General features: G+C 43.6%; 1 protein-coding gene across 7 annotated transcripts; it reads left to right on the top strand.

The window, feature by feature from the left end:
- The first annotated feature begins 69,219 nt into the window (after positions 1–69,219).
- serpinh2 (serine (or cysteine) peptidase inhibitor, clade H, member 2) lies at positions 69,220–131,497 on the top strand. 7 transcript variants are annotated; one of them, XM_035149600.2, is made up of 6 exons: positions 69,220–69,289; positions 105,900–106,021; positions 112,963–113,606; positions 118,690–118,782; positions 119,265–119,497; positions 130,130–131,497. In XM_035149600.2, exons 2-6 carry the CDS (start codon positions 105,951–105,953, stop codon positions 130,433–130,435), a joined length of 1,347 nt encoding a protein of 448 aa, XP_035005491.2. In that variant the 5' UTR covers positions 69,220–69,289; positions 105,900–105,950; the 3' UTR covers positions 130,436–131,497. The 7 variants fall into 7 exon arrangements, with proteins under 7 accessions (XP_035005491.2, XP_035005479.2, XP_035005489.2 ...); XM_035149588.2 differs by having other exon boundaries at positions 69,223–69,289; positions 105,903–106,021; XM_035149598.2 differs by lacking the exons at positions 69,220–69,289; positions 105,900–106,021 and adding exons at positions 111,756–111,927; positions 112,774–112,858.
- The last annotated feature ends 12,682 nt before the right edge of the window (positions 131,498–144,179 follow it).

Raw genomic sequence — 144,179 nt, 5'->3', positions numbered from 1 at the left:
GTGGTCCCCTTATCATTACATGCTCATCATTACTCCTGCTAATCTGTTCTGCTCAATGCACACACAGATGAATATTAATGCCACGGAGGATGATAGCCGCGTGTGTGTGTGTGTGTGTGTGCCACATGAGCACACACAGACAGATGCAGATAGGCGCCAAAAGTTGGAACGGCGCACGCACAAGCACACAAAGAGGAACGCGCGCTCTCTGCGTTGCCAAGTGAGACGACTGAGCCTCCCCCCTTCAAGTCCACGGAGGAAGGGAACGCTTGATAAGTTGCACACACACAAACGCGCGCGCTTCCTTTCGCCGATACTTTATCGCCGCCGCAGAAGGACGGGAAGAGAAAAGAATCAGTTTTAAGTGAAATCAATAGAGAGATAATCCCTTAAATTAGATTTTGAAAAGCGCCGCCGCTGATGTGCAACTTAAAACGCGAGGATTGGCCCACTTGACTCAGCATGGGAACAATCCTCGAGTAAGACGCAGTTACCATGGGAATGAGCGAAGGTCAAGGATAAGAGGAGAGTGAGGGAGAAGCGGAGATAGACGGAGACAGCGCTCTAAATCAAAGAAGTGCACCCAGGAATCTGCATACGGATATCAGGGTGAAACTGCTGTGATTACAGCGTCTGTGTGATTAATGTAGTGCCGCGCCTTAACACCTCACGCGGGGGGGGGAAGCGGCGCAGAGGCGCAGAGTGCAGGGACGGTTCGCACCTGACAGACCTGAAATGTCATGTCATGATTGGAGAAGAGATGAAGGGTTAAAAGGTCAAGCTGTTTGATTGGATGCAAAGACCTTTTCCGTGCGTGGCCGGTGCTGGAGGCGGACAGGCAGCTCGTGGCAGAGAGTAATTAAACCACGGCAGAGAATCCATGATTTTACAGTGGTAGCATTTCCCCTCGCACTTCTCTTTGCCCGACACCATTTTCCAACGCAATCTTTCCCCTCGTGGGTTTTTTTTTCTCCTGCTCTCGCTCCTTACACCGTTTCTCAAGAGTGACAAAATGTGTTACCGGTAATAACAGGCCCGGCTGACGAGTGCAGCTGCAAATGCAGAGAGAGCGAGGGGCAGAGGGAGGGACGGGAAAGACGGTTAGGAAAGAGCTTGGTCGCACAGTTGGGGGTTAGGGTTAGGGTGGGGTGGGCTGGGTGTTGTGCATGTAGGCGTTTGGCTGGAGGATATAACAGCATTAATTTCAGATGATTGATTTGTTAATATCCCTGAGTGGATAGCACCACTGTAGCCCTCGTCATTGGGGACAGGCAAAAAGTTGGGTAATGCCTGCTTGTCACGCAAACCACTCGCTGTGTAATCCGCCACCCCCCTCCGCCTCACACACACACACACACACACACACTCACACACACACACACTGAGGCTGCAGGACATAAAGTAGCTTGTGTTCAGTTAAAAAGCGCTGCCCCTAAAGTTGATCTTCAGCTGCTTTGGAAAGATCTCCTCTGCTCTCTCTCTGTGTTTGTAGAGTTCACGAATAAGACCAACACAATATTCAGAGTAATGACATTTGGTTGATCATTTGCTCAACCGCTCCCTCAGGCAGGGATAGCCCAATCACAGCGCGGCAGCAGTAACGAGGCACGGCAGGCCTGTCAAGCTTTGGATTTCTCTGATGTGCACGGAGCTGTGGTAAGAGAGATACTCGATATAAGACCAGGTTTTTTTAATCTAAACTCCCCTTCCCAAAATCAACGAAATAGATGAAACACCGTGTTTGTCTGCAAAGTTCTGCACAAACTTTATATGTAAAGTTGTGATACTAACTGTACTACCACAATGTCCAAGGTCAAAGAGTACATCATCAGCTAATGGTACATCATTCTTTTATGGGGACACAAACAAAGACAAAGCCTGATTGAGAACTGAAATCCACATTGTACAGTTTTCCCCCACTGCATCCATAGTTTGTCATGTGGAGAATTCAAGCTAGACTCTGAAAGTAGTTTGGTTATAAAGATAAAAGAAATCAGTGATTACACTTTTATCCAGGCGAGGTAACAGATTACAATGTGGAAGTACCTCTCCAGCCATAACTGTCTCACACACACACACACACACACACACACACACACACACACACACACACACACACACACACACACACACACACACACACACACACACACACACACACACACACACAGACAGACACACGCACACAGGCACCCAGATCCAATAAACAAACCTGAGCATATCTTTACATAAACCACATTCTCAGAGAAATTCCAATCTAACCCAGTAAAAACAATCCAGACGTTCTGATGTGTCATGAGTCAAGTTTATTTCCAAAACACCCTTCTATTGTTTCATCTGACAGTTAACTGTGTGTGTGTGTACATGTGTATTATATATACACATACATTTATGCATGTGTATATATGAGTATAATATTTCTGCTGTGTGTGTGTGTGTATATATAGACAGACGTGCATGCACACACACAAACATCACACATACATAAAATATGTATGCATGTGTGTGTTTGTATTAGTAACTCATTTATACATACATGTATAGGAGTGTGTATATATATATATATTTATATATATATATATATATATAGATGAAGAAAAAAATCTACTTAGATTTCAAGTTCATTGTGAAACTGCATGAATGTTTTTGCTTTCTGCCAAAGCAGCTATGTTACTGGTGTCAGGGTGGTCCTGTGGTTAGAAACCCACAATCCTTCAGCTGACTGTTCACAAACCCACTCTGCTGAAGTGTCCTTGAGCAAGACGCCGAGGCCCGGACTCGATGACAGTTTGCAGTAGGAAAATACACAAAACGGCCAAATCAGAAAGTACAGATCTGTTGTGCAGCAGTTGTGAAGGGTGATTTCTTTCACAGTGTTACAGGACTATTGCACAAACCTGTGAGAAGCATCTTAGCTTCTCGTTGGTCGTACAGCTTCACACGCCGCCGCTTCCCCACTCTTTAAAGAGCGGAACATTCATGTGAAGGGACACAAAGCCCCAAGGCACCGCCAGTCAGGTAATGATGAAACAATCACTGCATACTGAGCACAGCTCCAGATTTAATGTGACAAAATAAACATTTGTGTTACTGACGGTACATTACAAGAAAACGGTTACCAATAAATCTTTATTGAAATGAAGGGTTCCTTAGAAGCGAATACATCCCTAAACCTTACTCTATCAGATAAAAGTTGAAAGAATATATTTCCCTCAAATATCAGAGGACAGAAAAAAGATTCAAAACTATAGAAAATGCAGTAATGAGAAAATCAAGAATCAAGGTGGCGTACAATTTCCCCATAGTTCTATATTTCTACCCCTGATATCTACAAAACAGCATGAAACCCCTTGTGCAATTTGAGTGTTTCCAACGTCACTGCAGACCTACATCAGCGACAGCCAGAGAACAGAAAGGCTTTTCCATCTTAGATTTTCAAATCAGATGAGAAAAAAAAGCTCCGGTTACGTGGGGGCTTTAGGGTGTACGGGTGCCAGACTTGCTGGATTAGTCTTAACAGCTCTGCTCTCGCGATTGGTGATGAAGGGGGCTTCTATTTGGATGAGCGGCGCTCGTCGTAGAGGGCTTGTTTGTGCCACAACTTGATTTGCATACATTTTCCTCGACTGAGATGAAAAACCTAGTTCAGGCGAGTGAAGCGCAAAAAATATGCAGATAGCCCTCGCGAAGCCTTCTCTGTGATTCTGGATTGTGAATTTCCAGCTGGGTTCAGTGTTCAGTCCCTGACCTTCCTGCAGAGGAGGGAGAAAAGACCAGCTTTCCTCCCCAAGAATTAGCTGCTGCATTTGATCTGTTCAACTTCACCTGCAATTTGACAGAAATATACTAGAACTTTATGCACTCTGAAGCCAAACTAATTAACATTGACAACTTATTCTGTTTTGCAATAAAAAACATAAAATAAGTGAACATGCAAGATATAGAGTGGTTTTCATCATACAAATTGGTGCACGTCACACCGATTTCAAGTCTTTAATGCATCATCATTGCCGCGAGGAAGTGTGTGCATAACAAGATGACAGGTTGCATGAAGAGCTGGGAAGTTTTTCATGTTCAGTTCAAAGTTTGGGACTAACCACGGGGAGGTGGATTTCCACCTGCACACGTTTCCACGATCAAATTGTGTCATGAGACCTTTTCTCTAAACGACGCCCGGGCAGAGTTCAAAGCGCAGCCCGTTCAAAGGAGATCTGATTGAATTTTCACCCAGCCACGTCTAAACGCGATCATGCCAAAGTCATCCCGGTTAGCGCCACACCCTTTGAGGTGCTCAAGAAGGCGAGCGTTCGGATCCTCTAAAGACACTTTTCAATCCATCAAGAAGGATTTCACACCACTTGTACCATGGGAGCCTCCCATTAGCTTTTGCAGGTAGTAGCAGTCGGTGAGAGACAATTTTTTTTTCATTCAAAATCTGTCTCTCCCTCTCTCCCTCTCTCTCTCGCTCTCTCTCTCTCCTCCCTGGCTCATTCCCTGATTTTAGAAGTTTCAGTCCCTGGACGGCTACTGTGATCCGGAGCCAGGTGTTTTAAAAGATATTAAATCAAATATATTTCACCTCCACTAACACGCCACGGTGTTTCTGATATTAAAAATATCAATCATCATATGAGAGTGGCAGTTTTGAAAAGGTTAATGTGTCCTTTTCAAACAACCACAGATCCACGATGTGTCCCTGTGGCAATATTACTCCTAGCAAGTCGAAAAAGCCCCATTCAAGATTTTTGGGCCTCTCCGGTCTTTAAGCTATAGTTTATACTGTTAGTAAGATAAGTCTTTAACTTCGGTAGATCAAGCGTTCAGGTGCGGGGTGGCACAGCATGTAGAGCCTGGACATGACGTAAAAATTCCACCCCTGTTCCTTGTTGTGAATAAAAACCTTTTACAACAAAGTCCTCCCCTTCTGTTGAAATATTTAAGACTAGACTGAAGATTCTCGTGTTCTTAAGCATGTTTTTTTTTTTATTTAATTGTTTTTATTGTCATTTCATTCCTATCTATGTTGTCTTATTCTTTTCTTTTATTTCCCATTATGTCTTCTTTTATTTAATTGCACTTTGGCTGCTGTTGTTTTCACATGTGCTACATAAATAAACTTGCCTATTAATTCACTTTGGCCTTGTTGTTTTCCTTGCGTGTCGTTTTTGCATTTTGTGTCTTTCAGTCAGATATTATTACCCCCTTTTTTATTTTGTACTGGTTTCAGAGCACTTCACTTCCTGTCTTTGTCTGCTTTCCTGCTCTTGGTTGATTACCTGATTGGTTTCACCACCGTTGGTCCTGACCTGTGTGTTCAGTGTTCAGTGTCTCTTGGTTCACTTCTTCTTTACCACCATTTCCCCAGGGTTTAATCCTCGTTAGACATTTCTCCTTGTGTTTCTTCTTCCCTGTGAATGTACGACCACACTGACTCTTTGACTTTCCCCTCTGTGTTGTGGATACCTCTGCCTGATATGGCTCCCTCTGCACCGACGCTGTAAGTTAAGTTCAGGTTTATCTGAACTCTCTTGTGCATCGTCTGCATTCGGATCCTCACACAAGTCAATGTTTGATTCAGTGTTTTGAAATGTGTCTGAAACAGTTTGGGGACTTTGCCATCCGACCTTTTAACCTGCAGCTGTAACACCACCAGTCACATTACATCACGAGGGGGATAGAGACGCCTGTCCTGGGGCTGCAGGTGAGTCAAAACTCGACAACTCTCAGGGGCCTCACTGTTTCTTGCTTGGGATACACAAACTGGCCGGCTTTCGATAACGTGCCCCGCTAGCTATCAATTGAATTCTAAAGCTAAGCATATGAAATCCCCAATGAACAGACACCAGGCTCCCCAGCTGCCTCTGCCACCTCTTTTGCATTGACACGATTTGATTGGCTGGTGCCTCCATTGTCGCATGGAAAGTTGCATGCAGTGTGAGCAACGTGACGCAACGGAACTGCAATGCAGTTCAGCAACTCATGACGTCAACACATTTAAAGTGGACGAGCGCTGTTTCGGTTAGAGCTTCCAACGCATTTGTGTGAGTTCAGCGTAGATCACATGTTTAACTGTCAAGAAAGTGGATCGTTGGCCTCAAGAACACGCGAGGTTAGGGCTATCTTTGAAAGTTTGAATTCCATTTTATTGTAGATTAATTTGTTAAATGGTTTATTTATTTATTTTTATTGATAAACCTTGTGAGCAATGTCCTCAATCAAATCCAGACACAGACCTTTGTTGTCTCTCATATCATTTCTCTCTCTATATATAAAATAAAGACAAGGGACAGAGAATAAAGTATATGGACACAACAAGGAATGGTTGGACAGGTTAGAAAAGGAAAAAGACAGATATCTAAGGCTACATCTATGATACTATCAAGTCTGCTACAGAAACGCCTGATTTAAAACGCCAGTTTTACAGCTGCTAAAAACAGAGAGGTTTGCCGGCCTCATTTTAGTTTGAAAACTGTGGTCCAGCATCTTAGTCGGGACAAGCATGAACAGAGATTTCTAGAAACTATGACGTAGACACTCACAACCGGCTTTGGCCGAGGCTACCAGTGTAGAACGCAACATGGATAATGAATTACAAGTGTTGCAGACTTTTTGTTAACAGCTGTTGTGCAGATAAATTCTGTTGTGCAGGATTCTGGCGTGTTAGCATGGACGGGGATGTAAACTGATATGGAGCCAAAGCGCTTATGTGGACAGAGATTGTTTTAGTTTGAAAGTGCAGTTTTCTAACTAGAATGAGGTTGTATGGATGTCGCCTTAATCCTTGTCAGAGATGGGTGATGAGACTGACCAGTTTCTGATTCTAGAATTCAAAATTGGCCTTTTCCCGTCCAACATAAGTCGGGGAAGCAAGCGGTGGAGGATTTTGTCCATCAGCCAACAGCAGCTCCAGCATGTTGCTCATCATAAACACAATGAAGACGCAGCCAAGGATCCTTTCTGGTAAATCGCTGTAACCAACCGCTTGTGTTTACATCTGCTGCAGCCAAAGAGAGTAAACAGAGTGTGAGAAAGAGGTACAACAACTGCTATTCCAAATGCTGGAAAACAAGCCCAAAGAACCAGCCAATCTCCCCCTCTTCCTAACAACCCCCCGCCAGCCCCCAAAATGCCCCCCAACCCTGATGCTCTAACTCTTTCTGCCCGGTGCAGAAAGGGAGCAAACTGAATGAGTCACTCGCCTCCCTCTCCATCGCTCCCCCGCTTCTCCATCCCCCATCTCTTTATTGAGGCAGCTGCACCCTTTGACCTTTACGCCTGTGGAATGTGTGTGTGTGTGTGTGGACCAGTGGTGGCGAGGACCGACGGTAAAGGGGAGAAGAGGGGTAAAGGGAGGCAGGGAGGACAGGAGGGGGTAGTTGGTGAAATTGGGAGATGCTGGGGAGAAGGGAGGATTGGGGGTGGGGGGGAGAGGTCACTTTTTCTCCCGACTACAAAAGCTGTCAGGGGGAACAATGAGCATGGAGAATGGTGTGTGTCCAGGGAGGCACTGAGCCGTGTTAGTGTGCGAACTGGGCAGAGAGAGGGCATAAGAGAGGGGGAGGAAGCAAGATGGGAAAAAACGAGAGGAGAACGGGGCTAGGTGAGAAGAGTTTGGAGGAGAAAGGGAGATGATGACGTGGAGAAAAACGGACAGAGACATAAGAACGAGGGAAAGAATGATGGGGGAGAGGGAGGGAGAGACAGAGGAGTGCAGAAGGGTATTTGTTTTGTCTAGCAGTGCTCTTAAATACTGAACTTCCGTTGCCAAAGGAAACAGAACACAAGGCCTAGTATCTGGGTGTGTGTGTGTGTGTGTGTGTGTGTGTGTGTGTGTGTGTGTGTGTGTGTGTGTGTGTGTGTGTGGCCAGCATACCAAAGGGGCCCTACTCCTCACTGTACCAATGACATCAGTATGGTTAGGGCTTTACATTCACAATGTCCTCATTAAGTTTATCTGCATGTGTGTGCCTGTGTGTCTGTCTGTGTGTGTGTGCGTGCGTGCGTGCCCTGCGTTCAAAGTACGCACATTTCAGACTACACACCGTGCAGCTGGCCGCAGACAAAGGTGTTCGCCACGCTTTGTTTCAAAGGTGCGGGTGTGAGTGTATGCGAGTGCTTGAACAGTTGCAGGAGCGGAAGGGAGCAGGGTGCGTGCGTGCGTGTGTGTGTGTGTGTGTGTGTGTGTGTGTGTGTGTGTGTGTGTGTGTGTGTGTGTGTGTGTGTGTGTGTGTGTGTGTGTGGAGAGGGGGGTCAATGATAGAGTGTTTTGCTTTGAAAGCAAACTGGGGTTGATGGCAGTAGTGAAAGTATTGATTTTCGAGCTGGTGTGTGAGGTGTGGTAAGTGGTTGGTAATAGCAGGAGAAGAGTGTTGTGAAGTGGTGCAGGTTAAGAAGTTTGGCTGCTGCGTAGACTTTTTATCTCTGGGATGGGGGCAGCGTTGATGGGATGAGATGGACGAGGGTCAAACAACACTCCAGCATCTCTAAATGGGGGACGAGGGAATTGGAAAACCCATTGAAATAAAGCATTTTTAAAAGCAGTTTATTGTACACACACACACAAACTCATACTGTACATACATATGTGACTTTGATGCAGGAAAAATGTGGAATTTCACAGAAGTCCTGTGACCAGGCACATGCAGCAATGTACATGCCAACATGTGCACTCACACACATCCAAATGTATACATTCATTCATGAAATACATTATGCACCAACATGCACACATTAAGTACACTTACATATGCACATACACCTCCACAGAGTACTTATGCATACTTAACCGCCAAACACACATACAAGTACACTGGGATGTTGGTGATCACACACTTAAGTAGATGCAAGTAAATGCACACAAACATGTAAGATTAGCACACACATCCTGCACAGTTGAGTCAATAAGGGACCATTACGCTGCTGTGCTTTCAAACACGTTGTGCAAAAACATGAACACATTGCACAGACACTTAGTTACACAATTGCATAGACACACCTGCAAATGCTGCACATACGCATGCACAGTGAACACATGGTGGGGAAGCGAGCACATGCTCCGACATGCCCATGTTACCAGACACATTACGCACATAATGTTCCTTGAGATAATGACATACAAGGCACATATAGATAGAGTTAACACATCCACAGTGTATTGACAAGTGACGGATGTATATTTTTGAGAAAATTCACGTTAAAAACATAGATGCAATAACATAATTACAGACATTAACTTGTCTGTAATCAATGTCTGTAAATTAAAGCTTAAACTACATAAGAGCTATAGTGTGTGGATCGATACTCAAATATTGACACTTGCAAACGTATCTGTTCTAGAATCAGTTCTCATATTTCGATCTCATATTTCGATTAGATCGACATTTACACTCTTCGCTAATTTGGGGCAAAATTTGTTTGTTTTATCATCGCGGAAGAAAGTTACTACGCTGTGAGCAGGATCTATTACCCGCCAGTTGGTAGCAGTTATTTGTAGACATCAAACGCACTCTGTAAATGTGCCACATGCACTTGCACTTGCAGGCAGGTTGATGATAGATGAGTGAAAACGCAGTCACATGAGGAGCTTTTTAAGCCATGTGGCAAAAACACTGTGTGATAGGACGGTGAGGTACTGTGGCAACACCAGGAGCCTTATAACATTAGAAATGCAATCACGATGAAGCATATGATCAGGATCATGCAGTGGAAGGCGTGCGTGCGTCAGTGTAAACAGGAAACATTGGGCTGTTAGTTGCAGACAGAGCTAGGCTACAAATGAGAAGCAGAAATGGTGAAAAGTAAGAGCAGCAATTAGCCGAATTTAACTGCACAGCAGCTGTGAGCAAAAATAACAGGGTCTGCAACAATTGTAATTGATTATCCATGTTGCGTTCTACTCTGGTAGCCGAGGCTGACGCTGGTTGTTTTCTTCAGGAAGTGGGTCATGTGACAGGAGCCTGACGAATCGGCGAAGGCCACATCGTGACCAAAAAGGCCCAATTAGCAAGAGGCTGTGAGGGATTACATCATCTCCGATTCTGCTCATCCAGACTAGAACACAGCCCCGGAGTTTTCAGACTAAAGTGGAACCGCCAGACGTATCTGTAACAGAGTTGATACACAATATATTGGTATCGACCATAACACCCTTGGTTTTGGATCGAAAAGAAAATCGTAAGTCGTTTCGCACATCACGTGTTCGAGCCCCTCTTGACCTGATCACTTCCTGCTGACTGAAACGCAAAAAAATACAACTTTGTGAGACCTTTAATTTTGAGCGATCGGTAAACAGTAGAAATCTAATTTGTAATCATGCTACAAGCATAATGTGTCGTCTTGCTCGGCCATTACAGTGCTGGATAATATTGCACTAGTAAAAATTAAGCCAGGTTCAGCTTTTTTGTTGGAACCAATTTTTTTTTTTTTTTAAACCAAAGCCCTCTGCATTGGGACCCCTGCTGCGTCGACAAAGTGGCCTCATTGAAATAAATAAGGGGGCTGCATTTGTTCACGCAGGGCTAATGCTGGTTTGAACACTCCTAATGGTAGCTCCTGGTGCTGCTGCATTGAGACCTTGTGATTGACTGGGCTAATACACAAAATGAGCGACGATGGAGACGATTGGAGGCGACGGAGAGCTGGCTCAACGTGGCTGCTCCGCGAACAGGCCTAATCATGTCTGTTGAAGTTCACAGCCACACCTCAGCGTCCTCAAAAAATGTCTGTTCCCCGTCGGTGTAAAGTGAATTCATCCATTGTAGGGGGGGGTGTTTTGGTAGTAGAGCACTGAGGGAAGTGGGGAATTCCAGTTGCGGGTGTGTATGATATTCATTCAGTGCATGTTCAAATGCTGTGTCTACGCACATAGAGGAATAACATCCTTAAGACCTGTGAAATCCTCTGCTGCCTCTGTCCTTGTTTGCCGACATGCTCCATCTATGTTTTTGTTTTTTTTTCCTCCGATGAAACAGGTGGTCTTTGTATAGATCCGACAGCCCACCGCCCCTCTCCTACGCGCGCGCACACACACGCACGCACACGCACACCCACGCACACACACACACACACTACTCCCTTTAGGTTTCCTTCATAATAGCTAAAGGATGCTTCTCCTCCCCGCTGCTTTCACGGCATCCCCCGTCTCCCCAAGTCTCTCTTCCCCTCTCTTTTGGCCTGTCACTCCCTCCCTCCCCCTCTCCCCCCTTCTCCTCACCCCTCACAATTACACACAACAGCTGCCAGAGTCCTTTGGAGGAAAAATGATGCGTGTCCAAAAACAACTGATTTCTCTCCTTTTCCTCCTTCCTTCAGCCTCCTTGTATGCCCTCGCCTCCTCTCCTCTATCGACCGGTCACTCCCCAGTCCGCTCCCCACCACCACCATCACCACTTCTGCCGTCTCTGGCCTCACTGCCCCCCCCCCCCTCCACTGTGTGCTGCTGAAGCATGTACCACATTACATTCAGGCAGGCAGGCAGAGAACAGTGGTGATGGGAGATTTCCTGTCTGCCAGGCGTTCACATCTGAAGGTCCCTGGTTGCCTTTATCATCTCGGCTGACAGATACACTGATAGCACCGTGGTGCATGAAAGCTCAGATCCTCACTCTTTCACACACACACACACACACACACACACACACACATGCACAGACAGACACGATCGGAGGGCGTTCACATGATGCTCATTTAAGAGTGGACTCTTCGACTGAGCGACCAGGTCAGATTTTCCACAAAAGCTTTTCTGTGCTGCTGATTTGAATGTGGAATATGAAAGACTCAACCATACTTGTATTACAGTAGCTTTTCAGATGCAGTTGTGAGGCAGAGTGGCTTGGTAGTTATTGTCACACAGAGCTAAACAAGTGTCATGCAGAAGAGAAGGGCACACACTTAAACACACACAACAGGAGCGATGGTACCTATAGTAACACGTTTCCAAAGCCTCCTGTGAGGCTTGAGGTAGAATTGATGGTCTGAAGGATAAATGAGTGTGTGTGTGTGTGTTTGTTGTATTCACCTAGGTGTTTAAAGGGCTTTTTAAGGGTCTTGTTTTATTTCGTCCTCTGTGGCGGTGCGATAGAGGGAATTTCATTATGCAAATCTATGTCTCTCTGCTGATGAGCATGCCCTCAGGCCTCTGTCTCTCTCTCTCTCTCTCTCTCTCTCTCTTTCTCTCACACACACACACGCACTCATACACATACATAAACACACACTCTGTCTCTTTCAGATACACACTCACGCATATAAATACCCGCATCCACACAGTCTGGGTCTCTTTCTCACACACACACACACACACACACACACACACACACACACACACGCTCAGACACATGAAAACATGCGTGACTGTGCCTCACAGACACAGTCAAGCATGTCATGTCTGAGACTGGAGGAATAGTGGGGGAGTGCGAGCGTATGTGCATGTGTGGGTGTGTGTGTGGTGAGGGTATAAGGGGCTGTTTAAGGTTACAAACCATTTTTGGGGCTGAGAACCATTTCCTCCAATTCCCTTGTACATGGCTACACACACGCCCGCGCAGACACACACACTGTTGGAGATATACCACAGAACTAGTGACACATACATATATAAAACAACACACTCATGAATGGAGATATACCACAGAAATATATATACATGTGTATATATATATATATATATATATATACACACACATACACACACACACAGACACACGCATATACATGACAAATAACTCACAAATACATGAGTCTATGCAAAAGGTCAAATTACACACATGCACAAAGGGAGACCCCTACCCCATGTGGATGTGACCCAATGACCCTGCTGTCACACACAGTGCCCATCTGCCACCGAGAGGCACAGAGGGAGGGGATGAGGGTGGGGATGAGGGGTGTCTTGAGGGAGGAGGAGGTCAGATTTCGGGGAGGGGGGGTTGCACCAGAGTGGTGGGCTACTTCGAATGGAACAGAGGAAAGAAAGAATGTGTCTTCACGGTACATTTTCAGTTCACTTTTGCACAGATGTGCCATTTGGTGCCCAAACATAGTTTAATGGTTTCAGGCCCACGCCCCCTCCAGTCCTTCATTGTGCCCCAATTCCTTCACCTTCACAATACACACTTTCACGCAGACACACACACACTTCTCAAGAACAAAATGTATTCCTGTTAGCCTGGGGCTGATCTATCCAGAACCTCCTGTCTGCTGCCTCCTTTAAACTGGAGCCGTCTGTGGCTTCCTATGGTAAATAAAGAAAATACTCAGGGTAGCAGGCTGACTACTGTCCTGAATGTAGAACAGATGAGGAACAGAGAGGGAACGACGGGATCAGAGGCTAGGGAGGGCTGATGGAAGAAGCAGGAACCTGCTGTCGCCACGTCGGGCACTTTCAAACCCCACTGTCATTTCAGCTCAATTCTGCAGCTTATCCAATTATTATAAAAACAGTTTTAGATATACGAGCTTTTCCGTCATGGGGAAACTTAATATTAATAGAAAATGTGTTTAATAAAACTATTTGGTGTAAAGCACAAGCGTCTAACAGAAACAAAGCAGAAAGGATGGGTCTTGTTGTGCAAATACGGTTATACTTAGGCAGATATATGATCTGCAGTTACATTGGGCAGTCGTTGCTTTTTATTTCATGTCATATATTGGCATCCACTGCCAATATGATGGCAGTTCCTCTCTGACCACAGCTGCCTGAAAACAGCCTGTAAAACCTGCAGTAAAGTTTTATTTTCTACACAGGCTATGATCCTTTATTTTATTGGTCAGTTCTATTTTTTGTGAATTAATTTTCCATTCAAGCGCCTGCTACGAATAAAAGTATCTGTGCTGGCCTAGGAAAACTCAGAATCAGGTTAATAGATGGAAAAGTAGGATATGGACGGAGGATTGAGGAAGGAAAGCAGGATGAAAAGTGGGAAGAAGGCACCCCCTCTCTTCCGGGGAGGAAGCAGGTCAGGCTGAAGAGCAGGAGAGTGGGGTGTGTGTGAAGGATATCCAGAGGGGACCAACTGTAGTGGTGTCAGACGGATGGGGGGCGCTGCCAGCACACATCCTGCCAACACACACCAAGAGCCAGACACACACACGCATACTTAGGGCTTGAGGGGGTGTGTGTGCCAACCCTGCCAACTGTACCACCCGTCCACCCTGCGCCCGCCACAACCCCTGAGGACCCAATCTGGAATCAGTAACGGCGTCGACTGCGGTGCCAGTCTCGCCCTGCGGCCGGCCCCTGCTCATGTTTTATTCCACCGAGTTAGCGACACCATGTCGACGGTGCTCCCGACACAGATTGATCACGATTAGAGGCTGAAAATCCATTTGAGAATATTTGTATGCTTCTGAAACGCTGCCGCAAACAATCGCACTGGATGTCGCTGGGAGCAGGTTGTGAAGAGATTGTCTCTCACAGGCAACAATTAGAGCCTTTGTGTGCATACCCACGGTTTATTTACTCTCAAGGGTGAAGTGGTTGTTCAGCCAACACATGTAGTGCGATTTATGCCTGATGTTGTGGACTTAAATTCTGCTCACCTTTGTTCCATGTCCTCCCCTCCCCTGTTTGCATCAAACGCGTTCTATCTAATGAGAAATGCCTGGAATCATTGTTAGAAATCCCATAATGCATCTTTAAAGCTCTTCTCAGCTTGTCCCCCGCCTCCAAGTGTCACTAACCCCCCTAACCCTCTTAATTCCCTAATCATGTTTATGCAAATTCCACTTGTATGTACCGAGTGTACATAATGGATGCTGCTATCACCTATGGGACAGACCTTCCCTATATAAATGCATATTTCTCAGTTACAGCCAAGATTATACATGAAATCTGCAGATGGGAGGAATATGTTATTTTTTTTTTTATATTTCAGAAAAGCTAGGCTGATTATGTAAAACCTGCACTGTAACCATGCAGGTGTAGAATATCATACCGAAGGATAATTCTTCAAACAATGTGGGTGGATTTGTGAGCGTGATTGCTGCTCTCACGCACGGCCGACTTGTTTTTCAAATCTCGCCGTGGCCTCAAACGGTGGTCTCAAAAGGAACGTAGGGCTGTGGAGGTAAATAAAGACCAGACCACAGAAATACAAGGTCAGAGAAAATAAATATGGCAATGTTTCCCAAAAAAAAAGAGTCCAAACTGTTGTTGAGATAATTAAAGGAGCACTCCAAAAGATTTTATACAGCAAGTTCAGGTTACTCGTGACAATGGATGTTTACAAGGTTTAGAAATAACCCAGATGATAAATGTATGGCTTGGTTTGGAAGTTAAGTTTTTTAACAGAGAGCCTGATTTAGAAGCTGCGCTGAATATAAAATTCATAAAATGTCATTACGTCAAAGTGGTTGCACATAACAAATGAACCTAAATCAGAATATACGTTTATTGTGCATATTTTAAATGTGAGTGCACTTATTGTTATTTTTCAGTAATTTACATTTAATTTAGAAATGTAAGTAGGATTCAATAACACAGAAATCCGATAAATAAGCCCGACTGTAAAAATGGATTCTGATCCCGTGCAAATAAAAAAATGTTGGTGTCTAAATGACACAACATTTAAGAAGCATCTAAAGAAAGAAGATAATGATATTAGATATTTTGACACATAAGAAATGTTTTGTTTTAGCTTGGTGCGTACTTGAGATTCAACATTGCCTCTTTGATTTGAGCATTCTGTTTATTTGAATCTATCTCTTGTGAGTCACCCAAATTCTCGGGAGTGCGCTATTAAATTTCCGACATTCAGAATATGTATTTCATAATGAAATGAAAGCCTTAAAATGAATTGCCTAACACACATTTCTCTGCTTGGAAAACTAGACTGCCTTGCCTGTGCTCTTTAGGGTTAGGATTTCATTTATTTAGCTTTGACAGATTTTTCTGTCAAAGCAAACTGGATGTTGTCAGCCTACCTAAAAGAAGTAATGGCTCGTCTTTGGTCTGCATCTGGTGATTGAGTAAACAAGGTGACTTTGGAATATACAGGAGTTCATGAGTATGTTGAAAATACTGTTCCTCTGCAAACGTTGAGATGTATACGCGGAGATGTCTCAGCAAACAAAGCCGTAATCACTTTGACGCCGGAGCCAACATCGGAGCGGGCGGCCTACAATTTGCTAAACAAACTCCATCTCTTTTGCCTGTGAACGATTTCCTATTATAAACACATGTTGGAAATGAATCACTCTTTGGTTCAACTCTCAGAGAGGACATTTCAGACAAGATCCCCCTCCTGCTTTCCATTTGGCTGTTTAATTGTCTCAACGCTGTCAACAGACTATCAAGGTAATTAGCCATGACTGCACAACAACACAATCAGACAGACAGGAATGAACTGCAGCCTCTGAACATGATACTTAGAGAGGGAATGGGTGGGAACGACTTAATGCGGGCGCACATATGCACACTCACGGGTACGCACACATCCGGGCCCACGTGGACGCCGACACACACAGACTCTCGCACACAGTCATTACCGTACCCTGAGTACATAGTTCCATGCCACACATTATATTTCCTCCACCAACCATAACCCCTCCACCCACCTCCTCCTTAATCCTTCCACACTCTTACAACTCAGTCTTACACACACATATACACACACACACACACACATAGTTACAAAACCAAAACCTCATTTCCTCTGTGCCTCCAGCTATAGGAGCAGTGTTAATTGCGAGAAGGTGGGGAGTGAGAGGGGTTTTGCGTTCGTGTGTGTGTCAGTCGGCAGGAACATGAGCTTTATAGGTGTGTGCGTGTCTGTGTGTGTGTAAGCCGTTGCGATTCTAGGTGTGGATCTCTATATGTGCGAGCGTGCGTGTGCTCATTTCTTTAAAGCGTGGAGGCAGCCTCCCCTGTGCCAGTCTGGGCAGAGCTCCAGGGTTTCCTGCACCACCTGGGCATCTGTGAGTCTTAGTGCCTGTCACTGGGTACCGTCCCAGCTGGAGTGTGTGTTTGTGTGTGTACGCAAGTGTGTGTGTGTGTCAGCTGAGGAGGGGCCCCCGATGATAAGCCTTTAGTGCCAGCAGCAAACACCATTGTCTTATTCTCTTTGAGCAATGGGGCCCCATACAGACACACACATCCACACCCACCCACACACACACTCTCTCTCTATCTCTTCCATACTCGGAGTGTACATCCACCTCTCCACCTCTGCCTTCTTCTCCACACGCTGAGTGGATTCTCCTCTTTGAAAATCATTACCAATAAAAAAGACAAGGAAATTGAGTAGGGGGTATTCGATTAAACAGCCCCCATTAAGTAGCCAATGAAGCTCTCTGCGCTTGCTTGCTTGGACTATACATACACCATTAGTTGTTCAGGCCATGGCGGACTTAAAAGTACCCTGACTCAAAGGTCATCTACCTCCATAGAGCAGAGCTAATATTAGATTAGCTCTATAGCACTAAAAAAAAAAAAAAAGAAAAGAAAGGGCATTCTAGGTGGATTGTAAGGTAGAGATTATATTGACTTCGGGGGAAGCCATTGTGTCTGTTCTCTTCCAACAAACTCCAATTTACAGCTGTGATTTATTGTTAAAGGAAGATTTTGGCAAGAACAATGATGACAGTAAGCACCGGGAGGAAGGGTAAACATTCAGCTATCGTATTTCATCGTGGAAAGAAATGGCTCATTTTGTGGCTGATATAGGGAATGTTTTAATGGGTTCACTGTAATTTATAATACAAATCGATAGCAAAAGGCTTCAAGCGATCTGTCATGCAAGCAATATGTTTTAGCCTCATGATTAGCAACAAAATGTTTTTGGTTATCTGCCTTTTACCACAGCATTAGGGAATAGGTGCTTAAGCTAATAGGGGGGGTAATCTATAAGACTGATGTTTAAAATAAGGGAATGAAGTTAATAGGGAATAGAGCTTATATAAAGTGCTAATATTGCTGTCAGTGGGTATGGGCATGAGTAACAGAGACAAAATTAATGACAAAAGCAACAAAGAGGACGGAAGATAAATAAAAGTGTAATGAAAGAACGTCCTTGTTCCTCTCTGTTGGCGAAATTGCCCTCAAAGTGATACATTCCCTCGAAGTGATTATGGGAAAGTGTGCAAAAGCTTTGGTGGTGAAAACAATTTTAAGAGCATTCAGGGAGGGGTCAACAGATCGCTGTGTACAGAGACACTTCAGGGCTGAAACAATACTCGCAGCAACTGGTACAATAACACTCCTGGCCTCGGGCGCGCACACATACACACCCACACACACACACACACACAAACACACTCCTATGTTCTCAGCCTGTTGCCCCAAGGTTGAAACTCTAAACCTAATCACTCAGTATTCAGTGGAGGCACCGCTCCTGCACCCTGCCAACCGGATCTTTCTACATGTTTCTTTCTTGTGTGTGTGTGTGTGTGTGTGTGTGTGTGTGTGTGTGTGTGTGTGTGTGTGTGTGTGTGGGTGTGTGTGTGGGTGGGTGGGTGGTTTCGTGTGCACGTTTTGGATATATACATCTATACATATATTTCCAATGTTTTAAACTTGGTGCATGTGTCTTTACATGGCCTTTATGGAGGTGATGGTAGAAGTCGATAAAGTCCTCAAAAGTTCACAACTTTAAATTCCCTAAATGTTTTAACTGCTTTTTTTTTTTTTACTTCTCAAGAAAATAAGTACACATTATATAATGTAGACACGTAACTGCATATACCAGTGGCATAGAAATGTTTTTAAACATAAAAACGCAAGAAATCTGTTCATAACACAGTCAATTAAAAGTTTTCCTTCATTGTTTTTCCCATCTTCATAATAATTTTAATAATTTTCAATCACAACTGGCTGAACAAATGAAATTCATCTTTATTCTGTGGTTCTGTGTGGAAACAGTTTATTAATCAAGGTGCTCTCACCATTGGGTTCTGATTTGTGGGGGTCACACGCCACTCATAATCCCTCTGTCCTTATTGGTCGGGCTCTGCCAACCAGAGGGTCGAGCTCAGCAAGGTGGGCGGGTTGCTCCCCGAGCACGGCAGACGTCAGGAAATCCACCGAAACAAACGGATTCACGTGACCGAACATGCGCGAAAAACAACAAAGCTGTGTTTGAAATAAGTGAAATTGAACTTTGCTGCGGTGAGTATCTGGAGTTTATGGACATTTTAGTTTGGACTGTTGCTTCTGGGCCATGCTACTTACCAGCTTGTCCAGTGATGCTATGTGCTAGTTCAAAGAGTGTATTTTGACGGGATTTGCCATTTAATTGACAGTGAAGTGAAGTAATACGTCAGAGAAATGGGGGGGGGGCGACGTGTGACCACCACCGACCTTCACCTGTCCCAGTGAGTCCCTGTTTGTTTACCTCTACTTCAATTCTATGAGCTTTGTTGATAACACCCTCACATTTGTTTTCGAAGCACAAACACAATACAATTAAAGACGGTCAATGAATCCTATTAACAATAACTGCATTCAAAAATAACAATTGTAAATAAAATGAAATAAATAACAGAATAAAGATAATAAAGGTGCAAAAAAAAAATGATACAACTAATAATCAAATTGAGACGGTGGCAGGAAGTTGATCATGTTACAATATTTATTGACAGATTTCCGTGTCCCTGTGTTTGTGTCATCTGTTGTGACAACACACAACTTTATGTTGTGGCCAAAACGGCACACCCTTTCTTTCCTTATCATTCCTCTCCCTCTGTCCGTCCTGATGTTTGAAGCCTTAAGGCCCCGTCACACGTGTGCGAATGCAAAGCAAATGTCTAGGGTCAAAGTCCCTGTAAATCCACTTTGGGGATTTACTTTCCTAGAGGAAACAAATGTGTCGAGGCCCGGTATCCGACCTTCGCCTTCCCGTTCACTTCCGGTCTGTGTGAGCGAGGGGCCGAATAAAACATTTGCTTTATGTGGCGAGGCCAATCACAGCGTGGCTCCGCGTGGAGTTCTTGAACTTTGAACTGCGACATTCCCTTCGCTTTCACGTTTGTGTCACCGGACCCTCATTCCCCTCCTCATACTGCCAAGACTGGAAGTGAGCGACAGGCAAAGATTTGCCTCGGCTACATCTGCGTAGGTGTGGTTGTGCCAGACGGTCACACGGTGCTGCTGTGGTGGTTGTTGTTGTTGTGGGCCATTATTCAAACCCAAGCTTGGTTTTATGCTTACGTCTTTCGTCACCAAGTTTTGGAGTGTGTCCATAATGTCTGGCCTTGCTGTCTTTCTCTGCTCAGTGTCCACTTGTTCTTTTGTACTGTGGCAGCTTTTCAAAAATGACCTCCAAAGTTTGGACACAACATAGACAGAGCAGTTGTAATATATCATTCTGTGGTGTAGGTAAGGCCAGCATAATGACTCAAGCCCAAGGGCCCCGGACCATCTCAATCCCCCTTCCTCCCCTTCCCGGTCCGGGTCTGTTCATTGTGTACAGTATGTTCACCTTAGCCTTGGGAGGACAGTTCAAAATTGCTTTTTGTGTGACAAAGCTATATATCGTGCAATGCATACACACCGCAAATGCATCTCTCCTCTTGTCTTTATCTTCTTGCCAGGCAGCACATCCTTGGAGACTCCAAGGAACATATATATTTATATATACGTACACACAGAATAGCGTGTGTGTGTGTGTGTGTGGTGTGTGTGTGTGGGTGTGTGTGTGTGTGTGTGTGTGTGTGTGTGTGTGTGTGTGTGTGTGTGTGTGTGTGTGTGTGTGTGTGTGTGTGTGTGTGTGTGTGTGTGTGTGTGTGTGTGTGTGTGTGTGTGTGTGTGTGTGTGTGTGTGAGAGCGTAGTGTGTGTGTAATAGGTTTGGGAGACAGCAGGGGTCCAGGGCGTCCCGCGAGGCTGATTAGTGGACCCTACCAAATGTCATTAGGGTGTATTGAAAAAGCAGCCCTGCTACTAATGCATATTAAAGTGAATGGGCTGTTACATTACCACAGTATCCAGACTACGCCTGTTGGCACATCAGCACGTCGTTGGTTTTTACATTGTGTGTGTGTGTGTGTGTGTGTGTGTGTGTGTGTTGCAGCAGCCCCACATTACATATCTGAGGAAAAGATGACAGAAACAGAGCAAGCGCTGACAGAGGCCCAACATGACTGTATATGTGTATGACAGAGAGAGGGGAAAGTATAAGTGGGACCTCTCCTCGCCTGCAGTTGTGTCAGACATCTCATATGCATGTGTGCGTTTCCTGCTCATTCTTCATCGGACAATGTTTAGATATCTGCTGTATTTGTGTACATGAGGTTCACTGGGTGCGGACGTATGCAAATCCCGTGCTAGTCTATCATGCAACAGATGGCTCTGGGAGTACTTTGTGTGTGTATGCATCTAAAAGTTGTTGTGCATCAGAGTTTGCTTGCCGCTGTTAGAGCCTGCGCTTGTGTGCCTGTGTGCCCTTGGCTCTGTGGCTCCATCTACATTTTCCAAGAGTAATATCAGTGACTGGGCCGAAGGAAGTGCTTTCATTCAGTGGTTGATAAAGTAATCACAGTGAGGGAGAAGTAATAACTGTCTGCCGTGCTGCCATTTAACTGCTGCGGCCTTGACTTCACTATTGACTGCATTTGAGGTGTCGCGTTCAGCTTTGTTACGCGCTTTTGTGGCGTGCGTGCGTGTGTTACAGCTTTATGAGTGGCGCTGTGGAGTGCACTGACTGGTTGCTCACTGTGCCAGCTGTTAAATGTAAGAAGTGTACAAAAAAAGCCCTGTCGCTCTGAAACATTAAACGGCTGTCTGTCTTCCTTTTCCTCAAAGGGGGACCACAGTGAAGGGCGAATGCGGATGCGTGTGAGATCCGTTCATCTTCTCTCACGTGCACACCCCCCCTCTGTGTCTGTCACAGCATCATCTCTCATTCATTCCCTCCAGAATGATTGAATGTTTACTCTCATTTAACGTTACTGTCCAAAAGGCATCGGGCAAAAGAGGCGCACATACACACACTAATTCAGACACACACAGCCTAGTCTACCCATTTAATTAAGCACTCCATGAATAATTCAGTTTGAGCCTCTGGGCTGCAGATAATTATAACGATCAGGATAATAATGTTTATTTTGCTTTTTATTGTATTAAGACATCAATATCTCCGCAGTGCAGTGTGGACAGTTTGCAGCTACACGTCTGATGCCCAAAGCAGCACCTCTAGTATCCGAGTGTCTGTCTTTGTGCGTGTGTGAACTTTGTGCATGTGTGTGTGAGAGGAAAATCATAAAGTCGTTAGAATGATCCTGCCTCATGATGCCAGAAAGGAATGGATGCAATTCTTTTTTTTTCTATCATGGATCAAGGTATGGATTAATATTAATAAACCCAAAGTTTTCTGGTTCAGCCTCAACTCTGCCATTTTTCAAATGTGACCTTGAAAATTGGGACTGTTCTCATTCTCGGCAGAAATATCTGAACCCCTAATCCTCGCTCGAGCAGATCAATAATACATAATGTGATTACAGTTGGACTCGCTGTGCACAGCAGCTGCTCTCCACCCTAGGTGGCTTCTATCAAGTTCTGATTAGTCAATGATTGTCTATTCTTTGCCGGGCATATGGAATCAGCAGTCTATTCGCTCACTGTATAGTCATTGATTAACCCCGTCAACAGATGTGGGAACAGTGATTATGCTGTATTGTTGGTCTGCACCAAGGCATATTGCAACACACTGGGTAGTCTTTTCCAAATGGCTGCAATTTGCTATTCTTCCTGAAGATTATTGTAAATCTTTTCTTCTATATTCTGCAGCCGAGGGGTTTGGTGAAAAATGGAATGACACAGAACTGACTCATGAGCTAAATTCGATCTTGTGACGCATTTGGATTTTTGGACGGCGCTTTATTTCAGCGGGTCGTGTTTATTTCTTGTCACCACATTCATACTGTAATGCCTTGTCTCATAGATTTAATTTCAAAACTATATTTTTCTATCCATCAATTCTACCTTTCCATCTTTACTATATTTCCATCCATCCTCAATCATCTTTATATACACATACACATCTATTCTATTAGGCCCAAGATCCTCGAAGTCTACCATTGATCTTTCTCTGTGTCACCCCTCAAAGCTCCAGGGTTTCGTCCAGACGCCCAGCCTCTCTGAGAGGCACTGGCACGGTGATGGCTTCTCCCTCTGGGCTTTAGCGGCAGAGAAAAGTCCATCTGCGGAGCTGGGCATGCTGGAGTTAACCTATCAGTCACTGAGGCTGATGGATGGCCCAGACAGACAGGGAGGTTGTTGGGGTACGTGTAGACACAGAGACACACACACACACACACACACGCACACAGGCAGTCTGTCAATCTGTTGTTCAGTTTGCTTCAAATGCGTGTGTGTGTGCAGTTCGTGTACAAGCCTAAGAAACTTGAGAAACTTTCAAGTGCGTCTCGTGGCCCCTCAGCGTCCGCTTCATTTGATTAGTAGCTTTAAGGGGCCCTGTGGATCAATAACTGACTTTGGTAGCCCCCTTCAGCTCTGAATACACACACACACACACACACACACACACACACACACACACACACACACACACACACACACACACACACACACACATGCACAAAGCTCTGCAGCAGTTCATTTAGGCCAGGCCGTCAATCATCAGAGTGTGGACAGGTCCAGTCTGGACCAGCCGATCTGGGATCTGGGACACTGGAGGGGGCTTATGTTATGCTTCTGTGTGTGTATGTGTGTGTTTGTGTGTGCACCATGATATGCCGATGAGATATTATGTGTCTGCTTGGTCCATCTGTCTTGTGAATGTGCGTGTGTGTGTGAGTACCAATTAGTTCATGTTCCTTGTTATCCCCGCCAATAATGGCACGCTCAAATCAGCAGGTGGGTCGATGTCGATAATCCTGAAGTCAGACAGATTTTTTCCCCCTTTAATCCTCATTTAACCAGGTATGATAACTTTAGGAAATAAACATTATTTGACGTGTAGGTCCACTAATGGGAAAACTGTGTACACACATATACACACACAGGCTGGATGATGTCATTACTCGACACAACCACAATCCCCTGCCACAGAATATTGGGTTAACTGCTGTGCTCAAGGGCACTTTGACATTAATTGTGGAGGGAGGTTAGTGTTTTATCATCTAAATTTTCCCATGTGGTCCAGTAAGTGGAACAGTTGGAACAAAAGAACCATTACGCGACCACCTGCAGCTTTATAAAGTGGATAAAAAAACATGGAATAATGAAAACTGCAGCTTTATACAGTCCAAGTTGCACAGGCAGATAAACAGAACAATCGCTTGTGCTTAATTATCCTACAAGTGATTTTAGAAAGTTTGAAAGTAAAATATTTAACATCTGCAAGTCATCGAGTTGTAAGTAATGTGACATCAGATCAGACTCAAAGGCTTAGATGTAGGACGTGCTGGTTCCTTAAAAGTGAAGCCAAAGCATCTTGATCGCCCCCTGGCTGCTGGCTGCAGTACAGGTCATAAAACCTGCCCCCTCAATGTAAGTGGATTGGACATGGAGCAAACTGAAAGGTCAAAGTACACGTCAAATACATTTAACAAATAAATAAGTCACTTTAGAACCCAAGAAGAAAATGTTGTCCAAAATCAGATCCAATGAAAAACAAAAACTGGAGTTATTCGGTAATATCACATTTCTAACAACTGATTTTACCTATAATGTTAACTAAGGCAACCATGATATGTGAATATACACGTACTTCAAAGTGAGAGGTGCACATTCATCCCGTTTGAAGGGGACCACCGGTCAACGAAGGGTATGGCGCTCATTCCCGGTGATCATTTTGGTGCCCTGTGTGGTCTGCTTGTCCACGCTAAATGGAAACAGAGTGTTTGACAAACAGCTTGTCCACCCACAGGCGCTTTTCTCTGTGAACCATGTAGATGCCAGCACAGCTGACCACATTGCTACACACTCAATTTCACTCAGACACACATTGTCACCTTCCCTGGGGTGGGCTCCCTGGCCACCGAAACACAGCCCACCGCCCACGCCGCTGTCACTCACTTGTAGCTCCGCCCCCGTCTGCTCTACCTTCCCACACACACACACACGCACAGACACACACGCGTAAACACAGTCATTGGTCGCCCACACATGCCAGTTAACCTACTAATGGGGCGGCACGGGTCACGTCGTGTTCCGTTTCCCCTGTGGGGCCGACCGGCCTGTCTGCACGTCGGTTCTATTCCCGCCCACGCCAACTGCCTGATGGACTGCCTCGCCTAATTGACTGACTGACTGAATTACCGACTGACTGTCTGGATGACAGACTGGATGAACGTGTAGCATGCTGGGATGGCGTGGGCGTGGGAACTTGAGTAGAAGCATGTGAATGTTGACTGGAGCACAAAAGGATAGAGAGTGGCGATATAGCTGTGAAAGGCGTAGTCATGGCGGGGGAATCATAGAAATATGATTTTATTATCTCGATATCCACTCATAGTGTGTTGTTTTTGCTGAGTAATGGCGTTTTGCCCAATACATGCATACCAATTCCTTTAATCCGTATTGCATTTTGCTGTTGGTCAAAATGGTCTTAAACAACCAAATCAACAAATGTTTTCTGTTCAATTTATCGCTTCAGAAACCAAACTGTTCGGTCTTCATGGCAACATAGAGGATTTAATAGTTGGGAATTAAACAGTTTTCTTGGTCTTCATTCACCTAGGAAGTGTTTGCAGAGCATTTATTTTTTGCATGACTCTGCGCTTGGTGTGATAGCGAACACATTGTCAGCAGAACGCAATACATCTGTATAATCAAAACGGATTATTCAATTATTTTTTCCTCACATTAAACATGCTACACACCGCCTGTTCCCACACTGTCAGGGTAACGGTTGTGGGTGCTCCGGCTCAGATGTAACAATTAAAACTGGAAGTTTGTTGTTTCCTTTCACAGAACTGACGGACAGTTATTTCCGTGCCACTTGATATGCAGCACCTGTCTCATGTTCCCTGTGAGTGAGTGCGCGGTGTTTCTGTTAGGTGTGTTTGTGTGACTCCTGCCAGTCCCTCTGTGATGATCATCTGTCGTGAGCGCGGCGGCAGCCCGAACACTTGACTGCACCACTGTTAATTTCTCTCTCGCCGCATAAAATTAATAGTTCATAAATAAGCAAATAAATTAAAGAGTGGATGGGAGGAGAGAGAGGGAGCGGGAGGAGAGAAACGGGGGCAGGAAAAACTTTCTCATCAGAAAAATTTAATTTCTCACTCCGACACCCACGAGAATGGGGGGTGGGTTTGGGGTGGGGGCTCGGGCGGCGGGTAATGGATGCGAGTGTGTGTGCGCACATGTGTGTTTGTGCAAAAGGGATTCATTTTCAACCTTTCTATCACACCCCTCTGAGCACTGACGCGTTGCCATGTTTTTTTTTTTCTCTTTTCCCAAGATCCACATTCGACAAACATCTGTGCCTATTACTGAACACACACACACACACGAGAAGCCTGACAGAGTTGTTGTCTTTTTGCATTATGAGGAGCCATGATGTTGATGCTGCAGAAGGGCAGTTCACTCGTTAGCTTATTTCACTGATAACAGTTAAAAGTCCACTGATGTGTTATTATTACCACCAATGCACTAATGATAGTTAGTACCACCAAGGCACATAGAAAAAAAACAATCATAATGCTATAGCAACTTTATCTTGTTCTTAATCTCTGAATGAAGTTGCCATATAGAAAATGAACAAAATAAAATCATCACAGATACGCAGTGCCATTACCTTGACCAGGTTTTTCTGTGCCGTAAGCTATTTTTAATTTTTATTCTAAGCCAAAAATTGAAGTAGAAAAGCATCAATAATGTCACTGTATGAACTCGATAATATCTCACCCGACACCAAAGTACAAAGTTTAGTTTCAAAAAGAAGGAAGAACACGGATATCAGTCATCTTGTCCTCCCGTCGTCCTCCGTCTCTGCTGCGGCTGAGGAGATTGAGGCCTGGTTGAGGAGGGAGCTGCTTTCTCAGTGTGTAGGTTTAATCTACAAGACTTTGAGAAGAATTTAAGGTACGATTGAAACTAAGCTAGCAGTTCCTCTACATAGAGAAGTCATACCTCCCCCAAGGCCCAAAAATCCCCCTATGAAACCACCTTTGAATTCACTAAATCTGGATTTTCATTTGGATCTGCCCCTGTGTAATCTTGCTCAAGAACAGACAAAAAGAACCAACCAACAGACTGACGCACAGGAGTGAAAACCTAACCTCCTTGGCTGAGTTAGATAAACCGGATGGGACACTGTGCTTTAACAGTTGAGAATACTTTACTGTTGTGCTTTTCTATATATAGACCTATATATTCTATAGTGGTAGGAAAAACCCTGGCTTGTAGTTATGTGGAGCCTTAATGCACTATTGGAGCGATATCGATAAATCGGCCAAATTAATTAATTGGTCAACCCTTAAAGCAATAAATCAGCCTGACCTTAAATGGTCCATAAGTAATTTTTTGCTTTTGATATATAGCCAGTGTTGGCACCAAATCAGTAGAAATGTTGCAGGTCCATAATAAAGCTTCAATTCCTAACTATGCTGTCTCCAGCGCTTTCTGGTTCATCTTGTACTTTCCATAAGCGAGTCGCTGTAGTATCCAGTCGGCCCTGAAGAAGTAGTGCAGCTCAGTGGGCGTATTATAACCTCTTGTACACACGTTTACGTTTGGCGTTTGGCATGCCCCCACCAGCCAGAGAGAACTTCAATAGAACATGTTTAAACTCATGTAACTACTGTCTCAAACATTGGGGGATGTGAGGCAGAACAGTTGCTGCAGGTGAACGATGCATTACAAACATCGGATGGGCTCCTTAGCTATTGTAACGATGTTATTTCAGTCCTAAATTTCCCATTGTGGCAAATCCAGTTCACCTTGATGCAATAGCTCCATTCATAGCAGTTTTACAGTCAAGTCACTGGACTGTATCTTCCTTTAACAACAGCAGTCTCAGTACCTTAAAGTGAATAAAATGGCTAATAAAAAGGGTTTGGGTGGTGGATGGATTTCTTTTTTCTTTTTTCAGCTCACGATGTACAACAGTCATACACTGTTTGACCAGCAGCAGGGCGTATTTACATACCATAGGCTCATAGTTCTGATGAAAGTGATAACCAGCTGATTTCCCTCATGATTTCCCGTAATCACCTTCATCAGCTGATGATAAACCCGTGTGAGTGGTGCTAATGACCTCATGTTCTTGCCTGAGCCAAAGCTGCCATTTTTGGCAGCCAGTCGGACTCAGATGCAAAGACGTCCAGCCACATGAAACCTTTCCTCTCGAGTTAAAATCCTCCCCTACATCGCCCTTTCTTCCGTTCGTTTTTAGTACGGCTAAAACTAAAAGCTTATTTGTTCCATTGAAAATGTCACGTCATTAAATGCAGTGAACTTTAAGTGCAGTTAATAGTTGGTGACATCTCATCCAACATTTCAATCCAGTTGCATCATTAAAGTAACTGTACTTCGGAATGGTCTTGTCGTCAGTGTCTCCAGAGTCCTGTCAGCTTGAGAGAGGGGTTGCAAAAACCTCTCTAGGATGAATGACCTTGTTGATACTGTCATCTTAGATAGGGTTTGGTTTATGATACAAGTCCTTTTTGATATGTGTTGTCTGACCACTGTTTCGGAGCCACACCATGCCCCAACCTCCTTGTTTTCCGATGGAAGCTGTTGTATCAGAGGCCAAACGGCACAGAAAAGCTGTTTGCTCTTGACTTTAACAAGAATAAGTGCTAACGTTTTGATTAGCTGCATCTCCAAAGATAATTTGCTAGAGTCCGCAATGTGCGATAATATGCATGGATCCGAATTTCTAATGTGCAAAAGCTGATTTCCTCTGCTAGTCATTAGTGTTTCCAATAAAGCGTGGATTGGCCCTGTGCAGATACTTGGCCAGCCGTTTGGGCTTAAGGATGACTCCTTTGGGTTGGAACATGGCCACGCTGGTGAACAGCTATGCTGGTTTGTTTGTTTTGATCCACTCCTCAGCACAGCATGCTGCTTGGAAGTCTTTCCCGAGGATTACATATACCATGGAAAGTAGATTACTACTCTTACTGGATCCCAACCAACGACTGCTGGGAGATGAGGTCGACTGAGGTCTGCTAAGACTGCTCCGATTCAATTATTTATTTTGGCGCCGTGCTTTTGGATGTAGGTCCTTGCGACTGAGTGCATTCCTGAGACGCCTCTTTGACTTTTCATTGTCCTGAACCAAAAATGACTGTATGCTCAGTGGAAAAGAACAGACCAAACTAAACACCTTGAATCAATTACAAAGACAAAACAAAGGAACTGGATTACCCATTTAGCCAGACAGCTGTGGAGGAAACAGACTCTAAAAATGTTTTTTTTTATGGGTGTTTTGCAGCCATGGCTCAGGATGACCTCTCTGTCACACAGAGCTATCTTTGGGATATTTTCTCTGTGCAATGTTTCCGAACTCTTTCTCTGTGTGATTGTCCTGGATGTGCCCTTGAAGGGAGCAGCAGACACCACAGAGATCCTCCATGTAAAAGGGTTTTTAATTATTAATGCTGGTCCTCCATATTGGCAGAACTCCAAGCTGCCCCGTGGACGGCCACCATATTTCGTTCACTCACCGCCATGAATTATTCTCACAGACCGCACTCAGAGAAATACAGTACATGCCTGGACACAAACACACACATGCGAGAATGCACACGTTGAAGGTTGAAACCCGCAGTGGGCATACGCATGCAAGTGTGCTCACCTACCTAATAAAATATATACACACATGTACGTATGTACACACACGCTCACTGGTGATGAAATGCGTCCAGTATAACACAGGTCATTTACAGCACTTACTCCTGTAGGTAAACACACAGAGTCACAGTACTTGTGCAAGAATGTTACACCCACGAACCTGCATACAGAAGCAAGTGTACCCTCCCACACACTCCCATGTTCCTGCTGTATGTTATCTGACACATGGAACACGCACACACACCACCAGACGCACAATGGATCCCTGAGCACACACGGGCCATTTGCAGTATTTCTTCTATTCAGTGTGTTCCGTCCAGCTGTCAGCGGGCTGTCAGTGTGTTCAGTTGCCAGGCAAACAGCCCCGCCCCCTCCCAATAATAAAATATGCCTTTAAAATGTCACTCGCTCCCGAAAGAGCAAAAGCAGAGGCAACAAATCGATTCACATTAGTTGTTCAATTGACTTTGGCCTCAACTCCCCCCCTTTGTCTCACCTCTTTATTTTTTTTCTGTCTGTCTTTCGTTCTTTATTTATGTCTTTCCTTCTTTTTGTCTGTCTTTCTTTCTTTCTTATTTTCTGTCTTTCTGTCTTTTTCCCTTCCTTCCTCAAATTTTGTTCTGTTTGTCTGTCTTATTTTCTTTCGGTCTTTATTTCTAACACTCTGTCCCCCTACAACCGTTTTTTGCTTTGTCCCCTCCTTGCTTGTCACCTACTTCCTCCTATAGCTTTTTCCATCGACTGGTTCCCAGATATTCCCCGCTCCCCCATTTTCTCCCCCCAGCTAATCTAAGCGAATGAATGCGGCGGCGGCAGCTTCAGCACAACTCCTTTTCACTCTCCCCGCCGACCACCGGCGCGGCAGCACTCATTTCAATTTTCACCTCGTTTTAGACTTATCACATTGACATCATTAAGGCTCCCTCTCAGCAGCGCACTCATTCGTTATCCTCTCCATTTTACACCTTTCTATCTCTCTCTCCCTCTGCTTATGTACGTCTCCTTTTCTCTCACTCTCCCATTTCTCTCTCTCTCTCTCTCTCTCTCTCTCTCTCTCTCTCTCTCTCTCTCTCTCTCTCTCTCTCTCTCCCTTATCTGTCTCGCTCATTGTCAGAGGATTTAAAAGGCTCTTTATTTGAGACCAGTGAGTGTCGAGGCTTGGTTTTTCATCCCGGCGACAGAAACCTGTTGGAGTCTCCTTATTCAGAATGAAAGAGTTGGACATTTTCCCCTTTTTACCGGGGATAGCAGGGAGCAGAGTTGTGCTTGTAAATCTGAAAAAGTGACACGCGGCTCATTCTGTTTGCTCATTTCAGAAGTGATATTTCTCTTCCCAATGCAACCTTGGAGGGGGATATTTTTTATTTCAATTTCAAGGGAACCCAGCAAAGGATTTCGTCAGGGGAAAAAAAAATGAAAGGAATGATAATTCAGCTTCAGTCTAATATAATCAGTCTGAAATAGAAAACTGTACGCCTATACCACTGTGTTTATACAAGGAGTACTCCATCAGCTAATGACTGTGACATGTTGCTGGTATCAAAACAACATTTACAAGTGGCATTTACTGCTTCTCTCGTTTTTTCATTGTAAACAGAATATTTTCAGACTTTTGGTGACACTGAAAAAACACTGGGCCTCGTGCAAGAACTCTTATGAACAAATTTGTTTCTTAAGTGCATAAGAGTCACATTCACCGATTTTGCTAATTTGTTTTTCTTACAGATCCGAACAGAATCTTTCTTGTGGCACAGACCTTTCTGAGTTATGAGAAATTAGTCTGCTGTTATTCAAATCAAGTTTTTCACTAATGGATCGTCTATTTCATTAGTTTGGAGCAATTATACACAGATATGTAAATTACATCTCAGAATTATGGCCCTATATGGCATTATTGGGGCATTAATTACACTAATTTGCTATCCTCGTGCACGATCACTCAGATAAAGAGGTGGCATTCATCATGTAGAACTCACCGTACGAACGAATGCAATAGAAATTTAGTATAAGAATACAAATACATGTTCTTGCATGAGGCCCAATGTGAGGACAGCATCTTTTGGAGACTTAATAATTACCATTATCAGAGATAGTCTTTGACATGGGGACAGAAAGTCCTTGAAGTGCTCACAAGAAGGGAAATTTGAAGACCTACGCCTAATTCGAAATCCTTCCATCGCTGGGCAAACTCCAGCTACTTCTGATGAAAGCTTGAGATTATTTAGTCGACACAATAATCCTCAATTTCAACTGTGCACAGTTCGAACGGTAGAGACATTGTTTCATCCCGGTTTGGCAAAATCCCCCTTTAAGGAAAACAATGAACGGAAATTGAAAATGTTGGTTAATCTCTGTAATGATGTGTATTGTGTCATGTGACTGGTTTAGAGCTCCTCCCGTAGCACTTTGCAGTACTCTGTGTTTATGCATACGGGCTTAGAGCTATACAGTATGTTTGCTTGGCTGCTTGCACCAGCTTATCTTCCAGCCGGCAGCATCTTGTTATCTACAACTTGGAAAGAAACGCAGTCATAATGTGTGGTACTTTATTCCTCTTATCTCGGCGTAATGTTTTCTCAACACGCTTTCGCCACAGTGTTGATACTTGACTAGCCGTATCCCATTGTGTTGTCCACATCAGAGGGTGGTTGTCTCTGAGCCCCGCCGCACTCTGCTACACCCAAATGTTGTTGCTTGTTTGGCCCAGCTCTCGCTTCTTTAGCTTATCTGAGCTGCAGTGTTTTCACAGACGGCGTTTGACACCGAGGACCCTACCACTGGCTGTGTGGAGCTGGCAGGTCGGGGGTCAAGTGAAGTGAAACCAGCACAGGCAGAGGTCAGGAGAGTGGAGAGAAGAGAATACAAGGAAGGGAGATGGAGGTGGAGGAAGGTTAAGACCCCACTGAGAAAGAGCCCATAGTTAATATCCCTCGTCATCCCCTGCGCCTTAACCCGAGGCTAAACTAATATGGCCTCTCCTAATGAACAAAAGTGGCTCACATCTGCATTGTTAGTTAGGAATCTGCGCTGCCATCTTGGATCAATTTAAGGGTAAATAAAATCTGAGTGCCAGGGCCATTTCTGGGTCTCCAGTGTCCCGCTTGCTCCACCGCAGGTTTTTCACAAGCTGGGAGTGACAATGTAAGACTGCGTCCCATGGGAAGAAAGTGAAAACTTTTCCACACACACACACACACACACACACAGGCAGAAAAACACACACAGCGCTCACCTCCCATCTATAAACAGAGGCCCAGGGTAGGGTGCGGTCCTGTGGCCAGCGTTGGGGTGGTGTTTTGAGGGGGAGAAGGTACAGGTTAGAGGCTGGTGGCGACAGTGGCAGCGCCGCGGTGAAGCCTTACGAGCTTGGCGTCATGCACCCAGCGTGTCGCACCTCCCTGCCATGAGAGCCTGTAAAGACGTTTTTAAAATCCTGCAGCCCTTCTCAACAGGAAACTGAGGTTTGCTGATGGTTTTTTTAATTCTTTTTATAAACATCAAAACGAGCATGTCTTGATTAGCATCCAGTGTGCGCATGCATAGCGGACTGTGCGTGCTTGTGCTCGCAAATACGTCCGTCTCGGGGTCATCTCTCCGTGTGTCCAGCGTATATCCCCACACGTGCATGGATGCCCGCTCAGACCACTGTGTTTTGATTGTGCACGTGTGGGTGTGACGCTGTGATAAAAATCCAAATAAGGGTGCCACATGGGAGCGTTTATCTCGTGACAGACCACTTCTGTCTAATTAGCGTGAAACACAGTAAAGAAATATAGGCAACTATAATTAAAGCAGGGGATCAAGATGTGTGTGTGTGTGTGTGTTGCACATATGGTGGCGTATGTGTGTTTTTCTTGCAGGATGTCTGAGTCCCTGTGGTTTTTCAGGTAAAGCTATCACTCCTGTCAGAGTTAGCGTGCATATGTTCAACCGTTTCCTTCGCAGCCCTCGTCTTCTGTATGGAATAAACTGAAAGATTAAAGATTTTCTGTTTTGGGAGGCAGCCTTAAGCCTTCTTCTCAGACGGGACGATTCAGGGTACGTTCCCATCGAACACGTTCGCAGCGGTTTTCACGAACTCCTGAACTCTCTTGCTTCGGTCATCTGTCCAGGTGAGGTCAAAGCTGCTTCACGGCGATTAAACGCAGCTCTTTCTGCACCCCTCCCAGACAACTGCAGCATGTTGTGGTAGCAGCGAGAACATAATATGAACAGGAAATTGCTCCGAAACGCAAGGGTTTATGGGTATATGGAGACAGATTATAACGTCTTAAAGCCAAGTCACTGATGCTTGGAAAGCATAACAGAAAAAATAACCGAGGGCAGATTTCAGTCTGGGCTGATGCTCGGATTCTGTTTTCCTATGTATTTTTACAGCAGGGAAGGTTAATTATAAGAGCACAAACCCATTATACTAAGCTGAAGTTTAAGGAATTATTTTGTTTTATTCCTCCTCCCCAGGGCCTAATATAGGTTGTATATTTGGCCCTGGGGGGACGAAGAAGTTACTGAAAGTGTAATAAATAGGATATTTAGTCTGTGTTCCTTTTAACTCTCTTTGAACTTTGGTTCACCTGCATTTAGTAAACAAAGAGGCTGGTATTGGATTTTTGTGGCCAATGCAGATAGAGTTTTGGGGAGAGAAAGAAATTTGGAGAAACTAAGCAGTGACTGTTCTAAAAAAGCTGCAGCAGTTTCACGTACATGTTGCTATCCAGTATATTGTCCTTTTTATTGTTTTTGTGCTGGACCTCGTGTGTAGAGCAGTGGCGGGCCGGGCCTGTTAAAGAAAGCCGATATAAACATGATTAATAAACACAATTATTTAGATAATATTAGTGTACTCATACAATGAACCTGTGAGCATTCAATAGAAATTGTTTTCAAATTGTATTTGGTTTATTTCTGTCTAAAAACATACTTCCTGGTGTGGGGCGCCGGCCAAACGAGAGTGAATTAAACTTTTGGGAACCACGGGACCTGAGGCTGCTCTTTAATTGGTTGTTGCAGATTTTCCACAGGGACACTCCCACTTTTATTTACAGCCAATAGGTATTAATTTCCTTTTTTTTAAATCTAATTTGATTGGTCAACCCTCAACGGCGTCTCAGGTGCATCTCCCGTCACTGAGTCACTTCCGCTGCGAGCTGACCGGCAAAGATATGGCGACTTCAGGTGGAACTGCGGCAAATCCCATTAATTTATTTGCACAAACGCTCTTTCACGATGCGTTCACTCGAAGAAAGAAAGGGAGCTTGGTCCGGGCAGACACACGATTTTTAAGATTCAGCAGCCGGCAAGTGATCAAGGACAAGCTTACACCCGGGCTTCTCCCGCTCTCCTTATGAGAAACAGATTTGACTTACTGGATGTGGTGTGAGTAATGTCTTTTGTCTTTTATTGCCTTCCCTGTTTGCTGTTTCAAAGTGTTGGCACAGAGGTACTGTTGACGACGATGGGGGTGCGAGACCTAAAACATCTCTCTGAAAAAATGCAAACGGCATGAAAGTAGCTGCAGTCACAATTGAGACACAATGAGGCGACATTTTTGCGGCAGACTTAGCAAGGCTACAGGATTGGCATATTGTGTGTTGTGTTGTTTTTGTTGAGTCTGGCCTCAGTTTGTGTCAGCTGCCCAGGGACTACAAATAGCTAGTAGCTTGATTTTGGACAAAGCACCTCTTTTTGTTAACTTTTCACCATTCCTAAGTCACCCAAAGCCTTTTTCTCCCCCCAGTATCTTTAATAATTACGTCCTATAACAGACAACATGGACCCGGATACCAATATATCTGTGATAGGCCAACATCAGCTGAAAAAAAATCTAGTCTGGTTTACAAGCAGATGAATTTTCAGCGGGATTTCAGGCAAATAAAACTAAAATCTGATCACAGCCTACGGTGCCTGAACAAAGACGAAATCCGGTGTGGTGCAGCTTTAAGCGGGATGCGCCGGAAGAATATACCTCGACATATTGGTCCTGCAGTTATAGACGATCAACTCTGACTCAGCTCTCCGCTCGCCTCCTCTCTTGTTGTGACATTTCGTCTTTGCCTCATCGTTCCCTTCCTTGTTGTGATGCACATCGAGATTTGGGGAAAACAATTTGTCTCGGCGTAGAATGTGATAAATGAAAGCCATATGTCTTTGCGAGAACAGATTGAGCCCTGTGTGTGTTGACAGTACATTTTGTCCCAGTGGGGCTTCCATCTAAGCCTTGACATTTTCAGACAATATTGCGGTGTTGAGCCACAGTTAGGATTTTTCATAAGAGAGGTGTGCGCGTGCCTGCGTGTGTGTGTGTGTGTGTGTGTGTGTATATATATAGTGCGATCATCTCTCTCCCTGTCTCAGTGTTTCAGTGTGTATGTCACAACACTTATTACTTTCTGCAGGGTGTGTGTGTGTGTGTGTGTGTGTGTGTGTGTGTGTGTGTGTGTGTGTGTGTGTGTGTGTGTGTGTGTGTGTGTGTGTGTGTGTGTGTGTGTGTGTGTGTGTGTGTGTGTGTGTGTGTGTGTGTGTGTGTGTGTTTGCGTACATCTGTCTCTGAATTCCTTTGAATTCCTCTCCCTGTCACTCTGTTTGTCCTTTGTTTTATAAGACTGTCTGCTTGTTGTCTGGGGTAGGAAGACACATTATCTTTCCATATTTATCTGTCTACTTTCCCCCGCTTTTGCCTTTTTATCCAGGTGTATTTCTTTTCTTGTTTTGCACCGTGTCATTAGGGTACGCAGTCTCCCTGGCCTTCATGCTATCTGCCGCATGCTATTTGAACTAATGCTGCACTTTTATACCATCCCCGCGAGCAATTGCTTGGTAAAAGCAGGCTTGCCTCTCCTTTCAGCTGTCAGTAGGAAGGGCCTGGTAGGAGGCTGAGAGAGGCTCCAGTTTTATATTTCAATATATTTTTCTGCCTCTACTGTCTCTGCTGTACAACAATGAGGAAAGAAATGTCTGCAGTCCTGATGCATAATAGATGCACGAGAAATGCATAAAGTGGGATTTCTGACCCTGTTTACGAGCCTTTACTTTGATGCTGCATCCATAGTACTGCTAAACAGCTCTTTATCAGTTTGAATCCCCGTCCATCCATACTCACATGCCTGGATCAGCAAAGACCAAGTCGTGATCGAAAAGACCTAATGAGCCAACAGTTGTGAGGGTCTCCAGCAGCATTTCCAAACTCTCTCCATTGTAGTGGCTCTAAAACTCCAGTAGGAGTAGTGTGAGTGCCAGGCGTGTCCATAGCAGAGTTTTCCGCTCTTTCAAACGAAAATGTAGTCGTAAGGATGTTTCGTGCTCGCTTTCTTGATCTCGATATATTACATCAACCAGCACCACGTACCACGTACCACAGCGTCCAAAGCCTACGCTAGATGGGTCATAAATACACATAGAAAAAAACATGTATAGGAAAAACAAGAGACAAACGGTAACAAATCCAAATAAAATCTTAACCACCCATTAATGTATCTTACCCCTCTTCAAGAGCTGTTTGAGCTTATTTAAGTCTGGATCATCTATCAAGATGTCTGTTAAAAGCTTGGCACGTATAGTTAATTCAAGAAAAGTTAACATTTAGTCTCTTAAGAGTAAAGAGAGAATAATTTAAGTACACTTTCATGAAAGATATTTCAATATGTCACTGTGGAAGCACCGGAGTGAATCGTATAATTAATCATAATGTCTGAATTCTGTTTTCAGGGTCCTCGTGTTGTGCATGCTGTCGTCATCTCTGCCCTCTGTCCTCTCTCTCTCTCCTTTCTGCTTTGTTTCTCTTCCTCTCTCTACCCATCACACAGCACTGCTTGCTTTCTTGCTCCCCTCAGACTCCTGTGTGTTTGCCTCTATACGCCGCCACATCTGCTATGTATCTGCACAGCAACCCTCTCCTGTGCGAGTGAGTTTTATGCACATATCTATATTTCAGGTGTCGGATTTCTACGCTGTTCTAGATAGTTTGGGTTCGACCGTGTGCACATGTGACGTGTATCACTGTATCTGTTCAAAATAAGCAGGGAATGTTTCGACATTGTAAATCTCGTGGATGAATATGGCCATATCTGTTGCATGCCTTTTAATTCCGTGTTTTAATTTCCAATTTCACCACAGACCTTTACAGTGTGTGTGTGTGTGCGTGTGTGTGTGTGTGTGTGTGTGTCTACATACATCCGTCACAAATCTGCATGATGCAGTATGTTGCATGACTTTGATGCTTAATGTAGATTATGTATATCTGAGTTTACTGCTTGTCTCGCTAGATTTCTTTTTCGCAACATGAGTTTGCATGTGTGTGTGTGTGTGTGTGTGTGTGTGTGTGTGTGTGTGTGTGTGTGTGTGTGTGTGTGTGTGTGTGTGTGTGTGTGTGTGTGTGTGTGTGTGTGTGTGTGTGTGTGTGTGTCTGTGTGCCTGCTTGTGTATTAATATGCAAGAGAAACAGCTGGCGTGGCTAATGGCTGTCCCTCCCCACGTCCCTCCCAGATCCATCCTCTCTTGCACACTATGCGCACTCAACTGAACACTGCTTCTTCCTCTTCCTCTTCTTCTGCTCCTCTTCTCTCCTCCTCGAGGCTTCAAACAGTAGCAGGTGTGTGAGAGTGTGTGTGTGTGTGTGTTGTAGGGAAGGACACCCAAAGAGAGGTGGAGCAACTTCTTAAAATGAGAGAAGGTTGAAAATGGGTGAACATGGGATTAGCGTTGAGGAATTATTTACAGTGATGATGAAAGAACAGAAATTGTTATTATCCTATGGAACTGGAATGTAATCGGCATGCAAATTTAAATTAAACCTAAAAGCACGGCCTTGAAGTCCGGAGAGAATGGAAGTGGAGTGGAGGAGTGGGAGGAAGAGAGAGGTTCAGCATAAGCGAGTTCAATTAGTAGAATTTAGCCTATTAATTTGTGCTATTAGCGACATCACGCTGGGGTGTTACTTACCGAGTGTGCGTGTGTGTGTCCGTATTGAGATTTGACATGAAAGTGATTTAAGAGCCATAAACAAGAGGCTTTAAAATGCCAGAAACCAACACACACACACACACACACACACACACACACACACACACACACACACACACACACACACACACACACACACACACACAAATGCAGGTTATGGAGATGTGGTTTGCATTAGCATTTTTGAGTGCATTCCTGCTCCTCGTCATACAAACACACATACCCTTCCACACAGGCCCAGAGAAGTCGTAGTGTGTGTGCAGCGGTGCAGGACATTTTACCCTGGTGTGTGTGTGTGTGTGTGTGTGTGTGTGTGTGTGTGTGTGTGTGTGTGTGTGTGTGTGTGTGTGTGTGTGTGTGTGTGTGTGTGTGTGTGTGTGTGTGTGTGTGTGTGTGTGTGTGTGTGCGCGCGCGCCAGGCTGTCGTGAAGTGGGCGCAGTTCGGCGTCCTGGCTTGCGTGCCTTTTCTTCATAAAAATGCCACTCAACTCCTCCACCGAGGAATCAGGAGCAGCTGGCGGCATTTTCTCTCTTTTTCCCTCCTTGTCTTTTCTCTCCTTTTCAGGCCACTCCACTTGCCTCCTCATGAGTCTCTCCCTCTATTTTTAGTTGCCTGCATTCATTTGCGCATTTCTCAGTTTATATCCTTTTTCTTTTATTGTTTTTCCTTACTTCTCTTTTTTTTTTTTGCCTGGTTCGCCGAGTTCCAAGGCCAGGCACTTCGCTTTTCACCAACCCCACAACACATGAATCATTTTTATTCATGATCAGACAGGCCTGTGAATGATGCTGCTGGGGGCTCCAGGGGCCAACTGTGCGTCTGAGTTTCTGTGCAATGATCGATGGTGAGAAACAGGCACGTGTTTTTTTTTCTTTTCCAACGGACGTTCTTGAACTATTTTCAAGTTCAGATGAAAATAATTTGCGAGGGTGAGGTCATTATCCCCGCCGATGCACTGCCAACACACGTACAAGCGTACTGCGTTTCTCTACAATCATACACACATTGTAGTTGAAGGAGCGGGGAGAATGATTGGGGGGGGGGGAACTAACAAAGGAGACCTCAGACCACCCTCCCTCTCTCCCTCCACTGGCTGGGAAGCTCACCAATGCCCTCTGCTGCCAGGAATTGTCACTTCAGCAGGCCACTTGTTGCCTCCCCTTCACTCAATTGGTTTAATAGTGTTCTTATTTATATATTTCGTCATTGATTTGTCTGTTGAGGCCGACATGGCTCTAATCCACAATGACTGGCTGTCATGGTGTGATGGATGGAGAAAAACCAGTAAGCAAACACAATGCGAGACAAGTGTGACATGCGTGTGTGTGTGTGTCAGCGTGAGTCATCCTGTGTGTCTGTGTTTGTGTGTTTGCTCTCGCGTCTCTATCAAAGTGTGTGTGCGTACAGATTTGCTGCACAGTCTGACCGTGTGTGTGTGTGTGTCTGTGTGTGTGCGCACACGATGAGCATGTGGCGGCTGCTGAAGAAATAAAGACAAGAGGCACGACAATGTGTCATAATTATGCTTTGGGTGTCACCGTGAAAACAGCGTTAAAGCCAGATGAGGTGGTGTTTACCAATATGAACAGACAAATAGAACACCATATTGGTGTCAGCTATCCCCTTCTCTCTTCCTCTCACACACACACACACACACACACACACACACACACACACACACACACACACACACGTGCACACACACACACACACACGCACGCACACAACCCTCTTCTCCCCCTCCTTGTGGCTACGCTTCCCTTGTCTGTCACTTCCTGTGTGTATTTATGGGTGTGTGCCAGTACAGTAAATGTATGCAGCGTCTGCCCCATTTCTTCCCCTTGCTTCTGATATGATGGAGAGGAGAAGGGGGGCGAGCAAATGAGAAACAAGTCCCGCAACAGATCCAGGCCTGGAAAGAAGGTCAGTGTACGAGGGAGAGAGAGTGGAACATAAGAACCAGAAGTAAAAGAGACAAGAGAGAGAGCATAAAACCCAGGTAATATCTAGATGATCATATAAACTTTCAGGAGCTTTAAGAGAGTGAAAGCTAAATTCAGCCGTGTTCCGTATGTATGCACAGGAAGCCCTGTCTCATAGAAATTACCAATAAACTGTTTTGCCCGGTTATGTTGTAGTGGCAACAAAATCGCTGGCTGGATTTCATTTGATCATTTTTCTTTTTTGAATGAAGCACTACATTTGCAGTAGGAATGGCAGCAGAGTTGTGGCCAGGTTGGATGGTCGGTGGGCAAAGTGCGTGACTGTGACACCACAGACTGAAGTCAACATGTGTGTCCTGTGTGTGGTTTAGGTATTTTTTTCTGGTATAGTAAAAACAAGAAATACAAAACAAATCATACAGTATTTAACGTACTTACTTGTTTAAGTCTGTAATACTGCTGCAAATGGCTGCAATCTACTAATAAAGTACATTTACAAAAGTAAATCAGAAAATTGATCACGGGGCTTGATTACATTCCAGGATGTCTTGTGAATTTGGCCGCATATCCGCTGTTATAAAAACACCTGTGGCATTTGTTATTACAATGTGGATACCCAACCCGGTGGGTCTGCATGGGTTTGGAGGAAAATTTGAAATAATATACAGGTTTGGGTTTTTTTCACGCTGCACATGTCTGTAATTCTGGAAAACAACAGGCTCGGGTCGGGTTTGGACACAAAAAAACAGAACGTCTGTCTGGTTCGGATCAGTTTTCCCTCGGGCTCAGTCGGGTTCAGACACACAGAAACACAGACACACACAAAACATTCCTCATACACATGAAGTTCTACATGTGCAGTAACTGCATACACATGCGTGCCAAATCAAAAGGCCCATACCGAAAAGGTTCCCTACAAGTATCTGCACCCTTTTTCTTGAAACTGAATCCAGTAACAAAGCTGCCCATCAAATCCGGATTCTTGTGAATCCCACATTGCATCCATTTAGGTTTAACTTTTAATTTAAAAAGCGAAATGATCATGCCCACGTGTAGATATGGTTGACAGCAAAAGTTATTTACATTGCATTAAATATCATTTGACTTACAAACCCAGAACAGCAAGAATCAAGTAAGTACAATTAGTTTCAAAAAAGCCAAACCACAAGTGCTACATGTAAGTGCAACTAAACTTAACATTTTTTAAATCTTATTTTTATAAAGCTAAACACCAGAGTTGACGATGGTTGTTAGACATCATCTTCTTAACCAAGGTGCAGTTGGAAGAGATGTGTGTTTAGTCTGCAGCAGAAGATGTGTAGACTTCCTGATGTCAATGGGGAGCTCGTTCCACCATTTGGGAGCCAGGACACCAAACAGTCGTGATTTTGTTGAGTGGCTAGCTGTCCCTCGCAGTGAGGGAGCAGCTAGCTGATTGGCCGATGCGGAGTGGACGGGCTGGGGTGTAAGGTTTAACCATGTCCTGGATGTAGACTGGGCCCGATCCGTTCGCAGCACGGTACACATGTACTTTATTGTACTTAAATTAGTTGTAGTTGCAATAATCTGAAACCCGTGTGCCTTTTAAAGCTGCGACAGTGATGGTCCAGGCCAACTTAAAAAGAAGCCCTGTATTCTGTATGGTACTGTTCAAAAATAGCAAGGAAAGCAAGATGTTCTATTGTTAACCTTCCAGTGTAATGAATCTAGGTGTTCTGACGACACGGAACCAGATCTAAGATGGAACCAAGAACGAAGACACCGGGTAGAGAGTACAGATGCATTAGTGAAGGGCAGAGGCAGGAGAGGGCAGACTAAAAAGGGAGATAGGAGCCTCTAGAGATGGATGGAAGTCTGAGAAAGAGGAGGAGAGGACAAACAGAAGAGATTAAATTTCAAACATTGCAATTCAATCAACATTATTCCTCCACAGGAAGGAAAATAGCCACAAGAATGCACTAAAAACGTATATAAACATCACAAAGAGTATATTGTGCTCTCCAAAGGTCAGGATTGATTCAAGATAGTGTGCTACACCTACACTATATAATGTCAATGCAAAATGTATAAGTGAATGAATGCATAGAGAGGAGTCGGCTGACGATAGAGGAATACACAAAAGTGTGTGTGTGTGTGTGTGTGTGTCTGTGTGTGTGTGTGTGTGTGATGACTGTGAATGAGAGTTGGCAAAATGGGAAGATTGACGAAAGGCAGAGAGAGGGTGTGAGAAAAGGGCCGTACTTAGCAAAAGGAGACAGGAAAATGCTTGTTAAGAGGATGGAGCGATAAAAAAAGCTGATAAAAGGAGAGAAATATGCTTTAGCCGGAGTCTGTGCGAGCGAGAAATTATCTAAAATGATATAAAAGGGCTTTATGAATGCTCACATAAAGGAAAGAACGCGCTTAATGTGTGGTGTGCACTTTCCTTCCCTAAATCTCCACCGAAACCCCCCCCCCCCCACAACACATCTTTAAACGTCCCCCTCTTTTGTCGTTTACTTTCAGGCTCCAAATATCATAAAAGGCGTGTGCGCAAGTGTAATTTAAATGGATGTTATCATGTGTCAGATTTTCTGTGTGTGTGTGTGTGTGTGTGTGTGAGGAAGTGCATGTGTGCAGTAAGTGATGTTTGCTATAAGCACTCAGCCGTCCATGACAGTGAAGTGGTGTAGTCCATCCAATATCCAATATCACCCTAATTCCACTATTGAGCTACATGGCTGCCAGCTAGTACTGAGTAATACCACACACACACACACACACACACACACACACACACACACACACACACACACACACACACACACACACACACACACACACACACACACCCCCACCCCCAAAGGCCACGGAAGTGTAGTTTGAGGGGTTTTTACACTGTGAATGAAACGGTTGGATCCCACATGTTTCTGTTTAACTAAAGCAAACACACATTGTAATTTACTAGTGAATACCATCCTCACCCTAAAAAATGACATTTTTCTAATAAACTGCAGGATGAAGGGCTCACAGGAGACCACTTCTTTAGGGTTATCTACTCCCTCGGGGGCATTTTTTGGCGTCCCAGGATAGTAAAGAACCGGTCCGCTCACACTTACACAAACATCCACAGACACAGCACAATAAAGCAGATTTATGACGGCTCAGTTTATGCTGTAGTTCCATGCACAGCCACACACAGCTCCTCGTAGGGTCATATTTGTCCCATACCTCATCCCATTGCGCTCCCTTCACAGTTTGTAGAGGAGGATCGGCATTGAATTGAGCCATAAAGTGAATCAGTCTCTGATGTCATGCTACGTTCTCATAAACATGGTTGCACAGGCTGAATTCAAGCATAAAAATGGTGGTTTGGATATGAGGCCGCCAAGGGAGTCTGAAGGCCTGGTCATTTTGTTGTGATAACTTCATAAGTGATGTTTGGGCTGTTTCTGATACTAGTACTAAAGGATACAGTTTTACAGATATCGATACCAAACTCTTCACCAATTGTCTCCCCCGTCGCCGAGGCCAGGGACGAGAACAGTCAAACACGGAGCCTCCCTCTGCTCTCCAATGTATCCCCTGCGTTGCCATGTGCTTTATTAAGTTTGTTGTGTTCCTTCCTTTACATGGAATTTGCTGCACGTCGACTTCAATGTCGTAATCCTTTTCGCAGGAAATACACTCACACCTTCGACCATTTAGATTTAGGTATTTTGTCGTATCGACTTGAGTTGAGGTTGCTAATATAGCTAACTGCAGGCTAACGTTACGTGTGTGTTGCCATCAAAGCTTAATGTCCACTCATGGTGATTTTATGTTGCCTGTAAACAGGGTAAATATTTCAGTCCGTAGCTCAGGCACCAAAATGAGGCACTATAATCTGCATTGGGATTCGTTCCTGAAGGTAGCAACTGATTTTGGTAACCAAGCCTGCTCATGAGGCGATGAGACCAGCGGGCGATGGTTATCTCCTCTCTGATATCATAATGAATCAAAGCTTTGTGTCCGTCTAACCCCACGTGAGGCTTATGAGATTGCACAGCATTCCGACTCCCAGTGAGAGCCGCTGTGAGCTCACCTGCTCCTGTTTAATAACTGCATAGTAGTGTAGTCACATCAAACTGTTGCTTTAGTGCAAAGCACAGCAGTAAACCAATATTGGTTTGCAGCATTCAAACTGGTCCGTCGTCTTCAAAGGTTCGCCTGCAGTGAGTGCCTTGAAACAACAACTGCACAAATGAGAAACATTTTCCCTCCGATTACTTTCTGTGGAGCAGGTAGGCCAGATACCCTGTCTGCTGTTTTAGGTTTTGTTGCGCTGGTGTAAATATACTTTTGTAGGAATCATCAGTTGTCTGGGATTTAATGTCGGAAGTAAAAAGAAAAACAAACCCAACGTTGAAGTCGAGGTTTCATGACGCGATTTATGCAGCGATGTAGTGGAAAATGGACACGTCTGGGCATCCGGAGACTCGTAACAACCCGTGGAAACAAAATTCAATTTCTTCCTCTTCCCCCTTAAAACAACACTGTCTTCATATAACTTGCATCTGTTTGATGATACTCTCTATGATGTGGATGATGAATTTATCTCATAAATATTCATGTCAGCCTCCAAAGGCGGGTAAAATCTATTCTGCAAGAAATGTAAACTGAGATTAGCCAGGTTTATTTCGGTGCGTGCAAAATGTATCAAAAGCTGAAGTGGCTGCCACTGCCACAGAAAAGAACATGGCAAATTATTTCTTTGAAAAAGGCCACAGCAGGCTGCAACCAGACCTTTTCCCTCTGTGTGGTCTTTTCTCTGATTGAATAGTGCCATTACTCCTAGTTTTAGACAGAGAGAGAGGTCCTGGGTGTCTCAAAAAACACATATTGTATGAGTGGTAAAAGGGCTGAGAGCGAGGGAGAGATAGATTTGCACACATCTGGCTTTGGCCTTTAAGAGGCGGAAGCTGTCTCTGGTTTGTCATTTAGTGATGAGCGCGTGAACAGAATATAGGGTTGTGACTTAAGCAGAACGCAGACATAGACGGAGGAGCGGGCCGAGAGGGATGGATGGAGGGAAAGACGGGGAGAAGGGTGGAGAGGGAGGGAGAGAAAGAGGGAGGAAATGGAGGAGAGAGAGGAGGGTAAAAAGAGGACGGGTAAGGGCAGGACGCACTCATTGCAATGGAGGAAGAGGAGGACAAGAGGAGGAATGGGCGGTAAACAAAAGGATGGATGGTGTTGATAGGAGGATGTTGAATGGTGCTTCTGGACATTATATTTCACCCCATGGATTCTGTTGGGCCAAGATGGGTTGGTTGGTGTGTGAGTGTGTGAGTGAGTGAGTGAGTGAGTGAGTGAGTGAGTGAGTGAGTGAGTGAGTGAGTGAGTGAGCGTCTGTGTGTGTGAGAGAGTGAGTGAGCGTCTGTGAATTAACAGCTCAATGATTGATCAATAGTATCATCAAGAGACAGATGTGAGTTCACACCCATATATTGAAACACCAACACGCTGAATCTGTATGCCACACACACACAAAGGTACGCACACACATTTTATGAGCTCACGTGTGCACAGTCTTGTCCTCTCTCATCCTTCCAGCCACATACTGTAGTCCTCACTCTATCACACTGTCTTTCTCACTCTTTCTTTCTTTCTTTCTTACACACACACACACACACACACACACACACACACACACACACACACTCTCACACTCAAATGAAAGAACACAGCGAGTGTCCCACAGCTGGACACTGATGAGTGAGAGAGAGACAGACAGAGAGAGAGAGAGAGGTCGTTCGACCTGCTGTGTGAACAGCCAGTATTTCCATACAAATCAATGGAGCGTCAGGCTAAGCTCGGGGACGCATCAGGGGACAAGCCTGGTCACACACGCGATGAAGCTTCACATACCCTTTACACTGCGTCACACACACTGACACAGGCAGCCAGCTGGCAGAAGTTAGCACATCCAGAGGGTGGGTGTACAGACAAGGTTACATCCATAATAAAATCTACTGCACTGATTGCTACTCTGAAAACCTCAGATGGAGCTACACCAAAATGTATGTGCATTACACTACAAGCCAAAACCATGTGCACGCGGTAGTTTTGTTAAGGCCCTTTTGTTCAATTAAAGTTTTTTTGGTGGGGGGAATTCGATTCATTCTTTCTTTCTTGGCTTGGACTTTTCGATCAGAAGACGGATATGTTGTATTTCCCAAAACGTTCATTTTGTTGTAGATATCTTAGCTCTACAGCATACACTGATATCTTAGACAGTAGTGTGCTTCCAATTTGGTTTGCATGGTGGCAGTGCCATGCTGCTGAATACCAGCCAGGCCTTGTTGCCCAACACCAGTGGCCAACCTCATTAATTTTCTTGTCACTGAATGTAAGCAAATGGTCGACATGTCCAGCTTTCACATAATGTTTGTGTACTTTTGGTTCTGGTAGCTTCCAAAAACAAATATACTCTAAACACACAGCTGGCCTTTTACCTTTTTCCTTATGGGATCTATGTAAAGGGTGGAACACCACAAACTTAATGAAGCACCGATACATTTGAAAGCAGAGGGATGCTCCGTTTGACTGCTTGCTTGACCCCATGTCAAACAGATCAGCAGTGTGAGCGTCCCAGTGGGAGACAGTTGGGAGCTGGAGTATTTTGCTGTATTAAGCACCGACACTGTTAAGTTATTTACTGTTAAATTACTGTAGCTGGGTTTGGTTTTATTTATTGTCAAGGGTTTGAGATATGTTGATATTTGTATTTTTAAGTTGAGCCTACTTTGAAATTGTCTGTATATTCAATTTCAACTTCTAATTTGCTTTAGCAGTAAAAAACTATTTATTATTGTTTAGCACAAGTTTTGGAAAAAACCCAAACAGTTCCCAGCTCTCGCCATTAAAGTGTGTAATGTATATGCAGTAAATATAGTTTGTTTCCAGTGTTGCTGTATCTGCTCTCATCTCCCTGACTTATAGCCACTTGCACTGAACAAGTTCATCCGCTTGCTGAGAACCAAATGAGATATGATCCGCGCTTTAATTAGTTTCCACATGTGTGGCTATGTCTTCTTCTTTTTTCAACTTCTTCCTCTCCTTCTTCTTCTCCTTTTTCTTTTCCTTTGCCATCATTTTTTTGGCTTGGAATAGGGGTTAGTGTCACATCATCTGCAAACCACAAATACCATCTTTGGAGAAAAAATCACTTTCTACACTTTTTAATCTTTTTTGGCCTGAGGATTGTCAAATGTAAAATGAATTTCATCCCAAATACAGTCTAATGGAAATGGAAATGCCAAAAGAAAAAAAAATACTCATCAGTAAACCCATAATGTTAAAACCTCACTGCGCACCAATTTCATCTGCTACCGCCTTTCTTTGTGACGGGGAACAGGAATTAAATATCACATTAGAGTAAGCATATTAAAAGGATAAGAGAGTCGCTACAAGCTCGAACAAATCGTCCAGTGATGAGGAGAGAAAAGGACAGAGGGAGCAGAGAGGATGGAAAAAGGTGAATGCTTTAAAAATGATGAAGAAGGAGGGGCGGGGGCAGCGGGGCAGAAGGAGAAAAGGAGGAGGCATGATACTGAAGAAGGTTGAATTACCCTGGGTGCCAGGATGAACAAAGACGAGAGCCCATGTGAGAGCCATTCACTGTCGACTGTTTGGCGAAATAAAACACATGGATGGCGAAAGAAAGGGTGAGCTGAAGAACAAGGAGGGGCGATCAAACAAGTGGGCAGAGAGGGAAATGAGAAAGAAAGCAGAGACAATTCATTATTAAAGTGGGCAGACCGGACAACCAGAGTCTGGCTGGATGAACGGGAAAGAAAAATAAAGTTGAGGGCAGAGAGAGAGAGCGAGAGAAAGTGAGAGAGAGCCATAGGAAATGAAAACAAACAGGCCGTCGTCCATTCCATCCGTCCATTGTTGCTCAGCTCCCCTTAAAGGTCGCAGTGCTTTTCTTCTACGAGTGTCGACAGGAGGGAGGGAAGGACATCGACGGAGCAGAGAAAGGAGGGAGAAAATGGTGAAGATTTATCTGTCGAGGAGGAGGAGGAGGAGGAGGAGCGGCGGGGACGGCGGCGCTTCAGAATTCTTGATCATCGCCACAGCGACCAGTCACCTGGCAACCGGGTACACAATGGCTGCGGTAGCCTTGGCAACAGCGTGGTCTCTGTCGGATACACGGGGAGTATGATGAGGCGGGCAGGCAGGGAGACAGGTAGACAGATGGAGTGATAGGGAGAGAGGTGTGAGATGGAGGGCAGGATGGTGAGATGGAGCGGTGGAGGGAGGAACTGGAGGAGGAGGAGCAGGTGTAAACGGAGAGCTGGTATATCACACCTCAACAGGTGCAGAGCATCGGCTAAATGTGTGTAAAGACATAATGAGAAATGTAATGAGCTACTGACCAGGAGAATGGCCCACCATATGTGACCCTTCGTGTGTGTGTGTGTGTGTGTGTGTGTGTGTGTGTGTGTGTGTGTGTGTGTGTGTGTGTGTGTGTGTGTGTGTGTGTGTGTGTGTGTGTGTGTGTGTGTGTGTGTGTTTAAATACAGGGCAAGAGATGGCTTGCTTGTTTCCCAGCTTACATGACACACCTTTCTTCTTCAGAGCATTTTCCTTTTTGTGTTTTATTTGTGTGTGTGTGTTTTTCCCCCCCTTAGCTATGAGCTTGATTCTCAGAATTTAAAGCAACTCCCACTCAAATGATTCAAGAGCGCTTCAGGAAGAATACACAAACTTGATGAGTCACGTCGGTCCCAAAAAACACAGAGTAATGCATCAGACCCGTCTTTAATTTTCTCTGCAAGAACATAACGGTGATTCGCGCGTCCATCACATGTTGTTATGTAGCATATCCCTGTGAAACGCCCACACACGTTCGCACACGTTGTGACGCAACACCAATGCAAACCGCGATGACTAAACGTGGTGCGACAAGACCACAACGGCATACCTACATACACACACAAGCATGCATCTAAATGGATTAAAGTGATTAAAAACATCTAAACTGATTAAAAACATGGTGGAGCAATACATCACAGACACACTCCAACTCTAAATTAGTGAGTTTTTAATTTCACATTCTGCATGGACATGATTTAATAGTTAACATTTCAGATAGGACTTATTGAGGCCTTGGGGCCTGGCGTTGAATAAATTTGGTTATTTCGTGTGTGTGTTAGTTAGAGCAAATGAGATTGAGTTTGTGTTTCTATTGTGTGTGTGTGTGTGTGTGTGTGTGTGTGTGTGTGTGTACTGTAGTACAGCCTATAAGCCCATTAGCCCCAGGTTAAGTGATTTACAGCTTCAGCTTTAAGCCCCTCCTGCAATCTCATCCCCAACGTCCCTGTCTATCTGCTCTATCTGCCTACCTTATCTAGGAGATTATACACACACACACACACACACATACACCTGCCAGTCTGCTTGTGTAGACGCACTGCCAGACACAACTCGGAACACATGTGAGCTCGCGGTGTACACAGAACAAATTTAAGACAAGAAATTTACTAATACACATATGCAGGCACGCACACCTTTGCACGGAGCTCCTCATTAGGAGGTGCTCTGCTCCTGGAGCCAAACACAAAGGAGGTGTTTCATCTGCTCTGTATGTTTGTTCTCATTGTGGATTCGCTTTGATACGGGCGTCCTCATCAATGCGTCTAATAGCACTATACACACCGTCTCTCTCTCTTTCTATGATGGCGAGTGTGTGTGTGTGTGTGTCCTGTGTGTTTCGGAGTGAAAGAGAGAAAAAGTGTGTGTGTGTGTGTGTGTGTGTGTGTGTGTGTGTGTGTGTGTGTGTGTGTGTGTGTGTGTGTGTGTGTGTGTGTGTGTGTGTGTGTGTGTGTGTGTGCAGGATCAACCTATTAAACTTCACAGCTGCTCTCTCACACAGCCACTTTTACTAGAGCGGCGAGCAGCCTCTAACCTCCGAGACAAAAGGAAGTGTAGAAAGCCGCTCTAAGGACAGATAAAAGCAGGAGAGCGAAGTGCTAAATGACTGCTAGCTCCTGCATCACCAACCCCTTCCCTTCCCTCCGCACCTACCAACCATACATCCTCCTCTTCTTCTTCCTCTCTTCTTCCTCTGCCCATCTGCTGGCCCCCTTTTTTAAAAATTCTCTATTTCAAAGGGACAAAGAGAGAAAAAAGGAGAAACCAACAGCGGCAAAAGCAGCAACTCCACTTACAAATGCGCAGGCATCATAATGAGGCGGCCGCGGCGTTGCCACGACAACACACAGGGAGGTGAGGGGGGATACGGCGACATCGAGGCAGAGATGGGAGAGAGGAGGAGGAGGCAGAGCAGTTGGCAATAAAGAAGGAAAGAGAGAAAAGAGAGATGGAGGTTGTTATCTTGGATGTATTTACCTGTAGCTCTTGTGGCTGTTTGGCAGATATGTCTCCTTCGTCTCGCCACTGATCTGCCGTGTCAGTCAGCGAGTCGATGTGTTTATTGCGCTGTAGTTCATCACATGGTGAGGACGGCAGACAGAGTGCAAGCTGCACATCAGTGCACATCTGAACTCAGGAGGCATAATCACCACCTGAGCTTTAACAACAGCAGCAGTGATATTTTTAGTTTGACTCGATTGAACAATTGTTATCATCCACGTTACTTTGTGAAAGCTACTCGTTGGAGTGTCGCTGACGGCTGCATTGTTTCCCAGGAAATATTTTAATGTGGAATGAATACAAATCTGACAGGCTGAAAAATAGACTGAGACTTTTGGATGCCTTTCTGGAATGTTGACCGAAATACCTCATTGAAACAAGTTTCAACAATTTTCAAAGCTCAAAGTTTATTGTTCTGAAAATACTATATGTAGGAGCCGTGTTTAAATGTATTTATATTCACACCATTTATTATTTATTATATAAGGCAGGTGACATCAGACACTGTCATTGACCTTAGCCTCATTCTCATCAATAGCATATGAATGGGCATTACATTATATTTAGTTTCAGTGAACCAGATTTTATTCATTTTTTGGGATGATTTTGGCGAGTCTGTCAAACTGCCATGTACACTCTGTGTGGTTAAACATAGAAAAGTGGGGGGAAAAAGGTTACAGGTCAAACCCATTCTAAAGATGTTTAGCCACCTCACTGTATGTTGTGCGTCTTTGTAAATACAGGGTACAGAAAAAAAGTGGTCTGGAGCAGCAGATGTAAGTTCATACCGGACGATCCTGCAGCGCCTTAATTTACAGCTAATGTCCCGTGCCAGAGCAGCAGGCCATGTGTCCTCCAGGGCCTAATGTAAGGCTGTGGAGGTTGCGGTATACAGTTCGTCCGACCTTCATGTAAGAGACCAGAGAAATATGTTTTTCGTATCAATATCTCTTTACCTTAACCAAATTGAGTTTACGTTCCTCGAATTTTGTGAGCGATATAAAAAAAATTGTTGGCATTGAACTTCCTGTCTGGTGATACTGGTCGTTCTAGCAGATCTGCTGCAACACAGCAAGTTTGCATCATCAGACTGTGCTATGACTGTCTGTCTGTCTCAATACTAGAAGAAAGAAAAACAACTCACACAGGATCCCACCTGGATGTTTTTGGCTCAAGGTGAAAGCTGAAAGTGTGTCCCACGTGTTGCAACCTGCTAGCTTCCCCATTCAACGCTGCGGCAGCGGTGCTTTAGCTGATGATGATGTCAGTCAACGGTGCAACGTGGGAGTCCGTTGTAGGCGGAGAGTCTGAGTCAATGGTGTCTCTCATTTTTCCTCTCGGTGCTCGGCAGCAGACGGGCGAGTCAAGAACGGGAAAGAATCCAGATAGAGGAAGGATGTAGCACTCGTACATCATGTCTAGTACAAGTGTGTAATACTCTTTTCCTTTAAGGTGTGAACGTGATATAAAGGATTAAATGCATTCAGCTTTTAAAGAGTACACACATGCACTTTCATCTATCAACATCTAAATGCTTCTTTTTCAGTCTTTTTGATAATGTAACATTTGCAGTGAGTATTAAGGACGATAAGGTAAATCTTATCTTATCTTATTGGGGCCAGGCATAAGGTAAAAAAATGTGAGGAGACATTTTTTCATTTAGCATTTCGAGAATAAAGTTGGAATGTTGAGAATAAAGTCAACTCCTCTGATCCATCAAATCCAGTGAGATGAGCGACTGACAGCGACGCGAGCTCCCAGAGAGTTTTTAATTTCACATGTAAAGGATAATCGTTTGACTAACTTTGTCTCGGGCTTGGCAATAATAGCTGTAATCATCCCAATATAATTTCCATCAAAGGCAATATAACAAAGGTTGAATATACGTCGATATATTACTAATACATTGTGCAAGCAGAGTGGGTGTAACACATAATTGATCCACTTCAGATTTGAAAATGTCCTGCTGTTTATCAAGCATTTGACACTCTGCAAATAAAGAAGAGTTTTAGTCTTTAAACTTTAAGGAAATAATGTGACATCTAATGTGTTAATTATCAATATCCATGGATGTGAACATTTTATCTCGAGATAATATTTGGTCATATCGTCGAGTCCTAGCCTTGACATTATCAATTCAAAAATCTTACTCCTCTGGTTTACTTCACTACTTATGTTTTTTTTCACATGCCTGGCCCCATGTCACGCTAGAACTGAGTTTACAACTAACACAAAGTTAAATATGGCTGCAACACCCGCGTTGATAATGGAAGGCAAAAGGAGTGAAAGGTGGACTGTGTTGGGTATTGATAGTCTGCGCATGGATCAAAGACCGAGGGGCCGTGTTGACGGAGACAAACCGGAGATGAGCGCGATGTCTGAATGTCAAGTCAAGGCTGTCAGAGGGTCAGAGGAGTCAATGATGGAACCACTTGAATCAATAAAGGAAGGAGGGGATACTGCTCGGGGTGAGACGGAGAATGGCTGTAGAGAGGCATAAACATGCACACTCGTGTAGGAGAAATGATTCAGATGGGGAGTTTTAGAGCGAGAGGGAGTAGGAGTGCAGGAGGAGGCAGATGGAGCTGGTTAAATCCTTGTCCTGAGCATTGTACCAATTGTGGCAGAGATGCAGACACAATAGCTGAGCGGTCTCCTGTCGCTTCCATAAACAAGATAAATTGATGGCGCTCCCCCGCCCACTAACTTCCACAGTTTGTTTTTATTGCCTTCCAAGAGAACGGAATGGAAACCAACTCTGGTAAAACAAAAAAAGAAGCCCTCCGCTAAATATTCCTTCTCCACCCTCTCTGGCTCTCTCAATAGCATCATGGATGAGTGGCAGCATTTGATGCCATTGTCTCATATGAGTAGCTTTGGCTTACATTAGGAGCAGTCTCTCGCTCGCTCTCTCCTCAGTCTGGCTTCCATGACGCTGGGAACAAACTAAAAGGGATGTAATTCAATGAGTTCGGTTTAAAAAGCGACATCTTTTAAATATGATTTGATTACAGTTTTTCTTTTGACTCCACACAGACAAAACATGATGGAGCATAACCGGTATTGATTTTGACTGCGTTTCCTCATCTTCGACAGACCCAGGGATGTTTTCCTCTGACGAATATTTTTATTATGATGGACAGAAAAAGTTTTATAGAGACGTCGCGGGCGTGAGGGAACACAAAGCTAAACGTTCAAAATGGGATTTGTCAGTCAGAGAGCAGAGAGATTACAATATCCCACTGCACACGTGAGTGGATTGCGATGGCGGAAACGTGGGAGAGTACTACATTCAAAGCAGAAGTCTTTGAGAGGAATTGCAGAAGTGAAGCGAAACGATCTCGTCCAAACATTTGATGACCTTTGGAGACTTGCGTTTGTTTTACGCAGCGAGAAATCAAAACATGAAGACATGTTTATTAAACTCGCTCTGTGTCTCTCGCAGTATTTATCCTGTGCTTGTCTACTTGTTGATGTAGTGTTGTTAGCGGTGATCTATGCTGCCTTCAGCGGAGTCTGTGATTTACTATGAGCTCCGACTCTGACACGGGCCGGGGGAGGGGAGGGTGTGTGGAAGGGGATGGGGGGGGTCACACATTTAATGGCTGTCTGACCACCATCCATCTTCCCTCCCAATCAATGACTCCATTCAGGCAGATTTTATCCAATCAAACAACCCTATGTGTCATGTTGGGACGTGAATGATGCCGAAAGTCCAGAGCTCTTTGCAAACATATAAAAGGGACGTTTAGGGACCATCTGGACGAGGCACACACTGTAATACACCTACCAGTAATGCAAAGCAGAGCTCTGACACCGCTCCAACTCAGTAAAATACACTTGGACAGCAGCGAATCATAAACAGCACACAAACGGGCACATCGTATTTCCAAGGCACCGTTCACAGCCTGTGCAGCAGGAGAAGTTCATACTTGTTGTTTAAATGTTAGATTGCGTCATTTTTCTAAATTAAATCCCTTTCTTAAGCCCCAATCAGATACGTAATACATAAAAATTGCACATTTAATTCATCTCGTAAAAACCCCCGGCTCGTTGTTATTCATACATTCAGCAGATGTTTGAACTCTCTTTCTACTTGCATTTGACTGAGTGCTGCAGCAGCCTTCGCACTAACGCGATCCCACTCAACTCAAGACCTGTGCCGTGTTTAGACTGTCACACAAACCCAATCAGTGACTTCTGAATGCTCCGTCATGAGACCGACCGAATTGCTGTGACTTCGACTTAACGAGTAAATGTAGTTACGACTGGAAAGGACTAGATTGTACGTCCCAAATATAGACTCTGGTGAGCTGCAAGGATTTGACAATGAATCGATTTGCTGATCAACTATATTCGTTGGCAATTTGTAATCGATTAGGAAATAAGTTTATCCGTTATGTCTTCGAGCAAAAGGCCACATTCTGGCTCCAGGTTCTCGCATGTGTGGACCATAGGCACCAACAAATGTATTTATTGATGGCTATTGGGACTACAGTGTACCAACCCTACCTTAAACAGACAAAACAATTAATCATTTGACTAAGACAAAAATGTCCAGGTTATTGCACGTCAGTTGTTTTATCAGTACCTGACAATCCTGAGTTTCAATTGTGTGAAAATCTTTGTGCCTAAAGAAATGCTGTCAGAAGTCGAAAAAACCCCAAAAGCTTAATACGTAACCCTGGACAACGTGGAAAAACATTTGAAACAAGACACAGTATGAAGTGTCTTGCTGTTATGCGACCTACACTCTTTCCAACATCAGCGTTTCTCTGAATGTACTAAAAGGGAAAAAATTATATAAGCAGACCCGCACTGGAAGAGATGTGGGGAATCAATCTCCAACCTTAGTGTTTATTGGAAAATGGTCAGCACTGATGTGAAGTATATGTGATTTGTAGTTAATGGACTAAAATGTGCAAAAGTGCCAGTATGGTCTTTTAAGCTAATAACCCCGCTGAAAGACGCCCTTGTCAATCTCGCGCCCATAATCCATCTGTGAGCTCTAAATGGCTCCTATATTATTGATGGAAAAGTTTCCCGGTTCCTTTAAGGTAATTTCGCTCGCTGTGACTTTCTGCTCGGGTTTGTTTCAGTGGCCTCAGTGGAGAAGCATTTATATGGGAGCAGACGTCATTTTTGGACGTCTACATTGTGCTTTAAGATGTTGTATAAAATGTGTGCTATAGTACAAAGTGTATAGACACTAACTAAAGGCACATCCAAAAAAGAAGGTGACAAAATATTGGCTTTTTGGCAAATTAATTAAAAGACAAAAATTAAATACAAATAATGAAGAAAAATCCTTTCTACGATGACTTCTAAGATTTGCCAAGTCACACACAGGATTGTTGCCCAGTGCCCTTGCATAAAATAAAAAAAAATCCTTCCCCTTCAAAGTCAAGCTTTAACCAGAGAAGCACATGGTCAGAATTGCAAATAAATCATCAAGTTGGGCCCCGATGTCCCACCAGGAGGAAGACACACACATCTAACAGAAAATGATTTGTGCGTGTCTAAGCCCGGCTCCTATAGAGGAGCGAGAAGCTGGCTGCTGATGAATGAGAGTCTGTGGTTTAATGAAGTGTGTTTATTACCTGGTGATCAGTGGTTAACGGACAGACCTCCCCCGGCTTTATACTAAGAGCACATGACCGCAGACAGGATGACGGAGAGAAGGAGGGAGACAGATTAAGGGATCGGGAGGAAAGCTGTTTTAGGAGAAAAGGTGAGGGGGGAAAAAAAGGCAAGAAAGTAAGAAGAAGAAGAAATCTCATTGGATATAGACGTGACCATCATAAATGTCCAAAATGCAGCATGAATATTGAAGGTTTAAGATAAAATGTGGAAAACATGAAATTATTATTTATTTTTTATGTATATTATTTTTATTCTCAACAGCACAAGGAATGCAATGATACAATGTGCATGTCATTTTTCCATTTTGTCCCCCCTCCCCCCACCCCAAAACAGATCACACTGCCTCAATGCAGAAAGTACATCGCAATATTAATAACTCAAGAAGTCTAAGCAAAATAGTTTACAAATTACAAGATGATATTGTTTTTAAGAAAGAAAAGAAAAAGAAAAAAGAAACAAGAATGTAATAAGAAAAAACATACACACACCCACAGCAATGTGTAATGTGTTATAATAATAATTTATAAAAAGTGCAAAAAAGGGAAGGAAAGTCTAAGGGAAACGGAAAAGGTTCATAATTCTAGAGAGAGTTTTCAATTCATCAATTTTATTTTATGATCGGACCCCAAGTGGAAATTATTAATCCTAATAGAATTCAGAGAATAAAACTATACTTAGTGCTAAGTCTAAAAATATAAATGCAAAAAAAAGGAAAAGAAATTGATATAAGATAAGTAAGTTAGGTGAGACCGTAAACTAATACTAAGCTAAAGTTGATGATAATAGGACTAAATATTATGGAATATTGCACATTATATTGAACATAATATGAAAGAAGACATAGTAATAGTGCAAATGAAAAGTAATATTGCTCTTGAACATTAATATTGCACTTGACTAGTAATATTGCAACTGAATAGGATTGTTGCACATGAAAACTAATGTTGCAAATGAATAGTAATATTGCACATAATGTTGGTATATTGCACAGTGTTGGTGAAAGGCTACACCGCCTGAACAGGGGTTTCCATATCACTGTAAGAATATGAGGAATCACTGTACATAGAATACTGCGCAACCTCATATTACACACTTGCCAATACACACAAAAAACCCTCAGTCAGCTTGTCACTTTCAGTTTTCATTGCTGGTTTATGTACAAGCAGTAGTGGGGGTTCCTCTCAAGGTCATCTTAATAGACTTTTGCTTTCTCACACATAACCGCTCACACAACCATACACTGCCCCGAGCGCCATAAATCACATTCACACTCACACGCACATCCATCACCGCGAGCGAGTCAGAATGACAAATAATACCTCCAACAATAGGACCTATTCATCAATGTGGCCATATGCTTTTCAACAGTGAAAAATGCTGGAATAATGGAGCAAAGAACGTATTCAAAACAAATGCTCGTGACGAATGTTTGAAAAACTTCATCAGCTTAAGTCGGAGCAGACCATATCTGGCAGTGGGGAGCCGTTCATATTTCATTTGAAGGAGCCGTGGGTTGTGGTATGTTCCCTCAAATAAAGCTAATTTACATCGGATATTGGATCGTGTTATGTTGTAGAAGTTGCTGCTTCACATCGTTTGGATCTGTGCTTTTTTAAAGATTGGAATATTTGAAGATGGGTCTTGTTTTTGTAGTTTTGTTCCTCCTTCCTGCTTATGGCACGTGTAGACACTCTATGCCCAGTCAGACAATTAGAAATCTCCTGGTTAGGAAACAAAAGACACCAGTAATATTGTTGCCACTTTGATGGCAAACATTGTGACAGTAAGGCCCCAAGTTGTAATAAAAAACAATTACCCATAAAGGTTCTTAGAAGACATAAAAAAATTCCTGTCTGCAGAAAGTATTTTATGAGATTTCAAGCAATTAATGATATATCCAAAGAAATGCAGATTCATAAAACCTACAAACTGAATGTAATCTACTCGATGTCTCTTATGTAGCTCAATAAATTCAGCATCTGTAACGGCTAAAAATAAACCTGTCGCTCATCTGCAGTATATTGTTATCGCCACCATGCTGCACAGTTAATTATATTGTTATACCCAAGCTCAAAATCACAAACCTGCCTTAATGAGCTTTAGAATCTTTACAGTTTAGGACCCATTCTATCCTCAGACAGTCAGTGTTAAATACTTCTACCCTAAAAATACCCTTTCATGGTGAAGAGAATAATTCCCTCCCAGGATGGACGGACAAGCAACAGATGTTAATAGTCAAAGCACATAATAAACTGTAGTAACAACACAATATACTGCAACATAAGGACAATATTAGGTTACTAGTCTATCATATCTAAGTCATTCCCGAGCTGGAAGGCACACAGTGATTTTGAAAATAAGGTTTTTATTTATCCCCCTAAAAAAATGATCAAGCAATACAGTTTTGGGCCTTGAACTAAGGCGCTGCATAAAAAAAGCAAGCTAACGTCTGATCTGACGCAACAAAACTCAATTGAGCTACAAGACGCGGAACAAAAGGTGCATGGGTGATCAGCACAAATACACACAAACGGGGTTAAACATAAAACACATTCACTAACAAAAGAAACCAAACAGGACAGGCGATCTAAAACTTGCAATAAACATTCAATGAATAAAAGCAAAAAAAACCCCGTAAACCTCAGGAAACCCCTCGGCAATGATGAAACTGAAAAGAAGATTGGAATGTTGAGTGGAATTATGATGTGTCAAAAGAATGGTGTGCCTCAATTTCTGTCTGTGTGTGTGTGTGTGTGTTTGTACGTGTGTATCACATCATGGAGACATTTTAAGGTGAAGACATGTTTTAAGGTGAAGACATGTTTTAAGGTTTAGGTAAAGGTTAAGGTAAGAGTTAGGGTTTGGAAAGTGGTCACTATGTTTAAGGTTTGAGTTAGTCTCCAGGAAATCAATGTATGTGTCCTCTGAAGTCATGGAGACACTTGTTGTGTTGTTGTACTGAACTGCGCTATATAAAGAGGTGTTCCTAATATTCTGCTCCTCTTACGTATATAAATGTAGAGGCCAACACACCTATTACAATATTACAACAATATTATGCAATATACATCACCACCTTTAAATATGACATAAATAATAAACATGCAGTTGAGTTTACACACCATCAAGGAAAACTGAGCACTGCACATTTTGCAAGTGAATGAATTGAAAATCTTTTTAAAATCTAGATTTTTGAACAGTGACACATAGAGATGGTTTTGGTTTCTGCTGAGCAACCATGTGACCTCCTATTAGAATCGATTTGGAAAAAGCTCCAGCAGAAATGTATGAGGCCCGATTTGGGCTCTGATGAGGTCCATAGTGTTAAGGCCACTCGCCATCCAGCCCCGTGAACAATCTGCATTCAGGCACAATACAGACTGATTACTAATCAGAGACACTGAGGAACAGCCAGCTTTACACACACACACACACACACACACACACACACACACACAAACACACAAACACACAGCCAAAAATCAGTGATTGCATCTAGGTAAGGAAGCAAGAATAATGCACATGGTGCTCACACACACATACTACTTCTTTCTTTTTCTGTGTGTTTCTCTCTCTCTCACACACACACACACACACACACACACATACTTACACAAGCACACACACTCACGCAGACCTCTAACAGCCTCCAATCAGCAGCAGTTCCATGCAGAGATGAGAGGACCACACCTCGTTCTGAAAACAACTGAAATCAGTTTAAGGACACGTATTACCACAGCAGCGCTCCTTGTGTGCCTTCCTCCTCCTCACCCCTTCTCCCCCCCCCCTCTCTCCCTCCCTTCCTCTTCGTCTTTCTCTAACTCCTGCTTTTTTTTCATTTTTCATTGTGTACCACCTGAGCTCTTCAAGGTTGCCGCCACAATTTGGGTCATTCAGCTCGGCCCCATTTCGTTCGACCCCGCACAGGCGCACACACACACACACACACACGCAATAACACACCTCCCCCTCTGTGTATTACCTGACACCGCCAGGTGGGAGAGACTCTATTACTAAGTTGAACTCTGACCCTGCTTCGACTGCCCGGCCGGGGAAGAGAGAGATGTTGTGCGTGTGTGTGTCTGTGTATGTTTGTGTGTGTGAGAGAGAGAGACAGAGAAAAAGAGAGAAGAGAGGCAAGCAACTGAAATGAGGCCAGCCTCCATGTTTGTGTGTTGTTTGTGCGTGTGTGTGTGAGAAGGGGTGGTGCATGTCTCAAATGACACCCCTGGCCATTATTAAGTCCATTTTATTCTCCAGTCTCTGGCATATTTTATTCTCTCCATATGTTCACAATATTCTCCTGAACCCAGTTCCATAACAATGCTCATTGGGTACACACACACACACACACACACACACACACACACACACACACACACACACACACACACACACACACTATCATCTTATTAATATTTAAGAAATCCAGGTAGGGTCTAACTTTGGGAGTTGGCTCACATTTGTAAGTGCCCAATCTCTGTCACATAAACCTGGACAAGCGTAAAGTTTGAATATGAATTACCACAATATATCAGCAAACTGCTTCAAAGTTTCACCTAATTTGTTATTTCTTGGTGATAAGTGCCGTGTCAAGTGAGAACACTGTGTAATTTGCTCACTCATTCGTACACACGAGGACATGCACTTGAAGGATCTAGTCAACAAAAAAGTAAAAACATATTTTCTCACTTAACCGCTGGTCATGCCAGGCGAGGCAGATTGTTTTAGTTAAAACTCAGTGTAATGGAAGGGACTGGATTTCCCCCCCGTTTTCACTGATGTTTGTTTCACAAATTAAATTCTATTGGGGCAGAGACACAAATCTTCACTTTAAATACTTATGTTAGAAATTTTCAATTAATTGTTATTTATTGACAAATTAAAATATGGTATTGTATTGTAATGTTTTATATTACCAGTGCAGTGGCTGTTCTAAACCTGCCTGTTTGGAAAGGGCTGTCTGTTAATATCTGTGTCAATCCAATATGGTGACTTTGACCCATTTGCTGACCGCTACAGTTGTGAATCTGGGAGAACGTAGAATACATGTTCCACTCGGTCCACACACTGAGGGCACTCTGCCCCACACACTGGTCACCTGTTTATTCAGTTTTATTAGTATTGAACACGTGTTGAAGCTGACAAGATGAACAGTTTGACAGATATGAAGACAAATAGATGTTTGTAGAATTTGTAGGACGATATTAATTATTGCATTGATGGTATTATATTTATTTATATAATCAGTAATTTTTTGTTTCACCTGTTGATCGAACCAATCGTCACTTTATACTACGTCTAGCTTTTTCCCTCGCTGTTTGCTGTAGTGGGATGTTTTCAGATGTGATGGAAGGGATAAACAAGAAAAAGCGGGAGTTAGGAAAGAGTGGTGATAAATGCTACGGCTGAACGGCAGAGAAGGAGAGAACGTGCCCCTACAGAAGCTCCGATTTCACGAGAAGGAGAAAGCCATGGCAGTAGGCAACTGCCATCACCGCTTGACTGACGAGCAGAAACTGGGATGCCAAAACAGCACAGCTTTCTTTAGTTTAGTGCCAAGGATGGAGGAAAAAACAAAAAAACCCAAAGATATCACGTATTACCAATCTAATCAGGACAGGAGCTGCTAGCCAAGATGTTATGCCTCTCTATGTAACACAGCACTCCTCAACTCTGTTTACAACAGAAACCCCCTAAGCAGCGCACTATGGTATGGGAAAGAGAAGACAAGACAAGTGGAATTTTGGCTAATGTGTACTGAAGAGTGTGGGGGAGTTTCTGCTCCTCTTTCATCCTGGATTTTGCATTGAAGCTTCAGGCGTCTCCTGGTGTGAGCTCTCCATCGAAGCACAGCAACAGCCCCCTTCTGTTTTCTAAATGTGGCCTCCTGCCTCTCTCTACAGCATGCCAAGGCTGCCGTGGTGGGCGGAAAGAGGGAGAAGGGTTTCCTGTGTGTGTGTGTGTGTGTGTGTGTGTGTGTGTGTGTGTGTGTGTGTGTGTGTGTGTGTGTGTGTGTGTGTGTGTGTGTGTGTGTGTGTGTGTGTGTGTGTGTGTGTGTGTGTGTCAGGAAAAGAGAAAGCTGGAGATATCTGCCGTATATGGGTGTATCTCTACGTGTCTTTTTTTTTCATTATGCATTCTGCATCTTCTCGTGCATTTGTGTGTGTTTGAAGTTGGGGGAGGTGGCTGTGTGACAGTGCATTTGACAGAGGCAGGCAAAATGGTAGTCAGATCAGTCGTTGTGGTAATTGGACGCTCTTGATGTTGTCATTTGCCGCGCCTGGAGGTTCCCTTTGTGTGTGAGTGTGCACAGAATCTGTGTGTGCGTGTGTTTTTTATACAGTATGTCTTGACTGACGTTTCACATTCGGCAGCCCCACTACTCGAATAGATGGCATCTGTGTGTAGCTCTACTTTAACAAGCATGCCTATGGTCTGTTTGTGTGTTCACACATGTGTTGATGCAGATCTGTTTAATAGTTAACAAACCAGTGCATAAATATTTAATGATGACATGTGTCTCATATGGTGCACCCGCCCACTGCAACACACTCACATGTGCCCTGATCTTCTTAGACCGTTTTGACACCTGAAAGTTCATGTTTTTGTGAAATGATTTTGTTTGACATACATACATCCTGTCGGCGTCACAAATTGCACTGTGTCTTTCCATACTTGACGTTGATTAGTTTGTAGACGGGCGTGGGTCTGACGTCAGGATATTGTCCATTTGGTGATTAGTAGTCTTGTAGTTCAAGTGCGCTGAATGAATGTCTTTAAATATTATATTTTAGGAGGCGTAAACTGAAAGTACTCCTGTCCTGTAGTCCCATCTCAACTTCCTGCAATTGTTCTGAAAGTCTGAACTATCTGAAAAAGTGTTTTCACACCCATGGTTCAGTTTGATCCAGACAGAGACCACCTCTTTTATGCATTTACCCCCCCCGCAAAATCTTATTTGGCCTTATTTTCTGGATCAGTTTATGAAACAAGCAGAGTCACTTACTGTGGCCAAGCCTAAAATGTGATGCTTGTCTATATGAGTTGTTACAGTACAGGTGCTGGTAGTGCCCAAAAAGTAAAAGTAAAAACTTATTTTTGGGGTTTGCTCGTTTCATAATCAACATCCATGGTCGCCCACTTCCTTATATTTCTGGTGTGAGTCTTTTGCGGTTGTGTTGTCACTTTTCCGTTAATTTGATTGTGTGAGATGTCTCAGCCACCGTATGTATGTGCATTTGTATACACATACCTTGTAAGTTTACCCCATCTCTTTCTGAGGGATAGTGTTGGTGTGTTTTGTGTTTGCTCATATCCATTAGAATGATATTAAGGCTTTAATCCATCTGGTGACTTTTCCTGCATTGATCGGCACTATCAAATTTCTTCCTTCCTTGTCTCTGTGCTTGGCTGCCTCCCTGCTGTTTCTCCCTATACACAATACACACGGTGCAATCACAGCCACCGCTTTGCTCACCAACATTTGCATATGCACCAGCAGACACACACACAGACAAGATACACTTTCTCATTCCCCACAGCTCCGTGTCTCTCTTCTCCACCAGCCCTCCACCCCTCCCTATATCTATGTGCTTTATAATGTGTGTGTTGAGTTGACATTTCACCGTTCTCTCAGTGCCGGCCGGCATCCCTCGCTCTGCACCCCTCAGTAATTTCCCCACTGACTGTCTGCTATCTGCCTTCCCCTGCTCTCTCCCTCTATCTCTGCTCTCCTATATGAGATGGTATGCCTGAATCACCTCCATTTTGCCGCCATGACCTCAATATAGTTTGTCCACCACCACCCATATTTCTACTGTCCGTACGTATGCCGGCCTCCCTGTTTATGTAGTGAGTCTGTCTGCCACTCCAGCCCGCTGTCTCGTCGCTCTCCCTGTCTCTACTGGTAATGAGCCTTCATCAATTTATTACTTTTGCTGACCTTTACAGACACAGGCTGGCGTCACTGGACGGAAAGGAATCAATAGTTCCCCATTAATGATTGAATATGAAAAAAGCAAGAGAGCAGGGTTCAACTGCTGTCTTTAATAGCCAATACCAAAGCAGCCAATATTAAATCAGCACTGCTTACACAACCTGGGTTCAACTTGGGATTCAAACTTTTTGTTAGGATATTGACATTTAGAAATTGTTTAACCACCTCCCTGAATAAAAAGATTTAGAGGTACTTAGTTGTTTGATTATGTTATTCTGTGATTTAAGTTGCATGTGCAGCACAATGTACTGTCACCCTCTGGATCAGTTGATGTGTAAGATGGCAAATGTGTAACTAGACACTAGCCCTGAGTAGAGCTCATACCTCCACCAATGCCCAACAGTCTACACCACTATGTGATCTATGCTGTTTGTTTGAAGAAGTAAAGTTTTATTCAATAAGGATATTTATTAAATAAATCCGTACTCATTTTGTGCAGTTTTTCTGGAGAAAAAGGACTTATCAAATTGGATGAATTAGATAAGGGAAGAATGGAGATCCAATATTTTCTCCTGTATTGTTCCTCTGTGCTTCTTTTGTTGAATCATCTTGAGAAGTAAATTGAAAGATTGGAGTCTGAGGGGCCGAAAACAAAAGAGTAGCTCTGACAGCAGACGCATTTAAATGGGTTAAACGCTCATTCAGTTGACCTGCGTCACACAAGTAACTGCTGTTGTGGAAAGGCTTTCAAAAAAAGTGCCCGTGCTGGGTCTGTGAAGCCTGCCAAGGCACTGTGTGAGATGCGGCGCTATAAACATGAACCTGACTAGACAATGTTGTTCTCATCAATACAAATGTGTAATCAATAATGGAAATTGTGCATCAGCTTGAGATAAAGATACTATAGAAAAGAATGACTCATATCAGGGAACTGATGAGTCGGAGCCCAGCAGAGTGAAGCTGTCTTTGTTGCCATGTCTTTGGCGTCGTGAGCTCGTGAAATCTTAAACCCTCTAGTTCCCATCTTTTTTTTTCTTTCTCGTGTGGTTTGGTGTATTTGCTCCTCTCCCCATTTGTCTCCGTCTGTTTGCATCCTGCCATTCTTACTCTCTGTTTATTGACCTTTCGCTTTCTGTCTGTCTGCTCATCTGTCTCCCCTGTTGTCGTCTTACCTCCCCTCCTGTCTGTCTGGCTCCAATTTACTTTCTATATCTGTACCATCCCATCACACACCTTCTCATTCACACATGCCCTGCACCTATTTTCCGGTGGGGATGAACCCACACACAGGTCTGCTGCCATGAATCAGTGGGGTGTGTGTGTGTGTGTGTGTGTGCGCGTGTGCTGGTGTGTGCTTGTGCATCCATTGTTAATTAACCCCCTCACCCCACCCCAGCCCCCCAGGAGTGACTGAGCTCGCTCCCTGAGCCCCAGCCTGCTAATCCACACCTGAGTCTTCCGCCCACAATCACACAAACACACACAGATCTCATCACGAGTGGTTTAAGGTGCGAAAGATATGTAACTTGTATGAATCTGTCCTTGTGTGGGAACACAAAAGCATATCAGCACCACAACACCTGTGTAACGGTGGCTGTTGTGTGGATCTGTGTGTGTGATATCACACAGTCTGAGCTGGAAAACATTATACACACCTGGAAGGGTTTCAGACTTATGCGTGTGCCACATTGCTACACACCCAATCACAGAAAGAGGAGACATGCGCACACACCTCAACTATGCAGACACACAAACATGCGCGGTCCCGGCCAGGTGCACCTCTCCAGGACTGGAGCGCTTGTAGTCTGGCTGTCACTGTGGCACGTTGCGCCAGAGAAAGCGATGCTGATGCGCGCTATTACGCAACCCACTAAGGATGATGACTGTGTGTCTTGATGATACACACTATGCACACATACTCACCAAGGGCTGGGACTGGGTTACGGCTTTCTCCCTCTTTGTGTGGATACCAGAAACGGGTACCATGCTGCCAATGCAAATGCCAACCCAGATGCCAACCTGTGTGTGTGTGTGTGTGTGTGTGTGTGTGTGTGTGTGTGTGTGTGTGTGTGTGTGTGTGTGTGTGTGTGTGTGTGTGTGTGTGTGTGTGTGTGTGTGTGTGTGTGTGTGTGTTGGAGAGAAGAGTGATGGCGTGTGTTTGACTGGTGAGCAAACAAGTAGACTGGCGTGCACACATCCAGCCGGCTGCAATGCATGCACAGTCTGACACGTACAAACGCACGCATTTGAGTTTGGCACATGCATGCACATTCATACAAACTATCCCATAAACATAGAAAATCACACACACTCTCTCTTTCTCTCAAACACACACTCCCACACACTTCATTGTGGCTTTATATGCAAGAGCTAATTGTCTCTCTGGTGCTTTTTTTGTTTTGCCATTATGTGCTTTCTCCCTCTACTCCCCTGTTTAAATGGAGATACTGTCCAACACTGTGTGTGTGTGTGTGCCTGTGCAAATGAGTGTGCGCGTGAGTGCAAGCGTGTGTGCCATTTCAATCCCCTCACTTGGACGCCCACAAAAACGCTTGTCCTGAAAGAGTCCTGCTGTTGATGTGATTGTTTTATGGCTGTTTCCATATTTGGGCAGATTCAATATTCTCTTCTACTGTCTCGCTTGCCAGCAGCTTTGACCACGCTATTTGCCTCTCGCTGTCATTCAGGAATGCTCAGACCCATTCAAACTTAAACACAGCTTGTGTTTATACCGGCCGCCTCCTGAAACACTGGGCCTGTTAATACACTCGAGAATTATTCTAAAACAAATAACTTTCAATCGTCAAGGTCAGGGGACTATGAAAATATGTGATCCCTGCGTTCCTCGCTCCTCCCAGTGGCGATGTTGAACGTTATGAGCTGGGCTGGCAGTGGAGCATTTTATGGAGGCCATATTAGGGTTGGACGGTGATCAGGATGTTATTGAATGTGTGTCTGGGCTGCTAAATCCGTAGACTGAATGAAAGAGCCAACACCGTCAGAGAGGGCTAAACACTGCTCAAAAGTAGATCTTGCTGAGCCATAGCGCTCTCTACACTCAATTTCACATCATCTCAGAGCTGCGCCAGCACAACTGAAAAGTCATTGTCGAGGGGGAATACAGGAGTTCTTTCGCAGCCAATCGCAGTCCAGGGAGGTTTCCAGAACTACCTGGACTATGAGCACAGTCTCTGGGAAACTAGCCTCTGTTGAACCGGCACTGACCAGGCGCAGGTGGCCCGGTTTTAATGACGACGGTGTCAATGTGGGGGCTGCTGGAAAATACAGAAAGAGACTTGACAGAGTTTGACGCTTACTTTTTTTCCCCCCACGGAGCACATGGGCTCCTCAGTAGAAAAAAAGTTAGGAGTGCATGAAGAACTTTGCAATGAAAATGTACAGACCAAACTCTCTTTATTAAGGGATACAAGGAGCCATATACCAGAAAAGATTATTTTATTTATTTGAATAGAAAAGATCCCAGATTGAATTGTTTCTGCTTCAAATTCTTTCAATATCATCTCATAACCACATTACTGCCATTTAATAATAATAATAACAGTAATAATGGCTCCAGCCCCGACAACCCTCAAAGGATAAGTGGTACTATTATTATTAATATTATTATTATTATTAAGGCATGTTATAAAACTAATGCAGTATAATACAATATCATCTCCTCATGAGGATGATAAGTTTTGTTTATATTGAGTCATGTTGGAGGCTGTAATTTGTGGTACTGAAACATCCCATTTATATGAATTGAAGTTGACAAAATATTAGGAGTTTGACCAAAATGTTTCCAACTTTGAACGTGCCTGAGTTTTACCACAGGCATGTTCACTCAACCAGGATTGGACCAAAGTAGTCCTTTGGCACTAGACACGAGACTAGATACCCCTGTGATTTCCATGTGCAATATAGGTAATAGTGAAATGAAAAATGAGATTTGTTTCACTGAAATGATGAGAATGGTTACACCCCTTGTCTCTGTCTGAAATACTCCCACACTTAAAAAGATCCTGTGTACGTTTTGAAACTTGAGCTTGTTTTCCACGCTTTGATTTGGAACAGTCTTCTATGTGATGCTCTGTTTTCATATTCATTGACCAGTCTTTTTAACACTTACACTTTCTTGCGTTTTCATTAATACCCTGATCATGATAGTCTTTGAATATTGGGTATTAACCAAAATTATGTCCTATCTGATACTCTTATTGACTTTATTCACATATTGATTATATAAACTGTTTATTTAATAAATATAAGATACAGACTATGTAATTTCACACACCTCATTTTTTCACCCTATCATCAAATAACAAATTTTAACCAAATTTACCTGTAAAATGAGCACTTGAACATACTGCATATCAGTGAGATGAGAACTACCCTAAAATGACAGACACCATACTGGAGAAAAAACTTGTCACATCCACTAACATGGAGCGGTTGAGGTTTGTGACCTATAATGCAGCCAGCCACCAGGGGGCAATCAACACATCCTGGCCTCACTTTTGGGGACCCATCATGTCGTCCATCTTTATGGCACAATGAGCCCGTTGTGAACTACACATAAAAAAACCACTGGCATTGCTTTATAATGATTTCTTCTTCCCCTTATTTCAAAGGTGCTACATCAAGAAGAAGATGGTTCAAGAAGGTCCATATGCTTCCAATGTTCCAACGCTTCAGAGGGAATTGAACAGGTCAGTGTCCATCTTTATGAACAGTCTTGTACAGTGTTATTACAGAGTTTTGATTCCTCTCTCATAAGCATGGAAATAGCACACACAACAAGTTAATAAGTGACTGACAGCTCATGTCACGTACTGGTGGCGAGATTTTGTCGTCTTGACCCCTGAATGCAACGCTCTGCATCGGCTAAACACAGAGGAGCTGCTGCCGTCCGTCCTTCTCATTCCCATGAATGCGATATCTCAAGAATGCCTTGAGGGCGTAGAAATATTTACACTGAAGCTGCACTGGTTGGCGGAGGCATACAACCACGGTGCTGTAATTCTAGTTAACACTGAGTCGCAGGTGATTATTAGCGCTGGAGCTTAGTGGATCTGAGTTTGTTTTCCACCTCAGTGTCTGAACTCATATTTATACAAGCTGAAAAGATGCTCCTCAGTAGAGTAGAGTATGAACACCGAGAGGTACTCAGTTCTAAAAGCTTGAACAAAGTCTGTTCGGTCTGTTTAGACACAGGATATCACTGGTCCTTTCTGAAGTCGCTTTCTTTTACTTTTACTTACTTAGATTTTTCTCCATAAACAACCATGATGAGGTGTATTAGGAAGCACTTAGCCACTTAGCGGTAATAGCTGAGTCGCTCCAGAGCTGCGCTTTAACATAGTTACGGAATATTGGACAATACATTACAGGGAAGGGCACTGACTGTGTTGGTCTGAAATAGTTCTTGTTAAAAATGGCACCAGCTTGTCCAACATGTCTGCACACACACACACAAACACACACAAACACACACAGACACACACACACACAATGCAATCTATAGTTTCTTACCTTAACTTAATACTCGCAACTAAATACCTAATGCCTAACCCTAAACTAAATCTAAACCCACAAAACCCAAGTCTCAACCCTTAAAAGCCCTTTAAAGTAGCGTGACCAAAATTGGTCTCAAAACCAAAAAGACACACGCATGCACACTGGCACATACTTATTCGTACAGAGGTAAAATACAGTATATATTGTCATGAGCACTTGTGTTTTTAGTAACATACTGAATGTTAAAACTGCGTTTTGTTGTTATGACCTCCTCCATTTACCTATGGAAGTGCTGACTGCCCTGTAGCGTAATCTTTGCATTACAAATGTGTGTGTGGCCCTGACTTGTGGGTTAACATAATAACTGCAATGATAATGAAGCAGCAATTTCCCCCAGACCCCATGCTGCTCTCAGGTAATTGGAGTGTTTACAGAAAGAAATGTTATGATGTGTGTGTGTGTGTGTGTGTGTGTGCGTGTCTTTGTGTGTGAGTAAGAATGTGTGTGTGGACAGGTGGGCGGCTGTGTTTGGACAGTTGACAGCTGAGTGTGACAGATGATGTCTCTATCCTACCATTATAGAGAGATGAGAGCGAAGGACGAATGTTTGTTTGTCCATGTGATTTACTGGAGGTGGGAGGGTGGCTTTCAACTATCTCTCACTCTCACACACACACACACACACACACACACACACACACACACACACACACACACACACCTTTCACGCGCTGGTGTACATGTGTACACCAGCGCATTTTGGTGTTTCGAGGGGCGTCAGCTGACAACCGTGACAGATGATGTCTTTATCCAGCTGTTTCATAAGACTCTTGCTCTTTATGTGAGTGTGAGTGTGTGTTTGTGTGTGTGTGTGTAAGTTTCAGGGTCATATCTGCCCCCAGGCATTTTGGACCTGATTCTACTAGGGCGGGATGAAAAGGGAGGCGTTGTTACAATTCACACCCCAGGAATGTTTGTACTCCTGACTTCTCTGGGAATTTCTTTTCTCTCGCCCCTCTCCCGTCCTCCCCCACTCTCCCTCACTTATTCCTCCATCCCTGAGGTGACAGGTAGAGGGAGGAGGGAACATCAGATGCACACCTGGTTTATTTTTTTGTGAAGGCAGAGGGATGGAGGGAAACAGAGAAATAAAAAAGATAGACAACGGAGAGAGATAGTCCTTGAGTTAGTCCTCTGCTTCACTGGTTTATTTATTCAGTATTCGCTGCGTGTGTGTGTGTGTGTGTGTGTGTGTCGTGTGTCGTGTGTCATGCTCAGTGTCCTTGTGGGTTTGTGGATCACTGCATTTACTTGTGTGTCATCTATCTTGCATGCATACACAATATATATGCATAATACGCCATTTGGTGAGACGATCTGCTTTGCGGCCGTATGAATGCATACAATTTCCCAACAGTTTAAACATAAAGTAGATCTCAAAACTTTACAGAAGCACAGTACACATTCACATTTAGTGGGAGGATTTGTAGTTTGGGAATTTTGATCCTTGATCAGATCATTATCATCATCTAAAAAGTGTGGGAATTGGCTGTAATGATCATTCAATCAACTGTATGGAAAGGTTTCATGGTTTTGTGTTTGCCAAGTACGTTCATCACCATCTTGAGTCTGCACAGAGCATGAATGGGGTTCAACAATATTAAAATTCCCTCCCCTCAGGGGGAAACCACAATCAGAGCCTACAGGTGTCTGGGTGAAGTAGAGGTGCGGCTGATCAAATATTAATGGGGCTGGAAGACATTCCACAATTCTGAATGATGTAGTTTGAATTTTATAAAGCGTATCTGCAGGTAAACCCAGCTGCTGCTCACTTCTTCGTCTGTTAACAATGCAGGAAAGACTCCACGGTGATAGAAAGACTCCTCCTACATTTCAATTTACATACAAACCACTGTATGCAAACTACCGCGAAGATGGTGGCTCTGTTTTGACTTTGCTGAACGGTCAACCATGACAAATGCAACCCCCCACAGCCTTTAACAGTCCTGCAGGACATCTATGTGCTGCTTCTCACTTTACACTGGTCCAGCACAGTGATGGATATATTACAGTATACCTACACAGACTATAAGGGAGAGAGGGAATGCAACAAAGGTACTCAGCCAGACTCTACGAATACCCAGTCGTATATTGTCAGTTAGGATATTAATCATGAATACCTGCTTGAAGTGCATGCCCTGCTTCCCTGTCTCCTTTTTATATTAGCAGTTAAACAGCCTAACTTTCAACCAAAGCTGGGACTTTAAAGAAATAGAAGAGAAGAAAAAAGACATTTTTGGACATGTTCTTTGTATGTCTGAAAAATTGGGTGTGGACATCTTAAGGAGTTTGCCTTTCGCATATTAAGAACGCAGCAGGAAAATATCTGGAAATTTCAGGCGAGGGGCTGCGCCTGAGTTGAACATGCAGGAAGCAGAACACTATGTGCAAATTGTTCTGCTGCTCTCGATTATCCTCATCTTTCCGAGTTAACATCTTCGGCGGCGTCTTCTACGTTATATAAAACCTATGAGATTTTCCTGCTATATTCTCACATTTTCCAGAAATTTTATATGGGGCCTAGCAGGAAAAGTTCCAAAAATGTCCAAATCAGTTCACTCAGAGATTTGTGCTCTCAAATACAGCCCCTCCAGATGATTTCGGAAAAATGTTCGGACTTCATTGAAAGTCTTAAAGTAGTTTATTTGTCTCACTCCTTCGCAGAGTTGTGCTGTTCTGGAAGCAACCAAAAAAAAAAAAAATCTATTTCAAAATGCCAAACTAAATAAGCCAGCTGCCAGTTTGTGGTAGCAATCATTGCCATTTTAACTACATCTTAACACGTAGCCTGTCAACATACCTGTAATAGAAATTTGGAGCAGGCTGATGTAAAACCTGTAGGAAGCAGTGAAACCTGCGATCAGACATTCCACTGATGGAGGCACCGCAGCACTCGCGCACCGCTCTCAGCTCTGAAGACAAACACCTCTGGGGGTCAGCCATACGACACCCGACACATAGAAACATCGCTTCCCTCTGTGATTGCCACCTCTCACCAGAACAATGACGCTACAGGGGACTCGCGGTGCGTCAGCTTTCATGATCACGATCCATGAGATTTTCATTTCATGGCCCTGAATTGCCAGGGAAGACATGAAAATTTGAGTTTCTTAGTTTTGAATAAACTCCACAGGTACGTTCATACTTGGAGCTGAGTGTGTGTGGCGTGTGGGGATGCTTTGTGGGGTACTGAGGCTGTATTTGTATGTTTACAGAGGGAGCGTCTGCTTCTGTGATTTGCATTAGGGGAAATAGAGCAAGAGGCAGATTTACATATGGGTAAAGGTGCAGGTGTACCTTAGGCTGTCCTGTCTGTTCTGTGTATGCAGTCTACATCAGATACAGTAAATTACTAAAAGGTCACTCTTCTTACTTTTTACCGGCCTGCTATGTTACAATAATTTATGCTAAAGTTTTAGCGTGTAGCACGAGGCCTGATGATTCACTGGTGACACATAAATGAGTTCGTTGTTTATGGATTTGTCTCTGACCAAAAAAATGTGACCTTGAAGAAAAAGCTGTGATTAAAAAAGTACAATATATTCTATCTGGCTACACGGCACCACAAGATTTACATTGTGATCATATTTATAGCAGAGAAGCTCACATTTGAACATGTCTGGCTGCATTAATGTGGAGTGGCTGAGTCGAGTCCCTGTGTTTTCTTTGTGCTGATAAGTGGCCAGGCCTTGGGCACTTGTATTTTAATTAGCATCAGGTTGTGTGAACTCGAAATGTATGAAATGAACAGTGTAAGATCTGTCCTTTTCGCTGAATGCCTCGTGAAGAGGCAAAATGGCCAAGGCAGCTGAAGGAGAAAGAGCTTTGAGCAGGAGAAAACAGCCTGAAATGGCGGCGACTGCTGGGTTCACGGCCAGAGCAAGAGTGTGTGTGTGTTTAGCAAGAGAGGTACAGGGAAAGAGTAGTAGAGTGAGGGGGGGGGTGACTAAACACAAGGCTGCAGAAAAATACAACCTGACAAACACAAGTATTGATTTGAATGTCCCCCTCATGTCTCTCTTTTCTATCTCACTCTTCCCCCTTTCTCTCCTTTGCCCTCGTCATCCCCTCAGCTTTCATTCCCTTGTCTCTCTGCCTTTTTTTTTTTTTCATGTAGAGAGCCACTGGAGGACTTTATTTTCTATCCATCTTGAAGTGCTATAAGGATGGAGGGGTGGAAAAGAGGACGGAGGCAGAGGAAGAAAAGTGGAAATGGAGAGAGAGCGAGAGAGAGAGAGGGGGAAAATGAGGCCGGTAGTTGTTGAAATGAGTGCAACCGGTGCAGCTGAGATGGAAAGCGATGGTTAAAGTAGAAAAGCTGCAGACATAAATAGGAGGAGAAGAATAAGAAGAAGTTGGGGTGGGGGGAGACTTGAGAAGGACAGAGGGAGGGGGAAAGAGGAGGAGAAAGGGGAAGGAGAAGAAGTCTAAAGTGAAGAAGGAAGAGGAGCAGACGTGAGGAGCACAGGAGCAAAGGATGCTGGGAGAGTTAAAGTGGTCTTGTCTCTGTCCCCCACTCCCCAACCCCGCCTCCCTCAACACCCTCGTTATCTCCATTAGCACCTGCTGGGCTAACGAGGACCTCGCTCCCCGTTGCCAAGGCAACGCCTCGCCGCCAACCTTCGCTCATTCTTTCTCCAATTCTCTTCTCGCCAACCAACCACCCCCCAACCTCAACCCCTTCGCACACACACACACACACACACACACACACACACACACACACACACACACACACACACACCTCTAACTCTTGCAAGCACTAACTACCTTCAATCTCAACCCCTCCCTCCCTCCTCCCCTCCGCCGCTTCCTCTCCAGGTAATGAAAGGAAGATATGAAGCGGAGGGTGTGAGGGGAAGGCGGGGGAGAGAAAGAAGATTTGAAGTGAACATGCATTATACCCTGATTCCCTTCCCTCCGCCATTTAATCTGCCGCTGTATCCCATCGCCTATTCAATGCATTCGGATGGTGCACTCATTGACATAATGGTTGGATGTGGAGTGGACAATGATTTCGGTTGCTTTACAGGAAACAGACGAGAAAAGGCCATAAAAATAGGGACAGTGCTAATTCACTGCATGTTGCCTTCACTGAGGCACGTTTCACTCCTCTGAGCTCAACTTGTTCTGATGGTTATTTTGAGCATAATTGTTCGTGCACCTGTTGTCTCCCGAGATGCTCGATGACACACATTTAGTGTCACGAGTCGCAGAAGTGGTGTTCAGATCCTTTTATTTAGACAGAAGTACTCAGACCTCTGTGCAGAAATACTTAATTACAAGTACAAGTAATTGATCTCCTGGAAACAGCTGTGGGAGATGGATCTGTTAAGAACAAGCTTCACTATCAGGGCTGCTTCTGAGGTCATGCCACCTCCTACGAGGCTCAGCCACATGAAAAAACAAGAGCGTTTTCACACCTGAAAGTCCGGACCATGGACTGAACTAAGGTTCTGGAGGAGGTGCATGTGTGAAGACCAAATGTCCGAGAGAGAGCTTCCGGAGTTTCTGCAAAATGTTTCCGCCTTGCTCCTTGGTATTTAGTCCACAGGATCCTCGGAGGAACCGATGTGAGCAAATAGCAGGAGATCCTCCGCAGGGTTCACCTCAAGCGAGTGGCTGAGGAATCTCAAGGAATACAAATATTTGCGGATGAAAAAGCAAGGCCATGCACTTAGAAGACACCGACGAAGATGTCAAGAAAGTGCGCGATGATAAGAGCCGACGCTGGTGTCGATGTGCTGTAAACAAAAACATGTCATCTCCGCGGCTGAATTAATGCGTTACGTCCGCGTTCCACCCCCCCAACTGAATCCTCTAGAGGATGTGTGTCCGTGTCGGACTTTTTCGTCTTCTTCACCTATTCAGAATCACTCTATTTGTGTCAATTACCTGTGTGCAAAATGGCGGAAAAAATAGTAAATGACATGGCTTAATTATATGTATCATCATATCGTACAGCCCAATGCACCAGAAATTGTATGTATATATGTGTAAGAAGTATCCTACAGTCATGCTGTACGTGGGCTAAGGAACCAGGAATATATTAAGCCTACAGAAAGACAAATATGTGTCCTTAGTATTTGACAGAATATTTCTGCTATCTATCCAGGGAGAGAGGCCTTGCTGTTACTGCTCACAAAAGACCATTTTGTTTTCTCGTTCTTTTTTTCCTTCCTCCTTTTATTTTCTCATGGTCCTTCTTGATCGCTCAATACTTCATCGTGCTCTCTGATAGATGTTTCAACAGCCGTGTGCTGCCAGTGAAAAGGCTCACAGTATCTGTTGTGGAAGACTGAGGACATATATCTACAGAGAACACAAGTACATATAAACTTAAAGGTTCAGTGAGTAAGATTTAGGTGAAGGGGATCTTTTGGCAGAAATAGAATATAAAATAATCCTAGTGATGTTTTCACTGGTGTGTTTCATCTAAATTGAGTGAATTGTTTTCTTTACCCTAGAATGGGTCCTTTTATGATTAAATACATTTTATAATTACATCAGGAGTGGGTCCTCTGTATGGAGGCCACCATGTTTTTGACAGTCAACTTTTGAGTTTTTATGACAACTGAAGGTTTCCACAGGTTCTCTTCATGTTTGGAAGGGGAGGCTGAGGTGAGGGGTATTCAGCTGCAACATGCAACTTCACCTTTAGATATCACCAAATTCTACACACTGAACCTTTAAGGACACAGAAATAAACAGGGTTAGGACTTCATTCAGTAGTTTTATATTAGAATAAACTCTCCTGTCCAGAGAGTGGATTTTGAAGGCAAGCAAACCCCAAATAACCAGATGGATAGTCAATTTGAAAATCTCTTCTGGACAACGTTTGGAAAAGTAATGTGCTCAATACTGTGCACACAATCTCCGGCACACATACGCGCAGCCACCCACACACAGACGGAAGTGGTTGTGAATTCACCGCATGTCCAGTAAGTGCTGATAATGAAGCTGTCTGTGGTGATCAATAGAGATCAGCTCCCGTCACTTCTCGCCGCTCAGACCCTCTCCGCTTCCCTCGCCCGTCTTATCTCAGTCCTCCCTCTCCTTTTCCCCTCTGCACCTCCTCACTCCTCCGCTCGCTCGTACTCGCTCCATCATCGCTCACTCTCCTCCTCTGTCTCCACTCATGGCTTGGAGCTGCTAGACTGCAAAGGGAAACTCCTGTCTTAAGGGTATTGTTTTTTTCCCCCCTTTAGCTTCCCACATGTGGCTAAAAATGAATGAATCAAAACAGGAAAAAAAGAGGTGATGTCTTTTTTTTTAACAGTGCATTGGGAATAGTGGCATTTTGGTAATTATTGATGTTTGGAAGTTAACACAATAAAAATACAAGATATCAAAAGACCTTCGGCGAGTTTGGAGGAAAAGGTATTTTTAAAGTCAGTCAGTATTTTGAGCTTTTACCTGAAGTGATATGAATGGACAGTCTTCTCACTTCCAAATAAAATATAGATATAGATAAAGTATGGCTCAATTTCTTGACCGTTAAACCTGTAAATCCAGTAAAATGTAGCTTCAAACTAACCTGAGCTACAGGACAAACACAGGCTTTGACCAGGAAGTCTCACTTCTTTCACCTGTGGCGTTTTGACCAACCAATAAGGAAAATTAACTGGGTATAATAATATTTTTATATCATTACTAATTAATACATTCGCTATAATGAAACACAGTAGAGTGCATGTCTCCGCCAAGGCCCAATTAATAAATTCAAGCCTAATAGTTAAACCAACAAAATATGTTTTATTTGGATCTGCATCAAATTACTAACTATCATAGATATCAGTCCCCTAAATAAACCTTAGTTTTTTAATTGATGATGCTTTATCCTCTGGGGTATCACCGAAATGTCCAAAAAGAAACTGATCTGCCAAAAAAACTAACAAACCAACCACCAGACCTATGGACAGAGGTGAAAACATAACATCCTTGGCTAAAAACACAAGTTTGACCAGGAAATGAAACATAATCCTGAATCAAATCAATGCCGGCCATCGTTACCTGGAAAGTCCAGTCAGTTGTAGGATTAAAATGTCAAGCAGCTGCACTCTTCCATCTACTTCCTTAATCTTCCTCCCTCTCCCCTCCTCTGCATGCTCCCTGCGCCCTCCCTCTCAGCTCCCCGTGAAGATCCCGGTTGATTGCTGTGGTTGATGGCTGCGAGGGGAGAAGCAAAGAGGCGAGATGGGGAAGGAAGATGAGCGGGTGCGGCAGAGAAATGACGGGTTGCTGTTTGCCCCATCGCACAAATTTCGGATTTGGGGTTTTCAGATGTTCACACCACCGCAGCTGTGAAATGAATGAGGGAGGGAGAGGGAGAGAAATGGAGGAGGAGAATGGAAAAGTGCGAAGAAATAACAAACTGACGTAAAACCCAGAGTGGTAGCAAAAATAATAACAGTTGTAGCAGGCACTGCAATTGTTGGAGGTGGTGGTGAAGGTTGGGGATGTTTTTCTTGCTGCATGCTGTTGTTCCTGTGGTTGAAGTTTGCGCATATTTTCTGTAGGTATCTCTCTGGCCGGTATCACTGTTATATAGGTGGTTATTACTGAGAAGTGTTTGTGGCTTCCGGTTCTGGATGGATGCTTTGGTTGTGGGGGTTGTCGCCCTTGGTGTTGCATGCGGTTGTTGGTGGTCTCTGCCTTTTCTTTCGTGCAGATGTCTTGGTTGTTTGTGTTTGTTGTTTTCATTGGAGCAACTGTTGTCATAGTTGTCACTGCTGTGGCGGTGGTTGTTGTTGTTGTTGCTCTGACTCTGCTATTTTTCATCCATGTTGATCCAGCCAGCTGGCGGCTCATTCTGTGGCTCTGTGTCAACAGATAGGCCTGAGATGAATGCCCACTGGTCTTTTGTTGGAGAGAAGGAAAGAGAGAGAGCGAGAGAGCCCCACCCACTGAGGGACCCCCTCCTTTTAACATTTTCAGTCTCTCTTTTTCTTTTCTTTTTTCAGCATTTTACTTTGTCCTTTGAGTCTTTCTGCTGCTGTGGAAGGGAAGGAGGTAACTGCGGGGTAGATGCATTTTAAGGGAAGGGAAGAAAAGAGGGGATGGAGAGAGAAACAGGGAACATCTCTCGGTAAATAAAGGGATATGAGTTGGGCAGTTGCAGTTTGTCAGGCCAAAAACACGTCCTTCTGTGTGTGTGTGTGTGTGTGTCTACATATGGATGTGTACGTGCGCACAAACCTGGTCAGTAAATCTGCATGATGCAGGCAAGAATTGTGTGTGTGTGTGTGTGTGTGTGTGTGTGTGTGTGTGTGTGTGTGTGTGTGTGTGATAAAACACTTTACTGTGCATCCTCTCACAGATGGACTGCTGCAAACACACAGCAGGCTTCATTTATATTAATGAGCCAAATCTATACAATGAAAATTTAATGTTAACTATTTGGGAGTGGGTGCCCAGTATAAATCATTGGGCACAATTAGGGGAGGGATTGGTATATAGGGGCGAGGGTGTGTTCTGTATTTGAAGTACGCAGTATGTATGTATAGTCCTCTTAATTGTTTTTTGTGTGTTCAGGTCGACTTATAGTTTGATCGAACTTTTAAACAGCAGTTTTTTATGTGCAACATTGTGCTGTGTAGTTTTTATGAAAATACATATTATAATTCTCAATAATAACTTTCACATGATAAAAACGATAAATAAAAGCGATAAGAAGACAGCTTCACAGAGGCAGTATTTACAGATAAAAAGCATTGGGACAAAAAAGAAGACGACATTACCTAAAAGCAAATAAGTACAAAAAATAATAATAAAAGCAACAAAACAGAAAAAGTTAAAAAAGACTATTGCTTTTGTAAGTTATTTCTGCCCAGAAATGTTGACTGTCCAAAATTGGATGTTGCAGTTGATTCATAACTGTATTTCAAGTTCAATTTTATTTTCAAATATTTTACAAATTTAATCAACGGACTACAACGGTACACAATTTCGAAATTTATCATGTTTAGGCCTTCACAAATAAATATGCCATAGTTACCTTGAGAAACAATAACTCAAGACGGATCTGGATTAGCAACAACCGAGTTGTGTGGAAATATGGGTGACTCTTACAAAAAAATGCTGCAACATTGCAAAAGCAATAGTAATTACACGTATCTGTTATAATAGATATTGTTTCACATATTTTTAAGGCTTGTAAGCAGCAGGTTAATTGCCCGGACTGGAGAGCCCTGTGCTGAAATTGAACAGTGCTACTGTTCTGCTCAGCATGTGGCCACATTTATTCTGAGAGAATGAATCCTCCCCATTATCAGTATATCATTATATGTCCCCTCAAAGCCTCCTTAAGTTCTACATGCACTAATATCCTCAATGTTCTTGTTTTGTTTTACTCTAAATCTCCATAATTTTATGGGCTTTATTAAATTACCCTTTGATTAACTCCCCTGTTGGTCCCGCAGCCAGTTGGTACCAGCCCTTTGGTGTGTGTGTGTGTGTGTGTGTGTGTGTGTGTGTGTGTGTGTGTGTGTGTGTGTGTGTGTGTGTGTGTGTGTGTGTGTGTGTGTGTGTGTGTGTGTGTGTGTGTGTGTGTGCGCGCATACTCATGTGGGGTTTTATTACATTTTCCTGTTCTTTCCCATAAGGCCTCAGCTATGTGTCACTGAAAACCATCTTTCTCCCCACTCTATGCAACAATACCACAGTACCACCCAAAATAAACTGTCAGAGTTGCTCAGATGAAGAAATACGAACTGAAAATAGTGTGTGTGTGTGTGTGTGTGTGTGTGTGTGTGTGTGTGTGTGTGTAAGAACGAAGGAGAGGGAGAGAAAGAGAGAGCGAGTGTGGAAGCATACCCTTTGCGTTTGTTCACGCCGATATGTCACACCACGGTGCGCTTATGCAGTTATTTGGCAGTGATTGTCGCTTCCATTTCAAAACAGGCACACACGCTCACACACACACACACACACACACACACACACACACACACACACACACACACACACACACACACACACACACACACACACGCATACACAGTACATGATACCCAGTCCAATATCAGTGTAAATGAGACAGGAGGACCACTCTTGCACTGGGTACACACAGCACTCATTGTCACTGTCCCTGCAGGAGGAGAGAGGGCGAGGAAGCAGAGTCCACAAGACTCCCCAAACAGGGAAAAGAGGGAAGGACAGAGGCAAAGAGGAAGGGGAGGGCAGAGGAGTGGTGGATACTGCTCATTGCCATTGTTATTCCCCCCTGCAGAAAATGGCTACCTCCATTAAGTCACTAATGATCCCTGCATTGTGCCATGGCAGTGTCGGAGAGCGAGACCATAATGTCTGAGCGAGAGAGAGAGAGAGAGACTGAGCCAGGGAGTGATGCAGAGAGGAGGTGAAATGATGGAGTGAGTGATGGAGAGGGAAAGAAACAAGGAAAGACAGAGGAAGGGGGAAGGAGAGGGAAAAAAAGAGTAAGTAGTATAAAAGTAAGTGGCAAAAGAGTGTGTGTGTGTGTGGGGGTTGATAAATGAAAGAAGCGGTGCAGTAGAGTGAAGGACGGCGCTGCAGGGAGACTGAGTGAACGTATATGTGACATGCATTTTCCATATTGGGCGACTTTGTAATGTGGATTTTCTCTTCCTCTGTACCGTGCCGGCGTCTGATCCGTCCCGTCACATACTCAGTGCCACTGGAGCGTGACGTTAATGGACACGCATGGTGCAGACAGGCACATGAGAGCAGATACAGAGACATACCTGTACACTCATTCGCACATGCAGTCACAACCAGTGAGGCGCTGTATGAGCAGACATGCAAATGCATTTTTTAGACACACTCTCCCCTCACATGCTCACGCACATGACACACGGAGTGTAAACACATGCATCACGATCATGGGAGAACTAAAAGAGGGCAGCTGCTACTGAAATTCACTCTTGGAATATGAAGCAGAGTGGATGCAAATGTGGAGGCCGACTTGTTTTGGACTTCGCTTGAAAGTTTTGCGCGCACATATGCTCACCTGTGTGTTTGCAACTCCCCCTAAATATCCCGAAATTAATCTCCTCCCTCCATGCCTCACCGAACACTGTAGTCACACAGCCCCATCCTCTTGCCAATCACGGGCGAGATCGGCTCGTCGAGGAGCGGGTGAATGCCACGGCTAGTTGTTTGATTTGAATTTGAATTTTAAAACATCTCTCTCATTACATTTTCCATTATTTAAATCAATTATTCATGAAATCCACAAGCGAGCAAGGGTGCTTGGTTGCCGAGCAAGCACTTGGACAGCCTTGAACTTGATTCACTGTTTCTCCTTCATAACCTCCAAGTATATGAGCCCCTGCCTCGTCTACAAGTGTCTCCTGAGGACACTCGGAGAGACTTGGGGTGTGGGGGGGTTGTCTGTCAGTAGAGAGGGCTGCTGTAGACAAAGAGACACAGTCAGAGGGATGGTAGCAGAAGGGGATGCGGGTGGCAGATGGAGGAGGATGAGAAGTGGGGCGCTTGGGACTGGCAGAAGGATGGCGGAGAGAAGAAGACGAGAGGAAGCGAAACGCAGAGTCGAGGAGGAAGAAAGGCAGACGGCAAGGCAGAGGCCAAACTGAGTTAAAGCAACCAAGGCAACCAGCAGCATCTGTGATCAATAATATGTACCCAATGTGCGATAGGCTGAGCGGAGTAGCAGCCGACCATAGGCCTTGGATGTTGTTCATCACTGCCAGCCGCAGAAACATACAACGCCGGCTGGAACAGGATATTGTGCTTAAACGATAAACGAAAATCCCTTATTTTCCCTTCTCGTCACATCACTCGGTCTTTTTGTCTCATCCGTCCCTCTGTGTCTGTGCTGGCAAGATAAATAAAGAGAGATGTAATGAGAAATCTTACAACCTTGTGAGAAGCAGCCATTGTGTTCTTATATTACAAGTCGTGAATAGAAAAAAGGACGTTCCCGTCTTGCTGTAGTCGAGACACAGTTTGGGCAAAGACAAACAGGCACTTGGGTAAAATAAAAGGTGGTGCGGGAGGGGGCTCAAGGATATTGAAAAGGCTACAAATGACCTTTCGTAAGTTTCATCTCTTCCCCCGTCTTCCTTTGCTCCATGGGTTTCATTCTCTGCTTCCTCCTCTGCCACCTCCCTCTTTCCCACTCACTCACCCACTAATGGTTATTTACCTTGTTGGAAAGGGCTTCACTTTCTCACCGGAGAGATCTACAACAGGACGCGGGCAAAAGGCGAGCAGCCCTCGAAGAAGAGAGCGCACAGAAAGGAGCGAGCCGGAGAGGGCAGAAACGGGAGAAAAGAACGAAAAATATATCATTCATGTCGGTCTCCCCGGTGACACCGACTTTCCCTCCCACTCTCCCTCACAGCTGTAATGGAAGTAAAGGTTTGACAACAGACAGAGAGGGGAGAGAGAGAGAGAGAGAGAAAAAAGAATTCTATGTCAATATTTGTTCCCACTGGCTGCCCGGATAGAAACAGATACATTACATTCTCTTAGTCTTTTCCTCCTAAAGCCAATTCAAGAGCTCTACCTTTGTTTGGGATCGTGGGTCGCCTGGGAGAAAAGCAGACATGGTGAGATAGTGAACGAAGTGACCAAGAAGAGGTATGAGTGCACTGGAGAGAGGGTGAGGGGATGATTAACGCTGACAAACAATGATTTTAAGGTCACGGAATGAGAAGCAGCGGAGAGTAGACATTTCCCATCGCAAGGCGTAGGAATACAAACAGTGAGTCAAATTATTGTCCAGGGTAACTACTTCCATCTCATTGACTACAGGCTGTTTCACCCATATTGAGCTTCACATCCTCCCTTTCTTGGAAGCTGAATTGACGATGCAACTGAACATTTTCTTTGATTGTACTCAGCAAGGACAGGGCCAGGAACAGAGATGTTTTCTGCTCTGGGTGTTAGATTCTCATGCCTACTGTTGCTGTCTTTTGGTCCTAAACCACAGGAGGAAAGTTTGCTTTGCTACATATGCTTTATTGAGGTCCACAGTATCTCAATACCAGTAAGCTGTGGCTTGAAAAGAGACATTGTACCCCTCGTCCTTTTTCAAGTCCTTGTTCTTTGCCTTCAACCAGTATGCTCAAGAAAACCCAAAGACTAGTGTCCTTTGCAAAGGCAGCGAGAATCCATCTCTCTCCCTCTCTCTCTCTGAAAACAAGTCACACAGACAAGCAGCTTTTTCAATTAGATACTTTTATCTGTCATCCCACTAAATCACAGATTGACTGGAGTCTTCAGCTGGATAGAAATACACCAATGAAGCAGAGATCATAGCTATAACTTAGCAAGCGAGTCATGGAAAAGTTGGCTTCTATTGTCTATATCTCTATACACATTCATGTGATCTGGAGTGTAGCCTTGGCGAAAAGCCCGATGGAAGGGCCTTGGATTTATTGGTCATATATTCTCAAAGTGTAGCCGGCTTTAGGATTACCAACCCCAGCTTTAACATCACTATTTCGACTTTGGCAATGTGCATGCTGTGTGCTTGCATGCTATCATTGGCTCGAAACACAAAGTTTGGAGTGGGATCAGACTTTAAGATCATAAACTAGAATTAAACATGAATGTAAATCCCTCCTGAGAAGAGTGCACCACATGTATTGGCAGTATATACAATATTGGTTCAGAGATTTGATTCAGAACCACAAATTTAACCTCACGGTCACGCTGGAAGATGAATCATGGCATCAACAAAGTCGATAGGATTCATCATCAGGTAACCATGAACCATAATTGGTGTTTCACTCCATTTTGTCGTTCGGAAAATATACTTCTTTGGCACTCATCTTATTTTATGTTGACCTGCAGATGGCAGGTACTGTATATATGGAAAAAGTCAGAGGATCTGCAAATCAATGTTCAATTTTCCTCAGGGAGTTTTAAACATTTGCAGCAATTTTTATTGCAATCCACCCTGTAGTTGTCAAGATATTTCATTCTGAACCACAAATGTCAGTTGGCACTAGAAGAAAAGTCAGGGGTCATCAAAGTCAGTGGGATTGATCCTCTGTAATCCCACCAATAGTTGTTGAGTTATTCATGTTGTGACCAAAGCTGTGGGCAGACTGAGTGACAGACCAACACTGTTATCCCTGGGGACTCTGCTAGCTTAGCTAAAAGCCATTGGCCATTTTGTGTGTAACGAGAACCACACAATGCAACAAGAGTCTGCCTCGAATGGGATTTGTAGTTCGGCATCCTGGTAGTTATTTAGCACCACCAGAGTTTTAGGCCAAGCAAATAGGACCAAAGCCATAAAGTTTACTGCTTTATCCTTGTTGAACACCAACACATCACGCGCACGCTCTCATTTACCACAGAGGACACAGGTAGCAAAGGGTGAAGCTGGCTGAAGCCCCGCCGTGCGGAGCGAATTGACAACCTCACAATGTCACACTCAATATTTCATTACGTTAATACACACCACTCTACATGAGGCCCCAGAGCTTGTTGAACAGAGTTTAGAAGTCAGTGTGTATGTCAGGATTGATGACGTTTGTGACGCCAGCTAATTAATTGGCCAGAGGCAGTCGGCCTTTTCTATCCAGCACCATTTGTAAATGCTTGCTGTGCTTACAAACAGCACTTGCCAATCAATGCGGTGCTATCTAACAATGCTTACAGCCATTGGAATATTGAATAAGACACATGTTGTTAAGGTCATCTGCAGTCATACAGTGGGAGCAGCCGGTGTCTGCTTTAATTGTGTGTCCCTGTCGCACTGAGCAATCATTTACAAAGCTACTGAGTTATGTGAAGCAAAAGAACAACTCGGGAGGAAGTAATAAAGATGGTGTTGAAGACCCTTTAGTGCAAGTTTACCGTCACATTTTGTGTCCTAACTCTCGTATTATTAACTGCATGGGGGTTTTTCTTTTCAGTCACCATTTTCAGTCACTAACTTCCACTGTACCTTGGAACCTTTTCATCATTCAGAAGTCACGTTTTTTTTATCCAAATGAGGCCACAAAACAACAATGAGGTTGATTGTCACTGAGGCAACAATTCCTGCACAACACCAAAGGCTTTTGATTGTGAGATTAGAGTTGCAGTCATTTGACACAAACTGAATAACGGGTAATTATGGCTGTGTCTAAAAAAAATTACATTGTATTCTAACTAATTTGTTTGGAACAGGTTGCTTATTTACCATCATAGTAATTTGCTTTTTGCACAGGACAGCATCACCTCCGGCTGCCTTGAGATCAGTAGTAATTGCACAAGTCTGCGTTCTTAATCCTGTGTGAATCTGCCATGTCTGTAATCTGTGAAATTACATTGTGAATTACCATACTCTGCCAAAAACAGTTATCATTTGATAATTTGTGAAACGTGTATCTACATCTTCATCTTTTATTTGGAGCCATTTTTTCGTTTTTTTGATCTTCCTGCACACTTTGTCTTGGTCTTTTGGTTTAGTATATTTCAAAGGCTGCAGTGAAAATTGATAATGAAACCCCAACCCTAGCTACAGGATGGAGACCCATTATGTTTCTGCCATCTCCAGAGATAATCCATGGGATTAAATTAGAGTGAAAAACTGACTTTATTTATCTGGTGTAAAGGCACGCATGAAACACAGATGTGGATTAGATTCCTAAATCATCCGAGGTCCCCATTGTCCCCCAGAATAAGGCAAAATCCCACATATGGAAAGTAATCACATTATATTTCAGATGTGAACTACTTGGAGGCAGAGTAATGCAGCAAAGTAGTTCAAATGCTGAGAGAAATTGTCAGTGGGAAGCTGCTTTTTGCACAAAATCAGTCATCAGTGTGATTGATTGTGTTGTGAACGGATCCCTGCAGCTCCAATTACATTCAAGTGGCATGCTACAGTCAGACTAGAGGAGCATTCGTTTACGATAGCATTTCCCAGTTTCAGGATTGTGTTGACTTCTCATGAGTAAAATGTGTGCTGAAATATATTAGAATTAAACACCAAACTGTACCTGAGGATGGGCAAAGTGAATAATCACCACGGACTGACACCTCCACATTGAGTCAGAGCTAACAGTGGTGGTCTTGTGCTTTGGCTAAATGTAGAACTACTGTATCCGCATGCGGTTCTGAAAGCCCCTCATTCTGGGACAGGGTGCCCTTTTTAAATAATGTAACCTTCAGAGTGTGAGAGGTGACTGCTTGTGCTATTCACTGTACTCATTTTAAACGCTCACTTCAAAACATGGCCCCAGGGGCCTCATTTGAGTACGGATGGCGCTTCACAGTCAACATTTGACCTTTAAAGCCCCAAATGGTTTTACCTCCGTTATTTCACTGTTGCATATGCACGTTATTCCCAAAGGATATGGATTGCAGATGGCAAATAGCTTTTTGGATTGTTTTCATTTAGATTTTCCCCCAGTGCTCTCAGTCCAGTTCAAAACCTGATTTGTAACCTACTGTTTTCAAAATAAGACAAATCGAAAGCAGACTTCTCTAACTTCCAAAAATAATTCAAACTCATGAGTCAGTTTTCCTTGCCGTCAGTGCCGCTTGTAAGAGGGCGTGCAAATCATTCTGAAAAAGAAATCGCTCCACATGTTGTTTTTATCATCTGTGACATGGTCATGCTTCTGCTGCTTCCCACACAGTGTGAGCTACTTGCACTTTGTCTTATCTTGTCTGTTCCTGTTATTTTCTCCGTTTGTTCCTGTAATGTCATTGCAGCCATTCAGGATGATCATAAAACAAAAACTAGTTTACCAAGCACACACTGTCGAGGATATGGCCACATGGAGGCTAAAATACCTTTTGTACTGGATGGAAGCTGTAATGTCTTTCTGAAAAAGTCACATCATCATTTTTCTGTTTGGGACGCAGATTGACCTCGTCAACCCTCCTTGGCATTTTTGTAGGAAATAACTTTTTGGGCTTATCACCTCTGCCCTAAAGAGATTAGATCGCTGGGCTCATGCAACCATTTGATTTCGATCTCACTCGATACACTGATCGGTATAAAAAAAAATCCTACATTACACTGAATATTGCAGCGTGCTGAAGCAATCGCATAATACTCTGAGATGTATTTCCCCATATTGGGGGGAAAAAACAATCTTCACAAGGGAATAACTAGTTCTCATAAGGAAAGAAGGTGTTTATTACAGATATGCAAGGAGAAAAATGGATTTACAACAGCCACGGCTGATTCTGTGTGCTAATTCGTCTCGCTGTGTTAGCGTATAAGGCATTCCCACACATTCTGTGACACAAATATCCTACTCCTCCTGATGGGTATTGATGTACACTGCGCACTTTAAAAATAGCAACCCTTCACATCCCAGTCAGAGTTCATGAGCTCGACACATGAAGATGCATGGCTGACAAAAAGCTGAGATAAAGATAGTGTCACAGAGAATTATCAAAGGCAGAAAGAAGTGCATGCCTTTTGATTAAAATGTGTATATGTGTGGTATGACCTGTCAGAAAGTTGCCAAGCTTTCCATGTTGTGAGCCTGTAGAGGGAGGTGCCGCGGGGTTTCAGGGTTGAAATGGGCAGTTCATGGATTTTCTTAAATATCAAATTTTCTCTTTGACCTTTATTTATGCTGATAGTTTTCACTTTATCTGCTGAGGTTTTGAGATGTACACCTCCGAGATTTCTGACTGCACCCCCATTACAAAAGAAGTGACTTTTTATCAATGAAACAGGGCATGCAAAAAAAATAAAAACTCAGAAGCAACACAGAGAAGACTATTTTTGTTGGAACTACTTTCTGACTAGAAGAGCACTCAGTGAAGTGCGTACCTCCACTAACACTTAACAGTCTCTAAATTCACTAGGTCTGGATTTTTATTTGGCTCTGCACCGAATTGCACACGCTTATAAATTTCAGTCCCCTAAACATGCCCGATTTATTATAATGTATTCTCTGAGAAATCAATGAAAACGTTAAAGAAGCCCACTATGTCGAAATATTTTCTTCTCTGTAAACTTTGTGAAATAATATAAAAAACAATAAAGCCAGAGTAATGCACCCGACCTTATGCCTTTCACCTCTCCTGCTAGTTGTTCATCCAATCGCGCTGTATATCATCAGTCACAGGTCCGGAAAAATGATGATATTGTGGATGAGAACCACACGTCTCATCCAGCTCCATGTACATACACACATATGTTGCATTAGTTCAAAATGGGTTAAAGAAAGTGAAAAAAACTAAAATGTCTTGAATCTGCCCCCTCATCCAAATTTGAATGGGTACCTCTTTGGGTCATACCACATCCCTCCACAAAAATTTCATGAAAAATCAGTTGAGTGCTTTTTAGCGTAATCTTGCTAACTATCTTACAAACAAATGCAGACAAAAACATAACCTCCCTGGCAGAGGTGATGAGGAAATTGTTCACTGTGGTCTGTGGGTGACAAAGACACTTTTCTGGAAAGCTGTGTTTTTTAAAAATGTCTTATTTTCAGAGCTGTAAAGCACTGCAAACACTATTTCAGTTTCCTTCATAGTGTTGGGGTGGAAGCAGACAGATTTTTCAAGCATGGCTTGATACAACTCAAGTTAAATGAGAAAATGTTTTCTTTCTTTTTTTTGTAATTTGGGTGAATCGACCCTTTAACTACAGGTCAGTTACTTTCTACTGACAAATCCACTGATTGTCGGCGTTGTTTTAAAGCTCAGGTGCCATGTGACAAATGACTGATTACACTCCTCTGATAAATTTGCTCCAACAAAGAGTTATCGAAACCTATCGCCTATAGAATAACACTGATTGGCAGACTTATTAAGAAGCTCAGGTGCGTGGCAGTAGTCAGCTTAATGAATGGGCCCGAGTGGTGTCAGATGCCCATCAGGGTACAATGGAGGGGGGTGACAGCGCTGGGCTGTCCCATCAGTCACAGTGCGGTAGGGGGTCAGAGGTGACCCTGGCACCCCATCTGGTTCAGAATTCACTGATAGGGGAGAGGAGGGGTGTGTGTGTGTGTGTGTGTGTGTGTGTGTGTGTGTGTGTGTGTGTGTGTGTGTGTGTGTGTGTGTGTGTGTGTGTGTGTGTGTGTGTGTGTGTGTGTGTGTGTGTGTGTGTGTGTGTGTGTGTAAGGGGTCAGGCACGCTTACTGCTGATAAAGATGGATACAGATATATGGGGCCTGATGCAAGCACATGAATGCGTACATGTTCATCGGCAGACACGCGAACACATGCTACATCTGTAGTGTGTAAGTGCAGGGGTCTACACACACACACACACACATATGATATTCTTTCCCAGAGGGGTAGGGTCAGGGGTGATCTGTCACACGATGCACTTTGATTGTAACAGATGAACGCACACACACACACACACACACTTCCACACACACAGTCTTGCGTCCCAGTGAGGCTGGCAGGGTCCTGACCTGCGTAACCAGGCTCGCCGACCAGGCAGGCATATGGGCCAGAAGCCTGGGGGCAGCGAGATAGACAAAGAGCTGATTGGCACTGTTAGAGGATAAACACACTTTGTTTACCCAGCTTTTAAGTCAGGAAATGAAGTGCACACACCTTTTTTTTTGTACAGCAAATTGTTTTTGTTTTTTGAAAGATAAGTTCTTTGCAATTACTATCAACCTTATGTTTGCGACACGCAATTATTGTTCTCTTAAAAAGAAAAAGTCAAGCATAACCTGATGCTGATATGAAAGTGTTTTTGTTTGTTCGGGCAGGAGCTGAGAGGAAGCAGGTGCTGGGGTTAGTTGGCATCGTGAGCTTGGACGAGGAAGGACATACACGGGTAGGCATGGCTGGGTCCAAATTAACATGGGTTGGCTCACCCGCTGCAAACTGTGTAATTTATATCCCACATCACTGAGTCTAATTCCTTTGTACTTATTTTATGTATAGCCATTTTGTTTTTGCCGTGGGGTGCTTAAATTGGCAGATGGCTTAAAACAATCTATGCAAGGCACGAGCCCCTGCTTCTGTCTGTGTCGCTCCCGTAAAGATGCATAATGCACACAAACATACAGCAGTGCAGGAGCAGTTGTAGCCGTTTTAATGCCTGTTGTGTCTTGCTGGATATGTCACACCTCAAAAAGTTAAAGAAATAATGTCGTAAAACAACCAGTCCTGGAAAGACCCCTGCTGGTGTTTTATGGCTCTTTATGATCCCAAAAATTTGCCTAGACTGAGAAAGACCTGTGACTAATTTCCCCAGACTGTGATGCAAACTGTCTACCCTTTAAAGGAATAGTGTGACATTCTGGAAAATGTGCTTATTTGTTTTCTTACTGAGAGTTAGATGAAGAGACTGATGCCATCATCATGTCAGCAAACTAAATACGAAAATATGAATCTTTTCATTGTGAAAAAATGAAGCCAAAATATCCTGCACAAGGATCATTTGGAGAGTCCATCAATCACAAGTCAGTCTCAGCTGTTAATGGTGATTTCTCACCCAATTTGTAGCATCAAATAACCGATTAAAACGAACTTTAGCTTAAGAAATATCACCTCAACATACATCAGTGTAATAAGAACTACTAGAATTTATTCAACAGCTACTTTGACTTTTTAAGTCGGTCCTTGTTCCATCAACTAACATAGAAAAGGTGGGGTTTATGAACTTCAGTCTTTGCTGCATAGACGGGAAACCAACTTGCCTGGCTCTTGATATCTGGTATCTGCCTAACAGCACCTCTAACCATGACCATAGTCACCCCGAGCTGTTTGAACCACCAGCACAGGTCGCTGGTTGAGAGTCGGTGCAGAAGCAACCATGTCTGAGGAGCACATTGGTCCCAGGTGACTGTCTCAGTCTGCAATTCGACCAGTGTGTGGGTGTGTGAGACCGCTGAGAGGCCAGAGAGGACGGGGGACATGTCTGTATGGCAGAGGGTGGGGGTTTAGGGGTTTAGTTTTAGCATAGATTTGACCGGTGGTGGTGGGGGACACCCTCCTTTTAATTGGAGTGTTGACTTTTTCAAACGGTGGACTTGGCCCTGCAAGGCCCAAGATGGTTTGAAGCACTGGACGGCGTTATGAGCCATGTTCAACCCATAAAAGTAGATTTTTTTTTTTTTTATAAATTGGGTATTAAAATGTGATATTTAAACCATGTATTTCATCAAAGAACAGTCACAATGTAGTTTACAGCTTATAAAACATTTAACACAACTGTTTCATATTTACAAGTTGTGGTTTTATGGGATCTGACTCTGTGAGAAACAATGTAACCAGGTTACTGTGGCGACTGTCTTTTTAAGCATCCGTCATAGATCACAGAAACATTCAGGACGGCGAGTTGTTGTGTTTGATTCGATGACTAAAAATGTGATTTGCATCGGCTGTTATGAGAGAGTTCATGATTGCGCTACAAGAGCACATTTGCATTTACACAAACCTGTGAGTCTTGGCAATAAAATATAAACAGACTGTGAATTGAGCTTTGTCACCAGAAGTTATATGATCTTGGCCTTCAAGACTACAAATTTGTTACGTTATAAAGAGTGAAAGACATTCGATCTGAGTTGTGTTATAGGAAGCGTAGTGCCTTTAGCGAGGCCAGACGATTGTTGGCCTCCGTGGTTGAGCCTTAACATTTTGAAGGGCAGAACCAATCTTCACACCCAATGTACAACAGGCCGCGTCGCTGTAGAGTTCATTTTATCTGCTTTCATTTCATCGGCATTCCCAAGTGTCTCTTGCTTGGATTGTTTTTAGGAAACCGAACCGGTCTGCATTCCCCTGATCGATTCTACATCAGCAACCTTCACCTGTGATCTTTCCTGTCTTATCAATAGAGATTAGCCTTCCCCTGCTATTTACCATCTATCACTCCATCTATTCTCTTTCTCCCACACAAACACCTGCAGAGACACACGCACACACACACTTATCGCCACTCGTGATACACACACAGTCGATCAGCTTGAGTTGAAATCTCTTCACTCCCCATTTACTCCTGAGTCCATGTGTATGCATGCATACAGACAGACGCACACACATATACACACAGACCTGTGAAATGTGCACAGGAACAAATCACCAGCTGCCAGCGTTAAATGAAGATATAACCACTCCTGGCCGCCATGTACCTTCACCAGTGCCACTTAATCCTGCCATAGGATCTAATGTGGATGGACACTCAGTGATAGAGAGGGACATGCACTAACAAACACATCCACTCAGACTAACAGTGATTGACACAAGCCTGCACAAAAGTCTCTCTTTCTTTTACACACCGTCACCCACACACACCTTAACAGGCATACATGCAGAAACATACAAGCACGAGAACACACACAAGCACACAGACACACACAAACGAAGACGCACAAGAATATGGTTATGTAAATTCCACTCAAAACCTCAATTGTCAACAAGATTCATCCTCTGGGGACCATAAACAAAATTGTTTTAGTCAATCCGTCCAATAAGTCTTGTGATGGATCAGTGTGGACTAAAGTTTTGGACTGACAGTCAAACGTTGTCAAGCCGAAAGCTATGCCGCTAGCATGGCTTAAAAAAAACGCACATGGACCCTTCTGTCCAATATCTCTCTCTCTCTCTCTCTCTCTCTCTCTCTCTCTCTCTCTCTCTCCTCCTCCCTCTGTCAACCTCCTTTGTTCCCGTCCTCCCTCTGTCGGGGTCTGTCACCATTGCCTCCATCTGCTGAGAGCAGTGATCATCGTTAATGACAGGCGGGCTTTAATTAGCCCACAGTAAACAATTAACACAACAGCAAAAAAAATTTCAATGCAAATCACATCCCTCAATGACAAAGTGCTCCAACAATATCAATGAATATATTTGCCTGTAATTAGAAATACCTTCTATGTCATTTCTGCGTGTGTGTGTGTGTGTGTGTGTGTGTGTGTGTGTGTGTGTGTGTGTGTGTGTGTGTGTGTGTGTGTGTGTGTGTGTGTGTGTGTGTGTGTGTGTGTGTGTGTGTGTGTGTGTGTGTGTGTGTGTGTGTGTGTGTGCCTGCAAATGGTTGTATATAAGTCGTGTCTTAATAAATTCCTTTAAAACTGTTTTCCTTTCCACTCTGCTGGCCTTTTGTGTGTCTCGCTCATTAATGCTCATAGAATTGCTATTTCAGTAATTGAAAGCAAAGCCACGGAAACTACAATCAAATGAGGCTGAATGGGCTGCAGATGAATAGGGAAATAGGATCCAGTGAAATGGCCTCCTCCGCACGTCTATCTCTCTTTACTTGACACGTTTTTAAAACATCCTGTTTATTCCTTTTCAATGTAAGGGAGATCAGGATCTGCACGGGATCAAATAGACGTGACAGTTCATGACGGAGTGCTGAGAGCTACAGTGTGGCAGACTGCCAAGAATAGCACACAATGACACCGGTTGCATTGTATACAAAAAGTGCTTCCAGCCGCGAGTCGCATTGTTAGGAACAGGACAAAGAATTAGAGGCAGAAGGAATTAAGTCGTATTAGTCCATCTGCCATTTATGGGTTGTCAGACTCCAGAGAGCATCTTCTCTCTGTTGGTGATTTGGTATGGCGAGCCTCTCCATATGCATCACACTCCCCAGATCCCTCAGTCACAGATGAAATACTCAACGCCGTCATCCCAACAGTGTAAAAAGATGTCTGGCGAACAAATTACTAGCGGACAAATGGCATCGATCCTTGAATGCATTGGCTGGGTGTTAATAGCCACAGAGTAAATAATAGGTCTTGGCACAATCTCCGCTAAAGGCTATTTGTTCGTAACTGATCAAAGTTTCCACTCGGGATGAAACTGCAGTGGTGTTTCTTCACATGCAGGCTTGCTTTAAACAAGTAGGCTTCAGTAAATGGTACGGAGGGAAAATGTTGCTGTTGACGCAATAAATAATTTGTCATCTCTGGCAGCGATGATGTGCGCTTTACTGCGAGTGACCTGAAATGCCTTCTCGGCTGTAACAACCTCCCCGCTGATATGTTGCCAGCCAGGCGACAGCAGAAATGTCGTTTCCAGCGAATGCGGCTGTACTTATCTGGGTCAATCGCGAACAAATATGTCACCTTGTTTTGACCTGTAATTGTTGAGCCGAAAAAAAAAAAGAAATGAAGTAACTTAACAAACAGAAAAACACAAAGTCTGGTATTTATTGTGAGGGGGGGGGGAAATGTGCATACCTTCACGCTTGCTTTGCACCATGTGTTACTCTTCATTTGAATGGTTTCATTACATCATGGCTTTCAGCAGCAGTGACATTCATGGTTGTATGAAAAAACATCTCTTTCCACGGGCTTTACAGTATTTCAGCATGTGTAAATCATTTGAAATGGTCACCCACCCCAAATATCCAGTATTGTGGGAATCAGAAAACCATAAATTTGACCCACTTATGTCATTAGTTTTATTAGTGGGCTGTAATGGGACTCAACACACAATATACCGACACATATGGCTGTGCGTAACACCATTGACATTGCCAGTGCCAGATCAGGAACAGAATGGGTCTGGGTTATGTTCAAACAAGATTAAACAAGGGAGTGTCGACATTAATCTATGAATAATTTGGGGAATGGGTGTTTGGCCCGCGTACACGCAGACACTCTCCCAATGAGTCAGATGTATAAATCTGCCGTGACGATTTCAGCTTTTGTGCATGTGCAGATGTTTGGTGTTTGAAGCATCTGGTCCCAGACAAAAGAACAGTAGTGAGGTGCGTCATTTAGCAGATCTAAAAGGCTCGAATGCGATACGAGCAAATAAATACACCGATGAAGTCTGAAATGTTCAAAATGAAGTCCATTTTAATATGAAGAGGTGTATAATGTTCCATTTTGAGCCAAACCTCTGTTGTGTGGAAACCCCGAGCCTCCAAATGGATTTCACATTGTCAAAATTACCACTTTGATTTTAGCTCATATTGACTCCATCCCTGTAAGGGCTGAAATCACTCTCCCCTTCTCTCTCTCTCCCTCCTCCTATTTATTCCACATTGTCACGGCATCTCCATTTTGGCCCTGTTCTCCCATTTTTATTCCCACCCCTCTCTCTCTCTCCTCTGTCTCCCCTTCTCTCTTTCCCCATTCTCTGGAGTAATTGCATTGATAGTGAACAGTGCTGCTAATTAATTATGCAACAGCCGAAAATTGAGGTGAGAACGAGGGATGAGAGGAGGAGAGATGAGGTTTGTGCCAAATGGTCTACAGTAGAGAGGAGAGACGGAGAGAGAGAGCGAGAGTATGAAGTACTTTGAGGGGGGGGGGAAAGCCAGATGGGAAGCAGAACAAAGGAAAAGCACAAGAAAATGAGGAAAGGAGGAAGATGAGAGGCGAAGAACGTAACAGCTGAGAGGTTGTGTTTGTAACAAGGATCTGTCAAAATGTGAAGATCAACTGTGCGGCGGCAAAATCATGGCTCTCCTACAGAGGAAGATCACAAGCACGGATGCAAACACTGGAGGAAAAGTCAAAGGGAAACATCAGCTCTCCCCGCTATTCTCTGGTGAGAGGCACAGATGTGTTTCTCATACTTAACATATGTCCCTTTACTCCCCAGAGAAAATCCTGTGGGACCGCGAGATCTGATGAACTCGGCGGGGTCGCTCGAAAAAGCACTGACGCTGATCTAAAATATATTGCAAAGAAAATGAAGGCTGAGATAAGACTTGTCTTTTATGAAGAATCTTTTTTTTTTTATTCCCCCGCTCAAATGATTAGCAGAGGTGCTCGTGGCTTAGCTGCAATTTCCACCATAGCATGTGGTGGTTTAGCTATTAAACCGACTCATTAATTTATACAGCCCTAGCAGCAGAAATAGGCTTTTATATTAATTAACTGTTTCACTTACTACCACTCACACCGAAGACAAATGCATTTATAATCTAAAAGAAAGGGTTAACGTTAGAAATATTAACAATGTTAATAAGATGTTTTAAAATATGCAATAAAATGAACATTGTCTTTTGTATTTCAATACACATTCACATTTATTGAAAGGTTTTTTCTAGAATAACATGTTCTTTCAGTAATTATTTAATTTTTTTTCATTATGCAACTTCAGTATATTTGGCAAAACACTCTATAGTCTGACAGACACTGTAAAAATTCAGTCTTGTTTTATTTTCCATTTGGGCTTCTGGCCAGATTTCCTCCAGCTTAGTTTGAAGATTTCTGATTAGTTGCCCGGACAATGAATGACAACAATGAATCAGGTGACTCTCTGGCTTGTCCGAACTTTGGATCGTGTGTTCTGTTGTTCCACATTTATCCGTTATCTGTACTTTGCTTAAATAGATTTGCATTTTTTTACAGTGTGCGCTACATATTCAAACTGTTGCATTATTAAAAGTAATTAATAGCGAGAGTGGAGTCGGTCCACTGATCCAATCAGAGTGGACAGGTATCAGTAGAACCTGCCTCCTTCAATGAGAGCAAAGCCCCATGCAGCAAAACAATATTTTGGTGATGGGGGAACACGTCAGGTCATCTTATCTTGTCCGGTCCTTAGAAGTGCAGTGACGTGCTGGACCTGTGGCTCTGAAAGGACAGTTTAAATGTGAAGTGTGAGTTTAACACAAAGTAAAATATCAATAGATTTATTTTCTCTTATTTTGCTGCTTTTGGGTGTTTCATATGGTCTTCATCAGCACGGGGGGGGGCTCAGTTATCATGAAACTGCAGATGTTGAAAATCCATATTAGCTGGTTGTATGACAGCTAGGACTGTTACTTTTGAATAAATAAAACAAAGACCTACGAGGCAGGCCTTGCTCTACAGCAGGTTGCGTATTTGAAATGCTAAAATGTGACAGCCTTAATGACAAGTGAGCAAACAGCATCTACTCCCGGAGATGGCGGGATACAGTCAGGTGCTTAGAAATGAGCCATTAAGTGAACCTTGAGATTGTTTTCTCAACTGCTGCTTCCAAGGTCAAGAATGAGCTGTCAAGCTCGGCGTCAGTATAACAATATAATTGGCATTTACCTCGTCTTTTTTCAACCAGTGGCGGCTCGGCTGTAGCTAAATAATTTCCACTGTAGTGTAGCTTTGCCACATTTTAGTGTAGCCACCATTAGAAGGAGTTTTCATAAAATCATAAAACCACAATTTTTTTTGCATTAATTCGAGTTGAAGTTGAACTGAGTCACCTAATGCACATCCCCATTCTGTAATCCCTTACTGAGTGTTATTGAAAAAGTTCCATATCACTGTCTCCCATAAGTCATGTATAACTATTCTCAAATAGAGTAGGAGCTCTTTAACCTATAAACCCAAACTATAACCTGCTGAGTCCATTCTGAGTGAAATATCCTGAAGTGGAATCAACCTCTTGTCTCTTCTTGACCCCATAGCGTCACACCTTCTCTGCTTTTCAATATTTTATCAATCAGAAATAATATCCAGTATTGTCACCCGGACATCAATATTCCACACGCCCGTCTCTCTTCTTTCGCTCTTTCACTTTCTCCCACTTCACGCCCCACCTTCGTCCTTGCCGCAGACTTCCTCCTCCACATTTCCTGCCAGCCTCCCCCCCTTCTCCCCCCCACTGTCTTCTTCATCTCTGCTGCCCTCTCCAGCTCGAGTGCTGGCTCGACTAATTAAAAGCCTTAATCAGGATTCATAATTAGGTCTAATCAGTTCCTTGTACATCAATCCCTTGCATTCTCCCCCCACTTCGCTGGTGGTGAAGGCCGAGACGCTTATGAAATAATTCAGGCAACTTAATGCGTCCAAATCTGGAGCTGGTAGCAGGGCTCCAGTGAAAAGGAAAGAGGGAGGAACGTGATTAGGACCAGGCGGCTGATTGCTTCCCCTTCCTCCCTCCCTTCCTCCCTCCCTCGCCCTCTGGTTCCCTACTTCACACATTCAGATTTGTTCTCTCATTCCCCCCCCCCCTCCTTTCTATCTCCGCTCTACTTCTGTGTGTGTGTGTGTGTGGTGCCTTCATGACAAGACAGTGGGGTAATAAAGCAGACAGCCTCCCAGATTACAGCTCCCTCCTCTGCACCTCCACCGCATCCACCTGCTTCATTACAGCTGAGGCCACAGCGCACTAAACCCTGCAACAGCCCCGCCGCTCTTTACTGCCTTCTGTCCACCTGAGCTCTCATCTGTTCGGATTAACACCCCAACACAATGCAGCGCAGCAACAGAAAATAATTACACTGTTCATTATGCAAAAAAAAGGAGCCGGCAAGGCTAAGACCACAGCCTCCGCTTTATTACCACGTCTCTGTGCCGCTCTCATCGCTTCTGCAAAGGAGGAGTGCGATCCCAAGGAGCTGCTCCTTTTGAATATCACTGGTGTGTATCATCCCAGCTCATAAGAGTCCTGACTGTGCAGAACGTTTCTCTTGTGCCGCTGTGTCAGCCTCCCGCCGTCTGAATAAGAAATTGTTGAGGAAAAGTCAAAAAAATATTCAAATGGCGTTCACAAAGACAACAGCAAACAGTCGGAGTCGGGGGGAGAAGAAAGAAGCAGCGTACAAGGATTCCAGTGTGGCACTTGTTCTGCCCTCTTTGTCGTAAAAACCAGACCTTTTACAAAATATGCACCAGCTGCCCAGGTACGTGCTCATGCTGCCCTACGCGCATGTAACAGCAATTATGATGGCAATGATTTTCCAGCCGGCCATACGGACATTTGTCAAATTCACGACATGCATTGTTCTGCGCGAGCAATTAGGCTTATCATGGAGTGGTTACCTTGACGACCATTAAGCCAGCTATAGTGCAACAGGATGGGGGCTATCAAGGGCAAAGAAAAGCCTGAACTGGTGTCGTATTTGGAAAAGTTTGCCTCTTGATCAGAGAGTCTGTGTCTGCACACATGTCTATAAACCCAGGCTTCAGATAATCGACGATAAAGAATGAAAATTACAGCTTGTCAAAAACACGTAAGGTTATAATTCATTTTAATTGAACATGAACCATAAAAATCGATTTTATTTTCTCTTATTTTGTTAGAAAGTCAGAACTAGAGCCTGACCGATATGAATTTTTTGGGGGGGGGCGATAGACAGGCTGAAAAAACAGTGGCAATGACTCCTAGATTGACGTTATTATGATGGCTTATTACTGCCATAATGAAAAGAACTCAATCTGACATTTTGAGAATAAGGCTGTAATTTTACAAGACCAAAGTCATAATTTAAAGAGAAAAGAAATCGACGTATTTCAACCAAAAGAGGAAAAAAAAGGGGAAATAGGAAATCAGCAGCAACGAGGACCCGTGCTCGCCGGAGATTAACTCCTTCTTTTCACTTCTTGAGAAACTACGAAAGCTTTACAGTCCTCCTCCACTGAAGAGGCCATTGGCACAAGTCTGTGTGGTTCTTTCCTCAGAATACACACAGTCCTGATACTTCTTATAAGGTGCTGATGAGCCACAACAATAATTTTTTTGTGATTTATTAAACCTGAAGTATAATTTAACAAGATGCTTTATATTCCTCATTTTAACACAGGTAACAGGCTGATCTTCATATATTCCCCCTCGAACACGACACATAGCCTAAAATTACGACTTTATCCTCGCAATATTATGACTCACAAAAGACAGAAGCTTCTGGAAGGGGCAAAGAAGTTGTGTACAACAACATTTGCAGAAGTAACGGGAAACACAACACTCGGTGAAGATAACATCAACCGTCTGTTCAACACCGGTCGAATACTGGTCACGAGAATTGACCCGGGAGGAAGTCAAGGTCATCGACCAGCAGAGGGTGGACAAGCTGTGCAAATATCAAGGAGGCTGAAACCATCCTTGAACCAAGATAAGGGTCACCCTCAGCCCCCTCTGTACCGCCACCATTTTATTTATCACGTGACCACATGGACGGATAGGATCTTGCTTTAATCACCCCGATACATACTGGTCATTAAAAATCCCTCATGAACGTGCTTCAAACGCAAGAGAGGATGAACATGATCCACAGTCCTTCCTCTTTGCAGAAATACATTACAAAGGTCAGGTGAAGCGAATACAAGAGAATGTAGCCGTCTTGGTGAGTCAGTCTTCGTAGCTTCAGGAATATTTTTACTGGGAAGGAGGAGTGTGGAGTTTGAGTTTCAATGTACGTACTATATTGTGTGTGTGTGTGTGTGTGTGTGTGTGTGTGTGTGTGTGTGTGTGTGTGTGTGTGTGTGTGTGTGTGTGTGTGTGTGTGTGTGTGTGTCTCAGCTCTATACACTTGATGAAAACCATTATTTGGCCCGGACAAGTCCAAAATCCACCTCTTTTTATTTAGATTTTTAATATATAAACTTTGTCTTTGGCACGAGTTGAAAGTGTTTCCAGTTACTTCTCTCTATGTTATATTTTCTTTGAAATAACATTGATCCACCACATTTTGTCACGGTTGTTAAATACACATTACTTCACAGATGAGGAATTTAAAAATGTAAAATATAAAGTAAGTTCCTATGCTTGCGAAGGCTAATTCGTAAACTCCCTTTGTGACGGTCATAATGTTCAGTTTTGTTGATGGTGTTTCAGGGAGGGGTAGTGGTTAGTGTTGCTGTTATTGTACTAACACACATTTCTGTTATTTTGTCGTTTATTATCCATGACGGTTGGCTAAGTGACAGAGACAGCTCTCTGTATAATGCACATGAAAGGAGGATTTACTGCAGGACCCTTGTGTTCGACGGCATTAGTTTTAGCTAGGTGGACTTAATAACCTGGCAATGGAGTGTAAAGTAGTTACATTTAGTTCCACCTTCACTGTCTAGCGTTAAAATGCTGCTTACATTTTAATTAACGGATAATTGAATACCCTGAAAGGGGCCGCTCTTCAGAATAAGCACTTATTATACAGAATTAAATTATCTTGAAAATACATCTATGCTTTTACTCCGGTTTTAAATGCAGGAGTTAAACTTGCAATGGAGTGTTTTTTTGCATCGAGTTATTACTTTTTCTGAAAGGATCTGGATTTGTTTTCCCCCCCTCACCGCTGTTCGATGCTTTTATTAAGAAAATGAAAAACAGAACTTAGAAATTAGAACTGGATGGGGAACAATGTAGGGCCACTCCCGGCAAAAGAAATGAATCAGACCTCATCAGGTAGTCCTCGTGACATCTGTTAACGCTCGGTTGAACAAAGGCATTCAGAAACAAAAAAAGAATGTTTTTTTGCACACAGATTTAATAACTGCTCTTCCTAGAATTCTTAATCATTAATATATGGTTTTGAAATTATGAGTAATGCCGTAATCAATTGAGACAATGGTAGAGATGATAGCCTCCACCTTATGCCATTATTTTTTTAGCACTTCTAATTAATGTCTGTATTGTGATGAAGAGTTGATGTGACAGTTAGCAGTGGCAGATCTAGGATTATCTCTTAATCAGGGGCTGTAATTTAAACAGAGGGGCCAATTATAAGTCCAACATCTATACACAATTCCTGACGCAGTAAGATGCACATTTAAGCCATTCCTTGTTTACTGTTAGCTCTTTAGCTTTGATTCAAAGCCACGTCATCGAATGCATATTTTTTAAGTGCTTCTTGTTCAAATGCATTGTGTGCTCCTAGCTTAGAAAATAAAAATTCTTAATAAATTGTAGCATTTATATTTAGTATTGAAAGTAAATTACTTTTTTTTTTTTTTTCAAACAATACCGACAGGACAGGGTCACTTCAGGCCAGTGTCCCCCCCGGGCCCCACACCTAGATCCGCCCCTGACAGGAGGCCTTTTTCATAAACCGATTCATTATAGGTGTCAAAATAAATGTCATTGATGTTTAAATGTTACACATGGCTCCAGTAATCCTGCGATATTCATCTTATCAGTCCCCAGAAGAAGATATGGTATCGGTTTGACCTACAGCATAATGCATATAGGGTTTGGTGTTGAATTTGTCTCCGTGGAAATCTTCAAATGTTGTGATGTGGAGGACGTTGCCCTCTTTTGAAAATCCTGCGCCCGAGTCTGTTGTTGCTCATCGCAGCAGGAGAGGAGACACGAGCTGAATCTGCAGATCAGCATGAAAACACAGCGCAATTCAACAGTTTAAAAATTCAAATGTGCTTTTAATAAATGCATGAGGGCTGCACCTGTGGCCGCTTTGGAATTACACTGAAGTAATATTTACAAGCCTCTCAGCGTTTATCTTTTGCCTTCACACTGAGACAAAGGTAATTTTGATGAATTTCAGACCCAATACACACACGCACACTTTGACTAAATGCCATTCAATTCTCCTTCCTTTTTTAATGATGTTTGTGATGCTTTAGAGTAAGTGAACCCAAGTGAGACTATAAAGTAAAGGTCAGAGCTGAACAGAGGCTGGTGAAGTGCAAATGAAGGGTCAAAAGTATTTGTGTGTATGTCATCGTGTGTGTGTGTGTGTGTGTACACTTGTTTTTGTTGACTCTTTAAGCTACTTTCATATGACTACTTTTTTGTTTTAAAACACATCAACTCTGCTACATTCCCAGTGCGCGTGAGTGGTCACGTGGTGCGTTTCCAGGCGTGCTGGTATGGAAAGGGATTTTTTACTGAGGTCAGGGATAAGGTTTTGGATCAGCTGTCCACAATGAAAGGAAGTGAATGCAAAGTGTGTGTGTGTGTGTGTGTCGCTAGAATCCACAAAAAATACTTTGAGTTTGAATCCTGATTATGATTTGTAAGTCATGTGGGAGTCTGCAAGGTGGTCTCAAAGCCTCATGATGTGACACACACACACACACACACACACACCCACACACACAGTCTGTAGCTGTCTGAGCAGTCATTTCCAGGGGTATTAGAGGCCCTATAACATGGTGGGCCATTAACAGCAGAATAATATCACAAGTTGACCCTTGACATTCACAGCAGCTTATATCTCCTTGCTGATAGATGCAGGCCCTGTGTATAGCCGTCTGTACTGGAAGTGAACTGACACGGAGGGGGAGGAGGGCAAAAATCCCTCCATCTTAAGCCGCGCCGCAGCGAATAGCAGAGCAGCTTAGAGGAGGTGGGGGTCGCGGGTTGGAAAGGGAGCGAGAGACAGAGACGCTTTGATACAAACTGCGGAGAGAGAGCGAGTGATGATGGGATAATGAGAATGGAGAGCGATTTTTTTTTTTTTCTTTTTTCCCCACCTCGTTTACAAGGTTGCAGTTACACCCCCACTCCGATCTCAACCCCCGTCGCCCCAAACCGAGCATGACAGTTCTGCATTCAACCACATGACATCACCTGTTGATTTAGTAGCTCAGCCAAGGTGATATATTACACCTCTCATTCTCTTTTGTTCCCTTTGTTTATGCTTTTTTTTTTTTATTACTGCCTGTGCATGCCAGTCATCTCCTCTTTCATTCCTGTGACATTACTCATCTGCTCTTCTCTCCTTTTTTGCACGTTGCTTACCAGAATTTCCCCCGTTTTTTTGAAGGTGTCTTTATTTGTGTTCCTGTCATTCTCCCACGTCTCACGCAACCACGTCTCACGAGGCTGAGTGATTAATAAAGTGGTGACGCTGTTCATTTGAATCTCTCACTCCTGTGCCCTCGCATTGTGACCTTTTACCATCTCCACTCCTGCCTTGCTTCTCTTTCCCACATTAGTTTGGTTTCCTCCCTCCCTGTTGGTTTGCCCTTGAGCGTCAGCGGAATCCGTTTCCCATGAGGCTGAGTGGCAGCCTGACCGACAGTCTACCCCTTCCTAACTTCATCTCATCCGTCCCCCTGACTTTTCCACCAATTTCCCCTCCATACATCCCACCCCCCGACACACCAGATGAGTCAATGCCCACCTGCCCCACAGCCATGATCTATCAGTCAATCTGAATCACACACACACACACACACACAATGGAGCTTTGTGTGTGCTCCATGGGACATACGCGTACAGTAACTGCTGTGAAGGACTAAAATGACAGCTTCAGCCCTCAGGGAGAGGCTGAACTTCTCCGTGCACGTGTGTGTACGTGTGCGCGCACATGCTCAAGGGTGTCCATGTACATGTAAATGCAGTTATCTCTATAAATATGTATGGTAATGCACGGGTGGAGGCTGTGAATAAAACATGGGAACAGGTGATGGTTGCTCTACCGTACTCTTTATGGATGTTAATCTCTGAGGCTGGGATTGTGAGGACTTCACAATATCCTGTTCAAATGCCACTGCAATCTCAGATTCAACTAAAGTGATTATGCACTATATGTCTTTTTCTTATGAGGAGTTCCATTACAATAAGAATAAGTGTATGCATATTCTGACTGTATAAGGGAGAGATGAATACATTCCACAGTTTACAGTAATTTAACCAAGCACCATAAAAGGTTTTGCAATAAAGTTTCACTGTAATTAAAGGGCATGCATAAGACTTTAAAACTTTGCTTTATATGCTACCCAGCTATTTATGGTTCTGGAAACCACTCCTTTTGATAGACTTGTGTTTTTTGGTTGAAGCCCGTAAACTCTTTTGCCCCAGTTATGAAAAAACATGATTTACATTTAGATAATATTATCTAACTTGAATATCGTGGGTAAATAAAGACGTATTATATTATCATATTACTGTAACAAAGCTGGGGAATAGACTTTATCTCAACTTACTAGCAAGCTGATAGTAGAATTGATTGTCAAAAGACTTGAAATGACCTATAATTAATGATTATAATAACTAAATGCCTGATGAGTAAAGAATACCCGAGAAAATCTCTTTAAATAATAGAAAATTAAGACTTGTTTTATATGAGATATGTGTATACCCTTAGGAAGTGAATACCCCATTGATAATGTATGCTAATCACTCTTCTGACTGATCATTTCCAGTGGGACATTTGAGGGTTTTAGCATTTAGCTCAGTCGCAGATAATATGCTGATGTTTTCACCCCGGTCCATACCTTTGTTTTTCAGCAGAATTTTGTAAAAGCGACCGAACAGATTTCCCAGAAGCTTGGTCGAAGGATGAGTCATGGGCCACAAAAGAACTCCGGACAAAGAGGTGGATCCAGGAATTTTCTTTTCAACAATTCAAGGTGAGGTGCTTTGTTGGTTGTTGTTTTTTTTGTTTTTTTGACATTTAAACAGATTTCCCAGGGATTCATTCATTGATCTTGATGAAAAAAGAAATCTATGAGTGTGTGCCATTTGGTGCAGATCCAAAAAAGTTTCATAAAGGGACTGTGGGGCCTTGGCGGAGGTATACACTCTATTAAATGCCATTCTATTTCCTCATTATTTCTGTGACTTAATGATGTCCAAGGATTTCCTATAGGGAACCAAACGGAAGCGATAACTTGCCAGGATTTGTGTAACAGTATTAACTTGTATACATCTATGAAGACACTATACAGAGTGATAACCATGAGTTTGTCCCATAGACATTTGACATAACCGTTTGAAAATAGAGAATTATACTAGATGCTGTATTTCTAGGCCCATTTGTCTTGATCAGGCACTTGGCTTTACATAAAGAAACCGCTGACCTTCATCAGCTTCTATCTATGTGGCCATTAATTCTCACAAACAATGACTCTTCATATTACCAAGCAAATATTGTCTGGTCTGGAGGCAAATAGAGACACACACATTTGTACACACAATTAGTACAAAAGGTATCTCTTACCAATGCAAAATACCAAAGGAACGTTCATGTTCAGTTTGCTTAATTATGATACAGTACTTTAAAATCCAGATCAGAAAGAGCTCCGGAAAAACAAAGACGTCCTGTAGTCTAGCGGATTGGGATGAGGGATGGCGGAAACCTCCCTGCGGACCCACATGAGATATAGTCTAATGAGTTGCCAGGGTTTGATACAGTTTCCCCAACCGCTCAACAGACTGACAGGGGTCTTACTAATGCATTCTGCTGTAGACACTTTACCAGCTTGCCTCCCTCCTTCCCTCGCCCCTCTTTCGGCCTCGTCTCCGTCTCTGTCTCTGTTCCAGCCTATCAGACATGACAGTACCAGCTGGCTGCTGGCAAACCCACAGCCAGAGGATACTGTTTAAGCTCTGTGTGAGTGTGTGTGTTGTGTGTGTGTGTGTGTGTGTGTTACCATATCCGTCTTTTGAAGGTGTGTGTAGTTCTTCTTCGTGTGTGTGTGTGTGTGTGTGTGTGTGTGTGTGTGTGTGTGTGTGTGTGTGTGTGTGTGTGTGTGTGTGTGTGTGTGTGTGTGTGTGTGTGTGTGTGTGTGTGTGTGTGGTGTACGTGGTTGCATGTTGAGGCACATTATATAGGAGTTTGTGTGGGTTCAGTGGGATGCGTCAAAAGGCGGACACGTTGATTTAATGTCATGCAGTCTGAGTGATCTGATTCACAGGTGTGTGGCGGTTACGTGGGGTGCGGTTGGAGAGCAATATTTAATTCCTATAAAGATAGTTGTCAACACTTGCTTGAAGCAGCTGTGTACTCTGCGGGCGCTGAGCATTTGTTTTTTTTGTCTGACTCACTGAACACATTAAAAGCCGCTTATTTGCATTTCTTGCCGCGTAGAGAAGCGTACCTTCGCTTTCGTGCTCCTGTGCATTTCACAGAAGTTTATATATATTAATAATTTATAGAAATGTCTAATGGGGGGGAGGGTGAGACCACCTATTTCTTCAACCCCCACCCCGTGGCAGTTCTGTACACTTTCACAGGGCTGCAGGAAACATTTAAAGCTTACTGGAAACATTTGGGGCGAGCAGCAGATGTGCCTGTGATTTTGGCACCGCTCGACGTGTTCACGCCGACCCCGGCCGCCAGTGCCCCTCCTCACCTTTCCCCCGCTGCCCCCTCTCTTTTCCCTCCATTGATTGAACACACATATTCCCTTCTTTTCCATCTGTCCGCCCATATACCTCCTGTTGCCGCGCAGAGTTTTGCCCTAGATTTCGAAGTGGGGGGAAAAAAACATCCCAGTCGGGGGACACTCATCCCCCACTCCCCAAATCCCATCCAAAATGTGTATTTTTAGATCTTCAGCAAAGAAGATGTAAACATCCCTTTTAGTTGTTCTGCTCTGATCAGAAATTAATGCTTTATATCTTTGCCCTTTTACTTTTGTTTGCCTTTATCGCTCTTCCTTTTCCTCGACTGATTATCAGTTGATTTTGATTGGCCTTCATCATAAAATTTATTTTAAAGGTCAAGGTGTTGGTGACTTTCAAATAATCCTGTTCGACAGATATGTTTATAAGGTTTTTCACAAGATGTCCAGCCAGATGATATAAGGGTAAAGGTAATGCTTGGTTTAACAGCTTTGCCAGACGTTAAGTAAGAGCTTTAATTTGAAAAGGACCACAGTGGAACTTGATAAAAACCAGCAGCACCCAGAGGACCTGTCCAGATGGGGGTCTCAACGAGCTCTCTGCTGGTTTGAACGGGCCCGAGCTGACGACAGACACGCAGGCCAAAACTGACAAGAACGGGAGCTCAAATGTTACACGCTGTTTGTTCTGTACGGACTCCAACAATCTGTGAGACGCAGAGGGATGGGGTGAGATTTAAACGGCATTAGAAGAGGGAGGGAAATCAGAGGAGAGATGGGAAAGGAGTAGGAGTTGGGGCGAAGTAATGAGAGGAGGTGAGAAGTGGAGAGGAAATTGGTTGGCAGTGACTGAGAGGAGGTGAGAGATGTTGCGTCAAAGGTGTAGGTGGGGGGACATTTTCACATATTCATGAGTATAGTTCAAGTTTTTGTTAAAGGTACATTTTCTGTTAAAGGACTTTGTTGAAGTGTAACTTCTTTTTCACAAAAGAAAAGAGCAGGATATATATATATATATATAAATAAATAAATTAATATATATTGTATGTGTATGTGTGAGGATCCCCTAGAGGTGGGAAGAGTGTAGAGGGAACTGCGGAAACCTCAGGCGCAGTGTCATGGTGGGATGGATACAAAAGGAGAGGAACAGAAAAGGAAATGAAGTCATGAAGTGAATTGGAGTCTAAGGAAGCTGGGCTAATGTAGTATGAAGTGAAATATCTCATTCTGGGGGAAAAAGGCAAAAGGGGAAGAGAGGGATAGAATAAAATAAACAGTATAATGTGTGAGCCAGTGAAGGTGGGTTGAAGCGAAACTGAGAGAAATTGAGATCAAGAGTGGGGTATGGGGCGAGTGGATGTAGCTCGAGGCCAGTTGGCAGTGGCCATAACAGCTTTTGTTGCAAGGTGTTGATTCGTTCGCCGAGCCCTTGAGCCACGCTTGTATTTTTCTTTACCTCGATAAGAGCCAAGAACAGCAGCTAATAGCCACATAAAGAGATAACGTGTGAGGTGAAATACAACAGTTGCTGCTTAAGACAATAACATCTGGAGCTGGATCACTGAATCGGTGCTGGAGACTCGGACGAGGTGCAATGAGGCGAGGGCAAGTGAAGCAGGGTCCGGGGGGGCAGGGCAAAAGGAATGATGTGGAGGTTCGGGGTGGGTAAAGTGCATCCTTTTACAAATCCCCAGGTACAAAATCCACTGAGTGAGCATCTTGTCAGGTTCCCGACCAGTTCCCCAGGGGCTCGTTTAACCGCAGCGAGAGCCCATCTTTTTACAAACCACCTGCAATGTGTGTCGCTGCTCATTACAGACGAGACTAACTGTGATGTGGAGCGTTGGGGTCCCAGGAAGGGGCCGGTGACTCCTCTGGTGAGGGTTACGTCCTCTGAGGTCGCACACGTCGACTCATCACCACAGAAATGTACCCTCAGCTTGTCTGTGCGGCCTTTAATGAAAGTGTGCTGTCGTGTGTGCGAGTATGTATGTGCGTTGTTGTCGTTTTTTTATTTTTTTTTTGCATGCCCCTGTGATGTGATTTAATGTTCGCTGTCGACGTAGTTCGACACATCCTGTTTTCATACTTCTCTTTGCAGCGTCCAGTAATTAGATGATGTGTATCTTGTTTCCACAGAAGCCTGATAACTAAGTGCCTGCTAGGTAAATGTGTGTGTGGGTGTGTGCGTTTGCAAAAGAGACAGAGAGTGAGAGTGGCAGCGAGCGCAGTGTGCAGTGTGTGTTTGTGCTTTCTGCTGTGAATGTGTTGCAGATAGTGCTGTTGATGGCTATCTTTCGGAGAGCGCTCTATTGATTTGGCTGGGGTAAATAATTGGTTGGGTCTACAAGCTGTCATGTTCGGCCTGATTGCTGAGCATTGGTGGTCTCGAGCAGTTATCTTCCTCCATATCCCTCTCTGATCCTCCTCTAGCCTCCTTAGACTATCTCTACATTTATTGATTAGGACCCTATATGACTATTCTCCATCCTTCAATATGGGCAATAATCCCAGTCCCAAAGCCCCATGTGTTACAAGTTATCTCCTCTCAGCTCCTTGTTCTGCTGCAGGGAGAGGAAAGGGACAATTTAGGGAGGTGAAAAAAAACCCATAGGAAAATGAGGAGAATACAGAATGAGGACATTTGAAGGGGTCAGACGTAATACAAGCTTGCATAGTCTGCCCTACTTTTCCTTGACAGTGGACTACATTATTGCTACTGCTGCATTGTGAGGCGAGGTTGGTGTTACCTTGGACAGGGAGTGTGTGGGGCTGTCCCCTGCATATTTAATGTCAAATAACCACAATTTAAAGAATCATTTACCTACTTATTCTACAAAGATCTGTCTGTCTGTCTGTTTTATATGTAGAACGAATGTCTCGTGAACCAATCACCTTATCAACTTCACAGTTGTGTATATTTGATTGGCCTGAGGAAGTGCGGTGGCAAGTTTGGTTTGTGGAACGTCCAATATTAACAGAAATTGTATAAACAGGCGACAAGTGCTGTGTAGCAGTCACAAGGTGCTAACGGTCAGTCTGAAGACTGAGTTAAAGGTGTCTTTTTCTACGTCTTTGCATAATATACGTCAGTGGGTCAAAATCACAGCCAGATCATTTTGAAAACTTGATTATTTTGATTTCACCATATCGGACTGACAAACATTCCCAGGAGCCACAGTTGCTGATGTCCATCTTGGAAACAACATTCAAATAATGACTATTCACAATTAGTTTGCTTTGTTGCTGCAATGCTTATATATTGAGGTGAATTACAGAGCTTTTATTTTGAAGAATTGTGAACTTGGGAAATCCTCATCGCAGATAAACTAGGTAGGATGAAAGTTTTCTTACTTCCCTCTGCACCATAGACTGTTAATAAAAGCTCTGCGCACAACGTCCAGCACACAAACAATAAAAAGTGACTGTACATTGTAGAACTGTGTGTTGTATGACAAGGAATAATCTTGTATAATTCATATAACCACGGGCCAAGCAAACAGCCCATTCAGAAAAGGCCCTGCACTAAAGTATATAAACAGTTTGAAGACTAAAATCATAATGAAAATAAATATATAAAGATGGATGCTCCTTAACTAAACCAATCACAGTGCTGGCTCTGTGGACTTCATCCTCTTCCTTGGTGTCAAAGTTTGGGAGGACCTGGCCCACGTGCTGCTCACTGAGCTGGGGGCGAAGAGAAGAACATTAGCGACCCCCCTTGAATGGTTTGGGGAACTGCAGCCCCATACTGCTCCATGGACAAGGGGGTTTATTATCCAGAGCTTTATTTCCAATGAGAAGTAAATCACTTCAACAGTTTGAGAGAAGTATAGATCTGCTAAATTCTAACCCCACCACATATTTAGTTGTTTTTAACTGATCTGCTTTGTTGTGCTGATAAAAGGACATTTGATGTGATATTAGTCACAGGCATTTTTAATCCAGTTTTAAGCTCATATTCCCGCTGTTATTTAAGCCTGCGCCTTTGAGCTGATTCCTCCAGGGGAAGTTCCGGGGGGCAGAGCCAGAGAGCTGCCCGGTGGTGAGTGCAGCTTTCTGGGTAAACTTCCTCCTCCGTGCGCTGCCACGTCGGAGCTCCAGCCCCCGGCCCTCACTTCCTCCGGAGCCCGCAGCCTGCAGCGGCGGACACACAGCAGCCGAGGGACGCACGTTAGAATTAATTCACGGTAAAATAAAAATAAAAAATCAACAAACAAACCTTTTTGTTTTCCTCCTTCGCTTTCCTCTCTCTCTCTCTCTCTCTCTCTCTCCGCCGAGGAAACCGTCTCCGTGTCGGGCGACAGATGTTTCCAGTCACCGCTGCCACCGCCTCGACGAAATCAATGAGTCGTTCGTTTTTTTTTATTTTCTCTCCCTCATCCTCTCGTTCAGTCCTGGATTTTAAACGAAACTTTATCAAAGTGAAGCGTCACTGTGGGTGAGAAAATAACCAGTTATCCTGCAGGGAGGAATTTACAACTTTACTGGTGAGGGGAAGACTGTTTGCACAAGCAGGGGTCTGACATGAACACTGCTATAACAACATGCATGGTTATCACACTGGAAAACATCTGGCAAAATGTCTCTAATCAATAGTCTTGTGAATTCCTTTCTGGCTGTTTATCTTTGTACTAATCTCGGTAAACAGATTCTGCATGTGAATATATAATGTATGATTAGTTGGGCCCGAAATCCTTCTTACTTTTCTGCATGTTTTAGACGCCTGCAGGTAAACAGTTATGTTTTGTTTTTTTCTGTATTTGGAGGGAGGACTTATTGATTTCACGATCAGATTATGTCCCGCTTTCACTCAAAACCCTGCGCTCACACTCAAATATACCCTGCCTGTGCTTATTTCCTGAGCTTCAGCTCTCCTCCTCCTTGGGCTCGCACTGCTCAGATTTTCCTTCTGCTCTCGGATAGTAGGCAAAATATCGGACGTTTGGAATAAACCCCATTGGAGAGCAAAAGAGGCCTAACGCAAAGTCTATAATACATGCAACTGTTTTCTTTTTATTTGTCTGTATTCATAGGCGGATACCTGTTCGTCTGGACCCAAAACGCCCACAAAAAGTATCACTGTGTGTTTTGTACAGAGACATCTTTGAATTGTGTAAGGTGAATGGAAGACAGTGTCTTGCCCCCTTGTCTACACCAGTAGAACCAAAATATTGCCAGAGATTGTCTTTATACTGACTCCCTTCCTGTGCTTTCCCCCCCAGATCTGCCATGCCGCCGAGGCTTCCTGTCTATCTCCTCATTTCTTTGCAGGTTCTCCTGGTGCAGGGGAGCACCACCAGTTCATCTGGGAAGAGCTCTGCTCCCCCAGCCAGACCTCCAGCCCGCCCGCCGCCTCCCCTGGGGGACCCCAGCTGGGCTCTGGGTCTGCGCCTGTATCAGGCCCTACGCTCCGACCCCAGCTCAGTAAACACCCTGTTTTCACCTCTGCTTTTGGCCTCCTCACTTGGAGCGCTGGGTGGAGGAGCTGCGGGCTCCACTGCCAACCAGCTCAAAGACCTCCTCAAGACTCCCACCCCCTCCAAGGCCGGAGCCCAGGCAGGGGAGATTCTGTCCAGGGCGTTGAAGAGCTTCGCCAAAGCCAACGCGACCACTTTTCACCTGCACACGTCCTCAGCTGTGTTTTCCAAGCAAGCCCCTGCGATCAGTCAGGCCTTTGTGAAGGACAGCCGGGCCAAGTTCGGGCTGCAGCATCAGCCACTGGGGAAAGGAGACTCCAAGGCTGACCTGAAGCAGCTCCATGACTGGGCTAAAGATGGGCTTGGGGGGCTGGAGGCAGCTCCTATGGAGGCAGAAATCAAGGCCAAGGCCGGAGCCTTGATACTGGCTAATGCCCTGCACTTTAAAGGTGAGTATATATAGTGCACACTAGATACATGGGTGGTAGACTTGTTTTGGTTTGTAGTTACATTGTGGAAATATGACTGTTTGGTAATGGGAAATGTTTTTAATTAAGAACACATGCAGTGTCCTACCAGGTTGGATGTAGACACATGAAGTAGCAGCTTGGCTGGACTGAGAAGAAGCTGAGAAGACTGGTGTGCTCTGTAATTGTACAGTCATTTGAAATTATGCAATGTCTCTGTACTGTAGATGCATGCTGCTTTGGATGAGAAGTCTTAGAATATTAATATGGCGTGCACGTGTTCCATTTTCAGTGTTGGGGCTGCGCAGAGAGCCTGAGCGGCAGTTTGCCCACTACACTGTGTGTGTCAGCGTCCCCACCTGTGTGCAGAGTGCATGTGTTTCTGTGTGCATGCATGCGGTGGACTCCAGCTGGTGGACACAGCAGATAAAGGATGATTCTGGGGTCCATCACTGAGAGCTTATTCATCTTCCATTGGGGGGTGATGTGTCATCTTAAATAATTGAGTAACAAGTGTCCAGACTCTCTCCCTCAGTGTCATGCCTAACATCTGTGCGTGGAGCGCTCCAAGTCTGCGGCGGCACAGCTTGGCTCGGATCTGTTCTTTGTGACGGGCTGCAGGGGTGAAAGCTAGTCAATGTTTCGATACGCGTTCGAAGCTCCATCTGTGATTTAACAGTTGCATCATAAAACACATCCATCTCATCATTCTTTAAAAGGAAATAGCTGGATTCATTTCACTTTTATTAGACTGTTAAATATTGTCAGTAGTTTCACAATGGGGTTTAAGTTCGTAATGAGTCACTGAAATAGCAAATAGCTTATTTTCATGAATGCAATGTAGTGTTATTTCAGGAATGTAATCGCTCATCTCTGTCTCGTAGCACGGCCGACGTTTGTGTGGCCCGCTGACGTAGACTGTCATTTTTGTTTGGAGTCGTCTCAAAAAGACGAGGATGTGTTAAACATGTCCCTCTGCTTCACTTGGTCTTTTTTTGTGCCATTTGTCTCTGTTTTTGTGCTTTTGTCATCGTTTATCGCGCGTCTAATCTACCCTGTCTCTCTTCTTCCCACGTGTCTCCCGTTCACATCCTTATCTGTGTCCATCTGCCTCCTTTCCTTCTGTTTCCTCCTGCAGGTATTTTTTTTTATTAGGTGCAAAGAAGGCAAGGCAGCTGAAGTGAAAACAGGTTGCCGACAGACAGAACTCCGCAAATAACATTCCCTGACAGACTATATACATCGATAAGCAATTTAATTAATTTCCTTTGTTTCATGTTCTCACTTCATTACAAAATTAGTTTTCCTGTGATCCGACCCTCGTTGGCTGGTGCATTTTTGCGCACTAAATATACAAATTAGATTATACGGCAGATTACGGTGCACAAATTAGATTACGTTAAATTGGATTCCTTTAGTTTTGATTCATAATTTAAAAGTGGTCGATAGTTTGCTTCGTGCTCCTACAAGCCGCCTCTGGTTTGTTGTAATTTTTATTTTATTTGTCTTTGATTTCAGGGTCCTTAGGCGCTTCGTAGTGTGTGATAGTGTAATGGTTTCAGAGTCGTTTCCTTCCTCGCCTGTTTGTTTCATTTGCGTTCCCTTTAGTTGATTATTCAAGGAGGGGGGATTTATAAAGCTCTTTGCTGACCCTCCTTCCCTGGGCTCAACACAGCATCCAAAGAAAGGGAAGGTCAGGGGCAATTAGTAGTGGAACATGTTTATAGTAGAGCGATGGTAAAAGCAAAGAGGGCTGCGGAGACGGAACAGCGCAAGGGGAAATTTCTGGGTGGGCAGGGGACAAAGAGAGGCAGAGCAAAAGAGATGGGAGAGAAGTAAACAGCGACAACTGAGGGAAGTAAAGAAAGAGAGGGAGGCCTGCTGAGACAGTGAAAGAGATTGACAGACATAGCGGAGCGTTGTAAAAGGCCTACCTTGGGAGTTCCAGTCCACACTAGTTAATTAATTCAGGCTTTGTTCCTGTTTTAGACAAACAAACACTGGAGACGGAAGAAGAAAAATAAGATTCTGAACCACAGGAAAAAAAGAAAAAGTACAGAGAGAGAACTTATACACGAGACAACGCCAAAAGCATGGAGAACGAGGAGAACAACAAAAGGCAAGAGAGAACAACAAGTCCCTTCACATTTAACCTCTAATAATAGCTTGTGGAAGTGCTTGTAATGTGACTCCTGAGAAGTTGATGGAGGAGGAGAGGGAGCCGGTCGCTCCCATCGATTCTCCTGCCTGAAGTTTACAGTAAAGCCGTTTTCAGACATGACCTGTGGGTAAAATCTGGAGAATTGGCTACTGGGTTTACCCGCAGTCTGCCTTTCACACATGCACAACACAGCAGGAGATTCTCTGCACAGGCAAATTCACAACAGCATCAAACCCTCTGCATTATTCAGGCGAGAGGTGGAGCAGCCGAGTGCAGCAGACAGAGGCAGGAAGTGATGTACTAACTCCGCTGTGGAGATCATGTGATTTTTATTGACAACACACAGACGCTGGTGTCGACTCTTATCACCACAAACTCTCTTGACATCTTCGTCTGTGTCTCCAACGTGTGTTTTCACGGGGAAGCTAGTTCTTTTCATTTCTGCATCTGTCGTGTGTTAGAAGCGCCATCAAACCCCCCCCCACCCGCTCATGGTGAATCCAGCGGAGGGATCCCCTGCTGTGTTCTCACATCAAACTCTCCGGAATTTCTACAGACATTATACGAGGAGGCCAGGGGAGAAAGTCTGCGGAAACTGCAGAGCGTCTCATTCGGACACGGAGTAACTGCAGAGTTCCGTGCATGTCTGAGAGCAGCTTATGTCTGTGAGTGGTCAGACTTCTTAACTGTGCAGTTGTTTCATTGTTCATCGTCGATGGATAGTAATGGATTCATATATCAAATGATCTCTCTGCCGCAGCACGGTCCTGTTAAGGAGAGTAATGTAGTGCAAACCCAAAGCAGTCCTATCTCGTCGAGACATGAGACACACAGAGATCAAATAAAGTCTGCTGAGCTCATCGGTTTAACCCCCGCTGCTTGATTACGACTTCTTCGTATTTACACCGAGATTCCTCATCATCGTGACATCATACGAACAACGCGGCTGCCACTTTAGGTAACCCTCAGCCAGTTGTTTTTTGATTCCAGCGCGATCATATTTCTCGCTCTGATGTTGACAGGAAGCGGAGCGAATGTCTGTGACCTGTGCTGGCGCGCCTGGGACGGAGAATCACATGTCACTTTGCTCTGACTTTTGATTGGCTGGGGTCCAGCTGAGGCTGGGAGGTTCTCGGGAGAGTCTAGCGCTGAAACAACAAGTAGATCAGTTGATCAGCAGAATCTGATGTGACACCAGTTTTGCTATGGTTTTCTCCCCCCCTATCTTTCAAGAGTGCGGCCTTTCAGTTTGAGAGCAGGACTTATTGATTTCACGTTCAGATTTTGTAATGCTGTCTCTTGCGGGGCAATTTCATTCGTCATCACTGCAACAGATTAAGCTGATTTACATGTCTGACGGGGGATTTCATGATTTTTTTTTTATCCAGCACCTCTGTAAGTTTGGCGTTTTAGTCTCCTGCTCAGTGACATGACAAGAATCATCAAAACATCAAGCAAGTTCTGAAGCAACATTTTCTCAGGGTTTCCCTAAGAATTTATCTCGAAGGCCGCGGTCAGTCTTGACTTTTGATTTCGCCCCCAGCATGTGACATTGCTGATTCTTGAGCGTCGTGTCTCGATAACTACTGGATGACCTTTGGTGGAGAAACAGATGTCACCCTCTGGATAACTTGAATCATCCCTCAACATCTCATCGTCACAATCATCCAGGTTTAAAGTTCCGTTTGTCCAGTCACTTGGTTTTCGTTTACAGCTGCAAAACTAATGACCTTCCCATCAGCCTCGGTTGTGTTTAGTGCTTGTTAGCAGACATGCTGACACGCTAAAGTAAGATGTTGAACATGGTAAACCTTGTACCTGTTAAGCCTGAACATGCAAGCATTGGCATTGTCAGCATTTTAGCATGCTGATGTTGGCATTTAGCCTCACCGACCTGCTAGCATGGCTGCAGTCTGTTGGTCTAGTTTTTAATCTTTTGCAAGCTCCCCCATCTTGATGGTCGTGCAATACTTCATCCAGAGCACCTTTTTTAAATCGTTCATCAAGCAAATCACCGTCAAATGAGGTGCTTTACTCTGTCTTACATCATTTTAAATGGACTATTGTGTCGGACTGTTGTTGTGACCAAACACGCAATCTGAAGATGTCACCTTGAGCTCCGGGAACTCACCATGGGGGGGTTTTCATCATTCCCTGACATTTTATAGACAAATCAATCGTGAATACTTCAGAAAGAAGAAGAGTGGGCACACTTTGTGTCCAGTGTGAGTTTTTAATGATAAAGCCGAGCACTCGGTCTCCAGACTTTCATCAGAGCAAATGAGGCATTAGATTTCTTTTTGACCTCCTTGCACCTGAGCATTGTGTCATGAGTGCATTGCTCCTTTTGAAAATGATGAATCAATAAAATCATCATCAGTTTGAGCCCTAGCCGGCCCCGGGTGTCAGTCACGAAAAGCGACACGCCGTAAGTGCAAGTCATAATCTGTCGACCTTCTCACTCCATCCACTGTGCCCTGCTCTATTGAATGGGCCTTCAGCTTTGGCATTGTGTTGTGAGGTTATTACAACAGTAATTCCACTACACACAGCCACCCCCCACCCTTAAATTGACAGCTGTCAGGGGGTTAGCGGGGCCAAGTGGGATGTGGTGAGCACTGGAAGGGGCGCCGTGGCCTTAAGGATCTCATAACCGCCTGAGTGTGGCACTCCAGCTCAGCCGCTTTTTGGGAGAGAAGACATCTTTTTAATAGGCGGCACATATTGACGATTTATGAGCAGTGTCACCGCGAATGGGGTCTATATGTATTTTACGAGCGGGTGTTGTTTAAGCTGGTGGGCACCTTCTCACCTCTGCCAATCATTTAGCATTTACTTACATCCTGCCTGTGTGGAGCTGCCTGCATTCAGAACGGCTCTGTGCTTGTTTGTCTGTTGGTTCAGGGCTGTGGGAGAGAGAGTTCAGCGAGGGGAGCACGGAACGTCGAACCTTCTTGGGGAAGAAATACACCAAAGTGGTGATGATGCACAGAGCAGGTAAAAACAACAACCCCCACCGTCTTTCACTGTTGTTCTCCTGCCAGCAATTAAATGCAGCGAAAGGGGAAAATGGCTTGAACATCTGTAAGGTCCAATCCACTTCCCTCCTATTTATCACTGTGTACCTTATCATTTATTTAACATGCCATTCATATTTTATGCATCGTCTTAAAACAACAACAAGGCAGAGTGAATTTCTGCCTTGACAGCAATAAAAGACATTGCAGGGATACACTGTGCTTTATTTAATCTTATAATATGAAGTCATTTACAATTCACGGTAAAGATAATGTCTTAGTGTGATCTCTCTGAGCGCATTTAACAGGCAAGGACACCAAATGGCTGCTTTGCTGAATAGTCTGACCCAACTTCCAAGAGAACAGCCGTCGAGAACATCTGCTGAAACGGTTACATGATGGCGAAGATTCTCCTTCTCTCCTTGACTCTGCGCCTGGCTCCTCCTTTGCCCTCTTCTCCAGGTTTGTTCCGTCACCATGAAGACATAGAAAACATGGTGCAGGTCCTGGAGGCGCCGCTGCGGGGAGGCAAGGCCAGCATGGTGCTCCTGCTGCCCTTCCACGTCGAGAATCTGGCTCGGCTGGACAAGCTGCTGACCCTGGAGCTGCTGTCCACGTGGCTGGAGAAGACCAATGTCACCAGTGTGAGCATCTCTCTGCCCAAGGCGAACATTTCCAGCACGTTCAGTCTGCATGTGAGTACAACAAACGGGTTTTATTGAGGTTGAACATTGAACATTAACATAGAGATTTGAAAAATATCTAAATGGCGTACACTCAAATAGGACTTTATGATGAAGTTGTCAGTAAGATCTACACTCACTTTATGTTTTGTAGCGTGAATTGCAATAGAAGAGAGTTTCAGATTTCCAGAAGCATGAAAATTACATCTGTGGGAAGTTTATGACGTAACCTGAAACTTCACATTCACCCCTCACACCCTCACACCCTCACACCTAATGACCGTTTGGGAAGTAGGGCATTCACGACTACTGCATTTTAGTAGTTGTCACCTTCTTTGACCAAATTTTACATGGCGGTGTGTTTTTTTTATTTTGCTTGGCAAACATTAATAGAACAAACACACAATATTTCAAATCCTTTTCAATAATGTTAAAGTAACAGGGACTTTGCTTCATGAGAATAAAAGGTTACACTGTTCTAACATACTTCCCCGATGGGCATGCTGTGTGAACATTTCAGCTTTTTCTCAGATTACTGTCAACCCAACATGACAACACATAATGAACACACATAATTACTCATAGCAACTATAGCTTATTGAACTGGGGCAATTGGCAGAATTACGTACAAGTCGTCGACCTCATGGATTATAATTTAACGTAAAATACTACTCACTGTCTAAACTTCCCTACTGACATGACATTATGACCGATTCCTACTTTTATGGTGTGCTGAATATTCTTCTCTAAATTCTCTAAAACTGTGAGTTTTAAGTACGAAACATAATGTTTTCATTTTGGCCTTCAGGAAGAATGTAACCTAGATATCGCTATTTATTTTTGTCCAATTGAGTATTTTCTTAGTTTTTCTTCTTGCCAAACAAATTCATCCACTTCTCGGGACATTCCCTTTCTCTGCACTTTACTATGAAATATCTTTGTGGCCTCAAGGATTTTTATAATAATATTTCAATATGAGCAAGTTATGTGTGCCATAAGGAAAAAGAAGCCAACTTTGCTTTTAATTTTCTGTGAAACCCCCGGTGGGTAGTATTTAGTCTGAATGATTGTGTCATAGAATTGAGGTTAACAGTAGTAGAAGTACTGTCACTACTTTGTGTAAGCTAGTGGTTTTGAGTGTTTTAGTATTCAATCATATCTTATTCTCTTTTCTTTCACCGCACTGAGTGAGTGTGTGAGTGTGTGCATGTGTGTTAGGGTTACATTTTTCTCTTTGAAGGGGGCTCTTTGGAACCAAAGCAGGAGGGTAAGTTGCTCTATAAATGAGGGGCTGATCTTCTTAGGTTAAGTGTTTGTAATTTTACATTGCACCATGATACACTCCAGTTCTATATAAATAGCATTTTAATGTTTTACATTCACTGTTGAGTCTATTTCAGGCTAATGCATTCGGATATGCATGTATACAAAGGCAGGAAGTGTTGTCTGGGTAATAGCCTTGGCTGATGTTGTGTTCTTCAAGTGATAAACTCATCCGTGTTTCCACATGGTGGACGTGCAACTGAAAGAACACAAATATGTATGTGGCTTCTTCATGCTTTCCCAAAATCCTCGGGTGATGGTCATGATTCTCGATCCCAACCAAATCTAGCCCACACTGGATGAGTCCAATTTCCAGCTGCCTTGGCAGCGACGTTTGTTGTCTTTCCTTTCTGAGGGAGGTTGCAGAAGTAATGCTGGATTCTTCTTATTACTCTGTCTTTTGATCCATGTTCTCTGAATTTGCACCGAGCACAGCAGACTAAGGTGATGTGCTCATACTGTGCATTAAACGTGTGGCAGAGAGGCGGTCGCTCTGTTTTTCTTTTTTATAATACTGCAGTGCAATTTGAAAGAGCAGATCCCTGCATTCAGCCACACTTGTTGTTTGTTCTCTTAGTTTCTGTTTTTCATTAATTTCCTCTACCCACATACACCGCATCATTTTTCACCTCACCTGATACAGTTTTTCATATCTTTCAGAAGTGCGCTCATCATTCTCATTGTTCCTTTGTCGCCTTCACTCTCTTGTTTGTGTTTTCCATGTCTCTTCGTCTCGGTTCTTTTCATCTGCTCTGGTCACCTCCTCTTCCTGACATCAGTTTCTTTTTCTTCCCTTTCATATTTTCTCTCCTCTTCACTTGGCTCTGTCGCCTCCTCTCTCTCTCTGTCTGTGCTCTGCCTCCATGTTGTGCCGTGTTTCTCTCTCGTCATGTCTTCCTCTACCTCATCTTCCTCCAAATATTCTTCACCTGCAACCTCTATTTCTTGCTTGCTTTTCTGTCTTCTTCTTCCCCTGACTCGTTGGTGCCTTTAGTAACTGAAGCAGTGGCCTGGCTAAGCCTTTCCAGCTCAATGCAGACTCTGACTCAGGTAAGTTCAAATGTCACCCCTTCCCTCTCTTCTCCTCACTTCCTTGAGGTGATAGCTGTACTTACAGCATCAGACTGCAACAACCTTCAGCAGGGAATCGAACCCTGGCTGCTAAGAGGATAGAAGGGCCTGAGGACGACCACGGCGCGCAGCTCTTTGGTGGGCTTCCGATACCTCCCACAGAACTCTTTTTGCAAGGTCGTGCCATAGCCCAGGTGGTGGTCTGGATCTCTGCCCCTGTTCATCCCAGAAGCAGCATGTGGCCTATCTGAATCAGGAGAGAGGAGACTGCAGAGAGTTTGGGAAGCGCTGCTTGCCCTGTTTCAATTTAAAAACCCACGGGTTGTGTCTTCGTGTGGACAGGCTAGAATGGAGACTTAAGGATAATATGACTTTGTCTCCATGGATCGCAATATTCCAACTTCTGACCTTATTCAGGATACGATCGTATTCCTATTATGACTTTTACATTAGTTCATCATAGAAACTTCATTCATATTCCTGTTTACATGTGACAGAGCATATGGTCCTGTAGGAATCTTTACAGATGTATATGTCTATCTTAAAAATCAAAGCGGCAGCAAACAGCCACAGATCACTGGCTGCCTCTGCTGCTGATATGTAATTATTTTTGACTTACAGTATTTTATATATATTGTAAGGCAGTATCTTGATTACACCTGAGGCATGTGTTGTCAAGCAGTTGGTAACTGCTATACAAAGACTGATGTGTCTAAGTAAGAGTAACTGAGTAACCTCCTGAAATACCTGATCAAAGTTGCTTGACGAAAACACAACTATTATATATATTCATACAGACTACGTTAACATGGACAGCAATATTTTGAATATTGACCTTATGAACATACATTGAATACTTAACTATTATGATGATTACATGAGATAAATCCATTCACAGTCCTGTTTACATGTGACAGATCGTCAGCGTGTCATGAAAACGTATTACTGTGGATGTAGCCGAGGAGGAGCACCAGGCAGACAGGCAGCAGGTTAGTGGCTGCTGATGCTAATGTTGAGTGCATGGGGGTTGTTCAGGTTCACACAGGCCAAACCGACGGCTGTGTCAGGCTGCTGACTGGGAGATCAGAGAGTTGTCAGGCCGGTGGAAGAGCACGTATTTGACCAGGGTCCGCAGCGGAGGCAAGGGCACAGAGAGAATCACACGAGAACAGTCTGCTGATGTGGGGGCAGAGTGCAGCGAGTTTCCTTTTTTCATTTGCAGTTGCCATAGAATGTACTTACTAAAGAATTCAGGTCTTCTTTTTTTAAGACCCTATTTTTCATGGGCTACATGATCCAAACTATTGAGATGATCATTAGACAGGACTTAAAACTTTGCCGGAACTACATAAACACTTGTGATCTGACAGTGGTGTTTACGGAGTGGAGGTTCTTCCCTCATAAATGATCTTTGGCGGAGTTCAGACACCTGCTCTCTGCACACAAACCTGACCTGAATCTAGTTTTAATTTTAGTCTCTTATCAAGTTGCTTTTCCAGAATGAATGTAAATTTACCCTCCAAGGTCACTTTAATGCAATTTAAACTGGCAACAGAGATGTTCAGCGACAGCTCAAAATTAAAAGCTGCTCCATTTATGTTTTTGATGATGGATGACAGAAATGACTGCAACAAGATTTGTTAGCTCATTCCCATATGCAAGTAAAGTGGTCACACTGAGGAGCTATAGCTGTAATCAAGTTAAGGAGGCTGAGGTGAACATAACATGGTTAAGAAAGAATTGACATTCAAGGCCATATACCGAAGTATTCCAAAATTCTTGGATGACAAAAGCTCAACCTGGAGCGCAGCAAATCTGTCCAAGCGACAACATTTCTGAGTGTTAGCGCAGAGTTTGAGCACAAGCACAAACAAATTAAGCTGGGCTCATCTTTAGTGCTCACAGTTACTCATCAGTAAAACACAGACCTTAAGATGCATTCAGAATTCATGCAGTGCAGATGATAGCTGGATTGTTTTTGCAGAATGTGTATATTCACCCTAAATTGCCTGTGCACTGACGGCAGCTACTTGTGACTTGTTGCACACACCGACTGCTCTGTGGAGAGGGTCTTTGTGCATGTTAATGTTTCCGCTCTTCTTTTTCATTTTGTCTCTGTATGATGAGGTTGACTCCTACAACCTTGGGATTAGCATAATTTTTTGTACCGAGTTAAAACATTTTCAGATGGCACGGATGCATCTTCACCTCGGCTCCCACAGCCCAGAGGGAACGCACAACTGTTTGAATCCTCTTGTATCTTCCCACTGACTTTGTACAAAGTCGCTCTGCTTCTCAAATTTGCTTTGTGCTCAGCCTGAACTCACACTTAGAGAGATACAGTAGTCGCTGGTACAACAGTTGTGGATGACTGAGAAAGAAAGAAGGGGAGCGAGAGAGTGAGAGAGTGAGAGAGAGAGGGGTTAGTTGAACCTGACAGATACAGAGGGCATGCCAGAAAAACCCATTTCCCCAGGGCATGCTACGCTGACTGGAACGTATTACCATGTCCTCTTTAGATGTACATTGTAACCTCATCATGGACTGATGAAATCCACTTTGGCCTCTTTCGCCTTGAACAATCCTCTCTGCAGAGTTGTGCTGCCATGTTATTTGGGTAGCTATACCCTGAAGAGCCAACTTTTGACATGAACATTGTCAGGACTCTCAGGGGAGGAGGCTGTAATCTACAACTAAAGCTTGAAACAACTGCTTTTGACATGGCTGTGACTTTTCCAGTGAATGGGAAAACATACTGTTGCATAAATCCTTTTGTCTCTGCAAGAGAGTCTGAAAAACTCACTCTTGTAAATACCCAAAAGAAGCTCTATGCTGCTCTCATTATCTAACATAATTATGGATAAACACTTAAATGTTTTGACGTCCGTTAACGTCCTCTGACTCTTCACGAGCTGTCCTCCTCAGTTTGCCCACTCAAGAAAAATAAGTGCATTTGAGGAATCATTACGAAAGGGCTCAAGCTCTGAACAAACCCTCAGCCCAATCCAGTCTCATTTCATCTGTCAGTCCAGCCCCTCTGGCCAGTGATCGCCAGCCACGTCTCCTCTGACGATCATTTTTTCCAATCGGGTCGGGCAAATAATTGCTCGTCGCCGCGCGTTAATACTGTTTACCGCGCTATCTGTCAGGACCTTGGCCAACCATGGACTCCTGAGACTAGAGGGCAGCATCTGGACAAACAGAGGATCATAGCAGTGCGTGTGTGTGCGTGTCAACTGTAATGCTCATGTCCTCTCTGTGAGGCAAATGAGATCAAACAGAATCACGCACCCCTCAGTCACGTTGCACGGATTCGCCACATCCAAATGCAGCTATTCCCTCCTTCACCTCTGTCCTCTCTCTCCGTCATATCAGTCCCAGCGATCTAATTCCTTTTTTGTAGGTCTCACATGTGCCTCTAATACGCCATCACTCAGCAGCCGTACCTTGGCACCGCTGACCTAAATAGGAGTGACACTCGGCGGGCGAGTGAACTGGAGAGGTGGAGGAGGACGAGGGGGGTCAATGATTGCTTGGGGACATGGTGGAAAGTGTCACAGTGAACTATAAATACCTGCAGAATTCTACCTTTTTTCTCTCCGTCTGTCTGCCTATTTGTGGTGTTCTCCTCTGTTGAAGGGCACACCGTGAGATGGAGAGCCCTCTTAACTAACCTGGTCCGGAGGTTATCGAATAAACCACCCTCATCGCTCTCTCCCTCTCTCTCTCTCTCTGATCCAGTGCTGACCAGGCCACACACACACATCCAGACTAATGGCCGAGCTTGAGCTCCATCCTGGCGGTATCTCCAGTCGCTGACTAAGACGTATGAGTGTGCACCGGAGAGCTCACTCAATCATGGCTAATGAGGTCAAAAGGCCATCAAATATTTACAAGAGCACACGCCGCAGTATACAGTGTCGAGGGGCGGCTGTTTTTAACGCGGCTACAGCAGCCCTGCATCATATGAAATGATCAGATGCATTTCATGGTCATTCGTGAAATGTTCTCTCGCTAAAAGCTCAGGCTTTTTTTTCCTCCTTTTTATGTTTGTGGCAAAATGTCCTTGTGGGATAAAACCCGGCTCATATATGTAAGCAAGTGAATGAGTTGCCAAGTCTATTGACCGTGCAAAAGAGGTGAAAGCCCATGTAAATAAGATGCCAACCGGAGTATTGCTGATGAGACTCAATAAAGAGATGGAGATGCTTTGAAGCCTTAAGAGCTGATGTTGAGGGAGAGAAAGAGATGTGTTTTTTTTTTGTTAAGCCTGTATTGAATGGGTCTGTGAAAGGGAGCTGTGATGATGCCAGTGCCAAATACTGCACGCTCGAAACCACCCACACACGATGTTAAGGGCAGTATTGAATTTGGCAGATCATGACTGTGGTTGTTTAATTTGTCAACGGCTTAAAAGAACAATTTTGTGGCTTTTATTGGGAAGGGGGGGGCCTGTGGGAGGGAGGGAGATTTTACCTCTTACCGTTATTCTTGGACAGTTGTCGGTTGTCTTTGGTCGTGATTCCAGCGTCACAGCTAGCTGGACCAAGTCGGATATAGGTTGTTTAACTTGGGCCAGAGGATGCAATCATACAGTGTGCAGCATTTAAAGGTGCCCTTAAAGAAATATAACTTTTGCTATAAACATCTGCAAATCAAATTTTTGAAAAGTATTTCAAAACCTGCATTGTTCGCACATCCATGTTTGCTAACTAGCAGTATTGTCCTTCCTTTTGCTGGCTAATGTCTGTGTATTTTAGCGTACCACTGCCACCGATGGTTACTTCATAGCATAGCATTGAAAACCATCGTCCTCCCCCGTACTTGTGAAAGAGATACAAATCAAACAAAGACCTACACTGAAAACAATTGCTCCGTGGCTTTACTTGTGATCAAAAAAACGCAACTACATTTAAAGAGTGAATCAGTATATATATATATATCAATATATTTCATTTAAACTCCTTTGATTGTTGCCTCCACCAAAGTGTTTGTTTGTTAATTAGCAGGATTACGCAGAAACTACTGGACAGATTTCCACAAAACATTGTGAAAAGGTGTGGTATGATTTAGGGAAGAATTCATTAAGTTGTGGTGCAGATCTGGATATGGGAGCAGAGCCAGGATCTTTTTTTCACATTCTTAAAGTTTGCGTTTTTTGAAGTTTCTACCAATTTCCCAGGGAATAATTCATGTTCTTTATCAGATATATTTATGGAACTGATGTCTTTGAGTTCTTGCAGCTTGATGGAATTTCGGGGGCTGTTGACTCTTCAGCCTTTGCAGAGCTATGCACTGTACTGAATGCTTTTCTAGTCACCATTGAAATTGTAGCCCCTTGAACCACAACATTATTTGATGAAAACAGCCCATAAGTGTTGAGTAACCTTGTCAAATTAGAGCTAAAACAATATATTGAATAATCAGTCATCCACTCAACAGAAAAATAATCACTTAAGATTGTTTAAGCCAAATGAAAAACATTATTCCCAGCTTCTCAACTATGAATGTTTTACATTTTTCATGACTGAATAAGATTTGGATTTGTACTTTTGGTTCTTTGTGCTCTCAGCACTCGTTTTTTTTTTTTTAAGTTTAAAACTTTTAAAAAGAAATGAATTCAGGAATGAATCAATATATTAATTAATAATGAAAATGGGGCTGCCAGTCTCAGTTACTCCTCAGAGACGGAGCTGTGACATGTCGACATGTGACCGGCTGCCCCCACGTATGCCTTTTTAAAAGCCCCTACAGTTCCACCCAACAAGCTACTTAGTGAGCTCAACCATCAAGCTGAAATAATGTGATGCAGAGTGCTGCACGCCTCAGGGTTGATGCCATCCTACCTCAGGTCTGGTTAGATTGCACTGCTGTAGGCCAAGTAAGCTCACAACACACACACACACACACACAGAGGAAACCACCAGCTGACAATGCCTGTGGCTCTCACTCTCAGACAAATAGCTCGTTGATGCTGTATGTGAGGCATCAGCAAAGTCAGCCCAGTGCTGTTCCATCTAAGATTCATGCGGTGCTTCAGAGAGAAAGGGCAGCCAAAGAGCACCTCCCAGAGGTTTCTCTTTCCATATAATGCAGTGCCACACCTCTGCAGTGCACTAGTCCTTCATGGGCTTCTCTAACACCCCTGGCCCGTTTCCCAGCACGCTGCCACGGGGTCCCTTCATTTTTAAACACTTTATAGCTTAAAATAAATAATTAACCAAATGCTTTCGCCTCAACATGCATAGTAGGTGAGTCAGAGAGGAAGGCTAGGTCACGTGGGGGTTGGTTGTTGGTTTTCATATTGCATCATGGTTGCACATGCAACACTGCAGACCAAATGAACCCGAATGAAAACAGATGGACGTGTTCTATAGACTTGTGCTCTGGAAAACATAAGAGTTTGTCTTTCACATATGAAGAGGGCAACAGGAAATTGTCTGGATCCGGTGAACGCTCAGGCGAGGGGCGACAGCTGGGTAGAGCATGCAGGAGGCAGGACATGATGCATAATGTCCGCTGTGGAAATCATGTGTTTTTGTTTACAGCATATCAACAACACCGTCGGCTGTTATTACCAAGAGCTCATGGGTCTGTTTGTCTTTCCAGTTTGACATCTTCGTCTGGGTCTTCTACGTGTATGGCACCTCTTTTTAATCCTGCGTTTTTTTTTTTTTTCAGTTTTACATTCGTCACGTGTATGAGATGTTATGAGCACGCCCGTTTGAAGTGCTTGAAAACGTCTGGAGCAACTGACTCAGACATTTACATTCTCACAAACAGCCCCTCACCTCAGTGTATGACTGAAAGCGGCTACATAATAGAGAAATAGAAAAAGCTTATTTTCCTTATACACACACATTTGTCTTTAACCATTTGAGGAACCCATAAGTTTAAGCCTGTTTCTGTTTCCTCTTCAGATAAGGAGCGAAAAACCTTGAAAACCATCGCCGGCGGTGACGGAGAGGTCGAGAGAGCGGTGTATAGCGAGGCGCGTTGGCCTGTCGAAGAAAGAGAAGGATGGGGGCGTAGTGGAAAAAGACAGAGTTAGGAGCAAAAAGAGAGTGAGAGTGTGCGAGAGAGATGAGATAAAATAAAGGCACGTGGGGCTGATGAAGGATGGGGATGCCAGGCGAGTGGCAGAGCGGCAGTGGAAGACAGTGATGCAGTGGTAGCAGGTGGAGGAAGAGTGGAGGAATAATGGATGAGGACAATATAAGTGCATTAGAGCAGGAGGTGGCGTGTGTGTGTGGAGGGGGGGCGCGTTGCATGGAAACACTAGAATGGGAGTGACAGATGCCTACAACTGTATATACATCTACTTATTTCATGTTTGGCTATAAGCCGACATGATCCAGTTTAACTTCCTCTTGCATGCACAAGCAGAAAAGCAGACGTTCTACAGGGATTATTACAATTGTCCATTAGCAGAAACACAAAGTCAGGGAGGCAGCACCCACACTACTCATCCCAATGATTTAGTGTTTTCTTCTGCCGGTGGAAGACATCTCCTTTTCCTCTAATCAGCTAAAGTTTGAACAATGCTACAGTAGAAAACAATATTGTCACCCGCTCGTCTGTCTCTGCAACTTCCCTCCTCGCCGCGGCCTCCTGCAAATCCACACACGAGCCGGCACGCGCTCTCGTCTGGCCCCTGGAGAAGCCTGTCACTGTGAGTGGCCCTCTTGCCACGGGAGGATAAACTACCTGTCATGACGACGCCTTCCCGCAGAATTCATATCAGGCAAAACAAAGGGGGGTGCTGAGGTCACGGGGCATCACTCTTAAATTATTCATCCTCTGCTTCCTCCTTCCGTCTCCTCTCTGCCTGTCGCCCACTTTGTTCTGCCAGCTCGCAACAAGGGCAACTGTCAGCCCCCCCCCCTCCCATCTCTGATTCCCGCGATAGAAAGTAAATAAACATGGTGGGCGATAAACTCCCCTCCCTAAAAAGTTAATGATTGCCTGTTTGAGGGGTTGTGTGTTTATGTTTACGTTAATCATGTGGCGAGGTCCTGGAAGGCCAGAGCATGTCTCACACTTTTTGAACACCACAGCATCATGAAATTTTAAAATGTGCCTTTCCTCCCTCTCGTTGTTTGGTCTCTTTGCGTGCATAATTGACCGGTGCTCCAGCAGCTATGCGTTAGCATACATGTACGGGACATCGCCGTGTAGGACGGCCTCAAGAACCGGGAGATTCCAAGCAGCCCTTTAAATTCCATCCCTCTCTTTTTTCATCTGTTCCAGAAACAGTTGCTCGCTCTGGGCTTGACCGATGCCTGGGACCAGAAGGTGGCCGATTTCTCCGGCATGTCCGTCAAGAGCAAAGGGAAGCTTCATCTGGGTGGCGTCCTCCACTGGGCGTCCCTGGAGCTGGCTGCTCAGGCCGGGACAGGGGAAGCAGATCTAGAGGAGGAGAACGTAGGAAAGACCAAGCTGTTCTACGCCGATCACCCCTTCATCCTCTTCGTTCGAGACAACGCTACCGGAGCCCTGCTGCTGATGGGAGCTCTGGACCACGCAGACGGAGAGGCCCTCCATGATGAACTGTAGCGCCATCTACCATCTATCCCTTTCATTTTTTAAAAATCTCTTTCACAAACTTTCTTCGTCAAGACATTGCCATTCACTATGGCACAGTATCACATCAAACTACGTCTGGCTGTCATACACTGACACTGCATAGTCTGGAACTGACTGACACTGACACTGACATTGCCATACCTGATGCCTACTGACACACACACACACACACACACACACACACACACACACACACACACACACACACACACACACACACACACACACACACACACAAAGTGACACCTACATGGCATACATAAATGAAAAATCGGTATAAGACAATACGAAAGTTGACAGTTACAGCAAAAACACTTACTTTGAGAGACTGGTTGCTTTCTTCTCTCTCTCACGCCTGCACGCACAAACGCACACACACACACACACAAACACACTCAATGATCAAGCCTACACAAATGACAAGAGTGCACTGACAAACACCAACATGCTGACAAGCAAAAGTGGCTACACTGACACGACACTCACAGCAGCAGGTTTTTTAGCGGACAGAAGCTCACACTGACACTTGAATCCTCCCTGTCAGGACAACACCAGGACAGGTGGGAGTGTGTGTATGTAGTGTGTCTGTGTGCGTGTGTGTGTTTGTGCGTGCGTGGTGACCAGCATGTTAAGGACGCCCATGCAGCCTGTCGCAGAGCTGGCGGGGACCTGTGGCGGGGTCTCCTGGGCAAGATCTGAGGAAGACTGATGGATCGGCCAAGTGCTTATTGATGAGCCAGCTTAATGCTAATGGCCGTAATGAGTCACGACGCGTGTCAACAACACGGAGAGGACAGGGAACCTTTTAATCTCTTAATACCAGCAGCGATCAATTTCGCTGCGATGCTGTTGGAAACAAACATGACTGACATCGCTTGACTTAAATGTAGAGGCTTAATATTTAGGACGATTACATCAAAGAGGTATTGATTGTAACTTGTGTTTTTGTCCTTTATATCGAGCTCCATGATGGATGGATGAATGAGTTGACTGAACAGTGTGGAAAACGATTTAAAAAATTTTCTAAAGATACATATTCCTGGGCGTGTTTCTCTGGGCTTCTATTCTTTTCACTTCAGCTTCACTATATTCATCAATGTCTTCGCTGATCTCGATACAAACCAATCAATCAATGCTGTGCTATTAGTATATAATACACGAGATGCTGCCACAGCTCCATCTTTCGTGACAGCACTTTCTTTTTCTTTTTTTTGGTGTGTTACTTTTCCCCCTGAACTAAATTGGCTGACATTGAGCCTCAAGGGTGTTTGGAAGCAGATTTAAAGCCCTGAACCAGCGTCATTTATTGAGTTTTAAGGGCAACACATGATAGACTCGCAGTGCCTGGAAAGTGCAGCATTAACTTTGTCAGCCCACTCACCCAAGGCTTCCAAACAAGCAAAGGTAGGATGTGTTTCTTCCGTTTCTAGTGGTTAATGAGAAGTAAAACAGAAAAGGAATTAGTCTTTTTGCTATCCCTCTTAAAACAGTGTTACCTTCAGTGTTATACTTGACCATTTCAGTGTTGTGCTGGCTGTCCATGTGTTTTTCTTCTCTATGTGGGACAGAAGTGGTGCGCTGAAGGTAAAATGGAGACGTGTGCTCCATCAGCCCTGTTATAGTGCTAACTAACACAGTCTAGACACACAGCTGGTGTGTCACACAGTAGCTTTGTTCCTAATTTAGCCCTCCGCACAGGTCTGCTCGGCAACAGCGTGTGTTGTGCATGTGTGTCGGGTGTGCGTTCGTGTGTGACTAAAGCTACTACGGTGACCTCTCCGGAGCGGCCTCCTGTGCAGCAGAGACTTGTAAAGGGCACCATGCTGCAGGTCTCCCCCTACGCCGAGCAAAGCTCAGTCCAGACAAGCCGATGATGGAGCCGAGGCCGTCCGCTGTGAGCACATCAATCCCGCTCGTCCCGACACCAGCTCCCCGCTGACTCCCCTTCACATTCTATTCAGTCCAGAACACTGATCAGCACACGCACGCCCACATCCGCTCGCAGGTAGCCAGACGCAACCTGACAAGGAAAACGCGAGCCAGCCACCTCTGTGATGTGGAGCAGCTGCATGTGCAGTGTACCCAGCAATGAGGGTAAATAACACAACAATGTGTGTTATCTTTTTCTTAGAGGATAAGAACTTCTGGTTTTACTTTCTCTGCACAAATGGTGAGTTTGCCACTTAATTGTTTGACGAGTTTGGGATTTTAAAACTTGTTTTATTTTCTAAAAGGGTTTCTTTTTAATGTGCAAATTAAACTTTTACATATAATTTAAAATTAAATAGACTCAATTGATCCCACGACTTGTTGCAGCAGCCCATGGTCAGATGGACCACCTGAAAGTATAAAAATAGAATAACATATGCAATGAAATCAAATAATCTAAAAACTAGAATATATATACATAATATACAGCTTTTACTACATATGGAAATATTTGTAGAGAGTTGTACTTAAGTAAAGTGCAGTGACAGGATGTTTGGGTGACGATGTAAACTGAACTTGTGCATAATATGAGGAGATATTGAAATAGATGTATACATTTGTTCACATATTGACGGTTATCAGGAAGTTATGGTATATAGTATGAATGAGTATAAAATACAGTGTGCTGTAAATTCAGCATTGTATACTAAATAGAATACTATATATAGTATAGTATAAATGGGGGAATTACACAATAGGAGGCATACATTTAGGAATAATAGAATGGGTATACGTTTTACAGATATAAACTCAATTATTGTGTATAAGGACACTACTGTGCCAAATTACTTTTTAATCAAAATAGTGCAAGTAATGGTGAGAAGTTGTGATATGTAAACAATGAAGCATTCATTTTACATTCTGAATAGTGTGGAGTTTTCTAATTTGCAGCCATTGTTTAGTACGGTACGGTGCTAACTCACTGCCTAAGTGCTTAGAACTCGTGATCAGCCTTAAAATAAACACCAACCTTGTATTAGATGCAAGTTTCTCTGGTTCTTAATGCGTATCTCTCAGAGAGACACAAGGCTGTTTATTAGATTACTTAATTGTCCAGTTAATCCATTGTCTATTGTTTTGTTTTCCCCCTCTATTTAAATTGTCACCGAGCTGGGAATTGCACAGTAGGAAATGAGTTTTCTCGATGATAGAATTTTTCGAAAATCAATTAATTACGATAAATAACCAAAGTAGCAAGACTACAGGTTTAAGAATATAGTTATCCAAAATAATACATTTAATTTGTTTTCACAGGAAGTGACACAGTGTCACACCACCCTGCTAAATACTTTATAAGCGAGAAGTTGTACTCATTGTGCTTTTTGAGAATGCCTTTTTTATATATTTTTGTGTATTTGGGGTTTTCAGTAGACTGTGTCTGGAAGTGCACTTTGGCAACAGCCAGCAATAATATTTTGAAAAGGTAATTGAGGTGAAATGTTATGAGCTGCGATGACCAGCAGAGCTTCTCCTCAGCCGCTCACAGGAAAAAAAGGTGTGAAGGAAACTTAACGCTTCATCTCTGTTTCCAGTGAAAAGATGATGCTGAACTCGCCGTCCTCTCTGCCGCTTTCTGTGGTCGGTTCAACCGCCGGACACTTCGAGCGGCTGAAAAGAGTGCGAGGCAGCAAAAGAGCACTCGGGGCAGAGTCATCCCGGTTACACCACAGCACCTCAAGAGGAAATGATAAAAGTGGCTGTGCTCAACCTGGGGGTCAACCTGCTGATGGGGCCGCTCCAGGGGCCCCGCAGTTCTCACCGTGATCTTTTTAAGCTTGGTCAAATAGTAAGAAACGGGCACATCATACATGAAGAACAGCAGCGTTTCATGCTTGTGTTCGACCACAGGGAGCACTTCACTGACAAACTGAAAAAGCCACACAAACACTCGGTCTTCTTCACGCTGCTTTCATTCAAACCTACAAGGAGAACAGACGTGGAGCATTTGACTCGATTTTAATGAAGATGCACTTCCCCAGCTATTTAAATAACAAAATGGCCTTCAGACATAAATTAAACTAACAAGTGTTTACATGGCTTTAGCAGGAGTTCGTATCGGGCTATATCTCACAAGGCTGCGATGTGCTTCCCTGGGACTGCTGATGACTCGGCAGCTAATTAGCTAATTAAAACAAACCACGTTAATTTTGTATGACTCTGTATAATTTGAGCAAATATGTAGGACTGAATTTAGAGCCTTGCATAAAAAGATAAGATATAAGAAAGGTAAACCAGTGCTGAGTGAGACAGCGTTAGCATTGACTTAATGAGCATTGCCTGAAAAAGAAGGTTTACATAAACAGCCTAAAAGAATGATTGTCTTACAATGTAAACACTATCAATCTCAGATGACATTTTTATTAACTAATAAAAAATGAAGCGCAGTCATAATTTACCAATAACAAACCTGTGCGGTGGAGTCACAAGGTGGGAATACAGAACTATTATACAGAATTTTTATTTTCTTTGTTATTAAGCATGTGAAGTTCTTATTTTTCTATTTATTGAAAAAAAAATTATACAGTCAAATGAAATATATAAAAATGTATGAAATTCCACCCTAAACGAGTTAAAATCAAACAAAACTATATATTTCAAACAAATTTAACAAATTTCTACTGTTCTTTGCTTTACTATTCTTCCATCCATGTAATGTGTCAATACTGTTTCTGATTTCTATTTTGTGTTATTGTTCGCGTGGTTTCTTTTTATTCCATGTGCATTTGTGAATGTAGTATTTCCTATACAAAATGAAAAGGGTCAAAATAAACAGTCTTCTACAAAGATTGTGATTTTTTTCCCTGTAATAATAATTGAACAGGTCAATTTCTTCAAGAAAAATAATTTAATATATTTGAAAATGTATTACAAATACTAGCAGTTTCTTCTCAAAATCTAAATGTAGGAAACATTTGATTTACAGGAAAAATCCATAGTATTTAGTTGGTAACACAACATGTTATATAAAGCCCATGATCTGTGTTTTCAGTTTAGAGAAAAACTCAAAGGGCCTCTGAGCTCAAACCAATGTGTGTGTGTGTCCCCTCTGGGCTACTGTACAAAGATGCTGGGGCAATATGGCGGACTCCATGGACTCAGGGGCTGCTGGGATGTAAACATGAAGCTCTCACTCACAGGTAACACGACGATAATCATTTTCACTTTATCATAACTACTGAAAAGATCATTATGAACATCACAATTTAATGTTTTTAGAGTAATGTCCAATTCAAAGACATGACGCGAACATTTCATGCTGAAACTGTGTAAGGTGTTAAGCTAATTAAAACAAGAAACGGCAGACATTTTGGCTCCTGGTGCACAGGTGTAAGCAATTGAAATATTGATAATGGCAGTTAAAATAATACCCAGCATGCACTGCTGCACCTTTTAATAGCGGCCATCTTGTGTCACTGTAAGAAAGGCTCCTGTGTAGTAATAATAATCCTCTGTGGGGGTGTGCCACTAGCAGGGTGTTGGTATTTAGCGAGCTAGCTTACATGGACACTTCCCTTTAGCGTCCTTGCTAGCTTCATCTGTGCTGCGGCAAGTTAAAGTCACTGCTGTGAGAAGTGCAGCCATTGTTACTGCGTCAGTGCAGCTGCTGGTTAAACATCCAGGAGAAAGTAATGTAGAGGGGCTGCTGCAGAAAGTTCTTCCTCCATGTTATTAACTCTTTGAGAAGCTACCTGCAAAGAGGAGGTCAATATTTAACTCCATACAATTTTATTTGTACCGTGGCAAATCGCAACATGGAGAGAGGAGCTCTGTCAGACTGTGTTGTAATGAAACTAATGAGAGTGATACTTATAGCTGTAAGGATGTTATTAATGATAGCACCACCAGTTGATAATAATAATAATAATAGCAATAATAATAAGTGTACAAAGTGCTTCACAAAAAATGAATGAACCAAAGTAAAAGTTTCAATTTTTAGCGCCAAATCATAAGATATTATGGTGGAGACTTTAAAATGTATAGAGAAACCCAACAGTTCCCTCAACGAGCAGCACTGTGGCGACTGTGGAGAGAACAAACTGGAAGAAACCTCCGACTGGTTGTTATAATGAAAAGAATCACTTTCAGTTGTACACTGGCGTCATCAGGTGTTTCGGCCTTTTACTGGCCAGTAGTGTCAGATCTGGATCCTGTAGCTCTATGAGAGAGAGAGATACACTTTATAGAGAGAGAAAACCCCCACAAAGTTAGTCACATGTATTAATGTGATAAAATATATGGGGATAGAGAAAGGTCGTGCTCAGTGCATGATGGGAGTTCCCCCACCAGTCTAGGCCTGTAGCAGCATAACTTAGCGATGGGACTAAAACAAGAACCTGTGTTTGGTATAACTCTTTTCATACATATACAGTAGCTAACATTACTAATCTTGGATCGAGCAGCGTCAACACACTTCTCATGGTTACTACAATTTGCTCCATTATGTTTGCTAATTTTTGGGGAAACCACAATATTTCCATGAACGTGAAGCGGAGGCTTCTGGTTTGTTTTTACAGTATCAATGACAGGCCGAGCCAAGCTGACCCGCCTGGTTTGGCTTACTGTCAGCACAATTTCTTCATAAAGTGTCAGGAGCAATTAGCACCTGTAAATCAAGGTTTTCTCTTTTTTTTCCCATGTGGCACAGTATGAAGTGTTTGGTTTGTATAAAGGTGTGTAACCTGTTAATTAAAAAAGAGGGATCTCTCTGCATAACAAGAACCTACAGAAACTATTGAAGGCTTAATATCGCACAGTAGCTTTGATTTGTCACTACTGTCTTTTCCAGCAGCCGATAGTTACTCTGCCTGAAGCAGGCTGTCTGCAGCAGCCCATATTAATGTTATTGATCATTGTCAACTTTTGTGCTTCTTCCTCCACTCCTAGGATGGAGTTTCTTTGCTTTTTTTTTTTCCTGGCTAGTAAAGGTTTCTTTTTTCATTAGTCCCTCTCCTTCTTTTCCCCAATAACCCGTCTCCTTTATTGCACACAGTCCTTAGAAAGTGACAACTTGGGAAACTGAATCAAAGTTTCAATAAAGCCAGGACTGCTGTGGGCTTTGACAAGTGAGGTGGCTGAAGTGGAACAGTACAGCAAGAGACTGAAGGAAGACATATCGGTTCCAGAAAGATAAATAGTTCATGAAGCTGTTGACTTCACCATTTTATTACTTTTGTCTCAGAATTTTCCGCCTGCCTGCAGCTCTTTTCTGCCCACAAATTATTCATGGTGCTCCCCACAGGCCCGAGCTGTCAATCTCTGCATCAGGAGTTGGTCGGGAAGATGGGAGTGATACGTTTGTCATGAGCTCAGGTGCTTGCATAGTTGCTCGGCTCTATAACATTAAAACGGCTACCATGATCCCATGCAACTGTTTCAGCTTTACTTAAAAAAACACAAAGCTGTGGCAGTGAAGAGTCTGAAGTTAGACAAGCCTTCTACGTAGTTTTTTATTTTATTTTACCTTTTTCCACTTCCATGAGTTTGACCTTTTGTATCTGCTGTGTTTTTTAATCTGATCCAGGTGCTGTGGTCTGGATAATGTATGCTGCAGCCACAGGAGGCCCAACCTGAAGGTAAACACTAATGATGGCTACACATACGGACATGCATGCTCCATGTGTGAAAACATTACACACACCTCATAGTTCAAAAAGTGACTGTTTTTATTTAAGCATTAAGCTTTCAGTTACTGTTGACCACTGAGTTTTGAAGTTTCAATAAAGTAGACATATTATGCTCATAGTCAGGTTCATGATTTTCATTTGGGTTATTACTGTTACATGCTCTAATGTTCAGAGAACACATTTCTGTCCTCCTACTGCCCAGTGCTGCAGCTCCTCTTTCCAGTCCGTCTGAAAAGCTTGGTTTTAGCTCCTGTCTCTTTAATACAGTGGCTGAGATGTCTCACACAAGCGCTTTAACAGAAAACATGAATGCAAATGACACAACACAACCACAACAGAAGTGAGGGACAACGGACACGGACCATAAAATGAGCAGTTAATTACTATGGTCAAGTGAGCCGTCGTTTGTGAACACCTGGACAAAGCAGTTGCCACTTGAAATGTCATTCTTGTCTTTTTGGGTTGTCACACTACAGGTGCTTGGAGCACCCAAAAAGGAAAACCCCACCTGTACCGTGGCCCCTCAAAAAGACAAGCATCACATTTTCAGCGCCGACTGACTTGATCGGTTTTCACAAACGACGGCTCACTTGACTGCAGCAAGAAACAAAAGAAATTGGCCGCAGAGAGTAATCCCTGCTGTTGCTCACTTCCACTGTGATTGTGTTTCTGTTCCGGAAACTACCACTTTGACTTTGCCATTGGTTTGTGAGCTGCTGTTTTGAAACCTCGAGTCTGGTATTTTATCCAGCACCATCTTGGTATTTTGAAACCAGAAGTAACCACAATTGGAGGAGCTGGGGTGCAGCCATTGGACAATACTAGCTTTCAATTACATCGTATCCACAACCCAATGTATACTGTGCTTTATCGCGTATTTGACTCTAAATGAATAGAAAAATATCATCACGATTCATTGAAGACTTGATACTAGCAACTAACATCATAAACTATGTAAGAAAATGTTTACTGACGTTATAAATCAAGTGAGAATTGGAGATTTATACAGAAAAAAACGTATGTATGCCCTCTGCTGGTCATTCGAAAGAATACAGGTTTTTTGGCACTTCACATTGGCTTGACAAACAAATTAAAACATTTGTCTCCTTTAGGAGAATTTGACATGATTGGATATAAGGGTATTGCACATATTTAAAGTACAAGTGAATGCTCTTGGTGTATTGAAATGAACGTAAATACAATTATGTAATTTAAGATCATGTCATTGTGCAATTAGAAGGTGATGCCTCTTCTACATTTTAACATTCCATGAACATTATTTCTATTTGATGTGGTGTCCAGCGATTCTTTAAATTGAGACATCAGGTAATTATCCTGTATCGCTCACCTCTAAAATGCCTAATCATATAATTATGTGATTTCCTCAGGGAGGAAGAAACCTTGTGAATTATATTGTTTTCCTCCTCAGGAGTTTGGACGTGCATATTTTCATTTATACAATAGTGGGTCTCACCACAATTACGTCAACCCTGAAGTCCAGACTACTGTCAAAAGTAATGACAGTGCTCAAAGTAACAAAAGGGGGAATAGTGAGGCGAGATTATTCTGACAATGTGAACCAGATGTAATTATGAAAATTGGTGTCCTTCAACATATTACTGTATTTCAAATGTCTGTTAAATGTTTTGTGCATGTGTCATTGCATATACAGTACTATGCGTGCTCACATGCTGTACAAAAATGGTTGATAGCTGTGAGAAGGCTTTGGTGGAACAAGAAGTGCCAGACTCTGCCTGTGCACCAGTAACCTGCTAAAGTCATCAGTTGAATGGAAACCCTGTCAGCAGTGAAGAATTGATGGTCATAGTTTCCCAACCACCGACAGGCACTCTGCAGGGTTAGAACTACATTATCCACGTCGCAGACGTAAATTAAACTGGTATATCGTTCAATTGAGGGTCATGTTATCCTTATGTTCTACAACGACCGTGTTTGTGAACATGCACTGCTCTCATCTGAAGCCAAAGACTAGACTCCCAGGACTCCGCTGCCATGTCGTTCAGACTGTCTCAGAAGAATGAAGAAAGTTTTTTTGAGCTACCTCATGTTTGTTTAAGCTTCTGGACCATGATATTTTTTAGTTCTGTCGTGATAATAGCAGAACCAGAACATCTGGCCAGAGGCCTGGGCCACACTGGATACATGTGTGTCACGGAACGTCGTGCTTTTCATTTCGGCGAGCCATGCTATCAGCTCAGAGCTGCCATAATGTCTGCGTGAGCTTTCTACAGAGTCCCGGTCTTGCCTATTTTCAGCCCCATGCAGTTCACAGCTAAGCATACATGAGCTTTCACCACAGTTCCAATGATATCTGTCGAATATGTAACGAATATAAATAATTGCAACACTTCCTTTCCCCAATTCAAAGTAAAAGCACTATGATCTGTTGACTGACTTTATCCATTTGTTTTAACAAGGACTTTATTGTTATTATTGCAGAACCAGAAGATGTATACTTCATACTGTAGAGTCCTGGCTTTGACTCAGTATATAGGTCTAGTTTTATTTGAGGAAATACAGTAGTCCTGCCAGAAACATCACATAGCAGCAGGACATGCTGTGAGAAACACGCTGCACATGCTCCCAGTGTGTTCCAGGTGTTATTACTTGACCTGTCAAAGATAATTCTTTTCTCTCCTTTCCCAATAGAGTTTTTCCATTTGTCACCTGACCTCTTAGTAAGACAGTCTAAACCTTTCTATTGCATAGGACCAACATATGTGTTGAATCTTGACACGAAAGAAATTCCTGCATTGGAGATTGATTCCGTGGCTCTGGCCTGGTTCCAGTGTGACACCAGGTTATTGGGTCAAGGCTGGGAGTTGGAGAAAGCATTAATATGTAACAGCAGCTGTGCAGCTACGATTTGTTTAATGGTTAAACTCTATATTTAATAAAAGGAGGATCAACACAGATGCCTTTTTAGTTTCAGTGGGATTTTTGACTCGATCAGAAATCCAAATGACACACTGCCCCAGCACAATAGCTTTACAACTGGAAGTTAAGAGTTAAGTGTATATAATTACATTATTAGGTTTCTGTTCCCCCTGTGCTAACTTGGGTCTCATTTATCTTTTAATCTGATGAAGGGAACTAGGTTTTTCTTTTCCCATGCTGCTTTAGATGTTTGGCGACAGCTGAACGCTTGGACAAATCTGATTACTGAAGAACAGTCACTGCCTTACAACAACCGTGGCAAAGTAGTTTTCTTTCAACTGTTTCTCTGTTGTTCTTCCTTTAATCTAATTCCATTTAAGTATTTTTTCTTACAAGGCATCAGTGCTAACGAATGTCAACGCAGGAAAAAGGCAGATTTTGTAGAATACGGCGAGCAGGTTGAGATTGCCGATGTGCACTCGGCTAACCTGCACAGTCACTGTCATCTCATCAATTGAATTACTAGAATTAATTACCGCGCTCTGCCTGGGAACACACTGCTGCCATTTACATGCGGTGACCCATACTCTGTTCTCGGCAGTGTTTATGTAAGTGTGTGTGTGCATGAGTGTGTGCGTGTACACACACTCCCTCCTGAAAGTAACAGCTGCTGAGCATGGGACGTGATCACACACACTCGCACAGAGACACACACCTACAATCACACACATTTTGCTGTACCTGCCTGTTTGCATTATTCGACAAGACAGCTCCCGGTCTAATCTGCATAGTGATATCATTTGGGTAATATTGGAGGTAGCTCAGGCACCACCTGCTTGTGTGTTTAAATTGCTGGTGAGGAATGGCGCCAGGTGGGCTGGGGGATGGAGGGGGGGGTCAAAGAGTTAGAACACAGCCTTCTCCAATTATGATATACATCGTTATAATTGGGGGATACATGTCATTGGGTGTAATTGCACTAACTATTCTCCCCATTTCTCTTGGGTGTGGCGTTCACAGTAGCACGGCGGCACTCTCGCACTGAATCACCACCTTTCTCTCTCTCTCTCTCTCGTCCTGGCACCCACCATCCAGCTGAAGTTATTAGTTCTGTGGATCATTCCTCGTGTAACCAAGGACTTGCGGATGGAGGACACAAAGAGGAACCCGTATAATTCCGCCGAGGACACCTCCATCACAACCACGGCAGCGGGAGGAGTCCTCCTTGCCCTCACAGGTGCAGCCGACCTCTCCCCACTCCCCTCCCCTCAACCCGATGTAGCCGCAGTGGGGTGCTGCACCAACAGATAATGATTGAGCCCCAGTGAGACATGTGTTATGGAGCCCTTAATGAAAGAGTTGTGCCCCATTGAGCCCTATAATGAATGTTCTGACATTGAAAATCCCAGGGAGGGCTGCTTAATTCCTGTGAGTGGGTTCATGCAGCTAACACATTTTAAAAGTGAAAATAGTAGCTTGAAGTAATGACGGACCAGATTATGTTTTTCTTATTTTTTTTTAAATTGGTCTTGTGTAGTGAGTTGAGTGTGCGTGTAGCTGCATGGCCCCATCAGAGAGAGGTGTTGGACTGCCTTTGTTCAGGCTGTTTGTGCAGCCTGGTCCAGCTTGTCTGATACCTGCTTAGCTTTCATTCGGACTAATGGAAAAGTCAAAAGCCCTGTAAAAAAGCTGGGCTGCCCATTCTCCTCAGAAGCCAAGAGATGTGAGGCAGAGATCACTGCTAACCACACACACACACACACACGCACGCGCGCTCTGTGCTTTGCAGCATTATAACTGATAAGAGCTTTTGTAGATTTTGGTAATGATGTCCCTGAATACCAAGTGAGCTGCATCTAAAGAGGCCCACAGGAATTAATAAAAACATCTACCATTCCATGGCTGCAGTGGTTTCCTGCCTTCGAGAGATCACAAAAGAGAATCTTTGAATGCCACAATGTAATTATGTATTTCAGGGTGTGTATTGTTCTGCGTGTATTGTGCCTTTTTGAAATGTTGTATCCCCATTATGGTCCTGCTCTTTGTCCTTTCCCTGTCTCCCTTCTCTACTCCACTCCTTTAATTTCTCTCTTTTGCTTTCTCCTTCTCTCGACACACATTCCCATTTCTGCCCTTTTTCTCATTTCTAATTTTTTTTTTCATGCAGTCCTTTCACCCCTTTCCTGTAATCCCCATGTCCTCTTTTATATCTCTCCCTCTCTCCGCTGCCACCACCACTCTGATTAATTTTCTCGTCCGCTTCATTCTTATACACGGACAGGTGGCAGAGCAGCTGGCCTACTACGTCCATGTGAAGGGGACAGTAATCACAGAGGAGACGTTTGATGTGGCCGAGCAGTTTGGCACTAGTGCGGGCCGACCTCACCCAGAGCCGGGCGGGATGACCTGTTTGCTTGCCCCCTTTGGTCGCCCTCAGCACCTACTGGGAAAAGAGCATCAAGGACGACTACAGCGCCAACATGTGCCGATACCTCGCCGGCCTCACAGGTGGGTACTTGAGTCAAAGAGAAGGAGACCATTGACCGTCAGAAAACACTACACAGGGCAGTAGCTCTAAAAAAAGAAAACGCCTTGTGACTCCCGTAACGAGGACGTGTGGGGGTCTCCACTGTGCACATTAACTAACAACAGAAATCCATCACCTCCATTAACATTTGCTCAGCTCCTCCTGATGTTTTGCTCTTTCCTGCAGCCTTGCCCACTGCTGCTGCTTTCCACTGTCTGGCTTTTTTCTATGATGCATTGCTATGCAAATGAACTTCATGAGATTTTCAGAGACACCCCTGTGATTATGGTTCACTATTTTCCAAGCTCAAATCCAGTTTTAAGTTATAAAGTTAAAACATATTTTGAAGCTCCATTTCACCCCTCCCTGGTTGGTTCCAAACCCATAATGCTAGCCGAGGTTCAACATTTCACATTTTTCTTTCTCACAGTTCTTCAGAAGATTCCATATCTTAGCCACGACCTCCTGTAATGGCAGCCCTTTTAATCAGTTTCCCTAAAGCTACCTAAAAATGATCCTGTCATAAGTGCCGAACGTTTCCACTTGAAAGACGAGCGTGCGTCACAATAAAGGTTAAGGCGCGATCCTCTCTGACAAAATGTCAGTTTGACAGCCAGCCATTGATCTGCTTCATGTGGAACAACAAACGCCTCTACAATTTGGACTAGTTCTTTCA

This window comes from Hippoglossus stenolepis, chromosome 23 (genome assembly GCF_022539355.2).
Source record: "Hippoglossus stenolepis isolate QCI-W04-F060 chromosome 23, HSTE1.2, whole genome shotgun sequence".
NCBI classification, from domain to species: domain Eukaryota; kingdom Metazoa; phylum Chordata; class Actinopteri; order Pleuronectiformes; family Pleuronectidae; genus Hippoglossus; species Hippoglossus stenolepis.
This window is presented reverse-complemented; position numbering and strand designations above follow the sequence as displayed.

What these genes read in the sequence shown, in the direction of transcription:
- serpinh2 (XM_035149589.2), top strand. Translation starts at nt 112,737, where the DNA reads ATGCAACTGTTTTCTTTTTATTTGTCTGTATTCATAGGCGGATACCTG. An exon ending in ACATCTTTGAATTGTGTAAG is followed by an intron (nt 112,859 to 112,962) that starts GTGAATGGAAGA and finishes TTTCCCCCCCAG; the next exon opens with ATCTGCCATGCCGCCGAGGC. An exon ending in GGTGATGATGCACAGAGCAG is followed by an intron (nt 118,783 to 119,264) that starts GTAAAAACAACA and finishes CCTCTTCTCCAG; the next exon opens with GTTTGTTCCGTCACCATGAA.